The 143,114-nt window shown below is 41.6% G+C and overlaps 8 protein-coding genes and 1 long non-coding RNA gene across 12 annotated transcripts in view; 6 read left to right on the top strand and 3 right to left on the bottom strand.

The window, feature by feature from the left end:
- Nucleotides 1–37,248: 37,248 nt before the first annotated feature.
- On the top strand, nucleotides 37,249–75,566 carry dock10 (dedicator of cytokinesis 10; the record flags this gene model as incomplete). The annotated part of the gene is made up of 57 exons (XM_079166197.1): nucleotides 37,249–37,407; nucleotides 44,417–44,536; nucleotides 45,637–45,726; nucleotides 46,831–46,913; nucleotides 48,795–48,867; nucleotides 49,173–49,301; nucleotides 49,614–49,748; nucleotides 50,067–50,253; nucleotides 51,176–51,264; nucleotides 51,829–51,912; nucleotides 52,095–52,253; nucleotides 52,403–52,651; nucleotides 52,753–52,875; nucleotides 53,419–53,501; nucleotides 53,620–53,742; nucleotides 53,833–53,912; nucleotides 54,053–54,240; nucleotides 54,389–54,454; nucleotides 54,589–54,681; nucleotides 54,848–54,971; nucleotides 55,095–55,216; nucleotides 55,394–55,477; nucleotides 57,207–57,299; nucleotides 57,510–57,628; nucleotides 57,881–57,950; nucleotides 59,616–59,729; nucleotides 59,963–60,034; nucleotides 60,174–60,320; nucleotides 60,539–60,622; nucleotides 60,715–60,811; nucleotides 60,967–60,999; nucleotides 61,241–61,419; nucleotides 61,981–62,097; nucleotides 62,246–62,363; nucleotides 62,533–62,654; nucleotides 63,077–63,191; nucleotides 63,452–63,518; nucleotides 63,936–63,983; nucleotides 66,264–66,374; nucleotides 66,884–66,993; nucleotides 67,081–67,196; nucleotides 67,608–67,745; nucleotides 67,838–68,020; nucleotides 68,108–68,218; nucleotides 68,337–68,552; nucleotides 68,658–68,715; nucleotides 69,407–69,508; nucleotides 70,074–70,180; nucleotides 70,404–70,526; nucleotides 70,670–70,783; nucleotides 72,240–72,386; nucleotides 72,514–72,724; nucleotides 72,867–73,057; nucleotides 73,139–73,239; nucleotides 73,916–74,054; nucleotides 74,219–74,291; nucleotides 74,488–75,566. The coding sequence occupies 57 exons, from the start codon at nucleotides 37,249–37,251 to the stop codon at nucleotides 74,544–74,546; spliced, it is 6,648 nt and encodes a 2,215-aa protein (XP_079022323.1). The 3' UTR covers nucleotides 74,547–75,566.
- Nucleotides 75,567–78,572: 3,006 nt separating this feature from the next.
- LOC306701264 (putative coiled-coil domain-containing protein 195) lies at nucleotides 78,573–79,870 on the top strand (the record flags this gene model as incomplete). Its single annotated transcript, XM_079166522.1, has 3 exons — nucleotides 78,573–78,849; nucleotides 79,409–79,631; nucleotides 79,741–79,870. Exons 1-3 carry the CDS (start codon nucleotides 78,612–78,614, stop codon nucleotides 79,868–79,870), a joined length of 591 nt encoding a protein of 196 aa, XP_079022648.1. The 5' UTR covers nucleotides 78,573–78,611.
- Nucleotides 79,871–81,872: 2,002 nt separating this feature from the next.
- On the bottom strand, nucleotides 81,873–86,485 carry cep57 (centrosomal protein 57). Its single transcript, XM_079166693.1, has 11 exons — nucleotides 86,317–86,485; nucleotides 85,802–85,982; nucleotides 85,338–85,538; nucleotides 85,135–85,256; nucleotides 84,865–84,993; nucleotides 84,474–84,551; nucleotides 84,187–84,282; nucleotides 83,673–83,753; nucleotides 83,338–83,579; nucleotides 83,112–83,256; nucleotides 81,873–83,015 (listed from the first exon to the last, which is right to left on the bottom strand). Exons 1-11 carry the CDS (start codon nucleotides 86,362–86,364, stop codon nucleotides 82,830–82,832), a joined length of 1,509 nt encoding a protein of 502 aa, XP_079022819.1. The 5' UTR covers nucleotides 86,365–86,485; the 3' UTR covers nucleotides 81,873–82,829.
- Nucleotides 86,486–86,822: 337 nt separating this feature from the next.
- mre11a (MRE11 homolog A, double strand break repair nuclease) lies at nucleotides 86,823–92,275 on the top strand. The gene is made up of 20 exons (XM_079166107.1): nucleotides 86,823–86,851; nucleotides 87,528–87,587; nucleotides 87,717–87,849; nucleotides 87,977–88,137; nucleotides 88,229–88,316; nucleotides 88,433–88,574; nucleotides 88,703–88,817; nucleotides 88,923–89,108; nucleotides 89,211–89,382; nucleotides 89,482–89,562; nucleotides 89,646–89,775; nucleotides 89,869–89,969; nucleotides 90,080–90,250; nucleotides 90,337–90,396; nucleotides 90,480–90,651; nucleotides 90,903–90,986; nucleotides 91,148–91,194; nucleotides 91,286–91,347; nucleotides 91,490–91,583; nucleotides 91,799–92,275. The coding sequence occupies exons 2-20, from the start codon at nucleotides 87,568–87,570 to the stop codon at nucleotides 91,835–91,837; spliced, it is 2,058 nt and encodes a 685-aa protein (XP_079022233.1). The 5' UTR covers nucleotides 86,823–86,851; nucleotides 87,528–87,567; the 3' UTR covers nucleotides 91,838–92,275.
- Nucleotides 92,276–92,462: 187 nt separating this feature from the next.
- tmprss4a (transmembrane serine protease 4a) lies at nucleotides 92,463–105,107 on the bottom strand. Of its 3 annotated transcripts, none has more exons than XM_079165925.1 (13): nucleotides 105,087–105,107; nucleotides 97,344–97,398; nucleotides 97,080–97,223; nucleotides 96,684–96,836; nucleotides 96,445–96,571; nucleotides 96,206–96,325; nucleotides 95,719–95,762; nucleotides 95,225–95,387; nucleotides 94,950–95,116; nucleotides 94,541–94,636; nucleotides 94,316–94,458; nucleotides 94,022–94,174; nucleotides 92,463–93,932 (listed from the first exon to the last, which is right to left on the bottom strand). In XM_079165925.1, exons 1-13 carry the CDS (start codon nucleotides 105,096–105,098, stop codon nucleotides 93,921–93,923), a joined length of 1,389 nt encoding a protein of 462 aa, XP_079022051.1. In that variant the 5' UTR covers nucleotides 105,099–105,107; the 3' UTR covers nucleotides 92,463–93,920. The 3 variants fall into 3 exon arrangements, with proteins under 3 accessions (XP_079022051.1, XP_079022053.1, XP_079022052.1); XM_079165927.1 differs by lacking the exon at nucleotides 105,087–105,107 and adding an exon at nucleotides 104,758–104,863; XM_079165926.1 differs by lacking the exon at nucleotides 105,087–105,107 and adding an exon at nucleotides 101,858–102,222.
- A 6,235-nt stretch (nucleotides 105,108–111,342) lies between these two features.
- On the bottom strand, nucleotides 111,343–115,171 carry il10ra (interleukin 10 receptor, alpha). The gene is made up of 6 exons (XM_079166776.1): nucleotides 115,091–115,171; nucleotides 114,676–114,845; nucleotides 114,442–114,587; nucleotides 113,875–114,046; nucleotides 113,202–113,320; nucleotides 111,343–112,978 (listed from the first exon to the last, which is right to left on the bottom strand). The coding sequence occupies exons 1-6, from the start codon at nucleotides 115,096–115,098 to the stop codon at nucleotides 112,058–112,060; spliced, it is 1,536 nt and encodes a 511-aa protein (XP_079022902.1). The 5' UTR covers nucleotides 115,099–115,171; the 3' UTR covers nucleotides 111,343–112,057.
- A 4,414-nt stretch (nucleotides 115,172–119,585) lies between these two features.
- Nucleotides 119,586–128,326, top strand: tmprss13a (transmembrane serine protease 13a). 2 transcript variants are annotated; one of them, XM_079165802.1, is made up of 13 exons: nucleotides 119,586–119,763; nucleotides 122,160–122,331; nucleotides 122,458–122,568; nucleotides 122,971–123,135; nucleotides 123,537–123,663; nucleotides 123,749–123,844; nucleotides 124,309–124,352; nucleotides 124,950–125,112; nucleotides 125,367–125,542; nucleotides 126,119–126,217; nucleotides 126,957–127,099; nucleotides 127,214–127,366; nucleotides 127,487–128,326. In XM_079165802.1, the coding sequence occupies exons 1-13, from the start codon at nucleotides 119,746–119,748 to the stop codon at nucleotides 127,499–127,501; spliced, it is 1,482 nt and encodes a 493-aa protein (XP_079021928.1). In that variant the 5' UTR covers nucleotides 119,586–119,745; the 3' UTR covers nucleotides 127,502–128,326. The 2 variants fall into 2 exon arrangements, with proteins under 2 accessions (XP_079021928.1, XP_079021927.1); XM_079165801.1 differs by having other exon boundaries at nucleotides 125,364–125,542.
- A 6,387-nt stretch (nucleotides 128,327–134,713) lies between these two features.
- On the top strand, nucleotides 134,714–138,271 carry fxyd6 (FXYD domain containing ion transport regulator 6; the record flags this gene model as incomplete). Its single annotated transcript, XM_079166937.1, has 6 exons — nucleotides 134,714–134,762; nucleotides 136,191–136,226; nucleotides 136,369–136,443; nucleotides 136,738–136,774; nucleotides 136,880–136,929; nucleotides 138,234–138,271. The coding sequence occupies 6 exons, from the start codon at nucleotides 134,714–134,716 to the stop codon at nucleotides 138,269–138,271; spliced, it is 285 nt and encodes a 94-aa protein (XP_079023063.1).
- A 1,746-nt stretch (nucleotides 138,272–140,017) lies between these two features.
- The window catches only part of LOC306701580, a 3,140-nt gene continuing 43 nt past the window's right edge, over nucleotides 140,018–143,114 (top strand). Inside the window, exons 1-6 of the long non-coding RNA XR_013767239.1 lie at nucleotides 140,018–140,125; nucleotides 141,302–141,349; nucleotides 142,035–142,070; nucleotides 142,383–142,457; nucleotides 142,792–142,823; nucleotides 143,026–143,114. The exon at nucleotides 143,026–143,114 is cut by the window's right edge and continues 43 nt beyond it. This is a non-coding gene — a long non-coding RNA (uncharacterized lncRNA). The remainder of the gene's footprint in view (nucleotides 140,126–141,301; nucleotides 141,350–142,034; nucleotides 142,071–142,382; nucleotides 142,458–142,791; nucleotides 142,824–143,025) is intronic.

Here is a 143,114-nt window from a genome sequence, read left to right as displayed (position 1 = left end):
AAGAAATGTATAATGCTGTTAGATATTATTTTAAGTCGAGGTACTGATTTAAATGCCAAATGTCAAATCAGATGTAGATGACTAGAAGGGTTTTTTTATGCTAATAAGGCGGTTAATATTCTGATGATATGTCTACATGAAGCCCGAGTGTGTTTTAATATCCCAGAGAAGGTGTGTGTCTACCTCCACATAGAGACGGGGATGGTGCACCCAGGGGCGAGCCAACGCACCAGCTAGCTTGCGTTGGCTCGACTGGAGCGCCTTGCTGTTTTACCGCAGGAAGTAACACAAAAGAGCAGCAGGAATGTTTATGAACACCTCAAATCCCCGAAGACCTGCGGGCTGACCTGATTATCGCCCGTCTGTAATTCCACAGTCGGCAAGGTGCTGCTGCTCCTGGAGGGGTTTGGAAGGGTGCGAGTGCATGTTAGCGTGTGTGTGTGTGTGTGTGTGTACTCCATCACTGATAGGTATCATTAAACATCATTAGAGGGTTGGAAGAGTCTCAAGCTGCTTTGGTTTTTGTGTGTAAGACTGTTTCTGTCAGACGCACTCTAGGAAGATCACTAACAGCGCAGCCCTGAAGATACACACACACACACACACACACACACGTTTAAACACACACACACACACGCGCGCACACACACACTGAAAAGAGGGTATTTATCAGTCAAGCTTGTTTTGTTATTGCATGCATTCTTTTGACATGAGCTCTGACTGTGGCCTTTGTAAAAGAGGAAATCAAATAACAGGGCCAACAGGAGCAGAGCTACAACCCCCTCCAGCATATACAAACAGAAATAAACCTTGGCTGTCTATATCTAACAATAGGACAGCAACTTTTACTTCAAGGCTATTGCAAAGTTTAAACCGTCTAAAGTCATTTAGACGGTTTGTGCATATTTGTCAACTTGTGTATTCGGAGACGGCTGAAATCTTCTCGTTCATTTCCCCAGACAGCTATTTGTTAAGTTATGTTTAGTATTCACTGCCAGGATGTGTCATGAGCGATTCCGTTGATCAGCCGTTGATTCGTGGGCACGATCCAGGATCGCCACGGTTAACTGGTTCGGCGTGTTTAAACGCAGCGGGCGGCGGTGAGGACCGGGCCCCCCAATCAGCCCAGTGACCTTACACTCTGTAGCGAGTGAGTGCAGCCACGAAACATCTCTATCCATCATTGGACACAGCACATCCGTGAAGGAGCCGTTGGACACAATAAAGATCAGAGGAGGCCAAAGCATAGCTGGGTGCTGCCATCTTCTGGCCAGGCGCCACATGAGGACGGCAAATTCATCTTGTGGAAAGTATCATCCATGATTTGTGCATTAAACTCCCTATTTTACGGTTTAAACAATCATGCATCAATACCAGTGAGGTAGATGCTGCAAAGCTATCAGCCATGTAACATCCGCCATTGAAACTTATATTTGTTGCAACTTAAAAACACATTTTAAGACTTCTCTCCCTTCCTGCTTCAAACAGAAAAAGAAAACACACCTTCATAATGTGAGCAGACTCTAACACGTAGACTTTAGTCTTTGCGTAGCAAGTGATCCACGAAGAACAACTTAGAAAACTTCAAAGCTTCAATAAGCTGGCATTCCTTTACTGCGGAATACGCTGTACCTCCTCAGGTGATAGTACAGTACAACAGAATGGCTGGAAAAAAGCTCCTGGCTACCTTCTCTCCACCCCGGCTGAACGTGTCAAGCTAATACGTGGTGACGCGTGGTGAGTTATTGCACTGAGTACCAGGCCGCTGGTTCTGCTCACAGGCCTGGTTTGATCTTTTATTTACACTCCTTTTTGCTCAAGATTTCAGGACAATTTTCCCAGCTCTTTACAGTCAACAAACTACAAAGCAAGGCCCCCCGTCTCTGGGAGGCATGTTGAATAAAGAAAAAAAGACCGCTGGTTTGGCTGCTTGCTTTAGAAACAAAAAAAAACTACATCGGTTCAGCCACTTTGGACTCCACGTTGGCCTGGCAAATAGGTTGATCTGAGCATGACAGCTCGGGAGAGAAAAGCTGGACGGAGGGAGCTGTGAATGAAGTCAACGTACAGACAAACAGGCCCACGGACTGAGAGACAGACGCATACTGCAGACAGACAGACCATTACATAGTCAAGGTGGAGGACAAACCGTTTTGACTGCGAGTACAGTTGCATATTCACTCAAGTGGCTGTCTGCATCAAAGAAATAGAGCCAGTACCTAAAACTATTATCCTGCCATTAGTTTTCTGCAGGTCACGATTGTGGCATAATGCAATAGCATTCATCTATTTCATTCATTTTAGTTCTTAGAGAGCGACACACAATTTAATTATCCATCCTCCTCTTTGGCTGTGGGAGCGGGAGCAAGCGCCGCGCCCCCCTCCCTCCGCTCACTCACTTCTCGTAAAGGATCGAGGGTGCCGAAACAATGATGGATAGAGTCTGAAAAGTGCATTATTTCTGATGCATTTTTGATTATTTCTACCCTTTCCCTTTTTTTCAGGTAATGCAATAAGCCTGATACGCCCTGAGTTCTGTCAGAGACATGGATATTGCAACAGCTCAGGCATCGCTTTCTATCGGCAGGAAAGTCATTGTTTCTGAAACAAGGAGTTCTCTGTTTTTTTTTTTTATAGCTCTTTTACTCTTTTTCTCCCTTTTTCATTTTTTTTGTGTGTGTCCGTCTGTCTTTTTTCACAGCCTTTGTGATTTTGTCTGTCTATCTGTCTCCAGCTTGGAGACATTCTCATTTGGACCGGTGCCTTGGATGCCCCAATAGACTGCCACAATAGTTCCTCATCGAAACAATTTCAAGGACCTCTTCAAAGTGAATGAATCAATAGTGCTCATATGTGGGGTTAAAGCAGAGGTTACGCTGATATTGTTCAACTCCAGACACTCCCTTAGCCCCAACATGCTAGCCAGAGCCAGTGACCTCTTGTTTGGTTAATATAATTCATTCTGTAAATAGAGAATATCAATCTCTCTAAATATAACCCCACTTTGCCCTAAACAAATAAATATATATTTAAAAAAACACAAAGCACAGGGCGAACCTCAGGGCTAATACTCTTATGTCTAAACTTGGTTTATCCACAATCAAACAATGCAAATGTTTGTGATGTCTGAAATGTAGGTGCTGCCAGCCAGAATTGATCCCACAGTCCTCAGAGCTGTTCTCAAACAAACCAATTGTGAGTGCAGTTCTCTTTATACATATCACTTTAACAATATTTATTTTACTCTCCACACATAAAAAAAGGATAGGCACTTCTTTAAACTTATTGTTATTAGTTGCTACATTTCGGTAAATATAATATACATAAGACATGGCATTGGCATCGTGGCATTATTGACCTAACACATCTTATGTCTCCCAGAACCTTGTAATTGCATTAAAAAAGCTAACGTTGCAATTGATAGCTTTTAATAGCTGTTAGCTTAATAGCATTGGAGTATCAAAGTATTGATTGCGTCGATCTGTCCGCTGCTGTGTATCATCAGTGTTCCACAAATGAGAAAAACACACAAAAAGTGTTCTCCAATAGGAGATCTTGTGAAGGAAGACGTTTTGTCATCACGGTATAGGAAAAGCACAGGTGTAAATAATTAAATCAATGTTGGCTGATTTCCATTTAGCTGCTTCAGTTTCAGGGTTGTGCTCACTGTCACTCTGTCACAGCTGACTGTGACACTTGGATGCAACAGAGCCATCGTTAATGTTATAAGTAACACCTGTGCTAGTCCTGCTGTGACGAGTCAAACAAGTCTGCTGTGGCCTCTTAAAAAAGGCCTATAACACAGTGATCACAACCATAAACACTTCTTTATTGTACTATAATGGTTTTATGATTTCCTCTAACTCTGTGGCTGTAGTTTCATTCTGTGAACTTAACTTTAATCAAACTAATTTAGAGTATGTTCACTTAGTAGCAGTGTGCTTTACGTCATAAAAAGTCCAAAACAATCAAAGCTCTCTTTGCAGGTCTTTGTGGCTTGGAGGCAGTTGGGAGTTGCTCAGCGTCTGCTCTGATCCATACTCACATAGTAACTTAACGTTTTTTATGTCTGTCTGCTCTATATTTATGATCCCTCCGCTGTTGCTCTACCTGGTTAACAGGTTCTCTGTGAAGTTTTCCCTCATCTCAATCGAGAGTCTTAGAATAAGAGGTGCTATTCGTTGTACAGATAATAAAGCCCTTTGAGGCAACATTCTTCTTTTGGGCTACATTAATGAAACTGATATGAATATAAACTATTATATATATAAATAATTAAATAAAGTAATGTATTTGCATTCATGGCAGAACAAAGCCCTACCTGCTACACTTAATATTACATTCTTACCATTTTAAAGGTGATCTATGAAATCAATAACAACATAAACCTATTTTATGTTGGATCACAAGTGTCTCCAGATACTAATGACAAAAACCCAATTTTGATGTGTGACAGTGCTCTGTAGTGATGATTCTGCTATACGTCACGACAAGAAAGAGGGTCAGAGTTGCACCAAAAAGCTCGCCAACGAACCGTCATTTGGCAGCGCAGAGCTTCTCATATTCTGCGAGATGTGTATGTCCTGCACCTCGCTCACCTTTTTCCTCACACGCCGGTGTTCCACAGCGCTTTCCTTTGATTCAGCCAAGAGCTCTACACATACAGAGCTGCACCGCACCACTGGGTCACCAGCACAGGTGAAGCCGTCCAGGTGAGCTTGGCAGGAGAACGCACACGACTCAGTCTGTAGGACGTGAGACTCAGATGGGCTCTGAAGCCTCGTCTTGGCATCCCACTTCACACGGAAACACAATGTAACCCAGGTAAAGCGATAGTATACAGTACACAGCATTGGCCAGGCTCCATCTTGCATTTGATTGGCCGGAGTCCTTTTTTTATTGTAAGATACCGTGGGAACAGAATTATCAGTCATTGTTTAATTAGTGCATGTGAAGCATAATCATTCAGGGTGAGGCCCGAGTCTGCGGGATGTAAATTGATTTCCCCGATGAATTAATGAAAGTATATTATAGCTTTATAGTGTTGTGTGACTGTTAGTTGGCCGTCTCTTATGCAACCTATCAACTGCTGCCCCTTTATTCAAGTGTGACGGGATGCCATTGTCGTCGTAGCAGCCTTCAGGTTGATCGCAATAGGCAAAGCTGTTGCTTCGCAAAAAACAAACATTGCTGAAATACCAGCTGGTAATAAGGTTAGTCCGTCGTCTGTTGCTAAATGAGTTAAAGGGTCAGAGTGTGAGTGAATCACAGAACTTAACTTTCCTGCTGCAACTACACAAATAAATACTTCTAGATCTCTCTCTCTCTCTGTCAAACACACACACACACACACCGAGACTCTTAAGAGGCCCGAGGTCTCCTGACATAGCCTCTCTGGTGACATTTCGTCAGAGGGTGAGTGTGGCATCCCAGCCGTGTTGATGTGATTGGCTTTGTGCTTTGCTGTCGTAGTAACCGGGGGAAGATTGATCGTGGGGGTGTAGGTGTGTGTGTGTGTGTGTGTGTGTGTGTGTGTGTGCGCGCACATAGGAGGGTGTGGTGGGGGGTCTTTTAGAGAGGGGACAGGCTGGAAAGGTCAGGCTCTGAGGTGAAGCCTCTGATATTGACTCTACAAAGGTTCGCTCTGATGAGAGTCTAACACCTGTGATCGCACAACTACACGGTGTAAACACACACACACACACACACACACACACACACAATAGAGACATGCAGTCAAAATAATAATGATGCTCTGAGGATTACTTTGAATTGGTTACAGCAATATTTAAGTACAACATAAAGCTAAGAGCCTGGAATAACCGACACATTATCTTCTCTCTGGTGTGTATTCAGCTGCAACAATTCAAACTGCTCAGGTCATTTCATGCTTTCATGCTCAAAAAACACTCCAGAGACTGTTTCTAACACCGTACTGATCTGTGCATGTTGACATTTACCATCTAACTTTGGTTTGATATTCCTTTATGCATTCACGTATAGGAGCACGACTGTGTCATTATGCCACATTTTGAATTTTTCATCCTGTTAATCTCTCTGAAGAAAGAAAGTGGTGGAAGACGTACTCAGCTCTATTACAATACCAATCTGTAAAAATATTCCTGAAGTAGCCAGACTATTAGCTAGACGTACCAAGTATGGAAAGTAAAAGTACTCATTAGATAGTACGCACCCTTAGAGTACTAAATCATTATATTGCAATAAATTGCAAAAAAACTATGCAAGCGGCATTTCATGTCACAGTAGGACTAGCTAGCAAGCTTTTTAATTGTTGTCACCGAAGATGTGATACAAAGCACATTACTTCCTGGTTAGAAGGTCTAGTTGTTTTACTGACCTAAAACGCAAGAGCTTGAACTAGCAACAAATGAACTCATGATTTCCGTTGCGATGTTATGAACAGTGACGTGTTCACTTATTATTACTGGACTGTAAGAACGGCTTAGCTGAGAAAAAAAGTGAACACATCTACATTGTCAGTGACTACGAACCTTTTGAACTAAACTGAATTCAGCAAAGTGAATCGTCATTGAAACCTCTACCATCAACTCCGGCCTCAGAACTGAATAAAATGAGTAGCATAAATGAGACTATTTGAGTAAACTAAGTACCTAAAATAAATACTTAAGCACAGCTCTTACTCTTCCACCTTTCTTCGTGTTTTCTTTTTCTCCACCTTAACATTCTTTCCTTTTTAGCAACCCCCCCTTCGTCTTTGCCTTCCATCTCTCTCTTTCACTTTCCTCACTCCTCACCTTTCTTTCCAGACTATACTTTCACCACTGGCCGGTGTGTTTTCTCCAGGACATTTCCTATCATTGTGCTTCAGCTCGCAGCACCGTGCCTCTATGTTTCCTGCCCCGTCTCAGTCCCTGCCCACGCCCCATTCGTCTTACGGCCACCTGGCAGCGCTGAGCTGCCTCTCAGCATTTCCTCGTCTGATGCTGCTCCATGGGCCCAGGCCCTTCTCACTCGCTCAGCCCCGTGCCCGGGGAACCCGCCTGGCTAATTAAAGGAAAACAAACTCTGAGCCCTCCACCCGCTCTCTTCAAAACGCTGCTTATTAAGGAGTAAAAGTCAAACTTCAGGATTCATTAAGAAGAGGAAGTCTGAGCAGGCTGGACAGATCAGCGAGCCTGGAGAGATGGAGGGACGGAGGAAACGGGGGGAGGGGTTAGTTAGCGTATGTGTCTCTGTAATCCACCCAGTGTACTTTTGATAATCCCCTTACACGCCTGTCATGTAATAGCCTACTCTTATTTTAACTTTTTGATAGCGGACACACACTAACACGTTTTCTTTCCTTTACACTCTCTCTCAGGTCTGTTATGACTTCTGTCTCTTTGTCTTCAATGTGAGTCTTTTAATTAGACCCCCCCCCCAAAAAAAACAAAAACAAAAACGTTATACGTTAGTTTAATCACGGAAATGTGTCATAAAGGAATAAAAGTTTTATTACGGTAACCAAATCAAAACCCTAGTCACACAACTTAATCAGCTTTGCCATTGTCTCAAACAGATGACTGTGTGCACACAAATATTCGCACATGCAGCGTTGTTGGGTTCTGACTGTAACAGCAATAACATATTACTAATGCAACCAATATTACAATTGTATTTATTTTGAGGGTCACAATTTGGTGTTTGCTGTCCTTACTTTTCATGTGATAAAAAAGGACAAGAATTGTAAGAATGTAGTAAATTCACTTTTCATATCTGACCTTAGCTGCTCCATCCATATTTCAAAACCACGTCACTGTCACTCATTAGACAGCAAGAGTTACTCACAATTAAAATTGGCAGCTGGAAGTGTTACTAACTTACTTGTGTGGTAACAAAATATTTCAAATGAATGAAATTATGTTTATATATTTCAGGACCTGCCATTAGCAATCAACAAAAAAAGGTTCCTATAGGGTTGGAAGTGTTAACTCAAATGCTCCATTTGTTATGGTGGGTGAGGGGGGGGGGGGGGGGGGGGGTGTCATACCGTCTCCAATAGGAGGTAACAGTATTGCATATCTATGTGTGTGTGCACATGTAACTGCTTCAGAGTGTCTATGTGTATATGTGTGCTGGCATGCATGTTTACATATGTCACCAACATTTTGCAGTAACAAAGTATACTGCACATGTGTAGCTCTTTCAGCGTGCGCTGTACTGTATGTCACAGTGTATGTGTGCCCCATTCCTCCTTTCTCTCCTCTCCTCCAGCTTTCCTCAGTGTGATGTTTTCCTTTGGCTCTAATGAGTTCTAAGTGGCCAATACTTTCTTCTGCAGGAAACTAGTGTCAAACTAATTAACTTTTAATGAGAGGAAACCCACTGATTAGAGTGTTTTTCTTGGCAAACGAGCCTATTAATTCTGTTGGTTTGAGCAGCAGGGCCGAGGAGTCGGTAGAAGAAGAAGGCCTCTCTTCAGCAGTCTGCACCACTCCCTCTCTCTCTTTCCCACACACACACACACACACACACACACACACACACACACACACACACACACACACGCACACGCACACACACACAGGTCCTGCCTGAACCCCTGCTCAGTCTGTTTGGCCAGCTGCTGAAGCTTTGAGTCCACACTCTTTTACATTCTCTATCTTTCGCTCTCTCTCTCTCTCTCTCTTTTTTTTCCTCTCTCTCTCTCTCTCTCTCTCTCTTTTTTTTCCTCTCTCTCTCTCTCTCTCTCTCTCTCTTTGACACACACACACGCACACACACACACACACACACGTGATTGGCATATCTCCCTTCTCATCGCTGCCCAATACTGCTCTCTAGTGACTGAAAAGATTGTTGAAGATGCTCTGTGATCAAATTTTTGAATGAGTTTTTTCGAATAGCACTTTTAGGGTGTTTCACTCGAAAGCCGACTCCTCTGCCTGTCTGAAGACATTAGAGAGAAAATGAGAAGAAAACTATGAATTTTATACCAACTTATCAAACTCACAAAACAATTCAGGGAAATGTAGTTAATCAAATTAAAATGAATCAGCAAACATTCTGATGAACAAGTAATCATTTCATACTTTTTTGAGCAAAAATGCCACCGCTTCTCAATTGTGAGTAATTGCTTCTTTTCTTTTCTATAAAACTCTGAACATGAAGATGACTTCGTTCTGTCATTTTACAAAAAAGGCGGTGCATCGATTAGACCAGAATAAAATCAAAATGCAGCCCTTTTACTGTGTGAGGCATATTTTAGCCCCCTTTTCTTGGTTTGATCTCTATCAGACAAGCACCAAACACAAATGCAGATAATCATTATTGGTACAGGTGTGTACTACAATCTTAAGCAATCCATTCATTCTTTTTACAGGCATTTCATTAAACAGATATATTCCTGGGAAACCATGTGGAACTGTGATTCGATGAAAAGATAACAGCTACTGTAGACTGATAACAAAGCACTCGGGCAGTAATTTGAATTTAAAAAATGACACAGATGTCAGTTACTTCTTTTTGTGGTGCAGCATGTGTCTGAATTAGGCTTCCCATATAAATCTGTGTAATGTTAAACTGGCAGTCACCTGAGGGCCGCACAGGGGGGAGGGGGGGGGGGGGGGGGGGGGGGGGCAATATTTCAATGACAGACACATTTTCATGATGGTAGCTATTTTTTGAGCATCTGTGTGTGTATGTGTGTGTATGTGTGTGTGCTTTGCTGGGATCAGCAGTGGGCCTATTTGACTTGTATTTTCATATCAGAGTGGGTTTAACTGCCAATAGACCACATTAGAAAGTGCTAACATCTTATTACGACGACATTCAGATCCAGTGGGAGCGGATTGCGCTCTCTACCATTCCCCGGAATCCCGAGTGAGAGCGTTTGATGTGCCGTTCGGAGTGGGCCTCTCAGAACCTGGAAAATGTGTCCGTTTCATCTCTCAATTACTGTCAGGGTTTGAAGTACTGATGTTCTACCAATATCTGTCACAATATGGCTCAAGTTTGTTGAAGTATCTGAAAAAAAAAAAGGCACGCCAACGAGTCCAAAAGAGAAAGAAAGAGAGACAAGCAGGCCCGGCAGCTGGTGCCGTTTCAAAGCCTGCCCAAGCCCTTAAAGATGAAATCCATTTTGTTTCAAGTTCCGCAACCAGCTTGCCTGATGAGGGCTCTAGGGGTGAAGAGGAAGAGAGAGAGAGAAAGGGAGAGAAAGAGAGAGAAATCTGTTTGATTTGTCAGAAGTTCTTTAATTTAATCTACAGCTGTCAGGATGCTGACGATTCAGACCTCATCACTGCCTTTTATCTGCCTGATTTCACCCCAGGCACCAGACAGTCTTCTCTAACACACACACACACACACACACACACACACACACACACACACACACACACACACACACACACACAGAGAGTAAGTGAATGAGAGAGGGGATAAGAGGGGATGAACACTTTTCATTTATTAAAGAACACAAAGAAAAGCTAGAAAGTAAGAGTTCAAAACAAATAGAGAAGGGCACGTCATCCAGTATCTGGGAGTCTGCGTTGGAGTGACGCCTCACATACCTGGTTGACTTTGTAAAACTCCGGTGTGTAGACAGAAAAAGAAGAAACAAAAAGATAAGAAAGAAAATACAGCGGATGATTGCCCTGGGGTAGATACCGAGGTGAGCACTAAAGATACATATTTTACCAACTTGTCAGTAAGCACACACATTTAGGATCAACGTACGTGGCAACAAATAAATGGCATCCATCGGGTGTCAATTATGATACTTGGAGTGGACTGACAGGTCAAGGAACAATTCACTGTGCATATGTGAGCAGTTAAATGAAAGAAAGTTCATTTGGATTGATAACAGCACATTAAGTCTGTTGTTGAAGCAGCTCCGGGCTTTGTTTCATGAAGGCATCACAGACTACAGCTTCAGTCCTCTGTGGCTTTGCTCAAGTTCACATCTACTGACTTAACTGCCTGATGTGTTTAGAATTAATAATATATATATATCTTAAGCTTGGGAGTTTCCCCTTGACCTCGCTTGTCCTCCACAGATGGAGGCCCATATGTTTAAAACCCTGAAATGTCCATATGTCATTTTAAAATGTTTACATTGTCCTCCATTTTTGCCTCTGCACCTATACTTTTTATTATCGGTGCACTTCTCCCTCCACTTACGTCTCTCTCTGTGGTTGTATATCCACCATCAGCTTGTCCTCTACCGGCAAAAGCTCTCACTCCCCATGCTCTCTCAATCCGAGACAAGTCCGGTCACTAACTCTCCTACACATCATATCCACATCTCTTAAAGATTCTCTCACACACACGCAGCACACATGCAAGCTTCAGGTCTACACACACACACACCATTCTGCTCCTTCCCTTTGGGGGACCATATTGCAGATGAACACACACTCCTTTTGTGTTAGCTTGTCGAAGAGGAAATTAGAATTAGACACTTGGGCAAAGCCTGGCCTGCAGAAATGTGATCCTGCTGCTCTCCCGAATGGTTTCAAATGCTCTTTATTCTTTCCTCTGTCCTCGAGATAGTCCCGAATTGCGGAACCTGTGGACGCTGGAGAGTGCTATCTTGTTATTGAATCTGAGGACTTGACAAGAAAAATAGGCTGCCGAAAGCTGCACTGTGTCCAGAAGAGATCCGGCATTTCACCAACCCTCTTCACTCCCTTTTTTTTTTTCCTGTCTTGGCCGCTCTATATTTTCTCTTTTCCATATCCTACATTTCACGTTCACCTCTCAAGTTAACCGTTACTGTCAGCCATACAGGACTGGGATTGGGGCAGAACTCGCAGTGCATTCATAACTGTCTGGCTGGCGCATTATGAGATTAATTCATCATTTACCAGTAGACCAGCTCTTATTTCTTGACTACTTTACTTGTCTTTTACATTTCTGCTCTTTGGCCTTTATCCCCTCTCATACATCCACCCCTCCCTATCTGGCTGCCTCTGTCTGCAGCTCCGAGGTGAGCCTAGATGTCTGTCAGACCGCACAAGATTCTGTCATGCGTCCAAATAGTATTTCTACACTTTAGTAGTTGCACATTCTATTAGGGAGGACGGACTTGCCCGCAGCGCTGCAATGTTGCTCAAGTTCAACGCTTAAATCACTCATCGTGTTGTGCACCTGGAAACAATAATCACATAAATGTACTGATTATCTGTTAGACAGGCAAGCCCCAATCCTAGGCCGTCACACCCACACGCATTTCTGTTAACACGGGGGAGAAACAGTAAAAGGAGGGCTGCCAATCTGTCGTTGAAGCTTCACTGAGTGTGAGCAGTTAGCTGAGCCCCAGTAACTCACACGGCACTCGAGAAGTCCCATCCTCGCGGTGAAGCTTCACACAACCTTCCAACATTGAACAAACCCCACCCGACACACCAGTGGTTAGCTAGCCAGCTAAGAAGTCGTATCACGCAAGACAACTTTGGAGTTCCCTGAAGGCATGTTCGGCCTTTTTTTGGCAGAAGCGCTCCTCCTGCACTACTCATGAGCGTCCGTGCTATGTTAAGGTTTAGGTTAGGTCATGGTAATGCATCCCAGAGATGACCGGTTCATGTCTCAAAATGTCAGAGTAATGCAATTAGTAAAAGTAACTGAACTTGAAAATGTAATCCCCTGCAACACTCCTGTAATCCTGTCACTGGGTAACATGTTTTTGAGTAACGCATCACCACCCAACATTGGATTATTAGTACTTAGTACTTACAAGTATAGTTTCATATCATTCCTTGGAATTCTTGTGGTCCATTTATGAAAGATCAAGACTTGGAGACCATCTTTGCTTCACAAGGTTTTAAAATCATTTGTATATTATAACCTAACTTTGCTGGATCGATGAACTTGTTTCAGATATCTGGACCATAGAAATACTTTTCTGATCATTTTATTTTTGTCCCTGTGTTGAAGCTGCAGTAGGCTCTATAAAGTCAAACTCCCCAGGCCAAGATAGACAGCAACAGAAATGAAATAAAGTAGTTGTGTGTAAAAGGTTGATTGATATCGTCTGTGGAGCTGAGGTGTCAAGCACTATTGATCAAGCAAAGGTCACTTAAATGTGTGTAGTATTTGGAGGCATCTAGCGTTGAGGTTCCAGATTGCAACCAACTGAAACATCTTATTATTATTATATATTTCAGCCAATAGATCCCCCTAAATGTGACCCACTGTTCCATTAGTTAACTTTCAACCTTTAGTCAAACAGTAACTGATTTGTTTTGTCTACTGACAAAAAAATGTGATTTATTAAACTCAGATGACAGAAGTGGAGAGTCTATAGTGGCCAGCGAGCGTGTGTGCATGTATTTCATTTGGATGCAGAATATATTTGTATCTATTCCAGATGGCTTCAGCGGTATGATATGAGCTCCCAAAGTCTTTAATGTTACAAATCCGTGATGTATAACTGTATCATACATGGTTCATCAATAGTTTGTTTTGCTCAGATACACAGGCTCAGCTAAGGCAATGCCTGATGTGTTACTGCCACCAAGAGGTCAAACTCGATACAACAATTGTATTAGTTGCACCCACCTGAAAACTAACAGTCCTGCAATAAATCCGACCTCCATTCATCTCATAATGTTCAACGAATAAATTCTACCTTCCTGAAGGTTATATTGTATGCGTTGGTGAGGTGTTAAATCAACTTAAGGGTCATTTTGAAGTCTACACTTTGGTGATGCTGTTAAATTGTGTTTTGTTATGGTGTCTTAAATATGTTGTCAGCCCCATTTATATCAAAAAGGATAGACAAAATAATAGAAACACCTCTCAGTATACAGAAACACAATACAAATCAACAGCACCACAAGCAGCCTCCAAAATGAATCCTTAATTAAGTTCAATCAATACCTCACTAAAGCCTATATTATGACCTTCATGAAGAGTGTTGTATTATACTACATTATTGTAGCTATAGCTAATAAAAGGGCAACTGACTGTATATTTCCCATGGATTTGATCTAACATGCAGGCCTTCAAATACATCATTATCTGCGCTCAACACCATTACATCTTCCTCAAAGAAAGTGTTGCCCCAGGGGCCTGTGTAGAGGGACATCACTATCAACGGTTATTGTTGCAAAGTCAAGGGCTCAGTCTATGAAGAACATCCCTTTTAGTGATTTCACAACAAAAAGCCTTCATCGTGACGCTGTTGGGATTTGTGAAGGTGGGAGCTATGTAAGTAGGTAGAACAAGGGTATGCATTAGGCACATGTGCCCGAGGGCCCATCCAGAGGCGGACGAGGGCCAGCTGTTCTCTTAGAGGGGCCAGTTGCATATTTGAAACTGAGAGCTCATTTTTAGCAGTGGACTGGTTCAGAAGCCAAGTCAGACAAATCATCTTAAGAAATACGACATAAAGTTGTTGTGTTATTTCACCATTGTGGTGAACAAACCACAGAGAAATCAAGGGTGACTATCACATTAAAAGAAACGATGAACATATCATACATGACTTACATCCTTTATTCTTGTCTTTACATACAAAAAAATATGTCTCATTACAAAAGCTTCAACCCTGATAACGTTACAGGTACAGACTGGTTGCAAGTGCATGTACCCACACCTGTATGAAGGACAAAAAGTTACTCTAGTATAAATAAATAAATATAACAATGCATCAATAAATGTATAAATAAATACAGGAATAAATGCATAAATAAATGTATAAATAAATAAATAAAAGAATAAATAAATACAGAAATAAATACAGAAATATTGAAATGCTGAAATAAATGCTGAAATAAATACATAAAGGAATACATAAATGCTGAAATGAATATATATAAGTTGATACCTAAACAGGACATGAATAAAGAAATCTATTTCTACATTTCTGTTCACCTCCATTTATTTATTTCTGTATTTCTGTGTCCGTATGTTAATGAGGTAGGAGGTCCGAACCTCATTCTTAAGCAGGATTGGTCAAGTATGGGAACAAGACAGAAGCAAACGATTCCTAGCAAATCATACCTGTAGCAACGTCAAAAACCTATCTAGCATCACTAATGGCTTCAACCGGGCGGCCGCTGGCAGACCTGTTGCGGGATGTGGCTGACCCGCTTGAGAACTGTGAGTTTCTTCTGTTTAAACGTATAAGCAGCACAACAACAGCAGTTGTTTAGCTAAATACTGTTGGTCAAAGTGCCAATATATATTAAATTGAACTAGGCAGCCATGTGGCGTTCACTGCTTTGTTATTTTTTGTGCAGCACCGAGGACCACAAACGTGCCAAGTTCACCTCCGCGGCCACCACATAACGTAACACCCAGGCACCCAGTGGACGGTAGGGTTCTGCAGGGAACACGTTTCCATGCTAAATCCCTTGTGTAGACTAAATTACTATCGCCGGTGATGAGTGATTTATTTATTCATGCTGTTCGTCAAATCACATTCCTGTAAAGTGTGCGATGATATCGTTAGCCAACATGTTTCTTCTGCAACGTCATTATTCTCTTGTCCTGATTATGGCTTATCCTCTTCACTTGATTCTAGCCGAGGTTTCAAGACTGTTTGGTCCATACATTGGAAGGGGAAGGACCACAAGGAGGCGAACTGTTGCTCCGCCTGCACAACTTAATTCGTACACTCACTATTTCTGTTGTAGTGAAGATAAAAATGCGGCCTTAGTCCCCAGCCACTGTACGCCAAAGATAGACTTGCCGCTGCACGACTAGGGGAAAAACGTCATACATTCCAAGGTAAGTTAGGGACATGTGGCTGCTCCTGAGAGAGGCTTCCCAGGTGTGTTACATAATTTAAACATTACATCATTTATTGCAATAAATTGCTGCTCTCTACATATTTGATCCAGTATTAATTTGAAAAACTGTTTTTAGATTGGAAAATTCTTTCAAATCCCAGTGAGGCAGCAAAGAGATTCAAAGAAGACATTTTAAGCCAGCATGCAACTGGGTAATCATTTAATCTTACCATGGATCTTGGAGACAGCTGGAGAAGAGGCATCATTCACTTTTAAATATTAGTATTGGGTTTCATCTCACTCGAATATCACTGATACAAATGTTAAAACAAAAAAACAAGGGACCTTATAACATCACATGTTTGTCAAAATGATCGGAACCCTCTAACCCCGAACGGGACCCAATTTGGTTCGGCGACAGAGTGTACACTTGTAGTACAAAGTACTTCTGAGAACGCATAAAAGTGTTTTTATGACATATCATATACCCACAAGTACTACCACAATTTCACCTATTTTTCGGCAGGAGAAGGCGAGCTATGTTCTCCGTTACCGATCCCAGCCGCGACCTACGGCACTTTCACAAACAAACCGCATATCAAAAAGTAGTGTTTCAAGTAGCTTTTCTCCAGAAGTTAAAAACTCAAAGAGTTGGCTCTCCAGGGTATGGCTTTACAAAAGGTGTTCCGCTCGTGTTCAGGTCCAGGTGCAGAGTGAGCGATCAGAAAGTTCTGAGGCCTTAAGTAACCTCTGTTTCCATGGCATTTAGTGACGCGAGTGTGCGCGTGTGATTGGGCAAGACAGAGAGAGAGAAATATTAATTATTTTCTCATATTCGTCAAATATATATTTGTATTTGATTTATTAAACTAGAGTTTACATTCAGTACTCTATTACTATTGAGTACAGCTATGAGTTGTAAACATTACACAACCCGTCTCTGCTGGAGAGAGAGAGAGAGACAAATATATATATATATATATATGTATATATGTATGTATGTACAGACTTGATCAGATCAGACCTATCAGTAATGACACTGTGCAAGGCAGAAGTAGTAGAGCAGAAGGATCACACTCCTGTGACCAATCCTGCTTTAGACAGAGGTTAGGACCTTCCACCTCATTAGCATACAGGCATATAAATAAATGTATGCGAACAAAAATGTAGAAATAAATATGTGATATGTATTTCTTTGTGTCCTGTATGATTATCAACTTTTATTTATTTATCTATATATTAGTCTATTTATTTCCATATTTATTTATTTATTTATACTTTATTTATTTCAGCATTTAATTATTCTTTTATTTATTTATTTATTTCTGTATTCAAACATTTATTTAAGCATTTATTTATTTATTCCTGTATTTATTTATTTATACATTTATACTTTATGTCATATTCTGTCCTCCATCCACATGACTTACTCAGTCTTGTATATCTATAAGCTTGGCATTAAAAACAGCCTACAGCTATTGAAGCTGATGACACATCATATAGCACAGTTTAAACAAGACAAAAAAGAATGAAAACTTATTCTGTGCAGACTTTCTGTGCAGACTCATTCAGAAATCACAGTCAACGGTGAACAATTAAATCCTAAATTGGAGAGAAAGTTAGACTTCCAGGCACTTTCCCTGCTAAATGTGTTATACTATAGGTAACCTCCATCACGTCAACAAGCGCACAGCAGGAGTCTAAAACCACAGGCAGCCAAGCGGAGACATTTAACCAGCAATCGTTAGCTAACTCTCTCGTTTCACTCACAGCGGTTGCTTAAACTGTGTCGTTAACCTTTATTTGTGATAACAGAGTGTTACTGTCCTAACAGTTCACTGAAACGTTTTTTTTTGTCCCCAGAAAACTGTCCATTCGCAGTTTCTTCAAGTTACCGCACCTGAATAATACAACTTCACCTGACTTCTAGAAGACTTGTCTCGACTTTAACAGTGCAATACCGCCTTTGACCACACTGCCAGACCTCACATCCCAGGGGGGGCGCTGTTTCACTAATTAGGGGAAATTCCTTGAAAACGGTGCTGTGTATTTCAAAATGCCTCAACCACGTCCTACCGCCAGGTGTCGCTGTTGGCACGTGTGTGTCTCCTACATCGTCTCTAACCTACTGTGCTGCTCCCTTATATACAGTCTATGGCTCCTCCATCCTTCCTTGATCGTGACTGGACTGCTGATAAGTAGTTGACATTTCAGAGCTTCCCTTGAGATGCATGATGTATACAGTAGGCTCAAATACCGGTGGTCACATCAATGTTAGCAGTTTCAACTGTTAGGTTGTTGAACTCCTACCCATTCAACAGTCTAAAATAACATATCTTGATTAGGCTTAATGGAAATTAAAATCCAGTTGCAGTGTATGAAAATAATATTCATTTTCACATGTGAGGATCTCCTAAGGCGAGATAGAATAACTACAGTGCAATTGATGCTTTTAGCCTTCAAAATAAATGCACTCTGGGAGAGGTGCATGCATCTCGCTCGGGTTTGCCAAAGAGCCTTTATTTCGAAAGTGATATCCGGAAGTACCGTTTTTGATTCAGTCTAGTTTAACATGAATTTTTCGGCGCACAGGCATCCTCTGCACTGCGCGCGCTGCTGCGTGTGTTGACTGACGGTGTGTGTGAGGGGCGTGTGTGCGTGTGTAAACACAGATCGGTCGGGTCGGCTCACGTTAAGGAGCGAAGGGGGCCAGGTCGGTCTGGACTGCAGCGTAAACTCTTCGGGCTGAATTGCGCTCCGTGGCCGCTCAGATGAGGAGATGGCAGCCGAATCGACCCGGAGATTCACCAAGAACCTGCTGAAACCGGGGACCGCGGCGGAGATACGACAGACAGCGTGCAACGCAGTCAGACACTCCGCAGTGACGGTGAGCAGACCCGTATGAATTGTGCAAACATGGTGGTATAGTGGGGAAAAAAACAACGCATATCACCACCTGTGGGCCCGATGCTTTTTTTTATTGCTATTAGCGTCACGGCCACTAAAGCTTTACATCTGGAAGTGAATTTGATTTGGTCTCATCAGTGCCAGACGCAGACGCACCACTGCACCGTAAATCTGGCAAATCTGACATTGACATTCATGCTGCATCTTTCTTTGCAGTGGATGTGCACAGTGCAGCGCCGCTGTTCAGCCTCTGTCCATTGATCCTGCAGAGGGGGGAAACAATTGAATACGTTAGAATGCTCAGTAGGTGCACAAATCACCACGTTTCTTTTCGTCATTGCAAAGAGCCCGCTTGTTGGTTGGTAATGTGGCTATAAAGCAGTGGAGCCTATCGTATTCCCCCGTGGGTTGGAGTTTATTTCGGTGTGTCTGGCTTCAGTGAATGAAATGCAGTAAATAGCGGCTTGGTAGTAGGATAGTGGGATGCGGCATGACACAGGCAGCGGTTTGCATCTGCCCAGCGGTGCACAGAATAACACAGGGAGGAACAGAGAGGAGATCAATTCGACCACCGGATTGATTTATCACTATTTCTACTATCAGGCAATTTTCATGTCAGGAGAACTCTTTGTGGAATGTACGGTTCAGTGGGTGTGTCACGCTTTATAATGAGAGGCTCTGATTGACATTAAGATAATGGGAGGAGGGGTAGTCCAGGAAAAAACATCCACTAGCACACACACACACACACACACACACACACACACACACACACACACACACACACACACACACACACACACACACACACACCTAAGGAGAAGGTTTTGTGTTTTGATGATGTCCTTTTGATTCATCTGGCAGAGGACAAATCCTCTACCTTACGTGTTGCGTGTGCGTGTGTGTGTGTGTGTGTGTGTGTGTGTGTGTGTGTGGCCATGCTGTAGAGATTAGCATAGAGAAAGGTCACTCCACTTCAAACGCTTTGCTGCTACTCTGCATCCTCTTCACTCTGGTGTTAGTGTGTCAGTGGGACACATGCGTAACTGAGCACAGTGAGAATTGATTGGAATAAATTGAGAAAATCTAATATAACTGGGGTGGGTGTCAGAATACGTGATTAAAATGGAAAATAATTGAATGAATGAAACCTTGCTTTTTTTAAAATAAAATATAGAAATTTTCCTTGAGCAGCCAGATGTTACCACCGGCACAGGGTCTGATGAATAGAAGAGAATACAATAGAATAGCATGAGCTGCATTATTATGCATTTGTCAAGTCGCCAAATGGAGTACAACAGAACAGCGTTTATTGATTCCTTTATTGGATGAATTCGACTGGTGAGTCACCTTGTGTTGTTATCATTTAGCATGCGTTGTACTGCTGAAATAACACACTGAGTTGCCTTGCCTGCACTGCCTTGCCTAAAAGCACTGCAGTGGAAGCCCCACACTTAGTATGGGGGGTTTTCAAGCAAAGATGCAACAAACAAGTGAGTAGTTAAAAGTAAGGAAGTGAGAGATATACGAGCGATAGATGGAGAAAAATAGTCACTGAGTGTGAACATGTACAGTATCTGTTTATTGTTGGGTGTCTCTCAGTTATCAACATGGCGTTCAACATAAGCATTTACGCTAATCCAGACATTAACTAGTAAAAGTCTGTCAACATGTTTGTATTCATGAAAGCTGACGGTCCAGATGTATTGCTACAGATACCAGTTCATTTGTTAGTGGATAAGATAATACCTAATGCAGTGGATTAAATACCTGACAAGTCATTGTACTTTATTCCATCATATAAAATCATATGAAAGTACAGTGTTGCCATAAGTAATTTCCACTAATTGATATGCAGCGTTGCCCACAATCGCCTCAAAGGTATAAATATCACAGTGTGAACTGTTTCACAGAAGTTCCAAGGGTTAACAAGTTTATATTCTCCCACGCGTATATAGTGTCATATCACCCACCCCCACATTAAACAGAATTTACCAGAACACCCATTCAATTCCTTTAAAAAGTGTGCCGTTGTTTGTGAACCGAAATGGAAACTTGTACTTTGATCGACACCAGCATGTGCAAAGACTGACTGGTTAGTTTCAATTCCTTCCAATATCTTAAACAAAGTCTCTAAAGATGAAAAAAAAAGCTACAAATAATTACTCAAAAGTCATTCTATGTGCAGATATACCAGCTGGACAGAAGAGTAAACGTGTGTGTGTGTGTAAATGTGTAGCTGTGCACGGGTTTAGGTTAAGTGGGTGTGTAAATGTCCGGAGGCGTTTTGTGCATGGACGTATTTCTTTGTGTGTGAGTGTGTTAATGCATGGCCTTTGTCGGTGAAAGAAACCAGGTCAGCAGAATCAGGCCCTATGGCAAAACACTAAATGAAGCGTGAGCCTCTTTCTCTCTCTCTCTCTCATTGACCCCCTCACTTTTTTCATAGTTGTCAGTTTTTTCCTCATTCACTTATCATCCCCCACCACCGCCACCCATGACTCTACTCCCCATCTCTGCATGCCGTCACTGTTTCAGATTCTTCCATATTTGAGTTGCTTCTGACACTGTTTTCCTTTGTGCTTCTTACTGTTCCTCTGCTCTGCATGGGTCCTCATGGGTTAGATCAGTCTCTGAAGTGTGTGTGTGTGTGTGTGTGTGTGTGTGTGTGTATTCGTGAGTGTACATGATACCAGGTAAGTCCCCCCTGGCGCATGCTACATTTTCCTTTTCATGAAGTGCTCTGTGAAAGCAATCACTGCTTTCTGACTACTTCACTGTTTTCTCATGGTAGGTCAGCCCACCCATCCCCAAATATGCAGGGAGCATGGAAGGGCAGATAGATGCAAGAATGACGGATGTAACGGTGGTTGAGTTTGGGTTATTTTTTTTTTTCTGCAGTTTGTTGCTTCAGTGACAATGAGATATTTTCCATTACATCTTTTGCTGGACAACAAATAACGATGAAAGTAAATAGATTGACATATCCAACATATGTTAAATATTAAAGATAATTCGTATCAAACACGCCTAAAGAGCCGTATTTAAATCACATCGCCAACAAAATGAGCTCTGCCTTTTAGACCCATTACTGCTGATTATCGGCACCGGGGACTGAGTGTTTATTATGACTCTCAGCTAAAGTGAGCAGCAGAGCAGTGTAGACACAAGTGCCGTACTTGTTGTGACTCTGGCTGCCTGCTGGGATGAACCACATGTCATACCCTGCCTGGAGGTTGCCAGCCACTCTAACCACACAGCCAGAGATTGGGGCCAACACACCCACCCTGGCATGTAGCATCCCTCTGTAGCTCAGTTTATTTGCCCAGAAACACGGGGTTGCTTGTCGGCAGTCACCCTCACTCGCTATATGCATCCCCATATATTTTCCACATGATACCCTAATAGTTAAATCATCTTTATCTTGTCTTTCTTTTAGCATCAGATCATGCTACATCTTGTACTTGGCGTCCTCGGTGCCCTTATGGCACGAGATTCACGCCTGATCACGTATGGACTATTTTGGTGCCCAATCCCAGGCTCCAGGTATTTACAGACATTTTCCATTTGGTTACAAACCAATGTCTGTTTTCCAGTCATGGAGCTGGACCTGTAATCCTATAATGCGAAGGTATCTAGAATCATTATACAACTGTTTCTTTTCTGATTCAGCTTATTAACTACAAATCACTGTATGCTTTTTTTTTACTGCCATTGGCTATTTCAAGCAGGTTTCAAGTCAACTATCTTTATTATTGATGAATCATCTGTCGATTATTGCGTAGGTTATTGATTAATAGACTTCATGTGTATTGATTAATCTACATACAGTATGCCAGTGCAAATCCTCACATTTGAGACACGTGCATGAGTAAAATCTGTTACCTTTGCTTGATAAATTACTTTAGAAACTTAGTAAATTAGCAAAATATTGTTGGTTATTCTTGTGTCGATCGACTAAAATATCACGCAAACAATGATTTCAGCACCATACAGACATCACGTCACTGAGATCATAGAGGCTCTTATTTGTTTTCTGACCTCTGCACAAAAAACAAGAGGTATTAAGCCAGATTTAGATCATTCAGTTAGATCGTTAGACCTGTCAGCAATGTCTGTTCTGCTTTGAGAACTGCTTAAAAGGTATGGAATCACAAAAACGCATGTAGTGCGCTGGAAACTGGCTGACAGTGATCTAAAATATATGCGACTTATAGTAGTTATAGTTTAAACATGCAAAACCCATTGGTATGGTGGTCCTTTACCAATGCGGTTCACCTCCATGCTCATGTGCATGCTCAACTCGCCAGAGAGCAGTTTGTGTTCTTTGGTCTTGACACTCAAACACACACTCACACTGCAACGTATAGAAAGTAAGCTCAAGTGCATTTCCTTCCTGTATTTTTCACCACATTTTATAAATGACCCAAAAAGGTGTTAATATTTCGTTGACCCCCCTTCAGCTTGTCTTTCTGACTTTTCACTCACTTGCATGCTTTATTCGTGATGTAACTCGTCTCCATTTACACTTTGAGGAAGAAAGGAAGAAAGGTGGATATTTCAGTGGATTTGTTGAGGTCTCCCATCCTCTCTTCTCCTCGCGCCTCTCTCTCGGAGAATGGGACTGTTTTTGGCTTGTCTCATTGCGTTAGTTTAATCTTCTCTGCTTTCGGTTAATCCGTGTCTTCATCAGCCTTAATTTCTCTGTCTTCTGGGCTCACACCAGTCATGTTCTGTTTGTGTGTTTCTGTTCTTCGAGTAAAATACCACCACTGGGCACGTCTGTCTGTCTGCAGCTAAAATGTGTGTCAGACAGCGTGGAGCAGTCATTTGTTGTTTGGGGGAGGGAGGGGGAGGGAGGGGGAGGGTGGGGGGGGTTACGTCTACCCGGCGAGCACCAGCAATGTGTTGCCGGTTGTATGTGGGGCGGGGGGGGGGGCGGGGGGGCATGCTGTCAGTCTGACTTTACTCTCTCCTCATCAGGTCGACTGCCTTGGATGCATTGAGTCCATGACTCTTGCCAAGCCTATTGGTTCAGCGTAACGTATAGTAGGCTAGTGTGTGTGTGTGTGTGTGTGTGTGTGTGTGTGTGTGTGTGGTACTTGTGGTTGTTCTGATTAAAACGTTCAGGCTCCTTGTAGCTGCTGTAGATCTGTTTGTGGGTTTTTTTAAAATCTTGATTTGACCAGTGTGCTGCTGCTCTGTGTTAAGAAAAGAGTTGTCAGTCAGCGTCACAATGATCTGTCGCTGGCGGCACGTAAAGCCGACTAATATGCCCGTCTCACGCGAGTTAGTCAAACTGATAATGCTTTTAAATCCGTGGTCCCAGAGTCTAGAAACCAGCTAGATTACCAGTGATTAGCCGCCGACTCTCCCGCAGCCGGGCCTCGGTTACCACGGCAACAGAGAAAGGTCAATTAGGATGGAATTCTAACAGGAAGCACTTCTGGTATCTCTGCTTCTCCTCCTAGTACATCTTTCTTCATCTCATCTCGTGTTCCCACGCTCCCGAGCATTTCATAGATGAATTCATCTAGTTTATGTGGCTGCTTATATTACACACTTATTATTTTAATATGTAACCCGCCTCCTTTAATTGCTTTGTGAACGCCCACTCCATCTTTTATCCCCTCATGTGTTTTAAAAAAAATAATGATTTATCTGTAGCTTGCGCAATGATAAGTCTGAGGAGGAGCTCTGCATTGATGCTGACACTTCTGCCTCTTATTACATCCGGACAGGGCAAGGAAGGACAGGGACAGGAGTGGAGCTGGAGACGGAATCAAGCTTATAATTTATCATTTTTGAGAGTTGGATCGTAAAGAGAGGAAAACCAAGAAGAAAACGAGGCAGGAAGAGAGTCTGTAGATCTCATCTCCCAGAGTAGAAGCTCTAATGCAGATAACTTGTCCTCTTATCTGTCCTGTGCATGAGTTTGTGTGTGGAAGCAGACTATTGTCTATGTGTGTTTTTATGTACAGTATTTGATTTTATGTACGCCGTCTCATCAGCATTTGCATTGCCATCATTTTGATGTACATTCAATTTTTAGTACCTTTGTGCGATATTAAGAAGTTTGCGCGCCAGTTACTGTTCAGGTCCCTGTGGATATTCATGCGAGTGTCCCAGTTCTTGAAGGAAGTTGTTTTCACCCCAGGACAGAAAATACAAAGTCGTTTTTTTTTTCCACAGAGTCACAAATGAAGCTGCTTCACAGATCAACAGAGGCAACATTCCCCTGCCTGCCAATACAGTTGTTCTCTTACATAAGTTGCAGTTTTGGAAATCATACCCCAGTCTGATTGTATAACCATGTAAATACGATTGCACAAAAGAGACTCATGCACCAAGAACAATTAAGAAAGGAGCTTTGGAGCTTTAATATTTGCATACCTTTACGAATCGTCATCTCAAATTTGCATATCAACTTATTTTGCATCTCAGTCACCTCTTGGGTCCACTCGTATATGACCTCTGGTGTAGCCGATGCATGTGGTGAGTCACACACCTCGCGTTGTGTTTCCGCTTTCCATCTTGTGCTGATGTGTTATACTCTATATGCTGTATGTGTCAAACGGGGTTGTGAAAGAGTCCCCTCCTAGATTGTTAACACTCTGACAGTGTGGGACAGGATGTCATGCTCTCTCTCTCTCTCACAACGTTCATTTTGTGTCTCTGAACAACTTCGGCGTGCAGCTTTTCTGAGCCATGCTGTGGTGTTCTTCGGGGCGCCTTCGTCATGCGGTGCCACCTAAATGTGTGTTCATTTCACTTTAGAGACTTCATCAGCAGGGCGACACGTACTTCTTCTGTTCCGCCCGTCAAACCTCCCCTCACCCTGTCTCTCCCCCTCTATTCTTCCCTCCACTTTCTTACCTTCTGCCTCCCTGTCGCTCTGCGCCCTCTCTGCCTCTTTTTCTTCTTCTTTGCCTTTTTCCATAGCTCAATGAATTCCCTAATTGCCGGCACTTCCTTTCTCACTCCCTCGCTCTTTTTCTAAATCAACTGGATTACATTCATCGCTCTTCGGTTCTTGCTCTTTGTCATGTTGAGTGAATGCTTCTACTGTCACCGGTGCGTATGTATGTGTGTGTGTGTGTGTGTGTGTGTGTGTGTGTGTGTGTATATGCAGACAGGAGAATAGAGAAAGGGATTAGAGGAGATGAATAGCTCTTTGACATTTGTTATGACTGAGCTACAGACGACTCCGCCGTGTTTGCCCGATAACAGTGGGACCGTGCACTGCCAGGCCTTGGTGTGTGTCTGTCCCCATCTTCTCCATGACTCATTCAGAAAGGGCAGAGAAATAAAAGCAAAGAGGAGAGAGCAAAAAGAAATATCTGAGCCTGTCACTGTCACTACTGACACTGTCTCTTGCTGAATTCCCCTACTGTTTGAACTCTGCGAGAGGGCTGCGCACTGATCTCACTAGTGTGTGTCTGCTGGATGTGGACTGGATTCTCTCCCGCCCTCCCCGAAATACTTGTAACCTTGTAGTGTCACGCTGCCAGTTGTTGAAGTGTATTCGAAGATTAAAAAAAAGCCTGTTTAGTCTAGGTAGGAAAACTGGACAGAGAAAAAGTATGTGTCTGCCTTTTAGTCCAGTGTTTGTGAGAGGTCACATGAGAGGAGGAGAGAGAGAGAGAGGGAGAGAGAGAGGGAGAGAGAGAGAGAGGTCCCCGGGGCTCCATGCATTGTGCCAATGTACGTTTACAATAGGCTCTTTGGAGAGGCTTCACAGCCAGTGAACTGCTCCATTCAGACTCAGCTGGCCAGGCTTTGCCTCACTGGAGCTTAACTTTTATCCTCTCCCTCTCTCCCTAACGCTCTCCGTCCTGCCCCGTACCTTAATAGACACCACGTCAACCCGTCCATCCACACTCTTTTCACAGGCCCCCAGGGAAGGGGCGGGGGAGGGGAGGAGGGGCTGGGGGTCCACTTCACTTCACATACTGGACTAAGAATAGTTCAGCGACTTCTCGGCGAGTGAATTGCTGTGTTGTGTCTCTCCCTCACTCTGCATTCCAGAGTAGGAGGCCTGAATATGTTACTGCCATTACCGTCCGACCCCCATGCCCTGCTGCCCTTGCCCTGTTGTACCCGCACACGCACGCGCACACACACATACACACACACTGTGTGGCAGTCATGTGCGATGTGGACTTTCCCTCATTAACTGTCTTCGCTGGCTGGACAGAGAGTGACGGAGAGAGAACAGGATCTAATTAAGGAAGGATGTAAAGAAAATGTGTCCGCCATTTGTACCAGCCGTCCTCAAAGTGTTGAGATCTTAAACCCGGAACTGTGTTTTGTTAGATGGTCGAATCCTCTTAAGATCTTTTTGTCCCTTTTCTCCTCTGCTGTCTAACTGTTTCCTAGCCGGCTTTGATCAGCCCGGCTGACTCGCCAATAATCCCGTCTGACCGTGTCTGTCCTCTTGGCCACGGTGTCAGAAAGTATAACAGAAAGAGACGGAAACAAAGCAGCCATTATTAATATTTCACCACCTGCATCCGCTTCAGTTACACACATCCATTCACACATATACACATAGATAAAAGTACGCACATGCATGCTCACATGCATGCACACGCATTATTATGTCAGCGGAGCCTGGGCCCCTGTTGGAAATAGAACAGATAGTTTTAACTTACAGATAATGTGTCCTGGGTAGCAGCGCACCAGAAGAAATAGCTGGCATAACTGGTGATGGAAGAAGATAACTGGCTGGAAAAAGCCCACAGGCTCAAGATATGTCACCACGCTCAGTTGGTGAAATGCTGGATTAAAATATATATTGTTCAACGGTGACGTCCTTGGACCTCTTTTTACACAACCTATCTAACGTTAGGAATCTTACCCACAGATTGCAATAATGTACTCATTTTGCGGTTTTCAATGAATCTGTGTAAATTGACATTGGCTACAAAAAAAACGTGATATCTTACCAGAAGTTCAATGTTGCTATTTTGTTTTACATTATTTGTTGCTTTATATATGCGGGGGAACCTTATGATTAATGATTAGGCTATACCTTCATTAAGATTGTTTTTTTGAGTCCTATCTTTGATGCAATACAAATATGTGCTTCTTCACATAATTTAAGGTAAACGTTTCAGTTCCATTTTAAGAGTTTAATGCATTTTTTGATGACTATTGGGATAATATCGTGAACTGCAATTCTTTTGGCCGGGATAATTCATCCCATGCTGCAGGATTCTGCCCTTTGACCTGCTATCCTCACGGAATTTCAGGTGGCGAGGACAGATGTGATCACTGAGTAACTGATCGGCCCTTTTTAAGAATACGGTCATTGTACAGCTGTGGTACGGACACCTGATCAACCTCGATGATCCCACTCGCTGTCCGGATCATGCGCTGCAGTTTGGCATGATCTTAAACACACACATTTCCAAAGATACAGTTCAGGCCAAAGGACAAGCGCTCTGCAAGACAGATTCGTTAAACATCTGGAGGACACGGCTGTGTAAGTGATTCAATTTCAACCAAAAAAAACTGCCTCTGTTGTAGTGTGTTAGACTTAATCACTGTGCATTCATTGAATCTTAAGTAGACGTCAATTTCAACTCAAAGGTATTTGTAAGTCGAGACTTACCTGCTCCACTAAATCACCATTACACTAGTGAGTCGATACGAGAAACAAAATACATTCACTGATATACAAAAGTAATTACTTTTTTATTTATTCTTTTTCAAGGAACAACGATTTTATTTTAGTTCCAGTCCTAACTTCTCTCTCTCTCTCTCTCTGTCTGACTTATTAGGACTCTTGAGGGTGGATGATCAGTAAATGGTCTCACCTTTTTTTTTTTCTGCCAGGTGGCAGGAGCGGAGACCGATTTGATTCAAAGATGCCAGTTCCACTCATTGCTCTCCTCCCTGACTGACACAGAGAGTGTGTCTCTCTGACATGTGTCCCACAGGAATAGCCCCGAGTCAAAGCGCTCAATACGTGAAGGGAGTTGAGGTGAAGAAACAAACTCGGATCCATGATTGTCTGTCATGCTCGAGGATGCTGATGTTAGAGGGCGAGAGTCTTCCGGATTTGAATTTAAAGCCTTTCTGCGAGTCTGCGCTGGCTCACTGTATGCGTATCTTTCTTTGCGAGTACATCAATTCTGTGTGCCTTAAATGTCAGGCATGGAGCTGAAAGGGGTTCTGCAAAAGAAATAAGGGAGGGGAGAAAAAAACACGGGGCATAGAGGGACACAGAGGAGTGTTTTTTTTTTGTTTTAGTCTTTAAGAAGGGGGGTGAGAAATGATGGGGGATGGGAAAAGGTAAAGGGAGGATCATAGATATGAAAAAGCACGAGGAAAGAACTTCAGAACAGCTGTGTCCTCGGTCTAAACTGGGACCTCAGGGAGAGGGAGCTGGGCTGAGTGGGCGTCTGGTAGATAGTTAGCGCTGGTATGGAGGTCACAGAGGTTCCATGTAGGCTTTGTGAAGGTGTCATGTAGGCGTCATGACTGAATGATTTATTGCAAACTAGGCATTCTAGTGGGCTTTTTTTCTTCACTGTGAGGGTGTAGATTGGGGGGTTGGCATGAAGTATTTTTCACTCGGGGCTGGACTGATGTGACTGTTCGTAACCATACTAGCTTCTAAACATAGCATCCATTGTGCTGGTACGTGTTTCTGGCATGTTTTGCATCAAAGTAAATATTGGCTTGGGCCTGATTTTAAGATGAATATGGCAGGTTCAGAGCGAGGACACATTTTTCGAGCGAACAGAGTTACAGGAAACAGAAATTATCAGGGATAATTGCCCGAGGAGTAGTTACTGTTTCAGAGTTTCGGAGGCTCACACATGCAGTGGAAGTAGAGGAGAGTTTGGAGTATTTCAGAGGTTGACTTGGCCAGTGTGAAGGAGTATGTGAACTGTCTTATTGGTTGGAGACTCTCTTACCTGGACAGGAAACAGGAGAGGCCTAACAGCTGTGTAAATGGCCCAGATAAGATCACAGGGGAAACGACGGATACACTGCAGTGCTGAGAGACAAATCATGACTACTGTGCTGGAGTGGTATTTATTACGTTGCTGCAGTACTCTTTCAAGTAATATCAGGTTTTGATGAACGGATTAATACTGGCAAAAGGGACTTTTACTCTTTCTAATTCATGTTCTCTCTCTTGGATGGAAAAGCACAATCTAAAGAAAAGCTCAGTCTTGCAGGCTCTGCTTGCTTCTATTACCTTAAACCCCTCCTGTGGTATGCGCTGACTTTATCTGTGTTTCTCATTTAAACACATAACAGCGCTGAATCCAGTCTTGTAAGTATACCCCTGTTACCGCACAACCCCCCCCCCCCCCCCCAAATCGTAACTACCTCATAAAGGATGGGTATTATTGCAAATATTTATTGCAGAGCACATAAGAAGCCGGTGACCTCAGCCGTCTATGCTTCACTGAGGAGTCCCGAGCTTGGACGGGAAGGGAGGGGGGGGGGGAACAACAGGGAGATATGGAGAGATGCCACGTGGGAGAGTGAATTAATGAGGCACCAGCTCTGTGACAGTACAGTAGCTGTCTGTGTTTCTACTGGCTTTGCTGCTGAATGGATGCTACATAATACCAAGTCGTCAGTCATGTTCTTTATGAACGTGGGATTCAGTGAGTGAATGAATGTTGAAACAGCCAGGTAGACGGGTATAAGCTATAGTTTTATTGTCGTTACCGCCATTAAGTCCAAGCTAAAAGGAGTGGTTCACAGAGTAGATCAAGGACCAATAACATACTTGCAACATCACAATGTAGAAGTCTAGCTCGTTTCCCACGCTGTTTTGTATCGGATGTGGGTCACCTCACCTGAAACAAGGACCACCTCCACCAATAACTATACAAATGTATCTATTTTTATAAAATAAAACATAGCATTCTAGGGAAAAGGAGCAAATGGCATGCATTTAATGAGTGTGGCTACTAATCTACTACATTGACCGTGATGCCAGATGTATCAACATCTGGCTGGCTTACCACCTCGGCAAAAAACGGTTCCTGAGACAGATCCTGCTGATGTTAAATGTAAAACCATCTTTGACATGTACAGTGTCCCACTTATCTTTCATGTGAGTCTATAAAGTATGCAATAAACAAACAATTACTGACTTTCTTTTAAAGACGTAGAAGTCGAGTCTGCCCTCGATTAGTTACCATTTAAAGCTGCTCCTCTGTCAGGCACTGTTTGACCTAATATGCTGCCTGATTGTCAGTTATAATAACAATATGCACATGTATACATTTCAAACCAAGGTGTGTGTGTTTGTGTGTATCTGGATTTTGTGTTTATCTCAACTGAATTGTCGGAAAAAGTTAACACTGTAAAGGAAAGAGTTCTTTGGAGGGTAGGTAAGATGGATGGACAGGAGAAAAGGTGAGGTTGGTTGTTGTCGGTAGTAGGTGGGTGAATTAAGGAGTCTAAGGAGGATGAATGGAAATGTTTAACAATGCCCCCCCCCCCCCCCCCCCATCCAGGCAGTTGCTACTCGACAACTTCCACTCTCCCATATTCTCCACACCCGTCTCCCCTCTCTCAATCCCTCCCCCAACATCCCTCCTGCCCCGGGACTTTGGTTCTCAGTTAAAGACACTTTTAATAGCTTCCTTTTCTAAACAAACCAGCTGCCAGAGGACCAGATAGTATCTCTAGCACAGAGCGCCTCCTGGAGGTCCTTTATTAAAGACGTGGCCGTGAGGGCGACCGCTACACTGATGTGGGGAGACTGGCACCCTCTGATCCTCCACACAGCCTGCTGTGTCTGGTTCTCAGCACTAGATGGCATTGGCAGTGTGCTGTGGCTCTGAACTCTGTTCTTCCTGTTCCAAGCTCAATTCAGAGCCAGATATTACACAGTCTTCAGGTTGCAACATGATCTTGTTACAGTAAGGTTGTACCAATAAGTCATGGGTTTGATTCATAATTGCAATTGCATTCTCACATGAAACTATTTCTGCAGTGTTTCTGCAGTCGGGCGGTTCGTTGCATTAATATGCTTCAACAAGTAACAAGACAACTGAGCATCACGTGACAGGCCGTGGGGGCAGAAACAAAAACAGATCTAACGAGTGAGAGCGAAAGACAGAAGTGTAACACAGTGAAAAGCAACAAAAACAAGACGAAATGAAACAGAATCAAGAAAACCCCTGCAGTTCAAACAGAAGTGTTATGCTTGAATGGAAAAAGTCTTAACATCTGCTGAGAGGAACAAGGATGACAGTCAAAAGCACATTCTTTTCAAGCACTATTTTGCCAAAGCTGCAGCACAGCAGGTTAAATGTATACAACCACCTGAAACAACTTCACAAAATACGATATGATGAAGCACTCTGGACCACAAAACCATGTGACAACTAACAGGTACAAGTATAGTACATATGGATTTTTATTAAAATGTTTTCTCTAATCAATTCTTAGCAAGACAATTTCGTCATTTTATATTAAATCAAGCAGCGATCGATTTCAGGTGTATGCTCGGTTTAAATAGTCTGTCTTCCTGTTTGAGCAAGATACGGTGGGCTGTGGTGTTGCATCCGCAGGCTGAGGTTTTACTGAGAACAGCGCATCAGGATGAGTTTGAGACAAAATTAGCGCTGTTATCGCTAGCGACACCGGAGAGTTACACACCAAGAGACACCTTGAGCTGCAAACTCAAGTCTGTCAAGTTTCCACTCTCCAGATTTCTACTCCTGGCTGTGTTTTTCCTTCTTCTGCTCAGTTCTTTATTTTTACAGTCCAGTCAGTGAACTCTCTCCATCTCTGCAGCTCGTCAAATAAAAACACCATGTGTGGGGGGTAGTGCAGCCAGAAAGAGGTTGACCCTGTGTCCCTCTTGTTGCCCTGTGAGTGCCAGGGGCCAAACCGTACTTTGCCGAGAAGCCAGCACCCTTGAGTGACAGCATCCTTCCTGTTGTGGTCACCATGGGAACAGGAGAGTGTTTTCTCAAGTAAACTCAGTGGAGCTCTGCACCACATCAAATACCGCTGCCATGAGTCAGCCTCCAGCACCACAGGGAACCTAACTACAGCAGAGCTAAATGCTTACAAGGCAGTGTGCAGGCGCTTTAATGGACTGTGGTTTCCTTCTTGGCCTAGTTGGCTGAGTTGTTTGAAGTCAGTAAATTGTCTTATGTTTGTCTTTTGTCTAAATAGTAAAACATGCATTATGCACACACATCAAACTCCTGCAAATCTAGTGGACATAACCGCCGCTTTGTCACCGTCGCTGTTGTTCAGCGGAGTAACAGAAGGATTACAGAGGCCGAGGCTGTGCAGCTGTAAAACATTAACTCCACAAATGATGGCAGCGCACTGCAACGTACAGCCCAGTGATGTCATCCTTTTGCAGAGGTTCAGGCTTTACACACAGCTTAACCCCGTTCTCACAAGGAAGCACCGGTGGACACATACGAGGAGGACACATACTCAGGCATACTGTAGGTCCAAACAATGGCAAAGGTGCACACAATGGAATGCTAAAGCTTTGTTGTACTCGTCAATATGATTACCTGATACAAAAGTGTCCTATTATACAATTTGGGAAAACCAAGAAAATATTGAATTGGAACAATTGGTAAGTAACTGCTACGGTCTTTACATTTGTAAAAATAAAAAAAAGACAAAGTAATCAATTATCATGGCACATTTTTCAAATCTTTTTGTTTTACTTGGTGTATATCAGGTCAGCATAACATGCAACATTATAAAGCCTCTCTTTATGTTTTGCACTTAACATTTAACCTGCAAAATATATGATTAGCTTATAAAATATATTGCATTGTTGTAAATTACCGGAGTAGCTTTGCCACAACTGTATCTGTATGTCACTACTCTATCACTGCTGTATCTTCTTCTATTTCCTGAAGTTACAGTAAAAAATAACCCATATTTAATATACCACCTGAGCACTTTCTATATTTCCTCAAACAAAGAGCACCTTTTTACATTGTACTTTCCAGGGAACGTCTAAGAAAAATCACTCACATATCAGATGCTTGGAAATGATTTGGAAAATAAAAAACCCATGAAATGAAGCATGACCAAAGATACAGTTTGGAATTCATTATACGCCCAAGGGAGTTCAGGAATTGGACATCTGAGTTACAGATGATGAATTGAGAAGACATGAGGAGTGACAGAGTGATTTAAGAGCGGTGGCAGAATGAAGACCAGACCAGATTATTCCATCTCATTGTGTGCATTGTGTTACGGGTGTTTGTGGTCTTGTATGGAGATGTGTAACTATCCTTGTCGAGGTTTGTTCTCCCATTTCATCGTGTGATTTATTTATTCTTCTAACCGACTCTAACTAAAGGACAGGTGTCCTGGGAGCTGAGATGCTTTACACCGTACTACTGTCGGTTTCCTCATTCCCCTTCATGGAAGATGCAAGGTCCTCATCACTTATTCAACGCTCACCACCTCATTCGCTGAAAGTTGCCTCAGGTGTTTAAATTCACCTCTCCCTCTCCTTCTTTTAAAAAAAAAAAGAGGTGAAGTAAAACTAACAAAATGCAGAGAAGATTGTAACTATTGTGTCCTCAATTAACCCCCTGCACTGGCTCTGCATGGATTTTTGTATTTAATTGATGGCTCCAGTAAATTACATTACACAACTTCTCTTAACACAATGCACATAATGCATTTAAACCAACAGAGTACACCTTTTGTAATATCAAATACAATGTTTCTTTTACTCTTACATGCAAATTTATTTTTGCATTTGTGCATAAAAAACCACGCGGAAGAAAAAAACGTCTTTATACTTTTTGAATATATAGTAACAAGACGTGCTCCTGAGTTCTCTTCTTCTTGTTTTATTCATAGTAGTGTAGACACATCTTCAGTATATTACTGCCTCCCACTGTGTCATACCAGAGTGCCCGAGCCCAAAATACTGTAAAGATGACAGATAAAAATGCCTCATAATGCATGTGGAAGGACATAAATACCACATCGGCATCATTTAAGTTCTACAAAGTGAGGTGCTCTTTAAATGATCCCGTCTTTTCATCCTCTCTTGTAAATGTTTGCATGTCATAATGGAAACGTTCAATGATTATTTTGAACATTGACGCACATTTGGATGGGAACATACTCACAGCAGCCAGCGTGGTGATATAATCTGTGTTTGAACTCCGTGTGAAGGCAGGCGGAGTGAATGGGAGCGAACACCAAGCGGGCTGTGTAACGCAGGGACTTTGCTGGCGACTACAGGGCATGTCTGTGTGGGCATATTTGCATGATAGAACCATTGTGGAGGCCTGGCATACAAACAAAGCCCATCTCTGTGTTTCCTGTGTGTTTTAGCTGCTGCTATCAGGCATGTTGCACTGAAGAGCCTTTAGTGAGAAGTAATTGTTTTGGAGGCGTTGTTTAGTGGGAGGGGGGGGGGGGGGGGTGGTTAATGTTTCTCCAATTTGAACATTGCATTATGTGTGTCGTGCTGTGTGTTCATGTGCTGTTTATATTTAGCTATGTAAAGCATTATAATAATGACCATTTATGTGGGTGGGATTTTCTGCCACATTGACATGAACACTAATGCCCTTAATCACGACCTAACGTCACAATGGTTCCCTCCTCTCTGTAGGAGGCTGAGAGTGTGCAAAGTCATCGCCGATACATTATGTGTCACTTGATTACAGGTCAACCGACAGCCTTTGAAAACAATGCAAACAGTCAAGCTAAATATATCATAGGTAGATTATGTAAATACATTACCCCAAATGGCCCTTTGTGTGGTCCAAAACATCAACTTTTCAACAGCTAAGAAAAAAAAGCCCCGTTTTCATCACTGTAACACTGCGTTTTTCGGCCAATCCAATGGGTTTTTAGATTGTTCAGTTATCTTAATCCATTCAGTTGTGGGGATTATGTTTCGTCATATTGCACCAATACAAAAAGAAAGACTGTGGACATGCTTTGAGGTGCAGTTTCTCTAATAGTTACGTGAAAACTCACCGTGTTGATATCAATTGAAAAATATTCCAACTTCTCTCTTTTAATAGAGTCAGTTAATTATTGAATTATTTCCTCTTTTGGTGGTGATTTTGACAACCATTGTCCCATTTAGGAAATATTACAGCTTATTTGAGAAGTATGCTTTGGGCAGTTTGATTGACAGTCGTCTCGGCCTGTCATATTCAGTTTGTTGTGCTTGTTGTCTCTGTCTCGCTCCACCTCCTCCCCATTAACTAAACTAAATTAAATTCCAGTGACTGACAAAGATGTCAAAGAACAGTAAACGAAAATACAGTCTTCAAAGCGTTCCTTCAGAAACCTCTGGGTGACAAAACTGGTGCTACATCCATATTTTTCTAAAATCTGTGTTTTGAACAACCTCTGGCTCTGCAAGTACAACTGGCAATGAATACAAAGGGTAATTTCATAATGAGAAGAATTTCAAATTGCTGCAAAACATATGAAAACCCTTTTGTTCTCAAAATGCACATTTCTTTATTTCTTTCTTTAGCCACACACAGTGAAAATGGCACATGAAGAATAAAGCTAGACCAGATGTTACGGTGACATGGGAACAATTAGAGTGGTTAAAGTGACTGTCGCTGCACTTGTGGACACCAGAGCTTTTGTAATGGAATTTTATAAATTAAGTACTTGTTTTAGATGTAACCAAAAGCCCAGTCAGTGTCCTGTTGCCTGTCTATGCGCGGAACCAAAGTCGCAGGAATTTAACATGTTAGCTCTACAGAGCTAAATCTCCACATCCACGCTTCAGCCATAAAGCCGCCCACTCCCCACTTTCTATCCACTTTCTGTTCAATAGCCTCTCTCACCACGCCCCCAACACTCTGCCTGGAGCTGCACACACTCTCTGCCAACCCTCCACTCTGGAACATCAAGCTGGATTTACTGTAGCGAACACATTTAAATATTTTCCTTTTATGTTTTCCCTTTTTTTAAAGCAACAGTTTATTTGACCAAATCAGAGTGTGGGGACAGCACGTCTGCGCTTCGTGTGCCTGTCTTCAGTGCACAAACCACAAATGCACAAACACAGCCAATGGAACTGCGACTTGAAAGGACTGGTGTTATTGGGGAGGAAAAATGGTGGAGGAGAGTGCTGCAGAACGAAAATCTGAAAAATGATGTAGGTTTGTATGTGTGTGTGCGTGCATGCAGCAGCTGGTTCTGGTCAGCTGACAGCTATTGCAGACTGTGATTTGTTGGGTGAGCTGGGCTGGGCTGAACCGTGCACAGCTGCTGTCAGAGTGTGTGTGTGTGTGTGTGTGTGTTAGAGGAAGAGAGAGAGGGGGAAAGAGAGGGAGCCGTGTAAGGCTGCCAGTGTGTAAGCTCAGCAACATTAGGAGCTGGAGACTGGACTAGAGCAGTGCAGGAAAGAAACAGAAAGCTTGCAAATCAGAACCGGGGAAGTAAGACTGGGGGAGGGTCGAGTAGGATGGAGTCTCGGTTATCCTACTGGGCTTGAACAGAACACAGCACCACTGGCTGGACCAGGGGCTGGCTGGACTGAACTGGACTGTGTCATCAGGGCAGACACTTGAGTTCAGGTTTGACTGGGATAGACAAGGAACCTCGGTGCAGGTGAAGTGTATACTGCTGGACAGGATCAGGCTGGACGAGGAGTCGACAGCAGTGGATTATGGGTTGTTCGGCGAGTGTGGTCCTGCTCCTACGCTCAGTGGGCGGGGCCGACTGCGGTCACATGTGTTCACGACAGGACCAGATGTCATTGGATGCTGCCACTCCCACCCTAGAGGGTTACACCACTACCACCTCACCTCTGACCATCATTGTAATGGTAACCAGCACTAATGCACTTGCAGCTCCCAGTAACTCTGCCTTTCTACCTAATGCGTGTGTGGACAGGTAGAGTGGGCTACAGCATGTGGGTGCAGATCATGCTTGGATGTGCATTAGCATATATTTCTGTCCATTTTAATTGCAATGATGGACGGATGGAAGTCCTGAACAAAAAAAAGTAAAAGTAATTTTTACCATGTGCATAAAGTTTCTTTTCTTAATGTTGGCATTGTGTTATCTCCACGTCTCCTACTTCCCCTGTCAACTTTCTCTTCTTAACTGGCTCTCTCTTTTTCTTTTTCTCTTTGCTGAGGTTGATGTATGATCAGTGATTGTTGGCCTGGTTGTTTCCAGTCACAGCTGAGAGGCAGGAGGACGGAAATGGAGGGAGGAGAATAGAGGGGGATGGTGGGGTCAGACATGAGGAGTCTAGTTTCTGTGGGAAAAAATCTGCAAACTCTGCATATGGTCAACAGAAAGGATGATAAAAATAGCTATTCAAAAAGCACTATGAATAAAAAGTTATTTGCCTGAGGATGAAGGACTGGATGAAGGAGTTACTTAAACTTATGTTGTTTCTACCAACTTTTCTTCTTACTACAGTCAGTACATCTGTTTGGTATCTGTATCCACTAGTGTTGGCCAGATTTTTTTATTCCCAGAAAGACCCTGGTTTTTGTAAACCCAGTGGAAAAAATGTTACAGTTTTGGCAAGATGGGATCTTTAAACTCACCCCTTCTGGTTCCCCTTTGTTTCTTTCCCTCCTTAAACCTTCTGGTGCCTGTTTTTCTGGTCTCTGTTGCAAACTAGAGTCATGCTTTGCACTCCAACGTCATGTTAGCCTGCTGATTCTTGTACTGTAGGCCAGTCTTTACTAGAAACTACACTAACTCTGCCCTTTGCTGATCTTTGGTAGCATGAGATATTTTCCTTGTCAGAGTAAAGCGTGGTTTATACACAAGGTCCGCGCTCCAAAAAATACAAGTGGTTGTGACGCTTGGTCGTTTACCTTTTGAATTTTTTAAAAAGGTGCGAGAGCTCGAGACTGTCATAAGTAGTTCACTGAAGAAAGCGCTCAACCTTTGTTTCATTATAATGCTTTTAAAACCTTGACTTCTTTCTTTATAGGGCTTTTATGAAGGCAATAAAGTAGTCCGTGGGTATGAGATTTGAGTTTACAGTTAATCACAATTGATTAACATCTGTGCCATCTGCGGTGGCTCACGCTAAGGTGCCATGCCTGAGTATAAACAAAGCTTAAGAGATTCATCAGTACTAAAACAATTCCACAGGTTCTACACTTTAACAGGCTTAATTGGCTGAATTAGTTGGTCACCTTTTGTCAAGTTTCATAAGGGTTTGTGAAACATGATTGCATTGGACTAATAGATGATCATGTAGGGGATTCAGATTGCTGGATATATCAGGAGAATCAAGTGAAAATGTCCAGCTGTGTGTCACCCGCATAAAGATGAATAACATGTCAAATGGTATCATATGATGTAGCAGCAGCATGCAGTCAGAGAATAGTAAAGGCCCAAGTATTGAACCCTGGGGAACTCTAAAGTCAAAGTCAGCTTTGCTGATATGTCTACCCATTGTTAAAGATGTTCAGTTCATTGATTGATCTGTAGTGTCAAATGCACAGCTGTGATCCTAAAGAACTAAAACTGCCAGCTGCTAGTAGTAAGTCCTCCATAACTCATGTGTGCCATCTCCTAACTATTGTCAGGAAACTTCTTGAAACGTTGAGTTTTGGTCATGAAAATGATGACACAATCATCTACAATAACTTTGGGTAATAGAAGTCTTTGGAAGTTGGTCTTCAGTTCTTCAACACTGTTTGATCAAGGAAAGGTTTCTTTAAAAGCGGGTCAGTATTAACCCTTTCCCGAGCAACAATAGTAACAATAACACATGTTCCACGTTGTCCCCTATATCTGTCAGACGAGCAGTACACCTCCTAAACCTCCACCCCTACAAGCTTGACACTCTATCTAACACCCAGTCACTCACACTGTGGTCAGGGAAAGAATGCAAATCCTCCAGTCTCTCTTTGGACACATCGTCAATCGTCTTTGGTGTCGACCCCTTGAGTGGCATTCGATAATGTGTTACTGGTTGGTTAATTGATCGTTGACAGGATGTGTGATTCTGGGAATTATTTGTCCATTCACTGCAGAAGGACGGCTGCTAAATGTTTTGCGGAATAACCTCACAAGCTGAATTGACGAACTGATGTTGGCCTTACGAAAGAAGAAGGGTCATTTTAATCAGATGAGCGACTTCTCTTTGAAGTATGAATGCCCATTAGTCCCACTGTGTCTCTCCTCAGACCTTGCATTGCTCTAATGATGTAAAGCAGATGACTTCTGGCTGGTGTCTTCTACTCGTTTCTGTCCCAGTTGTCCCCCCCTCTCCCCTCCCCTTTCTGTCTCTCTCTCTCTCTTACTCCCTATCAATCTTTCATACTCTTTCTCTTCCTCCAAGCTCCCCCTCTCTACGCTTTTGTCTCACTTTCCTCACATCTTTCCTTTAACAGGATGATTAGCCCTTAATCTGTGCTTGAGAATGACACAGACCAGCTTGTGCGCATTATGTGCCAAGAGTTGAACGCTGTGAATTCTCCCCATTTTTGTCGTAATCGTTTCCCAACTTTGATTTATTCTGCTCTTCTTTTTTCCGTCTGACCAATTCAGAGCTCCTCTCCCTCCTCTCCCCCTGTCTCGTTCTCTTGTTCACAGTTACGCTGTGAGCCACCAGTCCAGTGCTCTATTTGTGTCCTCCACACAACTGTAGGGTACCAACATCAACACCCATTCTATCTCACCCCTGCTAAGAGGGAGGGAGAACAACAGAGGAGTAAAGAGTGATGTTAAAAGGGATGTTAAATAGGGTGAGAACAAGGGATCAGGGAAGAGACAGAGAGAGAATCAAAGGAAGAAAAAATAAAGGAGTGCGTTGCTGAGGATGTTTGATGAAAAGAGGGAGCGAGAGAGGAGGGGATGAGAGGAAGGGATGGAGGCAGCTGCAGAACAGAGGACGGATGGAGGGAGGAAAAGGGTGAAAGAAGCGGAGGGAGGTTGAGCTTCAGACGTTAAATGGCTTTGAAGGAGTGCAGTGCTAAGAGCATAATTATGATTCACTGTCTCAGATGCAAAACATCAAAGAGTTCAAACTTATTAAATTAGAAAAACCTACAGTAGATTAAGATGAATGCTTTACTTAGAAATGTCTTGTCCTGGTAGACTTGCAGGTTGTCGTTCCACTCTCTCATGAACATCAGAGTTGCAGTCATGGGACATACTGTAGTTTTATCTCTGATACTTCACAGGGTCTCACAAATAGCAAGCTGCTCGCTCAAAGCGAAACAGATGACTAACCGTTGCATTTCACACATCATTTCCTTTACATTTGACCTCAAAATTGTCTATCACTTCGCATCACTTGAACATAACCATTTACGTTACATAAACACGTCTAATATATCGCACACGTTTTAAAGGCTCAGTGCATGCAAATAACAAAAAAAAACAAGAACCTATATTCTGATTTAGCTCTTGTGGTGTGGCCATGCAGATAGGTCTGAGTTGGTTTGTTGAGGTTTTGAGATGTGCAATTGAGATCGCTGCCTCTCCCCCAACACATTTGAGATGAATGGGATTTCTTTTTGTGGTGCATTCACACAGCATTGCAAAACACAATATATACGTCATTCCAGAAACTGTGTTGAGTGCCGAATGGCGGCGCCTTATGTAACGCGTTAACAGCCAGTACATATTTGTTGTATCATCAGGAGTTGTTTCCTCTTGTACAGATCTCTGTTCTGCTATGAGGTTTAATCTGGGGAAGTGAAAGTCTTTGTATGTACAGCTATAGGTATAAATGTTATAGTTTATGTTGCGTTTTTTGCATTTATTTAGATGTGAACATGCATCACTGAATACTTTTTTATATGTTTCTTTTGTACACCCACCGGCTTGCCGACAGTTTCATGTGCAGGATTAGGACAGGTTAGCTTTAGAACAGGAAGTTGATGGTTTGCATGCTGGTTCATAATGTTTGTGTGCATGTGGGGGTCGACGTTGCGCTGTTGATACATCTGGACAGAGGCAGATAAGATGCTGAGAGTTTTACTTTGAGTGTGTGTGAGTACATGACAGTGTTTCGCTGAGGGGTTGTCTGTTTGTACGGTTAGTAATATGAAGTGTTAAAAAAAGTATTGTCTGTAAGCTGTTACTCTTAAATTGCTTCGTACAGATAATAGTGTATTGCCTTGTCTAGCTGAGTTGTCAGAAAACGAAAGACATTGAGAGTATGATGAATAGAAACGTCTGGTTGGTTAGATTCTCATTTGCAGGGGAGTTTGTGGTTGCAGGCGTGTGCTGAAGTGTGTGTTGGACACCAAACATCAACTTCCTCTACATCCACGTGCACTGACACAAACTCACAATCCCTCTCAGCGTTAGTTCTGCTTTTCATAGAGCACATGTCTGCGATGTGCATTTTGTTTAGTTCACTTTTAATTTAGCTTTGACCTTTTTTTTAAATTCTCCAGATAGTGGACGTTCTGGAGCTTTTTGGTGTAACATTGTACACACTTATACTTTATTCTCCTCGCAATGAGCTTCAGGAGTAAAATCACCTTCAGGAGGAAAATAAAGTCTAAACGAGTGCGATCGGATTTCAGCCGGCTGAGTATTGTATGTATTTGTCTCTTTCTGTCTCTGCCAAGTCACATTCGCGCTGCATTACAACTCGTACGAGTATTTATTGACTATCACATGGCTACAGTTTACTATCAGTGACTTACACATGCTCATATGCTGTCAGTCATAGTGCTGATTGTGATTTATACAGCTTTAATCATTGAAGACCACAGTCAGTGGCCATTATTCTGTAATGTAATGTGTTTCGAGATATTTGTGTGCTTTACTTCCTCCCCTTTTGAAGATTTGTTTGTTACACTACAGTGAGGCAGATTGATGAGGATACTCAAACTAAATGATGTGTGTATAAATGATGAAAACCTAGCAGAGCTAATGGTGCATTACTAGATCTGTCGGACGTCAGCTCGTGCCAAAGCCAAAGACTTTCCCCTGAAACATTAACACTGACGTCACACGGGTCAGAGAGTCACAAAACCTAACGCTTTATCTGCTCTGCTGCCTGCTTTCCTCTGTCATTTATCAGTTTGAATCTCATGTAATTTACTTGCCAACGATTGCTGCGCAGGAAAGCATTTTCTTTAGTTTACCCGTTAGCTATTAGGGCTAACAACTAATGATTATTGGCATTGTGTTTTTTTAATTCATTGGTTAATTATTTGTCAATAAGATGTCAGAAAGTACCCCCCAAAAAAATGCCCATCACGATTTCTCAGTGCACAAGTTGAAACCCTCAGACACCTTGCTTTGTCCGACCAACAGTGCAACACTTAAAGATATTTAATTTACAGTGATTTTTGGCCTAACTCATTTAATTGATTAATTAATTGTAATGACTGTTGACGATCATTTTTGGCTAATCAGTTAATCGTGTACTTATGATCGACAAAGCCAGTGTGTGATACTGCTTTACAAGTTTGACACGGAACTAAAAACTAGAAGATAACTCACTCAATGAACTGTGAAGTAAAAATCGAGCTGAAAGTGTAATTCAGCATGCTACTTTTTAACACTGCATGGGGGGAATATTAACATCATAAAGTATGGGTGGCAAGGGCCAGACTTAGACGGATGACTTTCCTAAAACATAGATCACTTTGGATTGAGTTACGTTCTTGCCTCTTTCCTGGTAGTGCACCAAGAGGCCTGTTCTGAGTGTTAAAGTAGCGGCGGTGGGTAAAAGCCCCGGTCTGCACTGAGTGCGTGTGAACCAAACCAGAGCTCATTACTTCCTCTGCCTTCCTCACCACAGCCTGCTCCAGCTCTCACTTTGCTGCTGTTGCTGCTCTGTTGCTATTCTCTGAATGACATAAATAATGTACCATTGCCTTCTTTCTGTAAAACACATGTTTAAAATGTTGTTTTTTTATATATTTTTTTTGTATTGACCTGTCACATAATCCTTTAAAAGAGAAACTTAGTGTGTAATAGATTGTTTTGTCTGAAGTTGTAGTTTGGTGGTTTATATACTGAGCGTGTACAATGGGTTTGTGAGAACAGGCACTCACATATAGAAGCGACTGTTGAACTCTTATATGTGGTGTTTTCATGTTTGAGGTCATTCGATGTCAATATGTTCGTCTGGTTGCTTATTTAAGTTTTTATTTACTGAAAAATCCACACAACATGTATCATGATTCATGTATCTGATACTTCTCTTTTTAATCTCAGTTAATTTAAAACAAGCTCTACTGAATATGTATTTGTAGGTGTGGTGCATCACAGCCTCACTTCAGCTGTAGAGCTACTTCCTCTACAATTATTTTGGTCCTATTGATGTCATGGCAAAACACAGGAAATGACTGTCGCTGCCATGGATACTGCTTTTAATATAATGTGTATGCTGCAAGAATGTGGTACATGAACACAAATGTACTTATACTCTTGTCTTTTTTCTGCTTTTACAATACCTGGTCATACAAATTACAGCGTGGAGGCCTAAACATTTTCCTTGGGGAATGTAAACATGTTTTATTTCACAAATTTAACTAAAAATGACAAACTGCTCGCTGTATAAGTGTTAAATAAAGAGATTTTCCTAAATAGAATATAGTCTAAAGTGAGAAAATATTACTCATCAAGAGATTCATTTGACCAAGCATTCAATGCTGGATGTTTCGTATTGCATTGTGTCATATGTTATTGGATCTTATTGTTTTGTATTATATTCAATCAATCAAAACTTTATTAGATGACAAGATGTTAAATAGAATAAACAACATCCAAAAGCACATTAAATAATCATGGTTTAAAAGTAATATAAATCAATGTCTCCATTGAGGTTTGATACCCAACAACAAGTGAATACTGATCAAATGTCTCTGTGTTTCCATTTGCAGCAGGAGAAGCCGAAGCTGATTGATCCTCTTGACTATGAGACTGTCATCTCTGAACTGGGGGACGAGTTGAAGGAAGACCCTCTCAGAGACCTGCTCCTATTCCCCGACCATGATTTCACGGTAAGTGTGTGTGTGTGTGTGTGTGTGTGTGTGTGTGTGTACAGTCCAGTCCTGGTTGACCGGCCTAGATTTTGGCATCTATGAAATGCAACACATTGCATCATTGGCAGAAAGCAGTGTACTCGCAATAGGTATTACTTTTTTCTGTTCTATTGTGAGAACTTGTTACGGCACTTTATAATTCAGACCCTTGGCGGACAGTGAATATCTTACACTACATAGTAAACGGGAACATGGTACAAGTCATCACTTCTTAATTTGATTCAATGTTGTTTGAAATGCAACATGTGGCATCAGCATCACACACTTATTCACACTAATCATGCATGTTGAACATTGCGGTCTTTTAATTACAGTAAACAATTTATTCTCCCCTGCTGCCTTTAGCTCTTCGTTCATTAGTACTTTTCATTGCGGCGCTAATGCGTTTCTGCAAACGCAGATCCACTGCACATTAAGATGACCTAATTGGCTGCTTGTGGTAAAGGGAAACATCGGCTTGTGGAGTTGCAGAGTTGTAGCTTTAATGCTCGACTCGGCTGGTTCCCAGCTCGGTCTGGCTACAACACAATCTCCTCTGATTTTCTTTGTCTCTGTGTCAGTTCATGTGGAGGCAGCCTACAGTCAATTTCCATAATTGTAACTGAACGTGGCTTGGCTGAGCTTTGCTAATGAACAAAAGGCATTTTCTTGATCTGCTTCTTTGCCAGTTGGTTCGTGAGCTCAGTGCTCCGGCTGATTGGGTTGGAGAAATCAAAGTCTGTCTCTGTGCACACACACGGAGATATTTACTGCTGACTTGTTTTCATTCCTATTCTGCAAAATCACTTGGAAGAAGTATGAACGTGCACCTCAAAGAGTGAACGTGTTCTTCTGTTTCATGGATCATAACATATGCTTTTTTTATTACCTGCGAACCTGACCAGAGTGATTGAGAGTAGGTGGATGGATATTTTCTCATCAAACCACCCAGATCGTCAAACATCTCGTCCTGTGATCAATTGATATGATATGTAGAGGTGTTTTTTTATTTCAGCCGAGGTGACTCATGATACATCTTTTGTCATGTTAACCGTTCCTTTCCTTTTTTATCCCTCCAGGTATCCACTGTGCCTCAGGAGAGACGGACTCTCAAGTCGACTGTTCCTGAGGGGGCAGAACTACAAGCTGAATGTCTGCTGGTCAGACAGGTAATGTGTGTGTGTGTGTGTGTGTGTGTGTGTGTGTGTGTGTGTGTGTGTGTGTGTGTGTGTGTGTGTGCGCGTGCGCGTGTTTGCCCACTTGTATCCTCGTGTGGACAGGACATGACTGAAGCCGCTGTGGTTTGGGAGAAAAAAGGTTGCAGTTGGTGGTGGTTAAGTTTTTCAGTTAAGGCTGTTCTGATACCGGTGGAGCAATTTCACCAGGCCTCTAAACTAACACAGATGTGTGTGCATGTTTTGATGTGTATTTGCCCGTGTGTGTGTGTGGGTGTGCGGGGGGGGTGCTCGGGCTATCAGAAATAATTTCTCCACTGAGCCCTTGAGATTATGAATGGTCGATCTAAAATGAGCCCCGAGTAGACGGAAATTCCCCAGACAGTACTGTCACAGCTCACTGGAGAATAGTGTGTGTGTCTGACTTTCTTTGTGTTTGTACGTGTGTGTGTGTGTGTGTGTGTGTGTGTGTGTGTGTGTGTGTGTGTGTGTGTGTGTGTGTGCTGTCCTGCCTGAGGTTGATATTGTAGCTGATAATATGTTTGGTCTGCTTTTAATTTGTGACATTGTAAACAACAGATCGAGATCTTTCTAAACAAAAGGATGAAAGAAAACGTTCTCGACACAGCGTTCAAAAAGCAGACACATGAGGGGATGTGAAACTGCCTTTGTGACGTGTGAGAGAGAGAGAGAGAGAGAGAGAGAGAGAGAGAGAGAGAGAGAGAGAGAGAGAGAGAGAGAGACACAGACAGAGAGAGAGAGAGAGAGATGACTTACAGTGAGAGCAACCTATGAGAGTACTGTTTTGACGCGTGAGACAGACAAGAAATCTATAAAGACGGAACGATATCTTTATTTGTAGATTCCTTGGGGACAGAGTCTTAATTCAGTTCCTCTTAATAATTTAGATACTGTAATGATGAATCCCAGCATGCACATCAGTAACTAGGCCCTCAGGGGAGCTGGTGTCTTCACTGTAGTGTAGCTTTCTTCATTGTCTGCAGACGTTCCAGCTGCCCCTGGGCTCCCAGAGAGCCCATCATTTCTAGAAAGTTAATATTTAATCATATTCAACTTAATCTCCTTCCTCTCCTTCAGGCCTGTAAGTATTTCAACTCGGACCTAAATGTGGTCCAGTTCAAGTATGACGACTATGCTGGAGACTACCGCCTGCTGCCCAGGTAATACACTCGGCGTTTACACAGTAACCCTCTTAACTGTGTCTGCTTTATGGGATTTAAAGCAATATGTAACCATTTTCTTCGGGAGAGTGAGATGAGAAGATTGATATCATTCGCATTTATGTACGCTCCGTATAAAGGTGCATCCAGGAGATGGTTAGCTTAGCTTAGCATAAAGACTGGAAGCAGGGGGAAACAGCTAGCCTGGGTTATATGTGCGAGACAACTTCCTGACCTGGCACAGTGACTTTCTGGAGTCCAGTGGAGATACCAGGAAGTAGCTACACCTGGTCAAAGAAATAGTACGGCACAAAATAATCCATAAACTCCAACTTTTACAATGTGATTTTTGTGGAGATTAAACAAACAATATAACAAGTTAGTGAGGCTAGCTGTTTCACCTTCTTTCCAACAACGTCTCCTTTGTAGCTTCATGTTTAGCCTTAAAATGTGTAAGTGGCATCAATCTTCTCATATAACTCTGGGCAGGAAGGCAAAGAAGTTTGGGCCAAAATGTCTGAACCATTTCTTTAACTTTAACTTTCTTATTTTGTCACAACACATATTTGATCTGAAATGTGTCTACACAAAAGACAATCTGTTTCGGCTTGTGTTTGGGGTTGTTTTTCCCATAGTAAAGTATTGAAAAGGTAACTTTCTCGTGTTAATAAACTGCCGTGAAGCATATTTTCTCATGTTCAGTCGCTTTTGTATATACTTTATTTTTCAATCCATGATGTTTACAAAAAAGTGGATTCAGAATTGTTTGACTTACTGACTTGATTTATGAACAACCAGACCCAGAAGTAGCCCCAAACATCAAGGATAACCCCAATTTGTTACACTGAGGTCGGAGGACATTAACAAGAACAAGGTGGTGGCAGGTGTTGAGTGAGAAAGAAGTCAGAGTGGAAGACTGAGGATTTTCCACCCTAACACATGTTAACTCTTAGTGCTCCCTCGATCCGTTTTCTAAATGTCAGTCCTCCAGTCAGACACCCAAACAGTCCGTCATCCATTCATTTAAATCAGGCTGTTACTCAGTCAACTGGAGTTTTGTCGGCCCCAGCGAGACTGACCCAGAGCGGCCCGGCAGTTACTGCCACAGGAATGTCCCTCTTGTGTCCCCTGGGTTGGCACTGTACTCTTTCAGTCAGTTCACATGACCTCTGAACTGACATCCAGGCTGAACTATAAAGTAAGATTCAGCCTAAACACAAGTTTGAGCACAATCATACCAACTTTAGTTGTCTCTTTGCAGCTGTGGAATTAGCATACAAGCACAAACATTGTTTGTTTATAAGGCTGACAAGCTATCCAACCATACACTTTAGACTTAAGGGTTATACGTTCATGTTGAAGTGAAATACACCAGGAAACAATGGAGATCTACAGCTACTGTATGTGGTGTTGTCACCACTGTGATTGATTGGAGCGTTTCTCATCTGTGGAGGCCAATATTAGCATTCCTCTGTCAGTGGGCAGGCCAGAATCACCAGAAATCTTCCAAACATAGTCGCCTTAAGAGATCTCTTTCAGACAGATTTTACGAGAGTGACTTTTAGAAGAGGGTGGTTCCAGCGTTACCCTCCACAGGCTGCTGCCTAGCTGTCTCCAGCTCACAGCACACACACAAAAGGCATTTTATCCCATGGCTCGCACACAAAGACAGGTCAGCCTGTGAAATCAGTGGAGCGGGATCAAGTGAGGACTACCTATTGTCGACCGCTGACAGACAACGACGCAGCAGAGTCAGCTACCCACACTCATTTGCACCACTCAAATAGAGTGGACAAATTTGATTCCTGAATCGTTTTCTCTTTCCATCAATATATTTCATTATCGGAGTTTCACGTTTTTCTTTCCCCCATTCCTTTATAGGAAACTGTACAAAGCAGAGAAGCTGCCGTCCCATTCTTTTGAGATTGACCATGAGGACATTGACAAGGATGAGGTCAGTAATGACCATCTTCTGACAAATGCTTTTAGAATGAATGCATTACCATCTGGAGACATCCTGTTTAAATTAGTTTACCCCAGCGTTGAAGCTGTTAAAATATACTTAGCAAGAGTGGTTAGCTCATTACAGTTCAGTGGTACATTGTTTACGAACATAATTTGACTGACAAATGGCCAATCCGAAGATAGAATGAGTCTTGAAAAGTCTCCCTCTCTGTATTGATCATCTGCTCCTCTGTGTCAGAGGGATGAACGGAAAGTGACTGTATCTATAACTGTGACTGTGTTTGCGTTTTACAGGATACGACCTCCCTGTCCTCTTCCAAAGGAGGAGGGGGTGGTGGTGGTGGTGGGATCGGTGTGTTTCGGTCAGGCTGGCTCTACAAAGGGAACTTCAACAGCACCGTCAACAATAGCATCACTGTTCGGGTGAGGAAATGTCTGATGCTCTCCCTTTCCATGCCTTTTTATTGCCTTTTGACCTCAGATCACCCCCCCCCCCCCCCCTCTCCCCCCTTTTCAGCTGAAATGCTCTAATGGGTGGTGAACTTAGTTTGAACTTTAAATGTGACTCTTGTTGATGACATATATATGTAAGGGTATATCACTATCTGCTTCTTTCTCAAAGATTTGAAGAAGAACAACCCCTTTGTGTTTTGGGGAAAACTTTTAAATAATTAATGTAGTTGCCGATGACTTTGTCCTTAATGCAGTATTTTAATCTTTTTTTCATCTGTGCAGTCATTCAAGAGGAGATATTTTCAGCTCACCCAGTTGACAGATAACTCCTACATCATGAACTTCTACAAAGACGAGAAGATCTCAAAGGAACCAAAAGGGTGCATCTTCCTTGACTCGTGCACTGGTGTAGTACAGGTGGGTTTGAGAGCATTCATATTAGTACGACAACAAATCCATATCTCTATCAAAGGCTACAGTTGGACTGTTGGATGGCAGATATCCCAAACCATCATTTTATTTTTATGATGATGTCCTTGTGACATGTTGTTAGAGGTTTCATTATCCATTAGAGATCCAGAAACTAAGCTAATCAAGGCTAAGTTTATAAGTCAGCATAGATCTTCAGAAACTGCATGTGGAATAAAGAGTCCAATTTTCCAAAAACAGAACCAAGCTTTGGTTTTGTTGTGTAACCACATTATCCTATCCATCCTTCCATTCACCCCCCTACAGAATAACCGTCTAAGGAAACATGCCTTTGAGCTGAAGATGAACGAGGTTACGTACTTCGTGCTGGCCGCGGAGAGCGAGCAGGACATGGAGGAGTGGATTAGCACGTTGACTCGCATCTTACAGATCAGTCCCCACGATGGTCCGGCTCCTGACCGCAAGAGTCTGGACCTCACCGACCATCGGCAGGGTGAGACCGGTTCTCTTTTTGTATTTAGGAATACACAAAGTCTATCTATGATGTAGAGAGAGAGAGAGAGAGAGAGAGAGAGAGAACTGAAAAATAGTTGGAAAGACTAAAGTAGATGGAAGCACAAATGGTAATTTTGTGGCGAAAGGGGTATTTAAGGAGAGGAAATTTTCGCATAATTCCATCACATGTATAAATCATGGTGCCCTAAAGAGAGAGTAAGATTGTATACTCTCTGTCAGCAACAATGTAACCTTCTGCTCTCTCTCTGACTTACTCAAACTAAATAATAATCTCCATCTTGCCATGAACGTAATTGGGAATTTCAGCTAGGTTAGGGCTCAATCCACAACATCACCATCAGGAAATGAAGCCTGACACCAACCAGTGACTCCACCTTTGTAAAATACATCATACCTTGTTATTAAAAAATGATCTGTGAGAGCTTGGGCATGGGACCACGGCCTGTAACATAACACACCCCGACAGAGCTTTGAGACTTGGCCCAGTGAAAAGGGGTGGGATGATGTAATAGCCTCAGCCGTCATGGCTCTGTGGTCTGTTAGCATGCCTCTAAATCAGGCTGCGAGCGTGTGGTGACCTACCATTAATGAGCCATTTTGTTCGGCATGGCCATTGGGAAGAATTGCTCCGGGCACACGAAGGTTATATTTCTGCAGAAGCCTGCCTGCCTTATTGCCCGTAAATACCACAAATGGAGTCATATTTTATTCTGAGCTGGATATATGTCCGCTGAATCTGGTTAGTGTGTATTTAGTGTGCTGCCTATTTATAAAATATGATATGGCATCTGACCTTTTGGGAAAATGCGCTGCTTAGATAAACTTTCCCATCGAGGCAGTCATCACTCATGAACAGAAGTCACTCTCAGGAGTCCTAAATGTGTTTGTTCTCCCTCCAGATGTGTTTGACCTGTCGTTGAATGACTGCTGTTTGCAGGAGAATGAAGATACTACGACAGAGAACGGCATCAATCCAGAGCTAGCAAAGGTTGGCTATGAGCTGTCAACTCTTCTCTTTCAAACGATAATGTACCTCCGCTGCTTCTACTTGCAGTTACCGCTATTACTGATTACTGTACATGCATGCAAAGCACAACAGTCGGTCTATTTAAAGGTACCCTTTGGAGGTTTTGACCATTAGCGATGTTTTGTCATGAGGATTCACATCTATGCACACAAGCAATACACATTCCTGATATTTTCCATTGATCAGCAGTTGGTGATCGTAGAAACTTAGCAATGTGTCAGGGAAGAATAATAAATATGGATGAAAACAATGCTGATACAGATATTCAAAAAGTTGGCTTTGTGAATATTTTTTATGGGGAAGGAATTTGTCATGTTTTCATGCACACAGTGCATTTTGATGAGAAACACAGAACGTAAAACATAACTCTTTGTCTTTCTTTGTTAACAAGAAAACCACTTTAAGTCCAAGAAAACCCTTGCTGTTTTTACTGATGTTATAATTCATAATAAGCAAGTTATTATTTGCATCAAGTTGCTCTTCAACTGCCTCTCTCTGTCTTTATCGCCATCTCTTCCGTAAAAGTATATCTCTGAGACGGATGAAGGAATTCGCTCTGCCAGGAGAGAAGAGAGGTTGAATCTGTTCTCGCTGGACCCTGACACTCCAGTATGTACCGAGTGTCTTCATTGTTTTTGTATTTTTCTATTTGATGCAGTGTTTTCACTCAACACAACTTTTTTTGACATCATGCGTTGTTGTATTTTCTGACTTGAATCTGTTTCTAACCAGATCTCATGAGATTGTTGGTTTTAATTCTTCTCAATGAAACTGTATTTAACCAACCACAGGTTCTGAGGAGCCCGCGGACCGAACATTCATCAGTAGATAACGCAGCAGTGCGTCCGTTTGAGGAGAAGCTGGGCAGAAGGTTTATGATAACCTGCAAATCACTCAACCTCATGTTACAGGGCTGCATCAACGAGAGTGAAACTGGACCAGTCACTAATGTGAGGATTACAAACATGTTCTTTTTACACTTTCAATGCTTCAATACTGACTTTTGCATTCATATGTCCCAATAAAATATATGGTAAAGCATGTCAAAGGGGCTATTTTGCTGGGTGAAGATGTGAATGAGCTGAATCTGCTCCACTAGATTGAACCCTTCTTCGTGTCGCTGGCTCTGCTGGATGTACGAGAAGGGAGAAAGGTGTCCGCAGACTTCCACATAGACCTCAACCACGAGGCTGTGCGTCAGATGCTTGGAAGCTGCTGTAACGGGACAGGTGCTCCTGCGACGGGGGTCGGAGGTCAGGAAAATGGCCTGTGCTCTCCTGCCGAGAAGAAGCCGGGAGACTGTTGCCTCAGCTTGGAGCTGGAGCACTGGCTATCCTTTCCCAAACAGGTACAAGGATGTTACTGCTACAGTATGTTTTAAGATGTCAAAGAAAAATGCATCTAACTTGCGGATGAGTCTAATATGCCTTTCCAATGCTCTCCATGTAGGCCATCTTCTCAGTCACCAACCCCCACACAGACATAGTGATGGTGGCAAGAGTGGAAAAGGTGCTGATGGGAAACATTGCTTGTGGGGCAGAACCTTATATCAAGAATACAGACTCATGCAAGGTCAGACAGTCATTTGTTCATGGTCATTCTCACTTTACATCAATATTTGACATCATTGACACCAATTACATGGACGCCAACAATACGGAGCTGAACCTTTTTATATCGTCTTATCTCTTGAAGCAAGCTGGCAAAAATGGCTCATGAAACACGCTGTGAGGGCATAAATGGCTTAATGCACTCCAAGAGTTTAATCCATGACATTTAGAAAATGATTTTCCTGTAAGGCCAGAGTTTATCTTCATCGCTGAATGCCAGTCCGGTCGGACAGTTTAGAAATTAGGTTTTTCCGACATCCTATCCAAGACATTTCCTGGCTTCCCCGCTGGCTGTGCTCCATGTGGTCCTTGTTTAAATGGCTAAGTGACTCACCAGACATTCAACCTGCTGCCTGTATTAGACAACCTCTGATTTAGTCTGTCACTCTGTCTCGGTCAACTAGAATTTAGGGCCGGTCCCATCCCATTGTATTTAAAAATATCCGCTGTGGTGTCTTGCTAACATTTCCCTCTGCCCTTCTTTCTCCGCTTATGTCTCGTACAGACTGTTCAGAAGATATTAAAATCCAACAAACAGTTCTGTAGTAAACTGGGGAAGTACCGTATGCCATTTGCCTGGTCCGTCAGGTCAGTGCTCCTGGTTGGAGGCTCAGCTATCTAAACATTTTAAAATGTATTTACCATGTTCTCTCCACAGGATCTAGTCGTTAACCAAAATCGGCATGTCTCTGTCTATCTATTATAGGTCAGTGTTTAAGGACAACCACGGGGCACTGGACAGAGAGTCTCGATTCTCGCCTCTCTTCAAACAGGAGAGCAACAAGATTTCCACAGATGACTTGATTAAGCTGGTATCTGAGTACAGGAGGTAAGGCAGTGTGCCTCTATGTCACTTCGGCTCCTCCAAGGCAAGATAATCAGTTCTTATGACATTTAACTCGAACCTTTGTTTGTGCAGGGCTGAGAAGACCAGCAAACTGCAGACTATTCCTGGGGCGCTGGAAATCGCAGTGGACCACGTTCCATTGGAGCATCCTAGTATGTCCGCTTTTTAGGCAATGCCTCCCCTCTGTCTGTGTTCATTTATGTTCCCATTCTGCTGCCTTTCTGTCCCCTCCTCCCCTTCTGCTTCTCTACTCTGCCAGGTGTTTGAAACTCTGTCTTTTCTGTGCTTTCAGACTGTGTGACATCCTCCTGTGTACCGGTGAAGCCCTTTGAGGAGCTGAGCAAACACCAGCCTACTGTGGAGGTGGAGGAGTTTGTCCAGGACACCACCAAGTTCACGCAGCCGCACCGCGTCTACAGGAACCACATCTACGTCTATCCTAAACACCTCAAATATGACAGCCAGAAGAGCTTCGCCAAGGTATAGCATGGTAGCTTTTAAGCATCATTTGAGAGTAAATCACTAACAGCGTGCCTCTTGTTTTTTGACATACTTCAGATGCTTTTATTTTTCACAGTTTTTTGTTTGTTGGCAATAATTAACGCTACAATGGTCCTTTTGTTCCCAGGCTCGTAACCTTTCAGTCTATGTGGAGTTCCGCAGCTCAGACGAAGAAGTTGCCAAACCTTTAAAGGTAGAAAGCTATCCAAAAACATGCTGATGTGACATTTATTGGCTTTTATACGACTCCATTTTCCCCGTTTTAAATGCTGCCTATCATGAGAAACTGGCGGAGCATGACTTTTTCTGTTACTGCCATTTTTCCAGTGCATCTACGGCAAGCCGGGAGGTCCAGTCCTCACCACAGCAGCCTGTTCCACAGTCCTGCATCACTCCCAGAACCCAGACTTCTACGATGAGGTAAATGGAACAATCATCACAAGAATACCAGTAGAACCTGGAATTGGACTGACGGCTTGGCATCAGCGGTCTTTAAAACATAAACAAGTGTTTCTAGAAAACTCACCAATCTGCAGCATCCCTTGAGGCCCGTCATATAACTCGGTACATGCCTTTGTGTCCCCAGGTGAAGATTGAGCTTCCTACTCAACTTCATGAAAAGCACCACCTTCTTTTCTCCTTTTACCACGTCACCTGTGACATCAACGCTAAGACGAATGCTAAGAGGAAAGAAATCCTGGAGACACCAGGTGAGTTGGCGGCAGATCTGAAGCTATAATACAGTGAAACTTATTATGCAGCAGGTTTTTTTTGTGGTTGGTCTTGTCCACCATTCAGTGCTTTGTGTTTTGCCTGTGTGTGCCTTTTTTTAGTGGGGTATTCTTGGCTGCCTCTCCTCAAAGAAGGTCGTCTGTCATCCCAGGATTTCAGCGTCCCTATCTCCTGTAATCTGCCACCTGGATACCTGGCCATCAAGGAACCAAGCAACACCAAGGTGAGAGACAGGAAGGAAAGGGAAAAGGAGGAGGACAGATACCGGGTGTATGAATATTAGAGATTGTGATGAATAATGAAAACATTCATTTCTGTGAGAAGAAGGGTAGTGGATAAATGGAGTGTTGAAAGAGAATGAACATTGGTTGGTGGCATCCTCACTTTCTTCCTTTCACAGAATGGAGCAGATCTGAAATGGGTTGATGGAGGAAAAGCTATCTTCAAAGTGTCCACCAATGTCGTCTCCACAGTATACACTCAGGTAAAACATCATCTGGGTCTCTGCAGTCTCTCCTCGCTCTCTTTATGTTGTTCATGGTTTACTGATACTGCGATGGACTGCCGGTGTGTCCAAGGTGTGATCTGTGAATGCTCGGATAGGTGACAATTCTGCATGAACCTAAACAGGAGAAGTGGTATAGTTGTTAAAATGAGCTAGAATGTGGACATGCACTGTCAGACCTCAAAGGAACATGTAACCCCGAAATGAGATAATTGGCTGTTTTCCTTTCCTTAGCTCTTCCATCTCAGCTTTCTCCAAAATAATTAAAATTAATGGGATCTGCTTGTGTGGAATGGCTAAATGGACATAAAATGAACATTAGATTTCACAAAACAAATCAGAGGATTAGTGGATAGTATAAGTCAGGGGTATCCAGAGGTCCAGTTACTAAGATTTCCTCCAAGCAAAATCGGAACCTCGTGATTTCTCTTCCTTTAGCCGACATCTATCAAATAAAATCTGCAATATGCTTTTCCATATAATTTCACATGATTCATTCATTCACATCATTTATTATCAACTTTTAAAGTAGGATACATACAGGCACATTGAACTTGTATGGAAAACAAATAGCTCTCTTTACCATAAATTGAATTACTCTGAAAATTAGGCCCACATTACAAGTAAAAAAACACACAATCTTCTGAATAAAGTGAATATATTAGTGTCTCTTTTAGAAAAAGGAAAGAGTGCAAACAGAGCTTTGATTAGCCACTTTTATCTTTATTTGTTTCATTTTACATTTCTTCCTCCCTCCTTTCCTTCAAAGAGAGATGAGCCTGTGACTTCTCTGCCAATAGTTTAAATCTTGAATGGAGTTAGTCATTCTCATGCACATGTTGCTCATTGGTGAGCCTGGAAACTGGCCTTGGTGTTAATACTGGTCATAGCGGAGAAAGCTGACTGAGGTGTGTAGTGCTACTTTGATTGGACCAAGAACATTCTCATACAGGGTCTGTAGCCAGAAAGTGGCCGACTCATCTCTCCATGCCGCCATCTCTCTCTTACGTCACTCTAATGCTGCTGTTCTCTCTAGCGAACGGTCTACGCACGGTAAACAATCGATTCGATTGGCTCAGTTGAGTGAAGCTGTATCCGTACTAACTGGATTAGCTGCGCCCGCGGTCTATTGCAGCGACTGAAAAAACAACGCTCCTTCCAGATTAGGCCTTTTATTTATTCTCATGAAGTTATCGTGTCTTTGTTTCACTTGCAAATTCAATACATTTTATTTTATGAAGGATTTTAGGATTACTGTTAATGACAAGTTCAAAATAGAATAAATACATTTGAAACAGGACATTTTTAAAAGTAAGATAGAATGTTGTCATAATAACATTTCAAAAAGCTAAACGGAAAACAAGTCTCTTATCAATGGATATTTATTAGATACAAATCTCTTTTTGGTGCGACTGTGAAGTCTTGCTGCTGAAATAAAACTTTCACTACACATAACAAAAAACTACTATATATTGTAGTAGCCTCAATAGTAAATAGTCAAACCAAATATATACACAGTGAACTTCGTGGTTATTTAATGTGCTATTTTAAACTATTAAAAGTACTTAAATTGTTTGTAACAAGGCTGAGAGAATGAAATTAAAAATCAAATTTTAGGATTAAGTGTTTCTTAAAAACGGAACCAGTCCACTAAGTATTAGTGCAGATGCTTACTGCTGATGTTCATGGTTTCCTCTCTCTGTTCCAGGACCCCCACCTGAACCGATTCTTCCAGCAGTGCCAGAAGAGAGAGCTGGACCTCTCGCTACCTCCTACCTCCAACTTCCTCAACTGCTTAAAGGTCAGAGCCCTAGTTCCCCTCAATTTTTATTTTTTGTGACTGAAACAAAAACCAAAGCCTTGACTACTGAACACTGCTACATGTCTAATCAGTGCAACACTGCTGTACTGTATGCCAAACATCATTTTTCTTTGCCCTTTTTATGGTTTATGTTTCTTATTTATTTCCACACTTCCCCTCCTACGCTCTTTTCTTTCCACCGTCCTACAGGGTCTTCTCAGTATGGAAAGGATCCCAGTGATCATCCGATTTCTGCCAGTGCTCTTCAACCAGCTGTTCAAGGTTCTGACTCAGAATGACAACGACGAGGTCACTACTGCCACCACCAGGTAGGCTGTGGTACTACAACACCCATAACAGCTGGACTCGCATCAGGATGGGGGCTCAGTGGTTGTGTTAAAGCACACAGTGAGGGATGTGTTTAAAATTCCTGTTTAAAAACACCGTACCCCATTTTTTTTGTTTTATAAACAAGATCTGCTATTGAAAAGAAACAATAAGGAGAAAATGTGTCAGTGTTGGTGACTGATTGATGATGAAGGCTGTAATAAATACAACGCTTTGTTGTCCTGTGTCTGCAGAGTGCTGGTGCACATTGTTGCAAAGTGCCATGAAGAAAACCTGGATCACTACCTGCACTCCTATATCAAGGTATAATAACATTCACAATTCCATGGTGTGTGTGGTGTGCTAGTAGCAGTGGAGTGTGTTTGTATGTGTGCTGTCAGGATGGTCGTATGATAATTATGAAGGCTGTTGTGGACTGGAATCTCCGCACTGACTATTTAATTTCAGAGGCTTTATGTGTTTGTATGGTTGTGTGTGTGTGTGTGTGTGTGTGTGTGTGTGTGTGTGTGTGTGTGTGTGTGTGTGTGTGTTGGGCCAGCAGGAGGGTGGCTAGGGCCACATGCCCAGAAAACTGTGTAAACACAAACAGAGAAGTAGGGAGAGATGAAGAAGTCGAAGAAAGGCTGATTGAGTGGGAGGCAAGCTAGGGACATTCAGCCCGCTCAATCAGAAACACAAGGCGTGTTTGTTTAAGGGGGGAAATCAGTAAGATAATTAGAGAAGAGAGCAGGAGAAACCACGAGACCCGCTTCATGCTGGCCACAGTGAAGGAAAACTGCTGCGCTTGAAGAGGCAGTGGCAAAGACGAATGGTGGGGGGGAAGAGGAGAGGACTAGCACGGCTAATGGAACCGGGGTTGCCATAGTAACAGATTGGCATGATGTTCAGTAGTAGTGGTGCCCAATTTAAACTGCTGAGTCTGTGTTTGTGTGTGTGTGTGTGTGTGTGTGTGTGTGTGTGTGTGTGTGTGTGTGAATACATGTGTGTTCAATGAGAGGGAGAGGAAAGAGAGGGGGTTCAATTCACTGTAGCATGGATTGAATAGTGTGCAGGAATATTATGGGAATCAAACCGTAGATATGTTTTTCATACAATCGGCCAAATGGAAAATATTTGATTTGCCTTATTTCAGGTTGCTGTGTGCTGTGAGTGTCTTTGTCCTCGTGCATCTACAGTATTTGTGAATGTGTGTATTAGTCCATATTAGAGCTGAAACAATGAATCTATTCATTCATAAGCCGATGAGTAGAAAATTAATCGGCAAGTATTTTGATAATCGGTTATTTGTTGAGGTCATTTTTTCTAGAAGAAATGCCCAAACGTTCCAGCTTCCTAATTGTGAGAATTTGCTGCATTTATCTGTTTTATATAATCATATACTGAATATATGTGGGTAATGGTTTGGCTGGAGGAAATTGTGTCACACTTTTCACCGTTTATATTTTATTTGTACTTTTTATAGACCAATAATAGATTGACTAATCAAGAAAATAATCAGCATCCTGGTGGCCTTGGGGTTAGGACTAGAGCTGCAATTATCTAATACGTACTAAATACTCAATATATCAATTGATCCTCTGGTCTATGTAACATCCAGAAACGTCAAAACAAAAATATCAATCACATTATTTTACAGCATGCCATTAAATATCTTGACAGAAAATCCAAAACCTAATTTTACTATAATGTAAGACATAGAGAAGAAGCAAGTTCTCTAATTTGAGAACCAAGAATTTTTGGGGGATTTGCTTGAAAAGTGACTTTAACGACTATCAAAATAGTTGCCAATTATATTTCTTCAATAATCGACTAATCATTGCAGCTCTAGTTAGGACCATGAACTGCAACACCATGGAATCTGGGTCTGGATCTTTGTTGCATGCAATTCCCGACCTTTCTCTCCCCTCATTCACTGTTATCGCTCCACTTTTGCTTTAACTGACTCATTTCCCTTCTCCTTGTGTGTAGTATGTGTTCAGGTCAGAGGCCCACGGCTTCAGGACAGTTCACGAGGAGCTGGCTAAGGGAATGACCTTTGACCTGAAGAGCAATGAGCAGACAGCAGTTAAGAATGTCCTGAAGGTTTGTCCTTCTCCTCATACCTACTCATCAGTTTATTTATTTTTTTTAAATGGAAAGCTTTATTTTAAATTATGGAAACTGTTGTTTATGCCTCTAAGGTCCGTAGAGGAAAGTAAATCACTGCAAAACTCTCAAACAAAATCATGTCTGCCTCCCCCGTTTTCATGCTGGAGCTGGTTGGACGGAAAATATTGGAGCAAGACTGACCTTGCTTTGCCTTCTTCTGGTTTCAGTTCTCCTGGTTCTTCTTTGAGCTGATTGTCAAATCCATGGCCCAAAATTTGTTCGACTGTGACAAGGTGAAGGTAAGGTGGCATACTCTACTTTTGGCCCTTGGAGTCCCTCATTGTTACTTAATGGTTCAGTGCAGTTCCTTTGCATTTGCATAATCTGTCCTTGGACACAGTGCATGGTTATGGAATGCAGACTCTGTTGCTCCTACAGCTTCCGAGGCCCCAGCGTTTCCCCTCATCCTACCTGAGCCGCGTGGAGACCCTGGTGGAGACGGTGTCCGAACACATCTTCTGGAAAAACAAAGAAATGGGAGAAGAGACACGCAGTGCCAACTTAGCTGTGGCAGCTTTTGTCAAGGTGGGAGCAAAATGTGTTTAAATATTAATGTTAAAAGGAAATAAAAAGACCCAGTGTGAGTACATGTGAACAAACTGTGCATACTTTATAATGCTCAATACAAACCGTATAAACAGACTGCAAATGACGATTGTTTCCATTTACAATTGTTACCCATTGATTCAACCATCTGTGTTAAATGGTCTTATTAGCTGATGTCTGTGTCCGTCTCTTCGTAGCGTTGCTTTACCCTCGTGGACCGAGGCTTCACATTCAAGCTGATCAGCAACTACATTAACATGATCACTGCTACTGACAGCAAGGTAAAAAAAACAACTTAATTGGAATTAAATTCTGGGAAACAGCAACTAGACACGCATACACAATACATTCATATGTTTTTCTTGTCTGACAGGTCTTGTGCGAGCGGAAATTTGAATTTCTGAGAGAGGTGTGTAACCACGAGCACTACATTCCTCTCAGCCTGCCGTTACCCTCCGCTCGCATCACGGGTAAGAGCTCGAGTCGTACCCTGTGGTTCAGTGACACCAGTGTTAATGTGGTAACTATCATACATCCAGTAGCTCTCACTCTCATTTGTCTATTAACAATCTGTCTTTCTCTCTTTCTCTTACTGTCATTTCCTCTAACTATTTGTCCATGTCAGACCATACATCTCCAGAGCCACAAAGTACTCATGGTAAATATGTTCACTCATTCCTTCGCAATGTTGCGTGTGCTACAGTGGTATGATGTGAATGAGATTCATGGAACATTGGCTTGTCACATTATTTGCTCACAGTAACCAGATTTCTTTTTTTTATTTAGAAACGGATTAATTAACTCCCTGGTGGAAAGCAAATATTGGCAAAGGCGTTTATTTAAATCCCGTGCAGCTCAGTTAATTTAAAATGTGAATCTTTTATGCTGTCTCTCCTCAGTGTCAGTGCCCGAGTACAACCTGACCGGAGAGTTCTGCAGGAAGCACTTCCTGACTGGCCTGTTGCTTCGGGAGCTGGGGCTGGCTCTCCAGGACGAGCAGGACCTGAGACACCTAGCCTTGGCCACTCTGAAGACTCTCATGGCCAAACACTCTCTGGATGCACGCTACGCCACCAAGGTAGCCATGAGCACATGTTTACACGGGAGGAAACTAATAGGCATGAACACTGAGTCATGAGCTCACAGTAGAAATTCTTCCTATGTGACTCACGCGCAACACATACACACTGACACGTGATTGTTCGTAGCAGCTGCTTAATGAATGCTTTGGAATGTGTCCAAATCAGATGGAGTCAGTAATCTGCCCTCTGTCAAACAGAACCAAATACCGCCAACTACAACACAACTGCAGGGCTGTAATAAAGACAGTCGAAACCAAATGTGTGCCAAATTATAGGGAAATCGTGTTTCGTTAAAGGCCACAGCATTTTCTTTCTTGGCAGGAGATATTAAATGTTATGTAAATGTGAACACTGAAATGTTCTGTGGACTCCCAAAAGACTGGAGATTTGTATTGCCAGTGTAAGAGGCTTTGCAAACATATTAAAGGTATCAATACCGGCTTTACAAATCAAACCGCATGTTGATTTGATGGGGTATAACAAGATGATGCCGCTGGATGAATAATATGCACAAATCTTTTAAATGCGATACCCCCTTTCATTGGCTGCCCTTCCAGGAGAAGCAGGCAAGAATTGCATCCCTCTACCTGCCTCTGTATGGCCTGATCCTGGACAACATGCCTCGATTCTTCCTCAGGGACCTCTTCCCCATCTACTTCACTTCTAGTGACCAGGTAAGAGTCAAGATGAAAGATGTGTTGTAAAGTTGAGCCTGAAATCTTGGCAGCTTGTTAATAACATTGCTCTCATAACTAATATAGCATATAACAATAGCCTGAATTATAAAATAATAAGACTCTCCCCTGCCTGCACCCCCGCCAGGGCTCTCGAGACGACCTCAGTGTAGGAGGCGGAGTGGCGGGTGGTGTGATTCCTGTTACTCGCCATGGCAACTCTGTAGATGCTTCCTTTTCCAAAGAAGTACTGAACTCCATCACAGGTAAGAGTGTGTGACGTGCTTGTATGTAGCTGTCTATCCATTTCCAGTGTCTATATATATATATATATATATATATATAAAAAGCTGTGAATGAGGACATTGATGCTGACACCCCCCCCCCCCCCCCCCCCCCCCCCCCCCCCCCCCCCTCCCCCACCACCACCACCAGCCTTCTCATCCTTGGCAGTTGCCACGGGTATCCAGGCGGACTCTCGAGGTTCTCTGATCAGCGTGGACTCCAACCCTAGCAACAGTGACAGGAACAGTGAGAAGATGGACGGATGTGAGAAGGTGAGAAGAGAAAATAGTAATAAACAGCCACTACTGTTTTATGACACGTCCCCGTATGGTTCTTTACTTCTGACTCTCAGAGAGGAGCAGCAAGAAAGACAAAATATTGCAGCCATCACTCCTTCCAACATCCCCCACTTCCAGGGCCCTAGATCTCTTAACAAAGAAGAATTCTATACATCATATTCAATTTATAAATGTGTTAATTTTTCTTTAAATTTAGTTTCCCAACGTGAAGGTATAAATTATGTTTCTAAACCCTCTCCACATTTCCTGGAATACAATTTTGGCAGGGAACTGCAGAACCCTTTATTCATGTATTAAAGATGAAGAATATTGAGGACGTGACCTCAGTGTCCACAATGGTAGCTCAATACTAACAGTATATCTGACTGTATTTCTGTCTGGATGTTTCTCCTCAGTTTGCACGGCCACAGTCCCTCATAGGCTACGGTTCTCGCTGTGACAAGCTGGACCAGGCAGAGACCCGCAGTCTCCTCATGTGCTTTTTGCACATCATGAAAACTATATCTGAGGGTAAGATAAGACATCTTATAAACATGTACATAAGATTTACCCAGAGCCTTGTCGAATTGTGTTTGTAAATGCTAAAAATGGGTTATTATACTTACTATCATACTTCACGTGATCATCAGAGGCCCACGGTCTGTTTTAATCACTCCAATACCTTTTTAGTATGAAAATACTGACCCTACAAACATTTTCCATGGCATTTGGCTGGCCCTCTGGACATCTGCCTTGCTATGTGACATGATGTATTTGCTTCCTGTTTCCAGATGTGCTGGTGTCCTACTGGCACCGGGCCATTCACCAGGAGATATCAGACTTCTTTAACATCCTGGAGTAAGTGCTCTTCTCTTTTCATTGCAGAGTATTACCACAGCCCCTCTTAGGCTGACTAGTGATCCTGAGCACAGAGAGAGATAAAAACCTTGAGACAGACAGGGATGGGGACAGGAGACTGATATGAGAAGAAAGGGGAATAATCTAGCCAGAAGGGAACAGATGAAAGTAATGACACAGCAAGAGAGAGAGAGACGAAAAACAGACTGTAATTCCAATGAGAGCTCCCTCTCCACTGAACAGTGCAGTTAATTAACTGCCTGTTTCCTGTTTGTGTCAGCATCTAGACTGGGCTGTTGCAACTCAGTTTGATCAAATGCACTTCATTTGTCTTGTGTTCTTAACTTACAAAACGCATACAAACGAGCAAACCTTCCGCCTTCAGCCAAGATATTTCTGCATTTTCTCTTTCCTCAGGCTGTGTCTTCAGCACTTCAGGTTCCTCGGAAAGCGCCACATAGCCAGGTGAGTGTGTGCTTCTGACTGCTTTCTCCGACAAAGGGGTGGACCAGGTCTCATTCACACGCATTTATTATAATATTGCATATATGGAAACGGCTTGTTAACTCAACATACATGTCGCAGCTAATGGTTGTAACAAACCCCAACCCACGTAAATCCTTTAATCATGTGCACACACGAATACGCAAAGGTGCAAATGCAGCGACGCACACACGGACACATGTGCAAACACACACAAATAAATGAATCAGACACAGTCGGGCAGAAATTCTCATATGTGTTCTGTATGCGTGTGCACGCTCAGGGATGTGCTTCAAGAGGGGAAGAAAAGGAAGAGAGGGGGAGGGGGAACTCCTGGATCTTGCTGTTGAGAGAAAAGCACTGCTGGATATTGTACTGTAGTAGTTGGCAAGCACAGGATGGGGGTTGATATCGTGTGTGTGTGTGTGTGTGTGTGTGTGTGTGTGTGTGTGTGTGTGTGTGTGTGCTCTCTTACTGGAGCTGAGCCATTGGCACAGCTAGACTCTTCCATCTTCTGGTTCCTCCCAGCTAATTAAATTAGCTCTCTTTTTCCTTTCAGCAATAAGATGCTGAGATGTAAGCCAACAAAAGGCTGGGAGAACACACTGCTTTACTGTGTGTGGAGGCATTAACAGAATAAAGATAGCTGGAAGCCTAGCTAGTGCTCTCAGACGCAGTTGAGCCTGTCTGGGTCTGCGAGCTACTTAACATTCGTCTCTAATACAAGGCCGTTGGGGATTCACAGTCTTACACCTGTGTCTGTCTCTGTTATCTCTTTAGTGCCTGGCTGAGTCAGTGTGGGCAGCCATTGAAGTTCAGGAGAGTTGCGTTACACTAGCAGTGTGTCGCCAGCCAGCAAGCTAGGAGGACAATCAGTCAGCCAGCCTATCAGACAACAGTCAACCATCGAAGTCCCTGCTGAAAACCTGTTTAAAATTCCTCCTTCATATTAAATATTATTGATAAAGCAACAATAAAAGAAGCCAACCTGCTAATGTGCTTCATTAGGAGTGTGTGGATGTGGTTTGACCAAATTGCAATTAAAATAACCCAAACTGTTGCAAATTCCACTAAAAACACATGTGTTCTCATTACAAACTGATTGAGAAAATAGGTTGTCAGAGCCTTTCAAGTTAGCCAACAACGCAGTTTAATCCCAGACATTCTTCTAACGTATGCTGTTTTGGCTGCGTTGGTTCAGGGAGCCTTACTTCCTTAACTTAGAACATGTTTTAGACTTTAGCTAAGATACAAACACACTCATGCACATGCACAATATGCACTACATGACACAAACCAATAACTATGAATTGTAATTTTTCCCCCCATGTTGGACCTTGCTTTTGTAGTTTCCACCACAGTGCACGCCATGTCCTCCCTCTCTGTGCATGCTGCAGCTGTTAATGGATTGTCAGTGTGACTGCACATTTATTGATGTTCTGTTGCATTAAGTAACCCTTTATGTGTTATTCTGTGGTATTCATTCTGGTGCTGTATGTTTTGTTTGCTCTTTGCATTCTTTCACACAGTTTTCTCATTGATGTTGCATGTCGAGCTTGTAGCCCTCCGTCTCTTTGATTGGCTTACACATCGTCATTGTGCCCTGTTTCTTTTGGCCGGCCAAGGCACCATGTGCTCAGTGTAGATCACGCTTCATTTAGGCATCATGAGAATATGCTATGTTGAACATCTGTTTGTTACTAAGATGATTTGTGCCTCAGCTTAACTGTGTATCGGTTTCATCACATCTATACATCCTAATCTCCTTGCTATCCACCGTGCTGACCTCAAGCCTATACTCTCCACTAACACTCTCCCAAGAGTTGATACACCATTTACACAATATTCTACTAATGGCAAACTAAAACCATTGACTCTGCTATGCCACTAACCTTTCCATCTGGCTGACCTCCCCTCTCTAAATGAGCTGTTTGATCTTTCTCTTTGACTTTAGCCGCTCCCAAGGGCAAATTGGTGATCCTGTATGCTTTTAGCATTTCATTTAGCCTTACAGGAAAACAATGTGACTTAGTTGCTATAAACATGCAACAAGATCACAAAATTGCAAACACAGTGCTGTTTTGCAATGTGTACATTAGCACTATAAGATCTTTTTTTTGTATTGATTGCAGGCATGCTCAGCTATTAGCATGCCACACAGTTAATTTAATATAATATAACTGACTAATGATGGACACCAAACAATGATGGTCTCAACCAGACTAACTAATGTTAGCTTTGATGTGATTGGCTCGTGAACAGGAAGCTAGCAGCGGCAGTAAAGCTGGCCCAGTCCACCCACGCCAATGGCACCCTGAAGGTCTCTAACCACCCCTCCCAGTCCTCTCATCCCTCAAGCCTCTTCCCACAATGGTAATCACCCTCCACCAGGAAAACGCCGTGGCCACGTTACAGAGTTAAACTATTGAAAGGGTCTTTGGTTACTGAAATTGTTCTTAATGCTAATGATGTATGGTGATTGGCTCAAAATGTAAATATTTTTCTTTAATAGCTAGAAACTCCAGACTATTTGAATACAGGTACAACCTACAACAACACTTAGATTTAGATAAATACATTCTTGCCCTGTGGATATTCATCATTGATGTGACCACCTTGTGTTTCCATGTTATAGACTGTAACTGTGTTCTCAGCATGTCCCTCCTCATACCTTCAGTGTTTGGTGTGATTTGTCTCTGTCTCTGTCCTCCCATGTGTTAATAGACTCCCAATAACAGCATGTCCTTGGGACATGGATGCCATTCATATTTACCTTCCTACTAAAATAGACATGGTTTGCCTACAGTTTAGATGTACATATACTGCAGTATGATTTTAAACAAGTATTGGATCAAAATGCTGATCCCTGCTGCTGCCTCCAGGATGGCGTCCGGAGGGGAAGGTCACCGACATGCTCGCTCCCAAACCATGCCCATCATCAGGAGCAAGAATGCTCTCACCAACCCAAAGCTGCTGCAGATGATGGAGACAGGTAACACACACACACACACATTTGACTGAGATGACTATAAAGTTACTGACATGGATTTGAGTTATTGATATACGATCCTGTTTCCAGATGGAAACATTCAAGATGGGGACACCCTGAGTCCTACAGATATCGAGGCAAACTTGTCCACAGAGGTGGCCCTCACTGTGCTGGATGTACTGGAGCTCTTTGTTCACCATCACAAGGTCTTTGGTCCTTTTCATAGTTCACGACCTGAAACTACATTTCACACCACACGCTCACTGTGTGTGTGTCGTCTATTTTCTATTGTTAAGAGGAATCTATTTCAATCCATCTTATGTTCTGTACATATTGTATTGGCCTCTGGTTTTTGATTTAAAAACATAACGATCTACCTTTTTTTTTTTGTCCACATGGAATTTTCATAGATGTGTAGGCTCCAGGACAAATTACATTTTTAATCATGCACATACAGAGTTTCGTGCACATTCTTAAGCCAAGCTAATGCTATACTACCGCCACCTAGTGCCCAAATATAGATGTTTTTCTTTATCGTCTTTGTGTGAAACCTTTCAGTTAAAACTTGAAAGTAAAATGTATTTCCTGCTTTTTTCTTCTCACATCCATCTATACAGAAGCAGCTGTTGCTGGATGAAGGACAAAATGTACTGATGAAGAAGGTGCTGGACACCTACTTGCTCTTCTTTCAGATCAACCAATCAACCGCCACTCTACGGCATGTCTTCGCTGGACTCAGGCTCTTTGTACAAAAGGTCCAGCAAGCTTCATGTAAACATACAACATGAAGATTCAAATGGTTTTTCCTCATGTGTGATTTCATCTTCATCTCTCTCCGTACATGTAGTTCCCCAGTGCATTCTTCCAGGGTAAGGCAGACCTGTGTGGCTGTCTGTGCTATGAAATCCTCAAGTGCTGTAACCATCGTTCCAGCTCCACCCAGACGGAGGCAGCTGCCCTGCTGTATTTTTTCATGAGAAAAAACTTTGAATTTACCAAGGGCAAGTCTATAGTCCGCTCCCATCTGCAGGTCAGTGAGACCAGATATATGTTCAGCATTGTTGTGATTTGTTAATCGTGACATTGTCCTCACCCAACACTCCTCACTCCAAATCAGGTTATCAAGGCAGTGAGCCAGTTGATAGCAGATGCTGGCATTGGTGGCTCGAGATTTCAGCAGTCCCTGGCTATCATTAATAACTTTGCCAACGGAGATGCACCACTCAAGGTACAGCAGGTTCTCGGGGTGTATCGCCGCTTTATTACCATTGATTATGATTTACAGTGTTATTTTTTTCTATTTTCTTGTTTGAAAGAAATGAATGTTCATAACACGTTTTCTGCAGAACACGTCATTCCCTGCTGAGGTGAAGGACCTGACCAAACGGATCAGAACGGTTCTGATGGCCACCGCCCAAATGAAGGAGCATGAGAAGGATCCAGAGATGCTGGTGGATCTTCAGTACAGTCTGGCTAACTCCTACGCCAGCACCCCCGAGCTTCGGTGCACCTGGCTGGAGAGCATGGCTAAGATTCACGTCCGCAACGGCGATCTCTCAGAGGTTAGAAATGTTGTACTTTTCAGGGTGGTCTTACTTCAGAAACTTCAGAAATTGCTTTTTTTTGATTGAAGTGAATTCTATGGTAATGTCTGATTTTCCCATCAGGCTGCCATGTGCTACATCCACATCTCAGCCCTGATTGCTGAATCGCTGAAGAGAAGAGGTTGGTGCACACATACTGCTGCTTTAACTTTACGTTTTGCATGAGTTTACGGATGCGCATATATTTGAAATTGCTGCCAGTGTGTTGCATCTTTGCGGACATGGAAAGTCCGATCACAGCCATCTTCTGTCAATCAGGAAACCTCTCTTTATCTCTGCTAACATGATCATCACAACAACTCTCTGCAAATGACTTAAACTTTCAGGCATCAGTCCTTGATCTCATCATGGGGGTTGATATGTATGCCTGAAAGTGAGCACGCCACTGACTTGAGTGTGTTTTTGTGTGGTGGTGATTAATTAGGAACTCATGGGGAATGAAGATGGATTCCCATGTTGCCAACTAGTTGTAGAGATCTGTCTTTTATTCCAAACACCATTCCCTTCCATGACTTCTCGTATAATTAGAGATTGATGTCTACACTTTTAGCTGTGCTGCATGTTCCTCTATCTGCAAATATTTTTGTCATTATATGTGCTTCCTCACATAGGCTACAGCATGTGTCAATCTTTTTCTGCACGTGTCTGAAGTCTTTTTTGCATGCACTTTACACAGTGAGTCTGTGTGCTAATAGCTAGCATAGCATGCCAGCAGCTCAGCTGATTCGGGAGCCTTGTCCTTGAGCATAATAGGCAAAAGCAAGTGGACTTTGTAAACCTCCTCCTCCTCCTCCTCCCCTCCTACCAAACAGGCTACTGGAGAGCTGACAAGGCCAGGATGTCCAGTGTGTCCCCTGAAGAAAGCCCTCTCTTTAACTGTAGCTCCTTACTAACTACCTCCCGAGATCAAGACAGTGAGTGTGTGCGCCTGGGGCCTGCTGGGTGTTGGGGACGGGAGTTCAGAAGATCAGGACGGAGAGACAAGGGGTTCGTGGGAGGGAGTGGGTGTTTAAACCACTTGTCACTGGGTGGCAGGTTTTGATATTGACAGGTGGACATGGTTTGCATTAAAGAGCCATAAGGTTCCAATTTAAATCCTTACCACTCTGGTGTTAAATAAGGTTTCTACACTGTATTATAGAATACAGTTAAATATTTTGATGACTGCTGTTCTTGCCTTTATGATGATTGTGTCCGGTTATCACTGTCACTACTGTTGCTGTTGTCCTTCACTGTTCTCGTGGGATAAGTTGTTTAGTGTCACTAAGGTTTGATATGAAGCACGCTCTCATTTGAAGTTTTTAATTTAGTCTGCAAAAATGTTACGACTTTTGACGAATGCTTGATCGTAAAACATTTTGTATTTTGACACATTTCAGTTTCTGTATGTTAACAAGCTGAGCATAAATGTGGCACAAGTCGATATCCTTTTACTTGCTAACCTGCCTTTGTGTCACTTTCACTTCTTTGAAATCCCAGCGTCGTTTTCTATGGGCTGGGCAGCGTTTATGTGCATCAGCCCCAACGTCAAGGAGGAGGGTGCCATGAAAGAAGACACTGGCACACAAGACACGCCCTATACTGAGGTCAGTGTTAGCCTTTAATCCTAAACAGCATCGTATATACACTTTTTCTAGCTTCACAAATGACCGAAGTCACCTTTTTGCTATTCAAGAATCATTTAATGACCAGAACCATTATTACAAGTTTTAGAAGATCCCTGTTGAGTTTAATAGCATATTGGATTTGAAAATACTGTGACCGGGTTGCAGTCTTTATCTCTAACATGCTTCATGCTGTACTGTGTAGGACACTCTGGTAGAGCAGCTGGAGTTTTGTGTGGACTACCTGTGGAAATCAGAGAGATACGAGCTCATCGCTGACATCAACAAACCTGTGATTGCTGTTTTTGAGAAGAGAAGGGACTTTAAGGTAACTGTTATCCCTTCCACCGTGTGTGTGTGTGTGTGTGTGTGTGTGTGTGTGTGTGTGTGTGTGTGTGTGTGTGTGTGTGTGTGTGTGTGTGCATATTGAGCTACGTTTCACCTTACATATGTGTTTGTGCGTGACCACAGAGGCTGTCGGAGCTGTACTACGACATCCATCGCTCCTACCTGAAGGTGACTGAGGTGGTGAACTCAGAAAAGCGGCTCTTCGGACGCTACTACCGTGTAGCTTTCTATGGACAGGTGAGCGACACTTCCTTACTGCCAGACAGCACACACGTACATGGGAACGTCTGTACACGCACATTACTTTAGCCACAGCAGAACAACAGCAACTGAAACTCTACCGCCGACAGATTTGACAGACTGAATTTAGTACCAAATGCCATGTCTCTGTATGCGTTCTACTTAAACGTACAGATATGCATTTCAGTATGAAGACCAAAATGTAAACATGTAGGTGCTATTATAGTGAAATACTAGGAAACTACAACTTGGCAAACACATGTCCAACTCCACAACCCACAATGTTTTTGTTTTTTTTGGTACTCAAAGGAAACACCTCTTTTCACAAACAATGTTACTTTGCATGAAATAGGACACCGTTTCTGCATAGAGATTTTGCTGGTTAGTTGTCACAATGTCATTGTTTACTGCTTTGAGTGTCTCAAACCAACGTGGAAGAAGTCTCAGTGGTAGAGATCAATACCTCTGCAACAAAAAAAGTTGCACGGTTAGATGCCACCAAAGATTGAAACATATTTATCTTTATTTCTCTATATTGTTATTTTGATAAACTAATTCTTTAGAATTGGTTAACGCATATTTGATACAGATAACAGGTGATTTTTTTTTTAATGAAGAAGAGCTGAGCAGTTCAGGCTTGTACTTTAAGAACCTGGATCCTTGTCACAGATGCCTATTTGTTAATGAGAGGACAGTATTTCCATGCAGCGATTTCAGAGCTCTGAAGTCAAGTTTCATAAGCTGATAAGAATAAGAAATCCTCTCATTGTTGGAAAAACAGAGGACAGAGTTACAGTCTCTCATCAGTGAGGCAGGAAGATTGAAAGATAACAAGACCAGATTTATTTTTACTGAGTCAGTGTCCTTAATTCTTCCGTCTGCTCTTTTCTTCCTTTTTTAAAACTATATTCTATTTCAAGATTGTGGTAAGTTTTGTATGTCTTTGATTTTCCATTTTCCTCAGTGCTAACCACTTTGACCTCTCTTCTCCTTCTGCCACTATTAACATCTGCTGCTATTACCCTGTGGTGGGTTTGTTTCAAGCTTGCTGTGGTCCATTTTACTTCCCATAATCTCCAATGAAGATGTTGTTTCCTCCCCAAACATTTAAGAAGAGCTGGTGTCCAAAAGCCACCGTGAACGAGAAAATAACTATTTAATAAATCGCAATCACCTTTTGACATTTGCCTCCAATGCTGCTTTGAGTATGACCTCTGAACTCTCCCATCCAGAGCTTAACACTGACACTTTGAGTTGTTCTAACATGTGTTACACCTGTGTGTACAACCAGTGACTCAAGAAACCACTACGGGGCAACATAAAATCACACCGACATGTATACAGCTTTGACAGCAAAAGCAACATCCACATAGTAAACGTTCGTTGCATACATACAAACCAGCATACATGTAAAAGGCGTTGTTAACTAGAGTGTGTTCATGTGTTCTCGTAGGGCTTTTTTGAGGAGGAAGAGAGCAAAGAGTTCATCTACAAAGAGCCGAAGCTGACAGGGCTGTCGGAAATCTCCCAGAGATTACTCAAACTCTACTCTGACAAGTTTGGAGCCGATAATGTCAAGATGATCCAGGACTCCAATAAGGTAGGTGGCCGGTTTATGTTACTTTTAAGACATTACAACTGAATCATTTGCCAAGCTGTGTTTATTACCAGTTATTGGTCAATTTGTGGACATTCACTATTGCTTGCTTAACATTCTTTAAAAACAGGTAAATCCTAAAGACCTGGACCCCAAGTTTGCGTACATTCAGGTAACGTACGTGGTGCCCTACTTTGACGAGAAAGAACAACAGGACAAAAGGACAGATTTTGAGAGACATCACAACATCAACCGCTTCGTATTTGAGACGCCGTTCACTCTGTCTGGAAAGAAACACGGAGACGTGGAGGAGCAGTGCAAGAGACGCACCATACTGACCAGTAAGTATTTGTTTGCCTCTTTTTCCCCTGTCAACAGAAAAACACTAGAACATAGATGTCTGTACAATTTCTGCCCTTAAAACAGAGGGAACTAAAACGTAGAGTTGGTCTCACCAGTGGGTTATCTGTTCTCTCTCAACAGCGAGTTCCAGCTTCCCCTACCTAAAGAAGCGTATCCAGGTGGTGGAGCAGCAGAGCACAGAAATGAACCCGATTGAGGTCGCCATCGACGAGATGTCGCGTAAAGTCTCTGAGCTCAACCAGCACTGCAATATGGAGGAGGTGGACATGATCCGGCTGCAGCTGAAACTGCAGGGCAGTGTCAGTGTCAAGGTGGGGGATTCCTCCAAAAATACTGACTTGTGGTTGAAATCGTTTGCTTGGTTTTGTCTCACCTGATCGTCCCCTCTCCAGGTGAATGCAGGGCCTATGGCCTATGCCAGGGCGTTTTTAGAGGAGAAGAATGCCAAGAAATACCCAGACAACCAGGTCAAACTGCTCAAGGAGATCTTCAGGTAGGACATCTATAAACCATGCATGCACACAATTCAATGCAAAGAATTGTGGATTTTGTTCCTAGCATTACACTGTAGGAATGTAAATTTTATCAAAAATTCAACACCTTATAATAAGAACAAAAACGGTGTATTACCACACATTTGCATACAAGTGTTCTCCAGTGTTTAATAGTCCACACACATAATGCTTAATTTAATGTTTGTATGGTCTCGACAGCTTTTTTTTAGAGCTAAATCCATTTTAGTCGCGAATAAACACAAATCAGCACAAAATAATTGTTACAGTGTAACACACTCACCCAGATGATTAAAGGCCAAGATGAAGGGTACATCTGACAGCACTAATAGTGACTGTCTTACAGTAAGTCAAACTTCAGTCAAATACATGTGAATACAAGGGAAAGAAATATTGCAAACAATACAGGAAAACCTTCATGAGGGTCAGTTCCTTTTTGATTTATTTGATTATATTGATACATGACATGATCATAATTGATATGCACATTCGGATTTATAAATGCAATGATCTTCTTCAAAGTGTAAACTCTTACAGTGTAAATAGCCCACATTAGAGCCTTTTGTCAATGTTACTTCTTGAAAAAAAAAAAAAAATTAAAGGTCAGCTTCAACGGCATGATTAATAATCAGTAAAACTTTGTTTTTCCCCCTGCAGGCAGTTTGCAGAAGCCTGCGGTCAGGCTTTGGATGTGAATGAGCGTCTGATCAAGGAGGACCAGCTGGAGTACCAGGAGGAGATGAGAGCTCACTACCGAGACATGCTGACCGAGCTGTCTGGCATCATGAATGAACAGGTCTCTCTACGCAATGACCAATGAGTGTCCACACTTATGTTATTACCACATTGCTGCTTTTTTCTTTTCGCATGGCATAATGAGCATCATCATTCTCATGTGTATCAGCTTCTGTTTTTACTTCACGGTTTCATCTACTTCTTTTCCGACTTTTTTCATTACAGCTACAAAAAAGTGTTCTTGCCGCCAGTACGTCCTCTCTCTCTAACAGCTCTCTGTCCACTCTTTCTAAGACCGGTATGTCATGTCATCAAATTCCCTCATAAAAAACGTCTCGTTGTCACCTTGCTACTTGCTTGAACCACTTTATCTTCCTCCCATGTGTCCGCCAATCTATCCCAGAGCCAAACTGCTAGTCTCGCTACTTTAACCGCCTTTTGAATGTTCCTGTTCCAATGCCAGCTTTTTTCTTTTTTTTCTTGCTCTTGTCCAGATTCCTCACACAAGACAACCAGGAACGGAACGGCACAGCGCCTACTGAATGGCCACTAGACTCAAGAAATCCTTTTTGCCAGGGAGGACATTTACTTTTCCCCAAAATGGCTTTGGAGTGCCAGTTCGAGCCTCGAAAGTGGCCCATTTGCTTGCTTCTGACTGTAGTTGTTTCCTGCTGCAAGAAGCAGCAGGTTAGTGGAAATGTGACTGATGGGGGGGTGTAGAGAAAACAAGGGAAGAAGTGTGTAGACTGTGGTCGTGATAGTCTGTGGTCCTGTCGTTGAACGTTGACTATCTACAGTAGAAGCCAGGCTGCTGGACTGTTAGCTACCGTTTGTTTTGGTTTTAGAGACTCGATCCATGTGTCATATGGATCACCCCCCCCCCCCCCCCCCCCCCCCGCCCTGCCAACTGATTCATCAGCTTACACACCGACAGAACACGCACACAAACAAGTACACACTGTGCACATGTTCACAAACACATGCACACAAACCACCCAACATGCGCCTTCTCTCCACAACCCAGTCCCTTTAGAGAACAGTGACCTTACTGAGCTCGAGGTGCGTTCAGCTATATATCTAACACGTAGCGCCCTGGTGCGTTTTGATGACAGTTTTTACATTTTTTTCTGTGGAATATCATTGTACTTCAAACTATCTCAAGAGATCTTGTAAGACGACTAATGTGAAAAAAATAAATTGGATTACAGGTTTTTTTGACTAACGAAGAATCTGAAGAGTTGAACGCACCTCCAGTTCTTGTTTGAATGTAGAGCAGCTTCACATTGCTACTTTGTATCCTTGCTAACGTTCTGGAAATATCAGCTTGCCAATTTTCAAATGGAAACAAAAAAAAAAAAAAGTATGTTTTGTAACATTTTTATGATTGAAATTGCATTGTTACTGTTATTATTTCCTGTACTGTTTTGAATTGTAAATAAGAAATATTAATATTTAAAACGTTTGAAATGTTTCTTTTTATAAAATATACAATATATAAATATTTGTTTAGCTGAATTTAAAAAAAGAACAAAAACTAAAGTTTTATGTATAACATTTAAATAAAATTTTGTTAATGTCCAAAATTCATGATTATACTACATCATTTTCCATTTCATCCACATGTCAGTGTACAAGTCTTTCATAGGACATTGCACTTTACATTCAGATCACCCTTCCTCTCACTATAGCTCATGTTGCTCACTATGCCAGAGACCGGACCGCTGCTAATTATAGATAAGTGCGAAGCCCTTCACCTGCACAACAGATGAAAATGTGTGAAATAGCAAACAAAGAAGAAGAAAATCACTGTTTGCCTGGGTCCATGGTGCACAAGACGATAGACAGCAGCTGTTTGAATGTTTAAATCCATCAGCTCTTAATACCAATTGTATTGTTTCCAATTTGAACGCATAGAGGTAGTGGAGGGTGAACCACCATTGTGAAACTGTACAGTAAATGTCCAGCTTTCATATCTTCAATCGTGAGTTGGTCTCTTTTTTCAAGGAGTAAATTACACTAGATTAACTTTAGATATATGCAGCGGTATAGGACTTAGCTGAGAAGGACCAATGCAAGAGATGAAAAGACTCTGCTGCATCAAAGCGTCCAGATAAAAGAGGTCAGGGTTGTTTTAACCAGAAGAAAGGTATTCGGCTTTAGGTCAACCTGTCAGGTCATCTCTGTTCATCCTTAATGTCACAGGGCCAGCGCTTTGAGGCATATTTCACTGTTAAATACATGCATGCATTGTGTTATGTTTACTTTGTTTATCAATCGTTGTGTAGAAACGACTCGGGAAGGCAGGGTTACTGTTGCGGTACAGTAATCCTGCCTTAAATGAATGGATAGACTCCAAAAGCAACAATCTTTTGTTTTGGATCATTGATTTCTTTTCCAAAGTCAGAGGGGTCAGAACAAAGTCAGTAGCCAAATGAATCCAAATCCGACAGTGTTTTTGTGTTTTATTTTTTTTTATCTGATGGAGCCTGGAGGCTCTCATCATCACTGCGTCTGTCTGTTGTTTTGGTGTCTCTGTTTCAGACCGTCTCCGTTATGTTTACCCAGAGGCTCTGGTTTCCTTTGTGCTTTGCATCTTCATTGTTGACTCCATATTTCACAATAACCATATTGACATCCTGTTTTACTAGTATGTGGGCAGCTAAGATGCCATCTGAAAATAGGAATTAGTTAAGAGACTGGTTGTTTTCTTTAGAATTAGATCAGTCACATAAATAAAGTAATATAGACAGAAACTTATAAAATATCAAATGTATTGTGAGAAGTCACCAAGTACAAAACGTGTGGTGGGGGTTTCAATGAAAGTGAAATGACTGACAGTTTTCCATGGGATCGGGTTTCACTTTTCTCCAATAGTTGGGTATAATTATTGACGGTGCCGAGAGCGAGCAGCAGAGTGGTTGTTTACTTATTGATGCGAAGCCGGGGGTTGTTGCGCTGTGTATAAAAAGAGATTAAGTGGCCCTGAACATACAGCTTGCATTCCTCTGTCTCTCAGTTGTCCGTTTCTATCTCTGCCTGACAAGACAGCTCACACATTTCTACGACTGTCTCTACACTCTCACTCTGTGGTCGCCAACACATTCTCACACATCTAATGCAACGTGGGCAGTGGCGGCGAGTTGCACATCACCTGAGGTGCAGCAGATAGAGTTTCACTGACCTCCTACCTCTTCTTAACAAACTCATTTCCTTCCAGACGATCAGTATTTCTTCTCTCCTCTGTCTCATCTCTCTCGCCTCCCTCCCTCTCTGTAGCCTATTTCGTGAACCAGAAAGAGGGGCCTGATTGGGTTTCTCTTCTCCACAGAGCGGCTTATGTACGCCTGTCTCCCTCCCAGTGGCCTTGAGTCTGGCGGGTCAGGTTGCTCTGAGCCAGCAACATTCAGTCCAGGTCATAGACCTGCTCCCTGGTAGCCATTGGCTCATCGGACGATATTTTATATTTTCATGTGGGCAGTGTTAAACCTCTTTTCATGTCGGAATCAGACCAGTTAAGCTACAGGTGTGCTCAGATGCTGTCTGCTCTATTCATTATGGGTTACAACCTGTGTCCACATGAGCTCCACTGCAGCACCTGACCATACAATCTCAGCTGTGGAGGCCCCATTGAGTGTAATTATGTGTACCTTTCTCCTTTGTGTACAGCACGCCTGTATTTGATGTCTGTTGTGATTCCTTCTCTTATTATTTATCAAACGCCTGCTTTCTTTTCATGTGGGGTGTTGTTGTTTTTTCAAAGATCTCCCGTCATTATTGGGTTGACCGCCAAACCTCCGCTTTTATCAATTAACTTGCATATTCACGAGACAGAGGAAGGACTATTTAGTAGGCTTGAATTAGAGGCCAACCTATCCACCTGTGTCTCCAATCCCTGTCTTCTGAGTGAAATGTCAAAAATCTCACTCTGCAAAGACATAAATCCAATCTATACTTGTACAACTGATCCATTTGACCATCTTTTAAATGCTGTTTTATATGAATGATCTTCTACATTACATGTAGAACAGGAAAAAACACTGAGGTGTTTTTTTTTCTCAGTTTCCTTCCTAGATTTATATTTGCTGACAGATGTAATTGATATTTTAGAGTAAGGATATTGTAATCAGAGACATGGGTATTACAAGACAAAGAGTGAGGTGCCCAGAAAAAAAAAACTGATCTTCTCTTGAGCTCAAATATGAATGTGTTACAGGACCAAGAAGTTGTCATAAACTCGAACTATTTCAGACATCCTGCAGGTTTAGTCGGTCTCCCGCCATTCAAGATCTAATGTAATGCATATTTCATTTCCGACCCCTGCTTAGTTTTCCTGAAACAAGACGCCGAGGCTGATTAATAAAACATCCTGTGTGCGCTGCTGACTGATCACCAGAGCCCTTTCAGCTGTATAAGTGGTGAAAGGCGACATAATCTCCCCCAGAACAAGATCTGGACTGAGATTGAGGAAAAAACACAACAGAGAAAGGCACACAGAGGGAAGACCGCACACGTTTTTGGGAGCACAATGTTAAAGCCCCAGCGGCACGGCGAGCTTCTTTTGCGCGACTCCTCGCCGGTTTTTGGGAAGCCGTGGTATTGGCAGCGCAGCAGCAGCGCCATGGAGAGCACCCGCGGCCTGGCGCAGGTTATCATGGAGATGCGCGATGAAATCAATAAACTGGAGACGGAGAACCGAGAGCTGCGGGGAGACTACGGTCAGCGGTCATTTGGGGCAATGCAAGTGGGAGCCGGCACTGTATCTCCAGTAGCAGAGCAGCGGGCGGGAATGGAGGAAAACCCGTATGTGAACCTGAGGCGAAACGTGTCTGCGCCAGTCCTGGAGGGGCAATACCAAGGTAAGAGGTCCGGTTACTGCACAGCTGTGCGTTCAAACTATTAACGTGTTATTCAAATGTCACAAGTAATACAACACATTGCTAAAGCACACAAGAAAGTGATCTGTTTTTGTGTGAAGTGATTTAAATCTAATATGTTAATTCGACTCATTTGACGCAGCAAATATTTTAAAGGTGCACTTCAACGATTTAGCATCTTTTATTAAGTTGGAGGTCTCATAAGGGACGAATTAAATGAGCGAATACTTCAAATCCAAAAGCAAGTTAAGAGCCGAGATACCCTGATATTAATATTATTATTTAAACTACAAAAACACTGGATCTATACAACAGCAATCCAATAGCCTCTTAATGAAACATTGTAACAGAAATGCACTTTCTATTCACAGCAACAATATGTGAGAAAGTAAAACAAAACCATGTGTTTATTTTAAGGCATGGAAAGTCATGACATTTTAAAATTGTCGTAGAAAATGTCCTCAGTGTTTTCTTTTCATATCCATCTCTACACTGTGGGAATGAATCCATTGTAATGCATCACGTTCATGTTATTTCACAGAGAACGCCGTCATGACTGTCCGAAGATACTCTATAAGCTCCACTTTGTCCGGTGTGACCATGACAGAGGGAAGGACTGATCGGGCACAGCCCAGTGACTCTGGATGGGGACGACTACATGAACAGATCGAGCATGGTAATGGTATCTTTGGTAACTCAGCCAGAGAAGAAATGGGAAAAGTAACCAACAGGCACTCCCTGCAGGAATATGTACACAAAAACAGGTACAGACTGGCCTGTCATTAAAGATATGTTGTCTCTATATAGCATACACCTATTTCTAAGTTGCAGCTTTGTAGGCTTATAACTCTTGTGATTTCTTTCATCTTTCAGGACCAAGGTAAAAACTGTCACGTTTCTTCTACCTGTGGATGACATTTACACCAACAGGCCAGTTCTGGCCAAACACCAGGAGGTGCCTAAAATCACTGAGCTGGCTTCCATAACTGAGACAGATTCCTGATAGAAGCAGAACTTTTGAAGACTTGAAAACTCTGGAAATGAGCCTCAAAACAGGTTAGCCTCTTCATTTAGGTCAGTGTGGATTGGGCTCTTAATGAGTGAGCCAGCAGACCGATTTTATCACACCCGACCACACAAATAGAAGACTCTGGTTACGGGTGTCGTTTTCATCAGGCCATTGCAATCCAGGCCCGGTTAACAGTGATGTGACACAGGGCCCTCTGCAGAGAGGATCAGATGTCTGGACTCCTCTCCCGACCTGGGGTGTCGTTTTGGAGTGAGACCCACACCTGCAGGTGACGGCCCTTTTACGGACAGCTGTGGTCACTGACTCGGGCCTCGTGAGCAACATCAGGCTCATTAGTTATTCATCTTTGTTTCTTTTCACGATGTAAACTGTGTAGGGTAGTCAAGGGGCCACGTGTGCCTTGAAACACGTGACCTGCTTCTTAACGGTGTTTCGAAAGAGTATTTTTTTTCAGTGCACGTCACACACTGTAGTTTCTGCTTTCATGTATGAAAGGCTCCTTGTAAATAAACCAGTGTTTGGTATACTATTATGAAAATGAATGTAAGGCACCTTCAACAGTCATTATAAGCTATTACTGCACAAACATTTGTTGTCTCAGTATTTTGGCATTAGCTGAAAATCAGGAGCTCACGTACTCAGAGAGGCTTCAGCCAAAATGTCCATGCTTCAAATTAGGGCTGTCACGATATCACATTTTCACCACACGATTATCGTGGCCAAAATAATTTGTGATAATGATATCATCATGATATCTATAGAAAATGTAAAAATAAAAAATATTGCCGTCAGTAAAATTCATCTTAAACTTTGTTTATTGTGCATTTGTCTCTTTTTTGGCAAACGAATAACTTTATTGGGGGGGGGGGGGGGGGGGTAGAGAGAAAGTCTGTTACCATAACTGTACAAAAGCCTGATTTAAAAGGCACTGGATTAATTACATATTATTATCATGTATGTATTAACATGACATAAATATTTCATTTTTAAATGTCATTATCGTTAATATCGGTATATCACACCACCCCTATTTCAAATAAACCTCAAAATACTACTTTAAATACTACTTAGTATAGCGTACCTCTAGTTTGATGTACTGCAGATTGTGTTGGTTTAAATGCACCAGCAAACAAGGGTAACCGTGTTGATTCTTCACTATGTTGCATGCAAACAAATAAGTATTATATTAACTGGATATTTTTACCTTCTGTGCTCATGGGATTATTAGTCCATCACTGACAGAGACATTTATTATTTAGTATGTCAGACATGCTACAAGCAAAGCAAATACTGTCTACTTTAATGTAATATTTGATGTGCTACACCCAAAGTGTCACACATTCACTCAAGGGAAAATAGATCTGTAACACATAGTGAGAATGAATGATGCCGTCTGCACAAAAGCTCTTTTGTTAATGGCTCGTGTTCAAGAGCAATGGCACTTGTTAAATATGCTGCACCATGGTTGAATCATTTATAGTCAATCAGCCATTTGGCAAGTAATTACCAGCTCACAGGACCACACACAACCTGGTTCGGGTGTGTTTGTTTTGATTGTTGGTTTCCATGGCACTGGTAATCACCTCTGTGTCCACCTGGCTGTCGCTGTCCATATATATATTTTTTTGACTTTTGTTCGGCCCAATTCATCTGGATCTCTTAACCGGTCTAGCGCTCCATCCTGTGTGCAGGCTATAGAGCTCTCAGAGTCCCGGGGCTTGATGGCTGGGATGATTATTTGGTTTACGGTCCTGATGATTTTATTCTGGTCTGTCCACTGACGTCATGTCGGTGGTCCATGGTGCCATCATCAATGGTAGATAAGAAAAGTCTGTCTAACATAGAGCCCAACAGCTCACACATGGTACAGAGTACAAGGGCACCGTGGATCACTGAATATCTTCTCAAATAAAGCCAAAATACACAAAACAGCACTGTAGTCATATGCAAACATAAATACTTTATTCCTCTGGGAAATAGGTTTTCACTCAAAAATAGGTTTGTCAAAAAAAATAATGAAATCCTACATATATTTGTAGAAAAAAGAAAAAAATACTGATTATAACACACAACACATGTGCACATATACACACATATTGAGAGTCTGCAATATGAAACATCAAAGGGGGTTCAGTTTGTTTGAACCAAATACAGCACAGTGTATCTCAGGTCCTTCAGCACAAAATTAGGCTCATCAAATTATAGAAACATGTATTAAACAATTTCATCACTGCAGTTTCTTTAAACCACGGCTGCTGCATCCAATTCATGAATATGTAAGCTAAGTGTGAGAATCTGTAACTATCAAGCAACCCAGGAATGTTTTAGAACCAGGAGATTTTAGCTTCTTTATTTAAGGAAAAAAGAAAAGAAAAACTTTCATTTTTATATTATTTTATGAGACTCATAAAAGTCCAGGTTGTCCATTATTGTAAACATTGTTTCCATGCTCAGAAAACTACATGAAAAACTAAAGTGAAAATTTGTATTTCTTAAAAAATAAAAAATAATTTTCAAGTTTTCCTTCATTGTATCTTTATTTATATCACTACGTTCTCACTCTGAACCCTCATGCCTCCTTCTGGTAAAGGACTTAAACATAAAGTAAAGTCTAGGGCAGAGGTTTGAACCATTCTTAATAAAGAACAACCATTCTTAATAAAGAACAATCATTGAGAGCCTTCTCTTTCTTTAAAATATTCCAAAAAGTCATTTGACAAGAAGACAAACTGACGAGATGCACTTTGGGCAGACTGGTAGAGAAAACTTAGGTCTTGTTTAAATGTGTTACATTTTCCTAATACAGTAAAAAAAAAAAAAAAGAATTCCACCAAGGGATCAAAGGTCATATGTTCATGAAGTGGCTGTGTTGATCATGATATAGTGGCCATGGGTAGGTAGATCATGTGGTGTGTTCATGTCCTGGTGGGTTTCAGGTCCGTAACGAGGTCTGCAGAGCCCTCATGTCCCTCAGCAGCCTCAGGTTCCCCCTGCTTCTCTCTCCTGGTTTAACTTTGACTGGTGCAGCAGAGCGCCCTCTAGTGGACATCGTGGAAGTCCCCCTCACCTCACTCCCACTGCTCCGCCTGGGATTAGCTTCCTTTCTTAACTTCTTTATCTAGCGGAGAGATGAAAAAAAAAAGAGGGAAAACAAAATCTTACTTTTGCAATTTAGTTTTGTGTGAACTGAATCGTTTTGTGTGTGAAAACCTACGTGTGTTTTGTGTTTGTAGAGCTTATTGATCTGTTCTCCTTTCCTCTCCATTTTCAGCAGCAGCCTCTCCTGCTCCCTCTGAAGTTCTTTTCTCTCCTGGTCTGAGACACTGGCCTCCACCTGCCTCATCAACTCGTCCTGCTCCCTGCAACACAAACGGAGACTAAAACCCAACACTATTCTCAGTAAGTCACTCCTTACAGAGCTCATACGCAACTACACTCACAAGCTCATGAGTCTCAGCTCCTCCTGTAGAGCTTGCAGCAGCTCGGACAGCTCCTCCCCGCTAGCGGAGGAGGAGGAGGAGGAGGAAGAAGAGGAGCCGCCTGAATGCCTGCGACAACCCGTCTCATAGCTGTTTGCGTTGTTAGAGAGGACGCGGCAGTTGCAGAGGTGTGGCTGGTGTCGCTTCAGGAGAGACAAAACTGACTGGACGTTTGCTCGGACTGAGTGGCTGCAGCCCACTGACTGAGAAAGAGAGTCGAATAGAGAGACAGCGTTCGGGAAGTGCAGCATTGAATACATTCATTTATTTCAGATGTATACGTGTGCCCATCCTACCGTTCCAGCAACAAAAGGTACATCTTTGAGGCTCAGTCTATAGTGTGGCTGCGTGTAGGACGACTGCTGAGGTGAAGATTTCTGGGAAGAGACAATCAACATAAACAATAGTAAGATCCACAGGAGAATGTAGATTGAGGAGCATGAAGTAGACCTGCAGCTGAGGATTGTTTTTATTATGGGTTAATCTATCTAAAGTATTTGCTGTTCAAAATATATAAAATGATTAGTTTTTCTAAACAACCGAACTTTCAAAATATATTACTTTCATACCGACACTATCTGGAAAATGTAAGCGATTCTTAATAAAAAGTGTGAAATAATGTATCAAGATATTTGAATAAATTCCTTCCTACATTATTCAATGTGACTTTAAGAGATGTACCAACACTGTCGAGAAGCACTCGACTTAAACCGTCTTGTCCCATTTGTTCAAAGATCTACTTATAAAGAAGGAGAGAAGCATTCTCAAACAGGAATAAAAACTTTGAACCAACCCTGTGGAGTTCTTTACCTTTGAATAAGACTTCTTCTCTTTGGACTGTCTGCTGGATAAGCAAGGAGACACTGACTGCAGAAGTATCCTATTGGTCTCCAAACCTGTCTGTAGCTGCGGAACACAAACACACACACAAAACATTATTTTCAAGTGAGTGTGTGGAAATTTCAAGATTTACATTCGGCATAAAGAATGCAGTACGTGAAACAATAGCCTACGCTTCCTTTCAAGTATAGCAAGCGTTACAACTGTCAATAGTGGTGATTAAAGCTGAAGAGAAATACAAATTAAATCGTTGTTACCTGATTGGCCTTTTCCTGGACAAGCTTTCTCTGATGCTCCTCCTCCTGTAGTTTCATCTCCAGCTCCTGAATCTTTATCTGACGTAATAAAACACATACAATCAACTTCATTGTGGTAGTAATAATAATAATAATAATAATAATAATAAGACAATTGATTTTTTCCCTCTTGTAACTGCCCACTTAAAACATAAATATTATTTTTAACATCATTCTGGCTAAGTAAGACAACACTCACACATGTCATTTTTTAACTGATCTGAAGAACCAGAGCTAGATCAGTGTCTTTTGACTTACAGCATTTGGTTTGTGATCCTTTAGAACTAATCAATTTCTACCAAATTACAGGTAGTTTTACCAAAAATGGACGTGGCTGTGTCCTTGTCTGTACCTCAGCGTTGTTCTGTGTGCGTGTCAGCCTGAGATACTCCTGCTCCAGTCGCTCCAGCTTCTCCAACTGGGCATGCTCAGACACTGCATCAGACTGTTGATCAGCTGACCTGGCCGTCTCCATTGAAACCTGAAAGCATAGTGAACAAATAGTAAAGTTCTACAAATCTACTCACTCTCACATTAGAGGCCAACAAGAATTGCATTAAAGCGCGAGTGTTTATTGTGTTTCTTTTATTCTTTATTATTAATTCAGTAGCACTGGGTTAACCTGCTGTTTGAGCAGGCTGGTCCTGTCTGCCTTGGCACTGCGCAACATCCTCCTCATGTGATCCAGCTGTCGCTCCAGCTTTACACAGCGAGACTCTGCAGCAGCCAGGTGAGTGATCAACACTGGAGAACAATGAGACACCATGAGATATAAGGAATAGGGGGGGAAATAAACAAGCTATAATATGATGTTCATGCACCCACCTTGATTACAGTTGGACTGTCCACTTATTTCTCTTTCTGGGTCTCTGTGATCCGGTGAGAGTCTCAGCGTGACTCTATCACTCTGCAGATGTGTGTGTGATGCATTTTTCCCCACAGTGTGCAGACTGCGCTCTGCATGTCCTTTCTCCAACTCCAACCTCCTGATCTTCTCCTGGAGGTTCCTCAGGGCAGATAAGATCTCTACACGTTGGGTGGATTGAACATATTTAGGGCATGATTAAAGTCATGGTGTTTGGATGGAAAAACTGGAGGGTAGGCTGGGAAGACATGGAGGATACTGTGAAAGAATGAATAGATGTCGGTGCAACTGAGACGTTCAAGTAGTGCGGCATCATGTTACACATGCTGTTACCATGGAGCGCTGAAACACCACAATACCTGGAATGGAGACTTTGAAAAGGGAAAACAAAACACAAACATGAATGCATAAAGTAAAGAGTTACCTGCGCTGCTGGTCTCTGGGAATGCCTTTCTGGGTGATGATGGGCGACAAGACTGATGCGAGCGTGTTTGGGGTGTGTGATGCAGAAGTGTGTTGATGAAGGGACGATGAGGAGGATAGTCCGTATAAGATGAAAGGCTGTCAGATACTACTCCACTGGGTGCTGGTGGTGGACAGAGCTCCTGCAGAGAAACGGGGCTAAATGTTGATCAGCATCCTCAATATCTGGCAAATATTGATATCTACAGTACATGTTTAATATATGAGATATAATACGAGATAAAACCTTAGATTGCGTGCACTAGTTGACCTTAATGTTACAACATGAGTCAAATATAACGTGAACACATTCAGGTGAAACTTCTCCAGGTCTGCAACATCAGCTGAACTGAGTTGTAGCAACTGCTGCTAGGTAGCTTTCCGTATAGTCTAGCTATAGCTTTATAGAGCAGTTTTAACTCTCTTTATAGTTAAATTATGCTAGATGTAATGTTAGTAATGTAAAGTCAAAGCTACCTTCCCCCGCGTAGCATCAGCACCGGGTGTTTCTGACAGCGTCTCCATTGAAATGCAGCCAATCCAGTCTGCGTCGCTTGTGCTGAGAAGTAAATTATGCAAAAATATGTTAATGTTAGTTAAAAGTGAAATAACAGTCAAACCGTTTTTAATTCCTGATTGACAGACTTGCTAGCTGCGACTGTAGCTGCCACTGCTAATATAACTAGGTCATGAAAAGAAAACATCACTTGACAAGCCACACAATCCAGGGTTTCTGAGGGGTGTGATTGATTTCAACACCAGACTAGCCCGCCTGACGCTGTTAAACTACCGTGCAGGTCGAGGCAGCCGGACCGGCGTGATCGTAGCGATAAAACAAGCGCACACCATTTTGCTTACCGGAAGTGTAGTTTTTCTTCCGTGATTAGAACCCTACTGTTTCATAATAACACTACAATAACCGTGAGCCATCTGTGAGAGGCGGGGAGAGAGGGTTTGCAAGAGTTGCCGGGATTTTACTGGCGTGTTTACAAGTTCTTGAACTCAAGAGGAGGTGGGTTAAGATTCTCCCACGTTGTAGTTTATAGCATAAAATATAAATAACGTTAATTATCTAGGTGGGTTAAGATTCTCCCACGTTGTAGTTTATAGCATAAAATATAAATAACGTTAATTATCTAGCGTCTAATAGACATGTAGGTTAACGTCAGACACACGCGATTTGTAAGCTCTAAAGTTTAGTTCCTGTTAGCTATCTCATTGATACAGCTCACCTAACGTTAGCTGTTGAGTGTTTCTAGCTAAAGTGAAAGCTAATGGTAGTTTAACTCATCCTGACAGTAACTTAGCTGTTGCTGTTAGCTACGACTTTACTAATGGATAATTAGCTAGCTAGCTATCACACAGTACAACACAATGCTTTACGTCGTAACGTGTATTGTTCGGTGACCCGAAACATGTGTTGTAAACATGGCTCTCTTTCAGAAACTGACAAAAATATTACATTTATTCTGCAATATTTCCCACGAATAGCTCATGGTCTGTTGATTAATTAATACTGTCTTTGTCATTGTGACCTAACTGATGTGTGGTATTTATATTCGCTCCTTACATATAAACAAATATACAAATGTGTTGCTTAGTCTCATAATTTAATGATTGTTTTTCCTCACGATAGCGTGTCTGAAATCTTTTTTAAGCAAGATGTTTTGGTGTAAATGCATTTTCAGACCACCTGGCAGGAGTGAGATTCCATTTCCCTACATCATCATGTCCTCAGAGAACACCTTGTGAGTCTTTTTAAATACCTGCAAAGCTTTTCTCAAATACATGGTTTATATCTGAGATGATTTACAGTTAAATCTGGGTACAAAACAATGTCATGTACCAGTTGTATTGTGTGCTGTTTTTTTTTCTAGGGATGATGAGGATACCTTCAAGATCCTGATCGCTACAGATATTCACCTCGGTTACCTCGAGAAGGATGCTATTCGTGGCAATGACTCTTACACCACACTGGATGAAATCCTGAAATGTGCCAAGACAAATCAGGTACATACAAGTTGATGAATGTGCACGTGGATGACTCAACATGTTTATCTCTGTCTGCTTGAATGGACGTAAGAAAGCGTACCTGCTCTAAATGCCCACTGCTTTCTATTTGCTTGTTTGCTTGCAGGTAGATTTCATCCTGCTGGGTGGTGATTTGTTCCACGAGAACAAGCCGTCACGCCGATGCCTCCACAGCTGCATCACCATGCTAAGACAATACTGCATGGGAGACACACCCATACAGTTCAACATTCTCAGTGACCAGACTGTCAACTTCAACACCACTCGGTCAGTTCTGCTTGCGTTCGTGTGGTCATCTTACCAAAACATTGTCGTCTTGTTCCATTAATGTGGTTTTATGTTTGTTGACGTGTTGCAGGTTCCCCTGGGTTAACTATCAGGATGAAAACCTGAACATCTCTATTCCTGCATTCAGCATTCATGGTAACCATGATGACCCAACTGGGGTGAGTTGTGAGTCCAGCATAAAATAAAATAATTGGACACAAGATCTTATTATCCAAGTATGTTCATGTGTGTGTCTGTTTGTTATATTGTCACGGTTTCTTTTTATCCCCTCAAGGCTGAAGGTTTGTGTGCGTTGGATCTGCTAAGTGCCTCTGGTCTTGTCAATCACTTTGGTCACTCCCAGTCAGTGGAGAGGATAGAAATTAGTCCCATCCTCATGCAGAAAGGCAGCACCAAGCTAGCCTTATTTGGTCTTGGTAAGAGTTTATTTGTATCACGGTGTACTGTAAATACTCATTCCTAGAATAGTCTTTGTCTGTGTTCCGCCAAGATTAGTAAAACGATTCATGTTTTGGTCTAAAATATGAATGCATTTGTGTTTTAGGCTCTATCCCAGATGAGCGCTTGTACAGGATGTTTGTCAACAACCAGGTAACAATGCTTCGTCCCAAAGAAGACCAAGATGAATGGTTTAACCTCTTCACCATCCACCAGAACAGGTGTGTGCATGTTAGTGGTTTAGGGATTCAAACCACTATATTTTCTCAATACACTTAGTGAATTGTTTTGAATTGTTGTCTTGTCTGCCTATGTGTCTTCTCTAGGAGTAAACATGGACCCACTAACTACATCCCTGAGCAGTTCCTGGATGAATTTCTCGACTTGGTGGTTTGGGGTCACGAGCACGAGTGTTTGATTGCGCCAACCAGAAATGAACAGCAGCTCTTCTACGTGACACAGCCTGGCAGCTCTGTAGCCACGTCCCTGTCCCCTGGAGAGGCGACCAAGAAGTACCTACAAATACACACACACTCACAATGGATAGTACTCTATATTCTGAAGGTGTCTTAAAGAGATAAAGTGGCCCAAACACTCTGTTTGTGTGGATTTAGGCACATAGGGCTGCTGAGGGTGAAGGGTCGTAAGATGAACCTGCAAAAGATCCCCCTAAAGACGGTGCGTCAGTTCTTCATCCAAGATGTGGTGCTGGCTGACTACCAAGACCTGTTCACACCTGATACACCCCAGGTCACAAAGAAGGTGGAGAACTTGTGCTATGCAAAGGTAACACTTAAAAGTCACCAGTAAACTTCCATTGCTCATCTTACCATTCGTGTCGTCATCTGTCCTCTTATCTGTCTTAATCTTCCCGTCATTCTGTAGGTCACAGAGATGTTGGAAGAAGCTGAAAGAGAAAGACTTGGATGTCCGCTCACCCCAGAAAAACCTCTCATTCGCCTGAGAGTAAGATGGACACACTTGCAGCGTGTGCGCACACATTCCCACTCGCTCTTCAGTCAAATTCATCGTCTTCATTGCCTTCCCAGGTGGACTACAGTGGAGGCTTTGAGACGTTTAACACTGCTCGCTTCAGTCAGATGTTTGTGGACCGCATAGCCAACCCAAAAGATCTCATTCACTTTCTCAGACACCGCGAGCAGAAGGAGGACACCAAAGGTCTGACTTACTAAATACACAGCTGTGGATCTACAGTATACACCATTGGTTGATTTACAGTATTTGACATGTTTCAATCTTTGTGCTTTTTAGATGAGGTCAATTTGGACTACGGCAAACTGTTAAAAACCACCGCAGTAGAGGGGCTGAGAGTGGAGGACCTGGTCAAACAGTACTTTGAGGCGACCGAACAGGTACTGCACACACACAGATTTACATTCACACACTTACAGGGTTTCATAACACAGTTTCTGTTGAATTTTCTTTCTTTTTTTTCTTAAAAAGTGTGTGCATTTCTCCACAGACCGTGCAGCTGTCCCTTCTGACGGAGCAGGGCATGGGGAAGGCCATTCAGGAGTTTGTAGACAAAGATGAGAAAGACGCCATTGAGGAGCTGATCACTTACCAGTTAGAGAGGACACAGCGCCACCTCCAGGCCAGAGGAGTAACCACGGAGCAGGATATAGACACTGAGGTAAGGGCTGGGGCTAGCATGGGAAGTAGGACAGAGGATGGTAATGTTGCACGTCATTAAGAGAACGCATGCTTTTACACTTTCAGATCCAGCGATTCAGAGACTCCAAAAAGAACTCAACCGAGGAAGAGAATGAAATCAAAGAAGTAAGTAATGGTTGCACACAAGCCTTAAATGTCGTGTGGTCTGTTGTGTTACACTGTGTGCGCTTCATCTCTCCATTTCTCAGGCTATCGACAGAGCCAAAGCTCAACGTTTGAAGCGTGGCAATGATCCTGCAGACTCTGATATATCCAATGAGCTGGCTTTGGACTTTGACGAAGGCTCGGCCTCGTTTTCTCCCCCCACACGAGGCAGAGGACGAGGAGGCAGGGGGCGGGGTGGCCGGGGAAGGGGGAGAGGTGAGTTATCGTAGAATCTGTCACGAAGATGGAGTAAAAGTAGAGGTGCAGCCAGAGTAAGACGGTGGTAAATAGTTGTTCCACAGGCTTATTCAAGCATGTAGGCTTGGTACAAGGCAATGACTCACAGCAAATGCACCACTGAGTGGCAGGTCACTATATATATATATATATATATATATATATATATATTAAGATGATGTGCATTGCATCATAAATCCTTGTTCTGAGTTGTTCATCTGTTCACCCAGGTGCAACTGCCTCTGAACCAAAGCCAGCTGGTCGAGGTCGTTCCCAGAAATCCTCAGCAACAACCCAGAGCAGCATTATGCAAGGTAGGAGAGTGTGACATTATGTGTGTGAGTGTGATGATCTATAGACGCACAGTTAACGTTCTGTAGACAACACTTATGTGCCAGACTGCAGCGTCACTTTAAATGTCTTCCTTGACTTCAACCTGTCTCGCTTCCCGCTTCTTTATACCTCCATTCTTCAGCGTTTCAAGCTCCACCCCAGAGATCATCCCGGACTGCAGATGATGAAGTAAGTCAAATGACGACACACACACACACATACAATATATAATAAACTGTACCTTCGTCTAAACTTGCTTCGCATCTCTGTCCATCTCCAGATGATCATTGATGACTCGGATGACGATATGCCCGTAATGAAAGCTACCCGACCCCCTCCAAGGTATGTCCGTGTTCTTGCTACAATCTGGTGGTCCAGTACATTATGAAGAGAAAAACCTGCAGAGACACGCAGCTGTCCATGCTGGATTCTTCTTCATTTTGATCATTTGTTTTACCCTGGCTCCTTCCCTTGCTTACTACAGGACAGCATCGTTGTCATCGTCCTTCACCAAGAACAGCTCTCAGAGCCAGTCATCTAGAGGAGTTGCATTTGATGACAGTGATGATGATGATGAGGTAAAAAGAGATCGGAGAAAAAGATTTATACCAATCTGAAGTCCTCATATCTTTTAGTATTACAATCTCAACACAAATGTGTACCCCTACACTTAATCTCCCATAATCCAATTTATATTTGCTTGCCAAAAATGTATTTAAACTATACTTGATTATCTTAACATGACAAACGTTGTAATCTCTTTTCCATCTCCTTTTCTTTTTTTCTTGACCAGGACCCATTCAAAGGCCGCAGCAGTCGTTCAAAGAGATAACATAAGTGCTTCTATCATGTAACTCTTGTTAATGTTAAAAATCTGTAAATGCTAATTAGCATGTGAGCTGCTGCTGCAACCTGTTCTGAAGGACTTTAAAATGCATATTCAACTTTCTCAGCACTCAGTCCTCCTATTGTTGACAGTAGATAATGAAGTTGATGAGCTACTGCTTGGTGTAAAACTGTCCAGTCAATCTGTTTTGGTGAAGGATAAAGGCTATAGGGGGCCATGGTGGAGATGGCTTTCAGACAAGACACCTCCTGCACCTTTCAACTGGTGCAGCACATGTGCTACTGTACGTCAACACTGATTCAAGTTGGGTTTTGTCATTGGCTTTTATAGCTCTGATATTCAGGAAATTATAAATGTTTTTTCATTCATAAACTGTCTCCTTATTTTTTAACATTGGGTGACGGTGGAAGAATCCGTCTTTCTTACGCAATACCTTGTCGTTTTAAGTAATGTTCCTGAGATATGAGGTGACAGTTGTCGTTTGGATCATCTTTTGAGCGCAATTTATAAATTCTGTTCCCTGTTGTCGCCTTTGTGTTAGAGGATGTGTGCTCGAGAGGAGAGAGAAGCAGTTTCCAGCACATACATTTGCAGTCGTGTGACAAAACAATTGGCAAGTTACACAAGACTGTCTTTATTATATTTACAAGCTATTTACAGGTATATAAAAATCAACACAATGTACCATATATACAGTCAAATGTTATCGGCCACCGTGGCATGCCCCAAATCTGGAAAGAAATTGTATATATACACACACACACAAAGTAATTAAACAACGTATAAACTAGTTTTTAAATTCAGAGGGGCCAATTTAAACTGATTGTGTAGATCTCCATAGAGATATATAAACCAGAAATGCAGGTAATGTATTATTTTACTTTGCTACAAATGGAATGATTAAAATCAAGAAATAAAAGGGTTTTGCCTAAGTGCGCACATTTTTACAAATTAACATGATGTAATCTCTGTTGCTCACTTTTAAACTTTAGGAAATTACATGCATCTACATTTAAATTCCTTTTAGCTGTGAAAGGAAAACCTCTGTAAACACCACCGAATATTCTGGCCGTGGTGTGAGTTTTCTGATGGCACTTGTACTTTGAAACTCATTGTGGAGGCACTATGAGAACATAACAGTCTGTATGGAGTTTTAGTCTTCAGTGCATTATTCAACTTGAATCATCTGTACATACAGTAAGGTCGAGTAATTCTCACGTTCCACTTAAAGTGCTCATTTAAATAAATTTATTGTGGGAAGTGAGCACAACATTTGTGTTGTATAAAAAAGGTAAATGCTCCCTGTAATCAGGTAACATCAGATCAACTGAATCAGCATCATAAATGCCTTTAACTCCTGGACTTTGAATTACTTTTATTGGCGATATTAACCTGAGGCTTCACACTGACATTAGCACAGCACAGCTTTACCCCGTCTATCACCTTTCCTATCAGCAGTTTACGGTATGAACACATTGCACATAGTAATAAAGTACATCACGGTTAAGATCTACCTGTCTGGTAAGCTCCAAAATCTTCCCAGTCTAAACAGGTTGTGCACTTATTACCAAGTCCTTACTTTAATACCTATGACTATTTTCTGAAATATTGCACTAATCAGTGAATTGGCTCTGTCAAATTAAAACATCGTAAAAGCTTAAACCATCCCAGACCAGCCAGTGACGCATCACATAAATAATCTCCCCTGAGATAAAAACCTGAAATGGCACAAACACCTGAAATAAGTTTTGTATTAAATGTATGTGCGCGCGTGTGTGTGTGTGTGTGTGTGTGTGTGTGTGCGCGCGCGCGCGCGCGTGTGTGTGTGTGTGTGTGTGTGTGTGTGTGTGTGTGTGTGTGTGTGTGTGTGTGTGTTCTTGCATATGGCTGTGTTTAACAGGTATTCTGTGTTGCTGCTGAGATCGATCTTAAACTTCCCCTTTCTCTACTTTTGTCTCCCCATCGTCAGTCAGCCACAATGAATTAAAAGCTTTCTTTTAGTTTCACGGGCTGTCCAAGGTAGACTAGACTGGAGTCTCGAGGTGGCTGCTCTTCACGATGGAGGACCTCAGGGGTTTTTCTGGAGGGATGAAGTTGAAATGATCAGGGCGGGTTTTGAATACATTGCAGTCCTCATATTTTTTGTATGTATCACATTGTATTCTGTACCTCAATGACTGTATGAATCCAGTTCAACATCTCTTCAACGTTGACGTAAACACCTGGCCTTTTCTTCCGAGCACAGCCAACGCCCCAGCTCACCACTCCAACCAGATGCCATTGAGAGGAGGTGAAGTACACCAAAGGACCCCCACTGTCCCCCTGGGAGTCATAACAGCACAATAACATATTTATAACATCTGAATATCCAAACCATTTGCCAGAAGAGAACATCAACCAGTCTCCAAACTACAACTAATTCTTTCATTTGCAGTCTTAATCTTGACTTAAGTGGACTGTTACCTGGCACGAATCCACTCCCCCCTCCAGTAAACCAGCACAGATCATCCTCTGGGTTATGGCGCTACCATACACTGTGGGGCTGGAACACTTAGCGTGGTCTATCAGAGGGATCACGGCCTTCTGAAGTGAAGGAGAGACTTTACCTGAAAGGGACAAGGACGCAACGCTCAGTGATAGAGGTAACTTCTAATGTTGTTCACAAAGGGTAGTGTGTAGGTTTCTCACCATTTTCCTCTAGGTATCCCCAGCCAGTCACAGTCATGGAGGCCGGGGCAAGAAGGCCAAAGGCTTTAGGAGGTAGACAAACCGGCTTGCGGCCCACTGAAGGACAGGTACAGGGCATTCATTATGAACATTTTAGCCTTCTTATTATTTAGCTTTTGTCACAGCTTTGGCAAATTGATGGTACAGTTAAAGTTAGACTGTTGATCACACTGCCCGAGTTTGATTCAGAGTAAAGAGTGTGCCGTTTGACGTACACACCACAAGAGGGCAATAGAGTAAAGCTTACGCTCCCCTTTCTCAGAACTGTTCAGGTTTAAATTTCAACTACAGACTCCACGAGGTCAGTTAAACCACATACCAATACATACACCAATCCATGTTTTTATGGAGTAACAAATAAAACTCTAACCTCCCACTGTGATTGGGCTGCTGAGTCTCATCAGTGCAATGTCGTAGTCGTTTCGTGCTGGGTCATAGTCTCCATTCATTATGATCCTGTCCACATAGGAACCTCCAAGTGTGCCCATGTTTGTCCGGCCTGACACCACTCTCCAGCGACTCAGCTCCCTTTTACTACTGCACGTCCCAACGGAAGAGAGTGGGGAGGAGGTGTGAGCACGAGTTCATGATGTTTACCACAAAAGGATATTCATTGGAAATGGTATTTATGGAAACTACACTGACCTGGAAAAGCAGTGGGCGGCAGTGACGACCCAAAGCGGGGACACCAGTGAGCCTCCACATGTGTGATGGCCCCCCTGTTGCAGGCTAACCTGCCAGGGCCAGTCCTCAATGATAGCATCTGTACCCCCGACAATGCGATCCTGAAGGCCCGTCTCTCCACAGTCTGATGAACAAAGTTATCCATCATTGCATTTACTGTAGTCCATTTCAATCTAACTTTTATTGCATGTTTTTTTTTTTATCCATCTAGATCCTTCTATTCTAACAGTAACGGTCAGGTAAGACAAGTTGTTTGCCTGTCCTCAACTTTACAAAAGTGTTGTAAAGAATGAAGGAAACATCTCATGTTGCTAAGGAGTTTTGCTGCTAGACGTGTGTGGGCTGGTTAGTGGAAAACTGGTCCACCCACTAACCATGAGTCTTACTCTGCCTTGTTAAAACACTATAAACAATGTTAGTGACGGTGGTTGTTTTTTTCAAAAAATGAAACTCACCTGAACATGTCAAAGATACCACAGATCCAGATCTGCATACACTGCTGTTGGGGGAAACAAAATACACAGTCAGATGTTGTCTCCGTTTCTCTTCTGCTTTGTTTGAGTAAACTACCCATCTTTTTGTTCACTTTCATAAGAAATGAGAAAGAGAGAACAAAAACTGTGGGATTTTTTGGTCTTTTAGGAACAGAAGCTGTGAGAACAGACATCAGCAAGAAGAGAAATGAAGGGGGAGAGCAAGAGCAAACAGCTGAAACCACAGGAAGAGAGAAGTGATGATGCTTTTATTTTCAAGACAACAGACACTTTTTTAGTTCAGATGGGAATCAGCTCTCTGTCAACAGCTGTGTCTTCGTCTCTCTTGACATAACAGTAATGTTAACAGCAACAGCACACAGAGTTTCCTGAACAGCACTGATATTTTAGATGACTTCAGGTCTGATGTTAACAGTGATTTTTCCTGTTTGCCTTATGCCTTACTCACCTGTCTATGGTAGCCTGATGTATGGGTTTGTTCGTGGTACCAGGCCTGATAGCTGTGAACGGACCTTTTTTCAGGGAAGACATCAAGGTGTTCACTGGGACATTGGTGCTACGAGGTTTACTGTTTAGACAGAAGGGGGAGGGGTGTAAGACTTGATTTCAGGTCAAATAACACATTAAATTAAATTTGCAACACAAACTTTGCAATAGAAGCAATCTGATATTCATGTAAAAACTCACTTTGTGTAGCCCAGTTGTTTGCATGCTTTCTCTGTGTACTGCTTGCTCCAGTTGTCGCTACACACACTCTGCCAGCCTTGGCCGCGACTGTACACCTGCAGGACCTGCTGCCCTGTTATGAGACGCACTGCAGGGAGAAATGGCACAAAAAGGAAGATTATTTTTTTTTTTTTTTCTTCTTCAAGCGTTGTTTTTGTGTCCGTGATGACAAAGCGACAGAGTCAGGTGTTTCGTTTTACCTGGAAAGGTAGTGTTGACCGTATAGCTTGCCAGACATGTAATTTCATCCTCTCCTCCAGAGCAGTCATCTTTCCCGTCACAGGCTTTGTCTAATGGGATGAACTTCACGGAACTCTTGCAGAAGAAATATTTGCTGTCAATCAGCTGCTTTACTGGAGGGAGAGGCACATTGGGGCGGGAAGGGCAGAACAAAGGTTCGGCATTTTGCATGGATGATTTACAATCCAGTGAAAGACACTGAATTCTGTCATGAATTTTTGCTAAACATGTTTCTCTAGTATCCAAACAGTGAAGGCTGATGGAAATATGAAGGACGGGCCTGTTTGGCCTGCCATTTTGTGGTGTTTGAGTTTGTCATTAAAAGGAAGTAACTACTTTCAAGAATTGTGACTCACTGAAGTATGCTGCAGTGACCAGTATGCCCAGTAACACCACAACGGTCAGGATAGTAAGCAACACTTTCTTCCTCTTAGCCGCCTTGTCTTTCTGAGTCTTTGGAGCCGTCATCGGCTTTCTGTGGCGGCCTGGCCGTGGAACCACTGAGAAGAAAAAAAAGATAGTGAGAAACATAAGGGAGGAAATTATAGGAAAAGGGGGATGATATTCATAAAGCAACATATGTATAATTACATGAAACCAAATCCCAAACGACAGCTTACCTGCCTGGCTGGGATTCAGTGGTCTAGTGCTTTCCTCAGGCACCTGGGTGATCGTCTGTGGAAGGAATATCAAGGATACATAAGACATGGTTAGCACAGGTGTCGAAACAAAAAATTACGCATTGCGTGGTTTGAGAGAAAATATACAGTGTGTGTATTTCTAGGTGGAGGTGAATGTGTAATTCTGTGTGCGAGTTTCCATGTAATTATCCAAGCTCTCATGATCGGTTTGGCCGGGCCTTTTGTGTTTATTTCCAGGTGAAAACATATGTCAGAATAAGTTGCATCTATCTGTCCAAAGTACTACAAAACACAAACACTTGAGTCATGCGTGAAACAGGTGTATAATACAATGCGTATCAAGGGGAGGAGCCACAAAAGGATTAACATGGAACATAGTGTGCCACAGACTGTTGCTCCACATGCAGTTCCCATAATCTGTTCTTGGACAGACTCCTCCACCCCACCAAGAATAGACTGACTGTACAATATTGTGAGGGTGAGTGTGGCAGCGTCTATTGGGACCTCGTGTGTCCTCCATTCATATGCAGCTGATATTGTGGAGACAGAACACATTGTAATGTTGCAAGGTGGTGTAGCCACAGGAGCCAGGTTAAAGCCTCGTGCTACTCAAGTATCCTCCAGGAAGATATCAGCTGCATCACAGTTGCATTATTGCATGTACATTGTGTGTAGGCAAAATTACAAATGTTAAACCACAAAGGAAATATCTGAAATTCTTCTGTTCACCAGTAAGTGACTAACTGTGTCTGTCTGCTGCAAACAAACGTTTATGACAAGTAAATGCGTAAATGCAATCACCCAATAAAAAAACAACTAATAAACGAACTACACGGTCGCATGACCTCATCGTCACTAAATCAAAGCAAACTAGAGTTTGGCGTTTTGTAGTCTAATTTACTCACTTGTAAGCAACAGCGTTTTTCAAGACACGTGAGCAGCTTCACAATTCACGACCGGGGTATTTACCTGCGTATTTCATGTCGGACAACACAACTTTAAAATCTCTTAAACTCGTGTTAACAACAGACCTCATTCCACGCAACAAAAAACCATGGACCTCGAGACGCGACCGGAAATACAAAAATGCAAACGTTCACCCGCAATTTATAAAGCTTGGTAAAGCCGAGGGGGGCTATTTATCACTACGAGCAACTCCTTTCACATTGTTTCACATTGTCATTTAGGACATTTTATTATGAAAAACAGCAATTATAGAGTAATGTAATATGAACTAATTTGGTTGCTTAGTTTCTTTTTTGCCATTTTCAATGAGGTACGGATATTGTGTTTTTACATTTTCAAGTTACTTGATATTACATTATATTTCATGACTCCACCAGTGGATAAAGCTGAATACTCTGAGGAGGGCGCACTGGATTATGGGATATTGAGTACTACAATTGTCCAGCAGCTGCGTTGTCCAATTTCACGCTAACGAGGGCTGTTAGTGTTTTCTCTTGTGTGTGCATTTGGACACAACTAGTGAGTGAATCCCTACTAGCTCGGACAGATCTTTTACAATTGTAAAGGGAAAAAAGTGTTGACTCAATATTGGCTGTGACACATTTTCAAATAAACTACTGTAAAGGGTCACTGACTATTAATCTGAACCCATTTTCTGGTCCTCTGAGGTCCTCTGTGTAGTGGCTCTTTCACTTTGTGTGTGTTACTCTCAGTGCATCTCCTGTAGTCGGTATAGTGCATGTTGCATCACTATGGCTGCTGACTGGCCTATTTGGAGGATTTCAGCAGATGGTATATAGTACTGATGGTTTGAGGAGCACTTGTCGTCTACTGCTGTTCTTCCCTTGTCTTGTCTGCCCAGCTTTTCATTCACTGTTTGAAGTACACACACATTTACAGTATACAGTATATGTTAGACAATACTTTGTTTGGGATTTAGTGCAGAATCTTTGATGACTAGACTAAATGAGGAATTGCTAGAACCATAGCTAAACTAAACAGCTAACAGGGAGCACTGTTATACTGTTCGATAGATTTCACTTCTGTTTTAGTATTAGGTAAATTCCCTCATTTGCAAATGTATTTACCACCAGGCTCATTCTACTGTAGATAGGCCTACCTCATTTAAAGGAAGTGCTTAATAAACTTTGATGCAAGAGAGGTTTTGAAATCTCATCTCTGTTTCATGTCCACAGTCTGCTCTCATCAGTCAGATGTAAGGAACAAGCAAAGTACATAGACTCTCTACAGAGAGAGGTCAGGGTTTTTTTTTCAGCGGGGAGCTTATTTTATCAGGCTATGAATCAGTTGTGCGGGCTGAGACTGGTTTGTTGAGAAACTCCCTGAGACACTCTTATATAAGACATTTCAACTGGTCATGTCCAACTGAAAACATAAAAGCTGCATACGTCAAAGACCCAGACACTGTGTTCTTTACTGTACATGTTGTGACGTCCAATCTCCCTCAAATGTCTTGTGTGCATTAACCCCTGCAGCACTTTGGTATGCAACATAAGAGTTGTACTCAATTATAGTAAAAATGCTATTTGGTGTCATATATTTAGTTTATAGTCATATATATTTCACTTTATGGAACAGGATGTAATGCGATCCTGAGATACCTTCGCTTCACATTTTCCCCAAATGTTTGAAAATTCACCCTTATTTTTGAGAGTTTTTTGTAAGTAAAGTTCAGAGTTTTGGCCTCACACTGATGCCACACTACAGTATGGAGCTTAAAAAATCTAAATTAAAAAAACCTGCACTATAGTGAGCCCTCTATGTAAACTAAACTGTCACGGTTTAGGCTTTGCCCCCTTTGTGTCTCTGTGTCGCTGTCTCTGTAGCTCCGCCCCTGGTCTCCTCCCGGCTCCCGCCTGTGTCTCTGTGTCTGTTTCCTGATTTTCCTCATTCACTACACCTGTGCCCAATCACCTGCCCCTGGGTTTTCCCTCTGTCAACCCCTCTTATATAAACTCCCCTGCTTGCCTGTGGTTTTGTCGGATCGTTTAGTTCGGACTTTGCCTGTTGGAACTTTGCCTGTTGGAACTTTGCTGTTTATTTTCAGTCTGTATTTTTCGCGCTCCCTGTTGGAGTTGTTTTTGGTTCCTGTTTTTGTCCACTTTTGTGCGAGTAAATTAACCTTGCCTTCCACCTCGTCTCCAGTGTCTGCGCTTGAGTCTTTGCTCTACCCCTGCACCACATCCCATGACATAAACGCTTGATTTTAACATAGGCCGGTTAATAGACACCCTCAAAAGAATCATAAACACCAGAAATGTCAATATAAAAACCAGGTCATCATTCCCTGATGTTATACAGTATGAACTGAATAAGTGAGAGAGCATTAAAGGTGAGATGAATGACACAGCACAAAACAGTGGAAGGTCCGCCTGCCTGGGAAACCGGAAAGATAGCTAAAGAGAGTCATGTTGCCAAGAGTGGACAAACACACACCTGAAAATACAAGTTCTGTTTTGTCATACCATGACATATAAGTGCCTTCTGGAAAACTTAAATGCCGTAATTTGTACTATGACTAACACAAATGGTTTCATGGGCCAGAGCAGTACTTCAAATCAATCAGATAGCCAAACATTACTATATCTCACAACTTACTTTGGCAGTAACAGCTGATGTGTATAACTGGGTCAGACTGAACAGATACAAACTTTGACATGGTAAACCTGTTATTCAAACAAGGTGTTCCCCTTTCTACTTCTCTGCCTTGTTGGGTTATGTTTCTCTGAAATGAAACGTTCACAAAGAGCTTTTGAGAAGCTACGCGTGCCATGTTTGACGAGCTTTAATCAAAGTCAGAGATCAGTGCAGTCCGCACGTTTAGCTGACTTGATGACTTTTTGACTCACAACTTTATTGTCCTCATATAGATGTTCCTTTCCACAGCACTGTACATGTTATTTAGAGGCACAGACAAGCACATATGTACCTTTTATAAGGGCAGAACACCTTATTTAGTGTTGAGCAGGCTTTACTCACTAACACACTAGAAGGCCCATACATATATGCTCATTCACATAATGAGGTGGGTGGTGCACACATACATTCTGAAATAAAAAGTTGCTGTCCAGTTTGATCTACAGGTAAAATAAACTCACAACTGCTCAATATAATATAGAATAGATATAATGAGAATCAGCTGTGTCAATATGAACCAACATGTTCCTACCTGCACCAGAAGCTGCAGCTCATCACACACCTGTGATACGATACCACATCAAGCACCTGGGCAACATACGCTTAACATATGAACAAAAGCAAACTGTATGTGCTCCCATTTAGTTGCAGATAGTATCTCAAACGTGCAAAACATTGCTGCTCGTATGAACCAGTACACTGCAGAAACTGATTTAGCACAAGCAAGCAAACACAGAGTACGTTTAGTATGACAATGTCTCTTTGTACCATAGTATGACAAACTCGTTAGCAGGTGGTGTATGTAGTGGTGTGATATTGAAATGGACCTTCCAGTGCAAAACAGTGATTCTACTTCCAGTTGAACTCACCCGCATGATGTAGTCGTCCTTTTTGTCTTTTCTGACACAGAGCACAGAGTAAAAAACACTGCCCTCCCTCAATGGAGGTGGGACTCCCCAGTAACTCACTCTCCCCTGGTTGTCCTTCGTCCTCTTCCTCTCACCCTATCCACCCTCTCGCTCCACTGGCTTCAACTACAAAACCTGGGTTTTCTCTCTCTCTCTCTCTCTTTCTCTCCCCCACACCCTTTTCTTTCTACAGCAGTGTAACTAAATCCGGCTTGAAGGGTGCCTGACTTGCCCCTCTTTGAGACCACAAGGAAGTATTAGAGAAGGCTTGTTTGTAGCCCTGTGTTCCGACACTCCGCAGATTCAGAGAGCGCTGTTTTTGAATGACCAAGCCCTGCTGACAAAACAAAAACAAAACTGAAGTAATCCAGGTAACCTGAAACTTGAACCCTCCTCTCTCTGTCACTGTCTCTCCTCCCACTCCAAACATTTAAGCCCTCTGGACATAAAGCACACCATCTCTTTTTTTGCCCCGCTTTTGTGTCCTTTACTCCTTAGCTCCCCTCCAGTGGCTCTTTGCCTCTCAAATTGTACCTAAACATACACCAACACAGCCACGAGTCTGCACAGATACAAATACATGCAAAAAAACAAGACGTGGCACAGTGTCTCACTGATATGCATACTCACAAACTCAGACACAATATGACGCTAACATGGGTTTGATGTGTGTGCAGTAACATGCCCCGAGGCTGAGGTGTGTTTCTCTTCTCGTCTGTTTTGTTTTGACAGTCTAATGAGAAGTCGGTTGGTATCAGTCAAGAGTTCCTGACACCAAATTGTGACTCATACCGTGCCACGTTACACAGCATTAGCAGAACAGGAATATGACAAACACACTACATGACAAGAGCCACGCAGCTGTGAGGCTGTAGGTACAGCAGGTAAACATGGTCGCCATGACAGTGCTAACGTGCTGACTATTTCGCAGGAATGATTGAGTGTTTAGAGTGTTCTGAATTACTGCAATTCATCATGAGTCTTGACCAGACAGACCAACAGAACATATATTGAAATATGCCTTTCATCTATGCAGAATTCAAAGAATTAAACATGTCAGAAAAGTTCTTTCTCTAGGTCACTGTAATGAACCCATAGAATAAATACAGCAGCACATTTCTGTCCTATTTGTCACTGAAGTGTTACATTACCTTTGAAGGATGCAGTCAAAGGTCAATAGGTCAGTGCTTGTAAAAATGACGCCACTGTGGATGTTATGGGACACTGAGCATAGACAACTGAGGGGAAAAAGTGCTTGATTGGGAGTGTGAGAGACTGAGGTTGGCTGAACAGAAGGAGCCACTGTTTGAAACAGAAGCTGATTGTGTCGCTGTACCTGAACTATTAATGCAATGAACCTTACAGCTGACCCTCAACCTGTCCTCACTCATAAAACTTGGTCTATGGACTCGGTTGTTGTCTCAGAGTATATGTATGCGGAAATAGATAGAGAGATGGATGTATAAATGAGGATAGGTAAATACAGATAGAGCTATCTGAGGGGATCAGTTTGAAGCTAACGACCTCTGAACGTTCTCCACACAAGGTCTCTGTCAGTCAATAACCTCGGTTAACCTTGTTGATAATCAGGTTGCCATAAAGTTGCCGGGACATTTAGAGGCTCCACCCTGGTGTTACAGTTGACCTAGCTCCTTTTGTGTGTTTGCCTGACTGGACCTATAAATCAAAACAGTGTCATGTAGATACCAGTTTATAAATCTCCCATTTTCCATTCCCTCAAATACGGCACATTTCCCACAGAGTTTACACTGCAAATCAAATGAATATTGTGCAGTAACAATGTTTATCCTGTCTGACAGTCCGACGTGATTGAACAATGGCTGACAAGATGTTTGCACAAGTTATAAAGGAGAAGATGAGAGCAATTCAGGAATCTAATAAATCTATTGTGTGCTCTTGTTTGACTCTATGGCTTTTATTGTTCTACTGAGTCAAGCTGCTTCATTTTGTTCATAATCACATTAGCTCTCACAGCACGACAGCCAAACATATCATATCAGCCTCATGAAGTTTATTCTTTCATTAGTCTCCATTACTTTGTCAGTTAAAACCTCCTGTTGCTGTTAAAATGTTTCTTTTTAAACTGGGCTCAAGGGCAACTAAATAGACTGCTGACCTCCTGAACAGTTTATATATATATTAAAAGATCTATTTGGACTATTGCTGTGAGTTTTGCATTCACAATGTGATTATGATGTGCCGACTTAGAGAACTGAAGTTAAAACCAATCCATTGCATTACTTATTCTCTAACAGCGTCTTTGGAAAATGTTGGTACCATTTCATTTCTCATTGACTTGCAAACCATGGACCAACAGATTCAAATTATATGCAAACTTCTCAGAAACCTAAGCAGGGAGCTTTTGAAACAGTACTTTGATGCATTTCATTTAATTTTAAGATACATTTTGAACGAAGCAAAAACATCGTGAACATAGAAAACATCTGTAGTCCAATTGAAATACAAATACAGTCTCTTAGAAGCTAAACATATTCTTAAATTGTACTAAGTCGTGCTGCTGAATAACATCAATTTAAAATCTGGATCTTTCCTCTAAAGCGTTACGCCTGATAAGGATGATCCTCGTTCTTTTTTGAGTTGGCTGAATTTATAATGCAACACCACATGTATAAAAATTATCTACTACTCTGACAGCGTGGCATTCATCCTTCAATTCTCCCACAGAATGATTTTGTTGCTGGAGAAATGCAATACAAACACATTAGTTATAATGTAGCTATGACAGTTAAGGTTTAAGAAAAAAGCAGAAGTAATTAAAAAAAAAACACCATAACAACACACACAGACATCATTCCTCACACCACTGTACTCTTCCTCACCTGTGAAGTAGCTGTCACTCCTTGTCAGAAAAGCATCTGAAGAACAGTGAGCTGGAGAAAAGTATTCTAGATGTCTGAAAATTCTGCATTTTACTCAGAGGAGTTTCTCGAACGACCTTTATTGCTTGAACAGGGAACACCCTTCTGAGTTCCTTCATCCCACCTCTCTACCCTCCACTTCCAGGCAAACAGCTTGTCTCTCTCTCTCTCTCTCTCTCTCTCTCTCTCTCTCTCTCTCTCTCTCTCTCTCTCTCTCTCTCTCTCTCTCTCTCTCTCTCTCTCTCTCTCTCTCTCTCTTACAAACACATATGCATACAACCTCAACTTACCATCAAATCCATTACACCCCCATCTCCTGATCAGACGAAGCACCCAAAATCTCTTTTGTCCACACAGGTTTGTGTAACTTAATACTAAGCCTATGAAATGTTAGGGGAAGTACAGCTTGAAAGAAATAACTGGTTAATAATTAACACGTTCCCATTTCATGTTCCCTGGACTCTAAACAAAGTATGTTTTCCCAGTCTCATCTGGGAGAACCAGGTTTTTTTTAAAAACTGGATGTGGTTTTAGAGTAATTAAAGATATGGAAAATGGGAAATATAAATGACATTTTCTGGATATAGGACAAAAGAAAGTGAAGGGAAAACAAACATGAATTGAGTGGATAAAAAAAGAGACACGAAAGCTCCACCAAGAATACATAATTTCTCTCCCAAACTGTATACATTCACTAAATATTACAACAATATCTTATCTTAGGCATTCAAAATGCAACATGAGGCTAAAATAAATCAACACAAATCCCGTGTTCAAAGTATTGCGTCACTGTCCTTTGAGATCACACATTTATTTTTTAAGAGTGTCATTGTGTCAGCTGCCACCCACTTCACCTGGCCCACAATATCAAACAATGGCCTTAGAGTTTGAGGAAGTACTTGTGTTGTTTGCTGAGAAATATGAAATACATCTACTCATTACTCATGCCATATAGTGACTGATGATATTATTGCCTTGACCACCGTAAAGAGGATCAGTTACATTTCTCTTTGTGATGTGATGGTAAAATGAAATTGTATCCTGGAATTTTGCTGCCATATTACCAAGAAATCACAAAAACATTTCCTGAAAATATCTTTTGTCACATCACACCTCATGAAAATACTGACACACATGTATTGGCTACATTTGGGAAAAAGGATGCGTAGACATATATTTTAAAGTGACTTTTTTTCACTCTACTTAGACTTTAGTTTGTGTGTCTCTCTCTCTCTCTTTTCTCTCTCTCTGTGTGTGTGTGTGTGTGTGTGTGTGTGTAGGTGCAACCCTCAACCATGCCTTATCCCTTAGAGAGCACAGCCGGCACAAGCATTTATTAAATGAAATGCTCTGACAAAAAAAATATAACATCAGCTATCTGTGGCTGTTCCAGGACTGCATTAAACTCGTCCAATTATTTTATTGCCCACCTGCCTGCCTGCCTGCCTGCGCTCACTCTGCCATTGCACTCATTGTGGGTCACTGGAGTCTTCCACAAGCTACTAAGTTGACAGCTGTGAGTACTAACAATAGCCATGTTCTTTGTTGAGGTTAATTATAATATGTTTTAGGTTTCATAACAATAATTTGGGGGCGTGGCTTTAGAGGGTGGCCTTAAAGGACATGCTGAGAGTGCTGTTAGATTTCTCGCTAGGTTTTGTGACCTTTTAGCTAACGTTGCTCGCTGCTTTCATTAGAAATGACTTGGCGACACATATATCTACCCGTGCTTTGATGTGGCTTTTACGGAAACATAATTGCGGTGAAAACATGACAAAAAATAATTCCAGATGCTTGTGATCTCATTACACTATAGGATATGGAGCTTTATTCACAGCCTAACGGACTGAGGGACATGTAATGTTAAGCTGTTATGGTATAAGTGTTATTGTGTTTACAGGAAGAAGTTGTGCAAGATAAGAGTCATGGTTATCGCATTTACTGAGTTCAGGAGGTCAGTGAAAGTATCATGACCTGTGAAGCTGTTAAACCTGTCAATCCTTCTACCTATGGGGATGGGTGGCTCAAGTGAGGGTACCTGGGGTTGGCAGAGAGAGTGGGGTGGGATGTTTGTTCTAGTCCTGCCTGTTGAATGTCACCCTATGACCGGGAGCGGATTGTCAAGCCTGTTAAATCCAAGCGCGAGCAGGGGCTACTTGAGTCCAAGGACAGGGTTTTGAGGGAAATCATTATAAAATCTGAATATGAAATCCATAAGTCATCCTCCCCAAATGAAAGAACATGCTCCATATCCTAATTTTAACATGGGAATGTTATTAGTTTAAAGGTATTTTGTCATGATCAAAACAATTCTTGGACTATATTATTTTCAACAATGATGATAAAAGAGGTGTAGTAACTCAGTCATCCAGCAGGAGTCCTCAAGCACCACCTAATTCAGGCGCTATTACCTGGCTGTCTGTTAATGATTTGTTAGAGAGGGAAAAAAGGAAGGCTAGCATTGGAGCAATGAGAACCTAGGGGACAAAAGAAAGGCTTATCATGTTATAGCTTTGGTTTCAAAATAGATATCTCAGAGTTTCTGTTTAAGTTTCCTGTTGGATCTCAGTGAGGCTTGTGAAAAGTTGTTAAAATGGAGAGTGTCAAAGTTTTCCAATGTGAATTTTTTAAAGCAAGCGTTGCTAAGCATGAATGTCCATGTGAGAAGGACAGGCCGTCAGATCCCCTTTGTTCTAACATATGCTAATAAACAAAAGGGTAGAAGAGAGGCAGGCTAAAGAAAGAAGATGGACTGGTTTAAAAGAATGATTGGTATGGGGACATGGACAGGTTGACGTAGGCAAAAGAAGGAGGAAGAGAGAGTACTCTTCCTCGGATCTTCACAGTCAAGACAAATCATTTAGGAAGACTGATGTAAAGTAAGTGAGTGCGAGAGTTCAACAAGAAACGGACAGGGAGGAGAGGAGAAGACATACAAGAAATAACATCGGTCATCCTAGCTGGTCGACTATGGGGAATGGTGGTAAGAGTCTTTTAGCTGCAATGCTTCATTTCAATTATGTTTACACTAACTGTGAAGCCCATAAACAACTTTAAAAAAAACTACTCTGCCTAGTGATCCAGCTTTATTTTTCTATTTTACTTTTACAACATTGTTGTCCTTGAATTCCAACAAAATGTACTGGTCTGCTTTGGAGTCATTGTCTTTTAATGTTTGGTTGGGTTGCACACATCACACGTCACATGTCTTTGAGCTCTGCCTGTTTCCTGTAACTATACACTACCAGCTCTTCTCAATGTGTAAGCTGCAACTTAGAACTTATATTGAAAGTGTCTTTTTAACATGCGTGGCCAGTCCCTATTGTCATTAGTGCATGTACGTACATCTTGCTTGAAAGGTGCAGCGGTAAACCAGCAAATACAATTTTGAACTTATGCAGTTAGGATAGACAACGAAAGGGCAATGTAATGGAAGTCTCCGCTGTTTACATCTAGTGCCAGCTGAGTGCCAATGAAGGCGGAGCTAGCATCTTTCCCAGCGATTGATTTCTCAATCTCATTTCTTTAGAGGGAATATTTACTCACAAAGAACCGATACGTATTGATCCAATTAAGCCAAGACAGCCAGACAAATGACTGTTTCAGTTGGTAATCATTTATGTCAGGAATACAACCCCATCAAACTCAAAAATAACCTTTTTGTCACTCACTTGGCTTGTTTATTGTTCTTCAAATGTCTGTAAAATGGCCTGTGTTAAATCTATGATTGTAATCTAATTACCTCTCTGTATTTGTATTGGTAGGGAGCACGGTGAACTCGACGGGACTCGGAATTGCTATTGGCTTTGGGCTTTTGGCGATCCTCTTCACCATTGCCTTTGTACAATTCTGCTACAAGCACAAATGCAAAAAATGCTGCAAGAAAAAGGGTGAGCAAAGCTTCAGTGAGTCAGTTCACCACAAACCCACAATTAAGACGAAAATATGATGAATCTGTCAGGCTATGTCTCTCAACTCCTCTTTTTTCTATATAGAGCCATCTCTGAAAGACAAGGTGCTCAAGTAAGTTGATTTTTTCCTCACAGGCCGTTCGAATTCAAGTTTTATTTACTCATATGTGATTGTTTCATTGTTGATCTCTCTATCTACAGCAAAGTTGGCTTGAAGAAGTCTCCTCCTCCCTTCTCCATCAGCAATATCTTAAAATGACGGCTGACTTTGTGGCAGTTGATTGTGGCAACAACCACCATGACAGAACCCCTCGTCTGTCACAGTCCTACGCATCACTTATCTTGTTTTTAGTATGTTAACCATTCCTGTTTGTACTTTGCTGCTATGATTCATGCTGATTTTACCTGAATACTGAGGAGGGATATAACAATGTTATGTTTACATGACTTTGTGTGATGTCATGCTTTTGAAACATGTTAGTGGCCAAAGATCTTTAGTCTTTGTCCTGAAAACACGTTGAAACTGAAAGAGGGGCATTACATGCTACTGTGTATGCAAAGTAGTACTCTTATGTAATTTGAATGACGTTGCAAAAGAATGAATTAAAAATAATGTGGAATATACAGTTAAATATATATATCCTTGCCATTTAATTTCATTAGTTTAGCTTTTTGTCATGACAACTGTCTCAGTTTGAAATGGTGTGGATTGTCACAGGCACACACACGTATGCACTCTCACGTACACACACACACACACCCACATACCACAGAGAAACAAAGGCATACATTCTGCTACAGATGAAAAGAAATATTGAGCGGAAGGGAAATATCAACAGCTCAACCACAGCAACCAAGTTGAATGTTTTTCTTGTAAGCTGCATGTGACTTCCCTCAAAACATCTCCTACCTTTTTGATACTTTCAATGGTTAGAGGAATTATGCCTCATAGTGTTTCCTTTAGTGAAACAAAAACATGTTTCTCTGTATTTGATGTTTTTCTGATATGAGCTGCCTACAATAACGGTAAGTAAGGTCGACTTCTCCACTCAGTCAAAGACAACAACTTAGTGGTGCACAAAATAAAAATAGGGGTTAGAACTTTGTGAATATGATTTTAATTATTTTAGATGACTTCTTTCTACGCACAGAAACGCAAATGACAGATGAGACACTTTTTATGCCACAGCAAATTCAAAAGTTGAGTCCGTCTCATCGTGCCTTGGTCATGAAAGGGCAAATTCGGGCCAGTCACTCAAAGGTGAGAAATGCAGCTCGTATGCCCGGGTACCATGAACACTTCCTGTACATGTTGCTCAGTTGGGAATCCCCTCAAATCATCATCGACTTCTTTTATTATTGGAGTCACTTATTATGTTTTATTCACCCACGTCAAATAGACTGTTTCCATTTTCATTTCTGCATTGTGATCAATCCATTTTTGGTCAACTATCTGCAGCGGTGCTGATTTGCACTCCCCCCCACAAATGTCACGTGACTGTACACACAAACTGCAGTAACTGTCAGAGCTACTGGCAGTCAAAGATCATTGGATATGCATGAATTGTAGCGCTTCATTGGGAATTTATGGTCTCAAAATAGCACGGAGAAATTTGTCTAGAGACAAAGATATATTAAGATATTGTTAATATCACTGAATAATTTTACAGCTCCCTGTCCGGTTCCAATACAAACTGTTTTGTTAATCACTTACAAATTTGTTGGGGAATTTGAACCTCTAAAGTAAAACGTCAATCATTGTGGGTCCCGATTAATGAGTTCATTTTTGTGATTGCATCTTGTAGATTGTCCCTGCCTCAAAATCTAGTTTTCGGAGCTTTGTTTTTGAATCAAATTACCACAAAGTAGCACAAAAAGTATTATTCTAGCAATGGAGTACTGGCACTAAACAGTGATAGGATCAGTAGGGGCTCAACAGAAAATGTTTCCACAAGGCCTCCTAACAGCAGCCAAACATGGAGTGGTAAAAAACAGAAGATGAACTATGATATACATTTGGTGATCGTTAGTTAACACGTACTACAAAACCAGTAACGTGATACTTTGCAGTTCGAATGCGGATTTCTTTTGTCAAATGTTCGCTGTCTCACTTCCCCTGTAGTCATGCATGTTTAGTAGGTCACAGGGTTTCCTCACCACTGCCAGGGATCTGCTTTATCAAGAGTGGTATTTCCTAACAGCTTCAGTGAAGATATTATTTCACTTAGATAAATGTTGGGTATCTGAAACGTCAGCCCTGTTGACAGTATTTGCTCTATTCAATGTGAAGCAGGACTTTTTTGAACTGAGTGGAAGCCTGTAGAGGAAGTGTTTTTTTCTTAGTTCAGCTTCGAAACCACCGCTCTGGTTTCTCTACACAGAATTTGCATATGGGGATCCCATGTACAGCAAAGTGTTATGCAATGTTTGTTTTTTTTCCATTAAGTATCTCCCTATTGTTTCTGGGTTTCTTCGAGTCATGGTTTCTGAAATCAACATCATGCCATTTGGTTGGGTTTTTTTGTGAACGTATGACATTTGCAGAACATTCCAGAGACAGTTTCTTTTAATGACAGACAAGTCACAATCACATTAATACACAATGAATACCAAAATAAATAATTTAAGAGGGGAAGTATCTGAAAGACAGACCGGCTATTTAGGCTACAAGGCCTATGAATGTCACTGGCTTCATATCTGTGACAAAATGTCCTGCACATCATTGAAAATAGCGAGAGACGTGTTTGCTCTTTTGCTTGACACCACTTGACATTGAACTACTTTAAAATGACGAACAAGAATTTTACTTTGTCTCATGTTTAGATAGTGGTGAGAAAAATAAATACTTTTCAGAAACTTTTTGGGTTGGTTACGGACAATGTTGGCGTAGGTGAGAGCAGGGAGAAGTCGCAAAATGTCCAAGAGCACGTAACTGTCAAACTGTTTCTCTGCATTGCTCCCCACGCTAGTTTCACTTCCGGCATACAGCAGTTAAGTCAGTTGTAAATATACCAAGTGTGATAGGGTCGAATGAGGTCTTATGTTCTTCATCTCTATAAGCTCCTGAGACTCCAACCAACAGCTAACATCCAGCAGCTGTGTGGTCTAACGTCTGTTTCCTTCCAATATTCAATAATAGCCGGGGCTTGTTCTGTTTCTCCTTACAGTTTTCCCCTGAAAGAGCAATTCGTCTCCCATCAAATACTGACTAATGCTTCTATTTCATGACTCAAATTATTTATTTGAATGATTTTGTCATGGAGGCAAAGGAAATGAACCGATATAGTACTATGGTAGGGAGGTCATGTCAGCATGATGTTATAAATAGCATTGTTGCATTCCGCAGCGCATCAGTCAGTCTTCAGCTGTACGTCACAGAGAGAGAGGGGCAGGTTGTTCATGTTGAAGTCCTGTCCTCTGTCCACTAGGGGCAGTGGTGATAGAGCTGTTAGCAGAGGGAAAGTCTCCCCCAGTTGTATAAAAGTTGTTTCTAAGTCATCCACCACGACAGTGTCCATTTGTGTTTTTTTAGAATAACTTGAAAATGTGAGCTCCCCTTTGTAAGAGTCCACAAAATCACAATTGCCGCTCAATAGTCCATTTTCAAAACACATAGCTCTGTATTGTTTGATAATCTCAGTTCCGTAATGGCCTTGTTCATGGCACCAAGTGCACTGTCCTGCTCCTGAACAAATACAGGATTGAAGCCCAGCCCTGTAACCTGTGACCACTTCAGCCAAAACTGAGTCAGGAAGCATCTGTTTAAACAGCTCCTCATCATCACAGACATGAATCTGCACAGAGGGGCTATGGCGGCGATAATTACCCCCAGCAACCTCTAGAGATCCACTGTCCTGTCCATCCAGATTCGTGGAAGAAGAATCAAGCTGGCAGCACAGTCCCAACCCACTGTCCTCCCTCTTCCTAACCATGTCTGTATCAGTCCTCTCATCCTTCAGAGGGTAATTTGTCTGACAGCTAGTGGAGCTCTCTTGTTCTCCTAAGCTCCCACAGCCACTGTCCTCTTGTCTCATTGGAGGACTTCCTCCGCTGGTTGTAGCAGAATTGGACTCCATGCCCAAGCCGCTGTCCATGCTGGTCCTCCTGTCCTCCTCTCTCTCATCCTCTGTTACCGTATTATGTGTCACTGGATCTTTGACACAGTTTTTCACTTCTGCTTTGTAGCTGGACAGGAACCATCCTTTGTCTGTAACAACCTCCATAGTCCCTTCTCCAACAGAGAGTGGAAGCCAGCCACTTACAGTCGATTTCTGGGGTGAGAAGAGAAAAGACAGAGATTGTTGTTTTATTCATTGTTTCACAAAATCATGTTTCAGGTAGTTATGACCAACTCAACCATCTCAGCAAGGCTAATATCAAGATTGTGATGCAAGTAAAACAACCCATTTTTGGTTCTGTTTTCCACATAGTTGACTGTACAAGTTTGTTTTTCTGTAATTTGTCCCAGTATTCAGCTTTTGAATGTTTACTTACCAATGCAGCAGGTGTTTTCTCTGGATGTCTCAGGTAACACAAGAGAATGGTTGCCATGATAGCAAAGCTGGCCAGCACACCCAGAATAGATAAGGATGACACAGCAATCATGTACCATTCTGGAGGGAACAAAAACGGGAACGACAAGTTGAATAGGAGCAAGGGTGTTATCTGTTAAACCTGTAGATTTAAACTTGTATCATCTTGCACATTTTTTTTTCTTTCTAACAGATTTTAAATGTTGGCCAATGAATTAGTGACATTTTGGGAAATCTACTTATTTTACTCTTGCAAAGAGCAAACAAGAAGCTACCAAACCCCACAAAGATTGAAAATGGGGGGAAAAGAACGTATAATACTTTGTTTTTTGTAGTTTTGTGCTCTGCCAGATGGAGCAATTGACATATGAAATGTGTCTCATATACTGTATGTTATTGTTAGATTTATTTTAGTTGACATTGTTCTATTATTTTCACGGTGAGATGTCTTTGAAAGGCTTTTTGTTTGTTTTTATCTCATAAGCTAAATTATTTTTCAATCCTCTAATGAATTATGTTTTTTTTTGGTATTACTTAAATAAATCCACTAAACTAACACTACATTGTAACAATCTGATTGCTGTTTGAAGCTGCTGTCTCCTAGCTGTGCATCATCATTACAATGTTTTACTTACCTTGCTCTGGTAGCAGCAGACACTGTTTAGGGGACACCCTGCTGGTGGATGGAGCTCCATTGCCCTCTACTTTGATGCTGACACAGTACTCTCGCCCCCAGCGTAGAGAACTGAAAGACTTAGTCCTCTGATCATCCCCCACGTCGTCATCTTTCAGGTATGCTGTCGTGTTCTGTAGGGTAAAAATCAAATTACCACGCAGATCAAGGCATTGTATAGACCACATTTTACAATATAGCCTGGGATGAGTAAGGTTCAGATGTTTATTACATCACATTAAATATTGAAACATTATTTTATTGGATCATTCACCTTACCAAAGCCCAATTAGGTTTATTAAAGTACAGAAAATTGCAGAGTTGGACTTGTTATCTATTTCTCAACTGAACATAATTGAAAATGTAGCCACGTATAGCATTGATTTATTAACAAACAATTTACATAATAAAAAAAAACATGATAAAGTTAGATGCTTCTGTCGGTGTAGGTCTGTGTTTGAACAGTCCAGCCGATCAATTTAAGTGTTTCTATTAGTCCAAACTAATAGAAACATTTCACATATTATACCTTTTTATGCTGTCCTCTCTCCTCCAGGTATATGGTGTAGGTGAGCCCAAAAGGAAATATTGTTTTCAGAATGTTTTTTTGGTGAACATAAACTGTCAGAGTGCTGGAAGTTGCCCACAAGGTGAAGGACGGAGGCTGCAATTCGCCTATAGGACCAGAGAAAAAGGTAAGAAAACCAACCTATAGCAAAAATACAATGTATGGTACACTGAGGTCCTACCAAACTATTCGTACTTGTATTTGGGACAAATTTCTTGGATTTCCACACAGACACGTCATCTCCTGCAACCAACTGAACTCTGACTTTGTATACAGAGTGATAGTCATATACAAGGCTGCTCAGGTCACAGTAGGTCTTTTTGATCCCGGTGCAGCTGGCAACCACGGCCCATTCATCAATGTACCTGTGGACAGAAAACACCATTCACAAACTGGGAGGAGCTGAATATCACAACAAGATAAATAAAATACAACATTTCAATAAAAGTTGATTGTCCCTGGCAAATCAGATGAATCAATGAGCGCAAATAACAATGTAAGCGGTGTACATGTGAAGGAAAAAGTACAGAATGCTGTCGAAATTTGAATTGCAAAATAATAGAACATTTGTAAACAAAGTTGACACTGTAAAAGTAAAAGTCAAACATACTTTGCCATTTGTACATTGTACTGGGAGTTTGATGGGGCGTTCGCAGGATGTCTCCAAAGTACGATTACCTCCCCATCCAAAATATTCACAACCAGTTGGTCAGGCTGAGGGACGTCCAGTCCTGCAATAGTAAATGGGGGAATTATCATGAATATTCAGTGCTAAGTATTACACAATCATTTACATTTCTTTAAATAAAAAACAGCTTTATATCATATATGGTCAAAAGAGGAGACATTTGTACTTTTTGATTCCAGACTGTAAAATCATAAACCTTGCTAAGTAAATGCTGATATGTTTTCTTTAGATAGAAGGATGTGGTTGAAAGAAGAAAAGGAAGTCTGGTTGACGAAAAAACGCTGCGATCTTGCAAATCATTTATGGGATCCCTGATGATAATGACACTGTGGGCTTTCGTATGGGGAACAGAGTTTCACCCACTCTGAGTGGAACAGGACATTTTGCGATAAACTTCACATGTAATTCTCTTTTTTCCACCTGATGCCTTCATGATGGAAACCATATTCATTGTAAACATAGGCTTAGACAGTCACAATTCCAGTCATGTGAAATTCATGTGAAATTCACAAAAGTGAAGGAAAACCATAGCAAAAGTAATTTGAATACAAAACAGGATAAATAAAACAGATAAGACTTCAGATATTGTGTAATAAAAAGTGTTAATTACCTGACACACAGTTTATGTAGACAATCAGGAAGACAAGAAGTGGTGTCTTATTGCTCATATCCATGTCTGATATCTGGAGAGGTATTGTCATTCAGTTATAATCCACGCAGTAGCCACCAAAGAAGCCCCTTATTCCAATCATCGGTGAAGCAAATCAGTCTGGAGAAACATCTTTCCTCTATAGCGAAGTCTGTGTTCAAGTTTCAGTTCAAAATAACATGTAAATGTTAATAAATTATATTTAGTGGGCAAGCAGGTCTTCTCTCACTGATGTGGTGTCTGTTCATCTGTGGAAGAAATAAGAGGCAGATTGTTTTTGCCTAATTATTTACATAGATCTCCCAAAATATCTTCCGCTCTTGCTTAACCCCCTCCCTCTCGCATGATGCGCTTCCTGTTGTGACAGCATCAGTGACGCTGCTGCTAGTTTCATCTTTCCCTTCTCTCCCACCAGACGTTTACCTTCCTCTTTTTCTTTTCCTCTTTCCCCACTCTCAGTAGGTTAATGATGTTCAGTGAACTGCTCGGCTGTACGTGGCTCAGAGACAAGAAAAGCGAAGCGTTTAGGGATTCCCCTTTCACTCTTTGTGATTGCAGGCAGAAGTTTCATTAGAGGGGCATTCTGTTGCTTTTAAACATCATTTTTAACTTTTTGGTTTCCATAATGAAAAACATACAATCCGCAGACACATATTGTCTTTATTTGCGTCTGTTTAGTTTGTGTGTGCGTGCCTTTTCGACTACAGCACATGTATTTAGATCTTTTCCTGTGATAGTCTGTTGTCTGTAAAACCTCAGTCGTGGTTGGCTGCATTGCAGGTGGTTTTTGCAAAGAGCAATGGTAGAGCTGGCTGAGAGAAGGATAGGAAAATACACATTTATTCTGGGGTAATTTGGATGAATATGTTTGACATGCAAAAAAAACATGTAAAGGCAAAACAGGTGAACTATTTGATTTGTGTCATAAAGAGAGGCAGGTATGACCTTTTTAAAAACTTGGGTGGGATATCTGTATCTCAATCTATGGTATTCACAAACCACAGAGACCATGGAACTTTATCTTTAAACCTCACTTACTTTGAAACAGATCAGTTCAACATTTTGTCAGACTTTTTAGAAAGGAAATGAATGATATAAAGGTTATTGTGGTATATTTTCGCAAATTACTCATAAATGTCATACTGGTCACCACAATCATTTATCCAAGGACCATTATCTGAGAAATGTACTTTCATGTACTGACTGTTCGTATGTGCAAAGCTTCAAACAAGGCTTAACATGTTCACGTACTTTTCCCCTCCTGAGTCCGCTGGTTACTGCTCTATAATAAATCTGAAACTACAAGAAGGATTTCTAATGCAATTGCACTAAAACTAAAGGGATGTTTACAGTTGGATCAACTATCTCACTTGTCTCTTCTGTTTACATTACAACAGGTCCAGTCTTTAGCCAGGTCTCTCACGTGACTGTGTTTGGCAACTAAATACAACGTTTACATCCTCCCGAGACATTTGTCTCATCATGAAAAGACCAAACTCTTGATGTTTGAATGCTGACCTAATTTTCATAATCAGTCCCATTGAAACTGCATTTAAAGTTGTTGGCATACTATACATATAATACAGCCGTTCAGGAGGAGAAGTCAATCATTAGTTGATAATTTGATATACTTATATATATTTGTTTAAACGCTTATACTCTAATACTTGGATTTTTATAAATACACGTTAGTTCTGAGAAATCGCGTTTCTCTTAATCATAGCCAAGTATGTCCCCACAGTTCCCCTCTCTGTTTCTCACCTCCCTTTCACATGAGACTCTTTAAGTTTTAGTTCCTGGTAAATGCAAACACATTTTGCTAGTGTCACCTTTTGGTTTCTGACCTGCTGAGTAACTCTGAACTGTGAGACGCCTCTTAAATGTCAGAGATCATCTGCTGGTGTTCACAAGGGGGACTTTTTTCACTCGGTACGTGAGGAGTGGATTCACGCACATATGAAGATTGTGTATGATATCAACTTCTAGTTGTGTTACAAGGTACACACATCTTCACATTGAATCTTGTGGTGCTTCTCATAATAATGATCATAGTTAGATAGGCCCACACAAAGACTCACAGTTTGCCGGAACTTTAAAGGTCTTGAAATCCAGTTCTGTATATCAGTATTCTGATATTATGAATTACTTAACATGCTTAAATGCTTAACAGTCATGGTTATATATTGTGGGGAGATATTACTTTAATGTGTGTTATAGTACAGAGTTGTGACAAAGTGGAGAGAGAGATTAGAGGCAAGAACCGGTCAACCAGCCATTATGCAAATAGGCAGTGTAGTGGCAGCTTATTTTACCTTCCTTCTTCGCCACTTCTTGCAGGATGTAAAGGGTTCTGACTCGCATAGACGACCGTGTTCAACTTACGTGCTCTTGCAGACTAAACTTTTCTTGTTAGCTGTCCAATGATGAGGCTCGTAGCTCGTAGTTAAAAGTGGTTTTGTTCCATGTTAACAAAAAATAAACAAAATCCTTATGCAATAAATGGAGTACCAAAACACTGACCTTCTGCTGGCTATAACTAAAAAAAGTGTATAATCTGCAGTCAGAAAAATTGTTGCTCCACATCCTGCTCCATCAAAGCCTAACTTGCACTGAAAGCCTACTTAAAGGAGTCAACCAAACACATATCCAATAGCAGGACAGACTAGAGGAGCCTTTGTCTTAATAGGGCAAAAAACAAACAAAGCACACTTTGCAACATGACCAATTACCTTAACTATATTGTATGATAAACATTTTAAAGAGCATAACACACATTACTTTCACAATAAACATAAAATACAAAAAACTGTTATAATACTAATATATAATGGCTCTTATAGGCAGGGAACAGAAATCCTCGGGGGGCTAGAGATGTAGAGTCTCAAGTGACTATGCGACTAGTGAATATGCAAAACTAGAGAGACGGTAGTGATCATTCAGGAAGTGAATCTAAAAATGAACACAGAGGTGAAATTAAGAAATCAGAGGAAGGCATGCCCCAAAAGTTTCCAGAAGCAACATCGGAGATCTGGTTGCGGAAGGGAACTGCAGTGTGAACGCCCAAGATGATGTGTATAAGTGTGCAATTCACAGATTGAAGCTAATATTTAAATGTAGTAGTAGCTGATAGTAGTTAAATGTACTAATAGTAGTTATATGTTAAATGTTTATGCTTAGTTTCTCTGTTCTACTTTGTTGTCTTTAATGTCCTTGTTTTTACATGTATGTTGAGAGCAATGTGTGAACCGGAGTCAAATAAAGCTGATTCTGATCCTGATAAAAACCCTCAAAAAAGGGCCACACATGAGTGGCACATTTAAAAATGTGAACACACATTAATCATTATCTGTATTTCCAGGATTCAATGACACAGCTTTTCTTTTCTCCAGCGTTTCCTTGTACGGCCTATGAGAATATTGTGAAATTTACAGGTAACGCATACTGCATTAAACTGAAATAATGTAGAATTTAGATTTTTATGGGAAAACAAGTCAAGTTCTCTCTCTGTGGAGAATAAGACATTTTGGTTCAGGGACCTGACAGCTCAGCTGGTGTCATTTGAGCCACAATGGAGCTTGACACTGCGAAGCAAGCTTTGACAGTCTCTGCCTTGCACAAAACCTGTCTGGCAGGTGGGAAACTGTTGTACTGGGCACGCCCATCTCTGTGAGCAGAAGAATGAATGTCTGAGAGAATGATAATTGCTGGAAGTGGGAGGTCTTAGGCGGGGAAAGCAGCCCTACCTGTTGTTGCTTGGATGAAGGTCAGTAGAGTAGAAAGAAGAGGAGAAGAAAATACAAGGGAGAGTAACCGTGTGGAACCACCATGCTGTAACCACTGCTTGGTGACTGAGTAAACGTCTGAGTGTGAAAAAGCTACACCCACCTGCGCTCACCTCCACTCTCCACTCTTTGCTGACCTGAGTCCGATGGCAAAGAATGACCCGGTAGGTTCTTCTTTTGTCTTTCTCTTATAACACAAAACTCCCTCTTCATGCTACAGTCTCTTGTCCTCTCCTCTGACTTCAACTTTCCTCAAATCAATAGTCAAACTTCCTCCTTGATCGATACTCACCTGTCATGCAGACTCTGAATGGTGGCTCTTGGTCTATTTACCTGCCTGCTCTTTTTGAGTTTCAGTGTGTTTATTTGTCTGTAAACTTGTGTTGTTCATTGCAGTGGTTAGAGGCTGACCTCAGAGGTTTTATTTGTTTAAATTTACCTGCCAGGCAGCAGGGAGGAAGATATTTTTAATATAGGTTTTCTCTAAACCAACTAGGTTCTTTCTTAAGTTTCTGTAGGGCAACACCTTTATACTTGCTTGAAACTCTTTAGACTACAAGACTTTTTATTTTATTTTCAGATTTCTGACAATGCATCTTTAATCCAATTAATCCTATTGCATCTGATAAAGCAATTGGAGTTTAAATTGGTTAATTTGTTTAAGAAGTAAAACATTTGTGTCCACCTATTCTGGAAAACTTAGTCTTTTAGCTTATCTAAAAAAACAAAAATGTGTATCTAAATTTGCAGATAATGGGGTTTTCATTGAATATCTAACTATATTTCAGATTTGTTTTGGTTGCATTCAAGCTCAGTTCACTCAATGCTCTTAAAAAATACACTGATCTGACTTGTATCTGCCTTGATTTCTTTTAGGCCCTACAGACAAACATGAAGGGACACTTTAGTTTCCAGTTTCATGTCGGGTATCTTTGTAACTCTATATTTTCATAGTTATTGTCTGAGTAAAATACTGACCTTTCAAATGTGAAACCTCTTATCTTTTAATGTCTTTTCCAGTGTTTCTCCATGATAATGGCCAATAGGCAAACTATGCAAGATGATCCAAGTACAGTACTCTGCTGGGAAATATGATAAACCTGCTCCTCCACCTATTTCAGCTCACCCATTATTTTCAATTAAGTGAGGGGTGTGCTGCCGGTAGGTGTATTTTTGAAACTTGATCAGCATGCAGTAGAAATGTCTTATGAAGCACCTTTTGTAGCGAGTCCATCCATAGCCAGTGTCACCTCAATAGGTTAATCCCTTCCTTTTTACAAACATTTTTTTACAAAGATGATGATAAATGAAGAAGGGTCACAACAGCTCATTGGTTTTGGGAACCTAAATCTTGGCTTTCCCTGCACTAGCAGTGAGGTTAAGGCTCAACACTGCCAAAATCAAGACTAATGTGACTGTTTTAAAACATAAAATAACACACACTGATCATGCCAAACCTCTGTTATGATGTGGAGCAACAAAAGTGAATTACAAAAACGTTTTTCCCCCTAAAGTACTATGACTCACCATGAACTTCCTTTCCGTAAATGCATGCTGTCCAGGCCAGATTGTGGACAAACAAGTCATATAACATTTTCCATTCGCTAACATTCCAAAGTGGCATTCCACATACAGAGCATAGCACTATAATAAGTGCATATTAGAGTGCAAGTGTAGAGTTAAATGTATTTTCTCAATTTAAATTTAAATTAAAGAATGAGTTTGACATTTGCTTTTTTGCCAAGAGTAAGTATACCACCTTCACGTCTGTACGTTAAATATATAGCTAGAGCAGCAGCCGGTTAGATTATCTCACAAAGACTCGTATCGTAACCAAATCCGGCATCTCTAAAGCTAACTGATTAACACGTCATATTTCTTAGAACACATTTGTGATATTTCCACGTACAAGTATAACCTAAGAAAGCTAGTTCCTCTTTAGCTAATCACTGACTCATCTGTTTATCATGAGTCATTTACAGTGAGCTCATATAGAGCTTTAGCCAAATGGGTAAACGTACTGTTACCACAAAACCAAAATGTTATCTCATTAATGGACAGAGGTTAACTTATGCCAAAAACTCAAGTACTGATTAAACTCTTTGTCTGGAGTTATTGATATTGCTACTAGGAGCTGTGAATCAAAAAGGGCAGAGGAGATAGCATGAGCAGAAAAATGAGGAAATGAACTGTTGAAACCTGATCACTGTTGCCGGAATACATCACATGTGTGTTTTTGGGTAAGGTTGTTAGCTAGGTGTGGATGTAAACACATGCTTGATAATAGTGTTAGGATTGCATGGAGGACAATAGCCTATGCTCAGACCTGGGAAACAAAAACATGCAAATGATTTGCCTCTTTAGTCTTTATTGTCCGTCTAACTACTGAAATCATTATACATAAATATAGCATTGTGTCTTTTTCCCCAAGATTAATAGATAACACAATGGACAAAGACGACACATCACATTGTGTGTTTTTTCAATAAGGGATTTATTTCAAACTTGACCCCTCCCTACTTATTTACATCTGCTCCGCCTTTTCTGTTTTTCCTCACAGAACGATCCCCCTCCTTCCTATTCTGTTGCCGTGCACACCCAGCCCCCCCTCAGGTCCTATGAGGAGGTGGTGTATGGCGTGGGTCCAGGCCTGATACCCTCCGCCTATCCACAATACGTCCCCCAGTATCGACCACCTGTGGTTGTTACCCGAATCCAACCGTCAAGCATACGTGAGTGGTATTCGCAGCTCATAATACAATGGATGCAGGTGTAGGAGCGAAACAAATGGAGACGGAGTCGTCCCAAGGATTATTAATGTGTGTTTCTGTATTTGTTTGTGTATTGTCTGTGTCCAGCCCCCAGCAGAAAGAGGAGGAGATGCTGCGATGGTAATGCCCAGTGTTACGGAGGGTCAGGGGGAACTTTACTGGTGCTCGGGCTGCTGGCACTGGCCATCTGGCTTGGAGGTATACTGTGTTTATCCTTACAGATCACTGGACATTGTCATTAACATTCATTTGCTAATGTTTGCAGTACCCTCCTTTAACATCCCTTAACGTATAACCCTTTTATAGTTAGCCTTTTATTAAATAAGCCTGTTTTTCCCCGATTTCCATAAATCTTTGTTGGCATTCATAAAATATTGGTTGTCTATTGAATTGTAAAATTGCTATGCAAATTTGATTATCTTGGTAAAGTAGTTATAAAGATTGAATGGATATTCATTAAGTGAGAGAGACGGAGGTAATGTCTTCATTTAAGTTGCATTTTACTGCTCCTATTTTATGTCAACATAGTTTTCGTCAGTTATAACAATAAAGGCACACTCTACCTCTACTCATCCACACTCATTACTACCCCAACGACAGTTCGTTATGGCACCCGGTTGGCAACAGCAGCAATCCTCAACTCAGAGTCGAATGATTACAAAGATGAAAATCTGTCTTTGCCAAGCTCTGACACCTGCCCCAACAGTACTGTCCTATGTGATGGAATACGTGACTGCCAACGGGGCAGTGACGAAACAAAATGTGGTGAGTAGGCACCTGTACACACACACACACACACACACACACACACACACACACACACACAAACACACGTAGACCTTACCAGAATCAGACTTACAGATGAAGAGGCATGGGTAGATGCTTGACAGCAAAAGGAATATCCTCAAAATGAAAAATAGGCTGGAGGATCTTCAAGTTGGGATCTCATACATAGGTTTGGTGATGGGGATAGTATTCTATGGTAGGCTTGTGTATTTAGTATGCGAAGCTAATTTCTTTCACATTTGATTTTTGCCTTTACTATAATTGTTTATAGTTGCAACAGCAGCAGCACACAGGCCAGAGACCCCACATTACTGCTGCATTGTGCATAACCCAGTGAAGAGTTGTGCTAAGTTGTCCTCTTTCTTTTTTTCCCCCCCCAGTGAGGTTTGGCGAGGACGGGGGTCTGCAGGTCATGACATCACAAGATGGCCGCTTCCTACCAGTGTGCTTCAAAAACTGGAACAAGCGCTACGCCGACCTGACCTGCTCTCAACTGGGATTTAGAGAGTAAAGAATGATCACTCATAACTCAATTATAGGGTTATTTTGTCATCTGTTTAGCTTTCTGAACTACTTTCCCCTTTATCTCCAGGTCCTATATCAGCAAAGCAGTTACATCCCAGGACTCCACTGGTTTAACATTCACTAGCAGCTCACCTTCCTATATCCAGGGTCTGGTTAATGACAGGTAAACAATCTAGTCCTTTCTTGGGCTGTCCTTGACCAAAACAATTCTGAGTAGAATTACACCCGTACTTTTTTGACAGATCTGTAAAACTGAGTTTCTCCACAAAAAATGACAGAAAAGCACAACTTTATATCATGTGTTTGCCAGAAACGATAAGTCTTCAGTGTGAAAATGCACAAAGAAGGACTAATCGGCAAAAGAAATCCTAGTCGACTAAGACCAAAACGACTGAGTAGTCGATTAATCGACCAATCGACCAAAAGGGGGCAGCCCTAGTCCTTGTCCCGCTTATGATCACTCCAATATCTTTGTTATTTGTGGAAGCAAGTCAAAAAATATTACCAGTACAGGCTAATTATCTGCTTTTTTATTTATTTATAATACTACAGAAAAAAACAGAAAGGTGCACATTCGATTACTGCATGTACTTGTGATAACTGACATTTTGTTTTCGGATTACGCAGGTCATCCTGTCCAGACCAGGAGACTGTCTCCCTGCAGTGTGTGGGTAAGGAGCGTCCATCTGTTCCTAAAGTCATATGTCACACACACCGTCGCTCTCTCTTCCTCTGTCCCTGTCTTACACACACAGTATAACTATGACTGCAAATCCAACTATTTAAAAAATCAATATCACTTGACATTACTGTAGTATGTTTTTGATCATTTAAAAAAATTACGAAATCACTACTTGCCTTCTTTGAATCTTTAATCTAAACTTGTTGGGGTGACAAGGTTAAATATCAAGTATGACAAAACCAAGACTGAGATACCATATCCAAAATATGGCAAATATGGAGTGTAGCATGCAAGCTAGTACGTGGCATAGTCCTGGCACCGCAACATATATACAACATACCCTTTCAATCATTACTTAACCATCAGTGCTTTGTGTTGTGCTTTAGATCTTATAAAACTTGTCACGTCTAAACAAAAAAATAGTAGCCCCCTTTGTTTCTTAAAGTTGTAAGAACGATCATTCAATCACCACCATTTCACTGAAACTCACTAGACATTCATATTGAATTATCTCTCCACCTTATTTTAGGACGTTTTAGCTGTTTCTTTGGTATTGTACAGTGTCTAACATTGTCTTCCTTTCCAGAGTGCGGTCAGCAGCAGTCTACATCCCGGATTATTGGGGGCAGCGCAGCAAAGGTGGGTCAGTGGCCTTGGCAGGTGTCGCTGCAATTCAGAGGATCCCACACCTGCGGAGGAGTCCTGATCTCTCCTGACTTTGTGCTGACCGCTGCCCACTGCTTCCCAAGGTGACTGACTGCCTGAGGAAATCTGTCTTGGCATATTTCCTACAATTTACTCTATGGATTTACGTGTGTTTATTTGTGTCTCAGTATCCATGCTGTACATTGTAAGCACAAAAATGCATATTGTTGAACTGATAGATTTTATAATTTACAATGCAAAGATTTCGAGTCTTCTCCGCTGGAAATATAAGCACCATTTCCATGGTGATATGAGCCTATTGGTTTCCATTGAACAGTATTTTTCTGTGTCACAGCAGCAACTCTGTTGCTCTCTTGGCGAACAACTGGAAAGTGTACGGTGGAGCTGTGTCTCTGGATCAACTCCCTGCTCCCTTTTTGGTTGAGAGGATCATACTCAATGAGAACTACGACAGCGCCACTAATGACCAGGACGTCGCTCTGCTCAAACTTAAATCTCCAGTTAGTTTCGATGGTTAGTCACATCTTCATTTTATTAAAACAAAGTTGATGTTCATCCTTCCTTCATAGCTGGGGCTGCGGTCAGAATTCGGTTTCAAGGTCAGCACCTGGTTAGCTGTCATGGTCTAAATCTGATGCAGCAAGAGAAGAGACAGGAAATGCAACAAGAGCTGTTTAATCAGGAGGGAATATGTGTTCATATAAGAAGTATGTAGCGTGACCTGGTCGGGGATAGAAAGACAGTCCTTCTGCCAGCTGATCTGTGGTCAAGAGCCTGTATCACTAAGCATTCACTCTACAGTTAAAGCGTCCTTTAACAAGTCACTATTTTATTTACATCCTTTCAACATTCTGTCATATGGAAAAAACAATACACTGCCTTTGAAATGTTTTTCTTTTGCTCTTCGGTCTTAGCTTTTAAAGTATGTGCTGAGTCCACAGTCATATTGTTAATCTGATTTGCCCAGCCCTGTGTGTTTGTGTGTGTGTGTGTTCGTGTTTGTACATCTGTTTACAGTACTTTCCTTTTAAGAACACACGGTTGCTGCTGTGTTTGCTAAAGTTAAACAAGTCTTTTTGTGTTTTCCAGCTAAAGTCCATCCAGCTTGTCTGCCAGCTTTTAATCAGCAAGTTGAAAATGGAAGGAAGTGCTGGACCTCAGGTTTTGGCACCACTGAGTACGGATCAGGTAAACTGGAATATGGAGCTGAGTTTACTAGAAATGTAACAAATAATATAATAAGGTTTATAGCTTGGTTTATTGGATCAGCTTCCACTGTAGCAGTCATGTGGTCTGCTTTAGGTGCGTCTGCATTTATTTCTTAAAAGTGTTTGTCCTTGTTAGTTTCCTACTATTTGAATTGTTCCATTCTACAGAAGCCCTGTAGATAACTGTATGTTTTAAAAGGTTGGTCTTAGGTCTAAGGATAACTAATTGTTGTTTACCCACCTTACTGACTGGCTACATATTTGGCCAGAGTACAACAATAAAGCTGAAAAAGGTTCAGGTAACTCTTAAAAATATAACTTTCCTTATGAAAACAGGCAAACAGAGATGGTCAGCTGCATATAGAGTAAGAATGAGTAACACTTGACCAGATCAGAGCACACAGGCAGTAGCCAAATAACAGGCAGATCTACTGTCATCCGAGGAAGTACAGGCAGAGAAAAAGTCTGGACCCCTAAGGGAACATGGATGTAAAAACACAGGAAATAAGAATGCACCTGATTAATTAGAAAAGCTGGTGACAAAAGAAGAGAAGATATGACAGTGGAGTGGACTATGGCAGTTTCTATATTTATTAGCAAACCAATCCTTATTTGTAAGCTCAATTTAAAGTTTCCCATTTATTTAGTCAATATTTTTGACATATTGTAGAGCCTTGAATTTAAACTTAATGAGCTTTTTTTTTCTTTTGTCAATATAGCTACTGTCTCCAGGGAACTGTTGGAAGTGACTGTGGACATCATTAGTACACAAGTGTGTAACAGCCCCAGTGTGTATAGAGGGGCCGTGACCAAGCACATGCTCTGTGCCGGGGACCTCAACGGAGGCAAAGACTCCTGTCAGGTGAGCAGTCAATTACAAGGGACAGGTTTACAGTAATCAGATGAATATGCATTGCGCCTTTAACATCCAGCTAACTTCAGAGTAAAAACCTATGTTAACTATGAACTATTACAGGGCGACAGTGGTGGACCGCTGGTGTGTGAGGGTGCGAACCGTTGGTACCTGATGGGGATCACCAGCTGGGGATCTGGCTGTGGTGGAAGAAACAGCCCTGGCGTTTACACCAAAGTCCAAAGTGTTCTGCCGTGGATCTATAGCAATATGGCGGTAAGAACACATGAACTAAATGAATAATGTAAGAGGGTGTGTTTGACATCCATATGACTTCGATGCATTTAGATTAAGGCTACAGTTTTTCATCTTTCTTCACACTTCCTGTGCCTACAGAAAGAGATGCCATGATGTCCCTTTGTCTCCTGCTGGCGGTCTACTCCCTCAACCCCCCTTACCTAATCAACCCTGCACAATAAAGTTGAGACATGGATGGATTCACACATAAAACATAAATTGATGAGGAGATACTTAGAGACAGAAAAGCACACAGGTGAACTGCTTGGCGCATAGCAACACGATAAATTGCACAACGTGAACACAAGACCTCCAGCTTGTGTTCTGCATTATCTATATTTTTAATCCTCTGTCATGCGGCTGTGATGTGTATTACCTGAACCTGATTATTGATACACACCAATCAATGCACTGACTTCAGTCTTGCATTCTTGATTTTATTCGTCTGCCTCTTGGTGTCACAGTCATACAGTATTCTTGTGTTTGCCTTCTTTAAAGACGGCTGGCCCTTCTCTTATGTGTTCTGTGCCAATGAAACACAGTCCACTGTGATCTCCTTAAAATGATACTCTTTAAAAATGATTTATGATTGTAGAGGTCGGTTTTGTTTCCTCAGGGTCGCATCTCAGGCATTTCTATCCTGACTATTGTTTCCCATATTGAAATAAAAAAAGGACACTTTATCATCACTTTGTGAGGAAAGCAAGCAAGTGGGACCCTTGTTCCTCTTATTGAGCTGGCACTCTGCCCGTGCACCTAAACCTCCCCTTAAACTCACACTGTGAAGTTTTTCAGAAACAGTTTTTCTGAGATTGTATGTCAATGTGTGTGTTCTCTGTATGTCACATTTATGTGCATTGACCATGATGTTTAACATTCTACTGTTCGAATGTGTGGGATCCCTGAGCATTAATCACTGAGCATAAAAATAAAGATGAAGGAAGATTCTTAGTGTGGAGTTAATCCATCACGAGCTGTCAATCACACATGAGGCTGGCTTAATGCTCGGGGTATATGATGCCAGAGAGAGAGAGAGAGAGAGAGAGAGAGAGAGAGAGAGAGAGAGAGAGAGAGAGAGAGAGAGAGAGAGAGACACGCAATGAAAAAGCAGTCACTCCCTCCAGGAGTCACATTGTTATCCATCACATCTATTTTTCCAGCACATGTCGATGTGAGCAGTGTGCACATATTGACAGATGATAATATTGGGAAAAAGCCTTCTGATAGCTGTCTGATTTTTTAGGGTGGATATCAGTTTGTTGACCAACTGCTGGAGAAACAAGCGGTAAGTTGATATCTTAGATGGTGTTCTCATTTTGTTGTGTCAGGAAGCGCCATAATAACCACGACAGACGGCTTGAAAGGGAACGCAAATTTGAATAATATTGATTTAGTATTAGCTAGTTTTGAGCACACAGTCCGTTGTAAATAAATCGTGACATTAATTGACGCCAACATGCATGCTGTTTGCAATATTTAGGCTCCACGCCCTTGGAGGTGGTCGTGGTCTCATCAGTTTGCAGAGATGCCATTGCTTGTTGTTCATCAGTGCTATACAAATATAATGAGGCTGTGTCTGCCGGCACTGATCACTATAGCCTGGTTGCGCTGCAAAATAAAAAAAAGATTCACTTTCTCTGACTGCACGCCTTGTAACAGTAAATTGAAAACCAAATATCGGTGGTCGTGCGTGATGTCTATAAACGGCTATCTGGAGAAGAAAAGGACAAGGCGCAACAAGGCTCGTTTTTCTGCTCCATCAGGTGATCCACAGGTTGAGCGACGCACAAGTGGACGAATGCGCAGACGTCACGCATCGATTGTTGAATTATAGGCTATTGTGCCAATTGTTTACATGATAATGGAGAGGTTATCGCTGCGTTATTGTGGTCGGTCTTTGTTGTCGGAGCGCAACACAGGTAACACAAGCCACCGAATGTACAACCACTACCCCCTAAAGCTGATGTATTTAATTATGAAGGGATGTGTATTGTGTGGAAACCGACTGGAGTCAAAACGTCTAGTTCGGACCTAAAAGCTGCGTGCCGCACCCCTCCCTCCTGTTTATGTGCGAACTCCAGCCACCATTTCTCATTCGGCGCCAGAATATTTTTTAGATGCATGCTGTTACCATGGAGATAAGTGGACACTATGGAACGGCGCACCGTGTTGTCATGGGGATGTAACATCGTTACGGTGACAGATATAGGGAGTCAAGTTGTTGCTTTTTCCACAAAGGTTATGGAGACCGGTGGCGCGACAATATAGCTGCCCTACATTCTCCATTAATGTTGAACAAATGCCTTTTGAATTGAAATGGGGACTTTTGCATTTAATATGTTTTAATACTTACTGTAGAAGCCCCAGGGTCGCCACACAGATGTCCTGCACACACACACACACACACACACATACACACACACAAACACACATAGTGAAATGGGGAGATTTTTGCACAATGATGCCAATCAACCTCACATTTTAGATCCTGCATTTAAAGAGATACACACGCATAAATACACATCCAACAAAACAGATATTGTCTCAGCAACACATACATTTAGAAAGGGCAGTATTTCACGTGAAGTTGCACCTGCCAGAATTACAGCGATCAGACAGTGAAACATAAACAGCAAGCCAGGGAGAAGGACCATCATTTTATATAACACTTCATCTCTGTCATTGTGCACAGAATAGGATCCTGAGCAATTGAGCGATTTGGCGGGGTGTGGTCTCATGTGAAAAACACACATACAATGGAAACTGCAGGCACATCAGTCATTTGAATATAGTTTTTATTTTGTGACCTTGCCCACTTCTTTTCTATAAAGTCATCAGTCAAATTGTAATTTTAGATGTTTGTGTCTCGTCGGTCTTAAGCTTGTCTGAGCCAAATAGTATGATGTCAAAGGTTTGATCGATATGTTGTTCTTGTCTCAGAGACTGGTGAGCACTGTGCTGCCATATAGTCCACTTTATCGTCTCACTGCTCCCGTTGCTTTTGGTTGTGTTATCTCGTTGATTGGCCTCTTCTTTATTCCACTCCCATGTCACATTTGCCTCACCACATTTCCTGACCTTCCTTTTGAATGCTCTATGTATTTATGTTTTATATTATACAGGAAATGCCACTATCATACAACAGAGTGCCCTTCGACTGCCCCCTACTCCTCAGACAGTGTCTCCTCTGCATGCCCTTTGGCTCTCCTGATAGACAATGTCTGTCCCTCGCTGCTCGTCTTCTATCCCCGCTGTCTTTCAGCCTGCCCTTTCCTTGTCTCCACATTACAGAAAACAGCCTTGCTCACTGCTATTTCCTTGTCCTCCCCGAACAGATACAGTCACCCTGCCTGCCCATTTCTTGTCCACCCAGACAAAGGGGAGCCTGGCTGTAGAACTTGATATTTTCTGAACAATAGAGCAGTTAAGGAAAGATGGAGTGGGGAGTGCTCAGGTGCCATGTATAATAGCGGGGGAGAGAAAGGCTGGCATTGAATAGCAGCTCGAAACATTACATCTGGCAGTGCCACACACCCTAAAGGATTCTCACGGGAGAAACGTGTGACACTGACCCACTGAAAAGAGATACATATTACATCCTATCAACCGTTTTATTGTTGACTGTGATCTCATTATTTTATTTGAGGTTCAGAAAAGTACATGTTTTAACAAATATGAAATAAAATAGAGCCAAACTGATCCGGTTATTGGTGTATAGGAAGAAATTGTTGTCCAAAATTGCTAAAGGTGTCTAAATGCATTTAGCAAGTGTCAACATTACAACCAGAGAACACTGACAACTTTTGTTTTTCATCTGTAAAATGCCCCTACTTGGTTACATTTCTCTAACCAACTTGTTGAACATATCTCAAGGTATTTTGTTTTGAAGGATGAAATTTTCTGATAACTTCTAAAGTCAATAATCAGTGCAAAACTTCTCTCAAATTGAGTTTTGTATCGCATAAAGATCTGCTTCTCTTGTCTTTAAAAAGTGGTCAGGTTTTGTGGTGTGAATGGACGTCCAGCGTTTTGAGTCTAACTGATTGCTTTGCTTTTAACCCCAGACCATCTTTGGTTCTTCCAGAACCAGAGGAGGTCGTCTCAACCCTGAACACTCACTGTCTTATCTATGTCATTAACAAGTGTCTTCATGAGAGGAGACACATATATTCTGCCTTTCCATTAGTATCAGACTGACAGAACTATCTTTAACATTATTTAGGAACATTTTGTTAATGGCGAAGTAGCTGCCTGATGCACAATTCCAATGTTCTTTAAATTAATTTAGTATCCTCTACAGATGAGAACATGTCATAATAACATTAGAAACATCGTTTGAGAAGTGAGAAGAATCATAAAAACATCGTTATTGTGGGAACAGATTTCTTTCTGTTGTAGCAGCAACAGTTATGTTTACAACGCAACAATCTAATTAGAAACAAATGAAAAAAGTCAATAAAATAAATAACATTTCTCTGTGAAGTTTATAAAGAATGAAGAACACAGACATCCATCAGTATCAGTCATACCTCCTGTCTTCTGTCCAAGCAAAATAATCTTGTGCTTGTGTAAACATAGCAGTGGTGGCAGCCTGAATTAGGTTTCACTTTTGTTTAACATGTTTACAAAAGTATTGACAAAGTATTGTCTTTTTCTTTGAAAATATGTTATTGCACGTACAGTAACACGCGCAGTTGCCGTCAACTTGAGTATCCTTCACTTCACCTGGTTCACTTCACCACAACGGCATCTCTGCTCGCCTTGAAGAAAACGTAACGATTCTTAGTTTCAGGCGATAATAGATTGATTAAAACTTAGTTCTGAATATTATATTCAATATAATAACCCCTCCCCCCCAAAAAATGTTACACACTGTCCCTTTAACGATTCAGTCCAACGTCACATAGGGTTTATTTTCATTTTAAGATTAGATGCTAGTCTAATGCAGGGGTCGCCAATAGGCGGACCGCGGTCCGGATCCGGACCCAGACGCTGTCCTATCCGGACCCGGACGTGTAACTGATGGATAATTGAGAATTCTACATTTTGGCGGAGCGCTTCTATTTTAACCTGCACAGCTTTTCCAGCCTTTACGGCACTCGTTCAGCAGTCCAGGAAATACACCGACCAATCACATACGTTGTAAATCATCTCACGTGACGCTACTCAGCCAATCAAATGTCTGTATTCTGAAACGCATCGTGAGCCGAGTGAGATTTGCACACAGACACGGGAGACGAAGAGAGAGCAGTGGGAGAAGTAAGTGGGATAATTTTACATGACGTGATCTAAAAAGATACGTGGACCACGAAAACAGAGCTTTTAACAAAGAATGGACAAACTCTTGTGTGTTCATTCTTCTTGCTGGCGCTACTAAACGACTCATGTGTTCAGATACCGCGGCCATTATTAAATGCGATGTGGAATGCCACCAAGAGACCAAACGCACATCTTTAGACCAAACACTCCAGTCTGAACTGAGGGCACGATGTTGAGACGTGTATAGATGTTTATTATAAAGTTCACTGAGACAGTTATGATGTGAAATGGATTCAACAAAAGAGAAGAAAAAAGTTCACTCCAGCCACACTTTCCTTTTCATTAACTTTTTCAAAAATCAAGCAATTTCTTTGAAGATGCAAATTTTTCAAAAATTCATTTGTGTATTTTATTTTTAGATGGATCCCTTATTTTACTTGAAATGAGAGAAGAACATTTATTTTTGTATTTCTATGTATTATTTATAATCCATCCAGTTACATTTGAAAACGTAATTATATATTATATTTAAAAATATAATTGATGTGTACTTTCTTTATTTGATTTGACAGTTGTTGACTACACAGAGACGTTGTTACTACTAGGCTTCTTGAATATATATATTGCACTAAATAGCGCAAGTTAGATATTGTAATGTTCCGGACCTTTGCACGAGGAGATTTTCTCAATCTGGACCTTTCGGAATTTTAATTGAATACCCCTGGTCTAATGGATGCCATAGGCCTTCGGTTCCTCTGTTGTCATCTCGTGTCACATTATTTCATAAAAGTCCTTGTTAGCAGTCTGTTGCTTGATGACTCACAAATCAAATATACAAAGTGCCAACATACAAACCACAACTGGGCAGGAATGCTACCTCGGTAGCTTTGCTAATGACTATAATGGACTCATTTAAGTGCACTATATGTCTTCTACAACTGATAATCACTGAGACAGTCAGATGACATGTAGGCAGACAGGTAGGCAGCCAGGTGGCACTGTCAAACAAGAGAGGTAAAGCCTGAGCTAAAGAAAACCTTTGGACTCTTGAGAGCTTTATACAAATGCGTCCATGGCCTGAGAATACACGTTTTACCGTAGATTTGTCACTTTCTATTATTTCACTGTGGAGCTTGGACATGCCTCATCATATATATTGCTGTCAAATCTTGTTCCCCATCTGTATTGGCCTATATTGAACAATCACTCTCAATACTCCCTGCTAGGGCCGGCATTTACTTACATTTAGAGAAGCCAGCTTTCAACGACAGGAGGGGGACCTAAAGGTTGATGTAGAATAACTACATCACCAGACACTTTGTTTGCACTGCAGATTTTGGTGAGGAATTACACTGCTCATAGATATTGATTTATGACTTCTTGTTGCCACCAAGTCTGCATTTGTAGAATTGTTAAATGTTTAGGAAGTTTAATAAATGTTGAATACACATTTACTTACTCTAGCTATGTTAAATATGTTCAGATGTAGTGCTTTGACTTGCCAAAACAAAACCACAACACTTTGATCACAGTTTAGTTCCTAGTAGCAGATATTATAGGGGGGGGGGGGGGGGGGGGGGGGGGGGTATAGGGCGTTTTGAGTCGGCCGTGAACATTTTGTAGTTAAGTTAGACATAAATGGTTCATCTTCACATTTCATAGGAGACACAATTGGCTTGTGTGCATTACATAGCCTCCATGAAAATAGGCCAAGGTTGTGTGATGTCCACAGGGAGGCAAGAGTAATCTCTGCCAGTGAAAGAGAACATGTATGCAGGCTTTGAACATGGATCGTTGTGCAAGATAAAAAACTGTATCTGTAGGCCTTTTATCTCAGTTAAACTCCAGGGGTTTGGATATAGCCAGTATTGTCTGATGTGACTCCCCTTTTACACATATGATATTGAATGTGTGCTAGTGTGTGTGTGTATAAACGTTACGTGTACATGTGTTGATCGTTTCAGGGGAATATATGCTGGTGTAGCTTCCTGAAACAGACCTCTTTCACTGCATTTTTTTTCATTCCCTCTCACCCTCCCTCTTTATTACTCTATGTCAACAGTCGCCATGGAAACTATTTTGCTCTTCCTCTCTTCACTCCTGGTGTGTGTGGCTGGTAAGTACCCCCCCCCCCCCCCCCCCCCCCCCACCCCCCCCCCCCAAACTCACACAAGCACCCACATACTCGCATACAAACACACGGGCTTGAACACACCAATTGTCCATCGGGAGGCAGTGTCGCGGCAGGGAGTGACGTCACATGGAAAGGCACTCTCTGGGTGTGGGCTCGTAGCTAAACATCAATTACTGCTTTGGAGCTTTGTGTGTGGGTTTCACAGGTTTGCTGTGTCACTGACTGTGTGTGTGAGGTCTGCTTATAGTGTATGATTAAATGTAAAACACATAAACACATGCTCACACATAAATGTAAAACACATAAACACATGCTCACACAGCTACACACTATAAATAGATGATGAAGCGTGTGTTGGACAAAGCAAAGATATAGAAATAGTGTTGACATATTTCTCACTCGCAGTCTCCCACTGTACCTAATTTCCTGTATTTCTCCTTTTTCCTTCCTCCCTCTGACTCAAACCACCTCCTCCTCTCTTCGCTGCCTCTCAGCTTTATCAGAGATCAGTGAGCAGCGTGAGTACACTTGATGTCATCTCTAATGGGGTCACACGCAGTCCGAAAAGCCACATCGGTGGCTCCATTGGTTTCCAGATCAAATCAGACCCTTATGGATTGCTCTACAGCGCACAGTCAGATGTGGATCAAACCCAAGAAATACCAGATCCAACTGTGTTGATTCGATTATTTTATAGATTGAAATCATTGTTGAAGAGATGAGAGGGGTTATTTGGAGGGCTGATAAGGAATATGTAATATATTGATGTATGTATATTATGTATATTAATACATAACACAATATATGAACTAGTAATGCATTGAGTGTTTGCTATAGCATTATTTTTTCAAACTTCATAGCCAGACAAGTATTTGACAAATGAACTATGGTTATGGTTGAGGTCTTTTACAAAGTCGGTGAAGGGTGAAAGCTGCAGCAGACAACTCTTTACCTTTAATCAAATGTCCTTCACTCATGTTGCTGATCAGGAGGGAGAGGGTAAGGGTTAAATGAACAGTTTAGACCTCAACCACATTCTTTGGAAATTAACAGCTGAAATCTAAACGCTCACCTTCTTCTACCATACTACAAGATTTCTCTCCGAGCTACTCACAGTCAAGTGTGTTCTAATATGATTGCAGAGGTTAGCTAGTCACACCAAATCCCATTTGATTGGCACCAAGTTCAAGATGAGCCAATCGAAAATAATTTTACAGAAGGAAGAAAGGTATTATGGAGTAAAACTACTCAAAAAATAAATACACATTCTGTATGGAGCATGAGATAAGTGAAAAGGATTAGGATTTAGAAAATGTATTTTTCATCTTGTCTTTTGTTGTGTTTTTAACCAGATTGATCAAATCTGAACACATTGGTTCTAAATATGTGGTTTCCATTACATTTTTACAGATGACAAGGAGACAGTTGAAAACCCTTTTGTTTATGGTAAGTTTAGAAAAATCTGTGTTTTCTGTAAGCACTGGCCAGTGTCTACACATAAATATACCTTTTGCAATGAATGGCACATTGATTCAATGTCTTTCTCCTTCTCCTGTACCTCTCATTCTGTCATCATCATCTTCTGTAGACTATGAGAGCCTGAGGATTGGGGGATTGGCGTTTGCCGTGGTGTTGTTCACACTGGGCATTCTTCTCATCCTTAGTAAGTTGACCTCTGTGTGGGTATAATTGTATTATGTGTACAAGCACTCAATGTATTTGAGCGTTACAATCAAATTAAAAATTATGATCAGTAATTGAATGAATCATTATTTCCACATGGTATTACTTCTTGTTTTCACAGTTTATTTTTATCGACTATAACGTAATATATTATATATACGTATATCTTTGTCATCGGGTAAGAGTGAACCACTGTTAACAGTGATGACACAGACAATGCATCTAACTAATTAGACCTCTGGTCAACACAGCTGATGATTTCTCAAATTTCTAGGTCGACGATGCCGCTGCAGTATCAACCAGAAGCCCCGGTAAGTCAGTGTCCCTCTCTGATTAAAAAAACAGACAAGCAAACAAAGCCTTTTTTCATACAACATGATTTGGTTCGTATGACAACCTGTGGATCCTTTCTTCAGGGCCCCCAGAGACGAGGAGGTGCAGGAGGAGAACCTGATTGTCTCCAAGGGTAAGATGCACATTTTAACTCTGTCACCTCCTCTCACCTCTGGCTCACCTCGAGACACACATCCATAATTGAGTTGCCCTGAAGGAGTGCCCATTGAACAGGGGAGGATGGGGGGCATTTGCTCTGTGTGCACATGTTGAACTGTACTGTGTGTGTGTGTGTGTGTGTGTGTGAGAGAGTGAGAGTGAGAGAGAGAGAACATACTTTAGGTAACTGCTGACCATTCTCCAAGACAGATCACAAGTTTGACTTCATACCTTCCAAGGTTTAAATTCACTTTCATAAAGTGTAGAAATCAACCTGCAAACAGTTGTTAAAAACTTTGTCACCTTTACATTTTGTCAAAATAAGGTTATCATAACATTCAAGGGACATTTCACCCCAAAATCAAAAAATACATATTTGTCTTACCTCTTACCTGTAGTGCTATTGATCAATTTAGATTGTTTTGGTGTGACTGGCCTGGTTTTGGGGATATCTATATATAGCTGTAGCGATGTCTCCCTTCTCTGGAGTATAATCAGACCAAATGGCACTCGGCTTATGGTGCTCAAAGCAGATCTTGTCGTGAGCGGTTTCATGGAACTATTTTCTTTCAACCATAGTTTCGACATGAAACTGTTTACAACAAGATCTGTGGAACATTTTGACTGACAGGGTCATGTTGTATATTCGAAAGAAGGCAGACATCTCTATGGCTGACATTTCCAAAACTAGGCATCTCACACCAAAACAATCTAGATTGATAAATACAGCTAAGAGGAAATAAATGCATTTTTTGAGGTGAACTGTCCCTTTAATTGTAGTTTCAAGCATGTAGTGTTTTAATATCCCTCCCCGTTGCATTTGAGAATGTTACAACTGAAAGAAACTTTCAAATGTGACGTCAACGCTGTCGACCCGAAAGCTGATTGGTTCCGAGATTGCAATAGAATAGAATAGTAGAGTAGACAGAGTGAGGGGATTGAAACCTATAATCCAACAGTATTTGCACAAGTATTCAACTTTTATTTCAAAGGTTGACATTTTAGAGAAGACAGAAAGAAAGATAAGTATTCAGATCTTTTGCTCAAATTAAATTGGATACAACACAAAGAAACAAAGCTCATAGTGTTTTTTAGAAAAATGTCACAATCTTAAATATTGTGAGTATTACCAACTCTTAGTGAGTAGCAGGACTGTCACCAGTCCTTTGAGTGATGGATGTAAGTGAATGACTGAGAGAGAGAAGGCCCGGAATTTGTAGGCAGGTTTAATGTTTTGCACCCGTGCTTTAACTAAATTGCTCACCTTTGACCTTTCAGCTGCAGTGGCTGCCAAAGAGACTCCAGCGGAGAACTGAGGCAACTCCACCGGACTGAGCTGCCTTCTGAAATGACCCTGAGTGATTATTATAAGTGGTTATATGGAAGGGTAACAGGGAAGTTATATGTTAAGAGGAGTAGTGTGTACTGTATATAAAATGTTTAGCCTCTGAGACAAATCTTTCGCCCATTGTGCTCCATTGTGACCGTGCCAGTCCCTCAGTGCTCTTGTTCGTACCTGTCCGTTTCTGTGACAGTCTCTCACTCCGGTTCTTTGTCTTAGCCAGTAGCACCTTCGACACCAGATTGTCTTTGAAGACTGAGAAGAAGTATTGTAATGTTCTGTGGTCTGCTGTTCTTTGTTTTGTATTTATCTATTGCCTTTAGGTTTTAGAATACGTCAATATGTCGTTTATTTTGTCAATTGTCCTGGATAATGTTTGTCATATTTAGATTATAACATATATGCATATATATACTGTATACATATATAATTATATACATACAACTATAGATAGGTTACAGATAAGATATACAGTTAAATATCTTTCATTTAGGTATTGAATGGTTGGTTTGCGTGCACAAGTGAATATATAGTATGTATATCCTGTATATAAATATAAATATATATAAATATATAAATATATATATATATATATATTTGTGTATATATCACAAGTGCACGTGTAGCTCTACATGTTAATGTGATGAGCCTTATATAAGACAATCTCAACTGCCACAGCTCTCTGACTAAGCACAGTAATGGTTTGCAGGTATCGGCATGAGCTCCTCCACTGCAGTGTTTTACCATCCAAAATGGAGAGAGCTCTTGCTTCAGCTGTCTCACTGCCTTTTTCTCCACACATCTACTTCACCGCTACGTCACTGGCTCCGCCAGGATTAACTCCTCTCCAGCAGACTATGATTAGTTCCCCTGCATACATTCTCTAGCTCTACTAAGCCCGGGTCTCTTTCTTTCCTCTTCCTTGTTTGTCTATCAAATTGCTTACTCAGTCTCTCTGATGCCATTATGCTTTGAGTGGCCGTACAAGTATTACATTTCTGAGAAAGAGAGAGAACGCTGAGTTTGAGAGAAGTGAAATGTGACATTATCTATGTGCAAGACTACATTAATAGTAGCTTAACGTAAGCCAAATCACAGCGAGAGAACAAATGACCAATCCTTGTTGTGAATCTCCTGTCAGGTTAGGCTTTAATCAATCTTAAGTCTGAGTGTTTCAAAGACGACTGCTGTACACTTAAATGCTATGTTCATTTTACGCATGAGGCCTTGTTGTGGTGCCACCTGTTGTGCTTTTGGCAGAAACAAATAAAAGTGTCTGACCATTCATGTGAATGTGTTTTTTTTTGTTCAATTAGATGAAGACCAGACTTTAGTGTAAATCTTAATCACTTTTCTTTCAGAATTCTCTTTAATTAAGGTTTAATTTATGCCTGAACATCTTAGCCCAGAAAAGCAGATTTCACAAGAAGCCCTCTAACAGCACTTGAAATCAATCTGATAAATTCCTATCAATGTCAGTCAAGGTTATGAGCTGCTACTTGGGGCTTTGAAACTATAACAGAAAATGTGTTCCTCACCAACAGAGCCAGTAATGTACTGCTCATTCTACTACGATTCCAAAGGTTGGCTGATATACTATTTATTGGCATCAAAGTACAAACTTTATGAGACGATGTAGATCTGAAAATAAGCGGCTATGACTGAAATATGGATGTGGGCGTGGAGAGGTGGTTTGTGTATGTGTGTGTGTGTGTGTTTGTATGTTAGAGGGTGGATCTGTTAGGGAGGGAGCACCTACCTCTGGCACAGACGGGGACACACGCACACACACCTGGGCAGAAGAACAATAGAGCCTTCAGCAACTCAGGTGAGTAAAAACTTAATTTCCAAAACAAAATGTTAAATTAGATGTGCAGGTCATAAAAATAAATCAGTTGTGTCCATTTCAGATGCCTATAAGTTTGTAATTGTGATTACAATGTTAATCCATGTATTTTTGAGATGTTAGATGATGTTAGATGGTCTAGAACGTGTATTTCTATGTCAAAGAGAACTTATTGTCATTCTCACAATGCAAAGTTTAACTTTACTAGTTTCTCCATTGTTTAATGAGGCAAAATATAAAAACACACAAGTTCCAATTAATATGTCTTGTGAAAGTGGGTTAGGACAGACAGTACTCTGTTGCCATTGTTCTTGTTAATTGCACCCCATTGAAGAAATCTAATAACAGTGATGCATTGCTGCACGTTAGGGGTGGTGTGGTTATCTGCCAAAATCATTGCGTATCAATTCTGCATTATTAGCTGCAGTGCCACCACAGCTACTCTTCTTTGGCCCATCTATAACCTCTATCAAAGTGTGCAAGGTTCAAGGTTAATGGTTAATGGTTACTGGAGCTGTAATATATTAATGAGTAACTGTCCCGGATGCTCTTATGCTCAGTGGTGCATTGAAAAGGCCTAGAAACATAATAAATGAAGTCCACAATTCACAGTGGCATGCTTCAACACAAAGGAGACAGCAAGGGACATTTTTCGTCTGTTAATCTGTGTAAGTTAATGATTATAGGTCAGGAGATGTAGATCAAACGAGGAGCTGGTGTGTGTGCGTGAAGGATTCAGAGAGAAAGGGTGGGGGTGGAACGAGGATCAATATCGCAATTAGCCCGTTAAAGTTCTTAGTGAAGAGCAACGCAATCACTTTGCTCCTAAGTCTGTAGTAGAGGAACCCAGTGAGGCAATTTATCAGGACATATAGAGTTTCCGAGCTTTCAACTACATCTCATCTAAAGTGAATAAGCCCATTTAAACGAGCCTCTACAAGTCTCAAATCTAATTTAAATGGAGGGACTATTGAAACCAAATCCACACAAATATCCCTCCCTGCAAACGTCAGTTTTGAGGGACTAGATTTGACGGTGAACACTTTTATTGTCATTATTTAAAAACAAGATTAAAAAAAGCAGACACGGCTAGATCACCAGCTGCCACCTGCTGTTATCACCGGCCTTTTGTTAACTGTTTGCATTATGTCCCTCCAGTTTTGTCAACAGAACACACAAACAGACCAGGCATCATGTCTTCTCAAGGTAAGCTACTCAGCGCCTGAACTGCTGATTATCTACGAACAGGAGCGACAGAGCCACTTTAATATGACAACATTTGAGGGACATAATATTTGAACGATCACAGCCATTCTTGTTTTTCTGATTTCGAATTGAGCGACAACAAAAACGTACCTTGGTAGAGCAAGGTTGACTTATTAACTGCTAACTGTATTATGAGTAACATAAGCATGCTGGAGTCCGGCAGCCTCAGTTAAGGCTCACCTTCTCATTTCAGCATTTTGCTACAGCAAGTAGCTCATGCTAGTGGCACTGCACATGTGGCAATATCGGGACAAAGTTACAGTGATGGGTGTTAATGACAGATTACATTGCCTTTATTCGTTGGAACATTTGTAGTTCTAAAGCTGATTTACAGCTTATCTCAAACTAACCCGAAATAGCATTCTGTCTGTGTGAAAAACACCTGCAGGGAATAGACTAATACTGATTATGACCTATTTTCTTAACTTAGTTATATAACGAGCCATGAAGCTGCTAGTGTGTCAGTATTACTACAAGTGATTTGGATAAATTAACTGTAGGCTTATTAATTAAGTGTAAAAAAAGGATTTTAGAATATTTCCCTGCAGCACGCTACGTTTTGGTAGAATTACTACATGTTTACTGTGTTTCTTTCAACCCATGTCCATTCTCTGTCTATCCCCAGGTGCAGTCATCGACCCTGATGCAGACTTTGTATACGGTAAGTAACTAAAACTTTGAAAGTGTATCTGCGAGGACGAAATAGTTTATTTAACTTCTGCCAGTGCCCTAAAAAGAGAATGTGGAAAGCATGCACGGGGGTTTCTGCCAGCACATAGTTGTTAAATGGGTCAATAACGGGAGCGATAGAGGGGAAAATATAAGTAACAGGAGCTAGAATGTAGAGGGCGAAAAGGAAAAAATACACAGGCAGAGCTTAAAATGATTTGAAGGAAAACAAAAGAAAGAGGCTACAGCAGGTTAAATGAAAGACAGTGATGATGTGGTGACATTGTTCTCTGTGAATATGTAGACTACCACACACTACGTATTGGAGGTTTGGTCTTCGCCGGGGTCATCGTGTTCCTTTCCATCCTTCTGTTGGCAGGTAAGTCAATCAGCAACATCAACAAATATGAATTTGAGGAGTCTGATACAAGGACACGGAAGACAAAACAGTGTGAAAGAGAAGATGATCTTAGTTGTGTGTGTGTGTTTGTGTGTTTGTGAGTGTGTTGAGATCATACAGCATGTTGCTGGACAGACAAAAGTGCATCTGAACACATTTTCATTGACTGATGGGGGATACAATGTATATATTGCTGCAATCCTACAGCTCTGTTTCTATCGGGGTTGTTATCAGAGCAGCTTTGTTTAAAGAAAAGCACAATAGTTCTGAACTTTGGGAATAACTAATCTCTTAATCCTATTTTTCACTAAAGGCAACAAGATCACCAACTGTGGTAAATCCAAGGTAAGGGAAATTAAATCCAGCTCTAAAGTGACATCTGTTGGCTCTAGAAATAATTTTTAAAATCTAATAAAAGTTTTAACTTTTGCATTATTTTAGGTTAAATGTAACAAGCTATTGTTAACAGTTGATATTTGCATAATATGAAATGAGAAGAAAAACATATTTATAAATGAAATAAAAACTAACTTTTTATTTTCTCCAGCCAAAACCTGCTGAAGATATTTAAACTGAACACGAACTGGCCAGGAACCGAGGAGAGTGCTGCAATGTGCTACAATGCTGTTATGTGTG

This window comes from Pholis gunnellus, assembly GCF_910591455.1.
Source record: "Pholis gunnellus genome assembly, chromosome: 9".
Taxonomy (NCBI): Eukaryota; Metazoa; Chordata; class Actinopteri; order Perciformes; family Pholidae; genus Pholis; species Pholis gunnellus.
This window is presented reverse-complemented; position numbering and strand designations above follow the sequence as displayed.

Coding starts and splice junctions, on each gene's coding strand:
- cep57 (XM_079166693.1), bottom strand. CDS start 86,364: ATGGAGACGCTGTCAGAAACACCCGGTGCTGATGCTACGCGGGGGAAG. Junction 85,257..85,337: donor ACAGTCCAACTGTAATCAAG/GTGGGTGCATGA, acceptor ATTGTTCTCCAG/TGTTGATCACTCACCTGGCT. Junction 84,552..84,864: donor GCACACAGAACAACGCTGAG/GTACAGACAAGG, acceptor TTATTACGTCAG/ATAAAGATTCAGGAGCTGGA.
- mre11a (XM_079166107.1), top strand. CDS start 87,568: ATGTCCTCAGAGAACACCTT. Junction 88,138..88,228: donor GTCAACTTCAACACCACTCG/GTCAGTTCTGCT, acceptor GACGTGTTGCAG/GTTCCCCTGGGTTAACTATC. Junction 90,251..90,336: donor AGCAGGATATAGACACTGAG/GTAAGGGCTGGG, acceptor TTACACTTTCAG/ATCCAGCGATTCAGAGACTC.
- tmprss4a (XM_079165925.1), bottom strand. Junction 97,224..97,343: donor ACTGAATCCCAGCCAGGCAG/GTAAGCTGTCGT, acceptor TTTTCTTCTCAG/TGGTTCCACGGCCAGGCCGC. Junction 95,388..95,718: donor GGTATCTTTGACATGTTCAG/GTGAGTTTCATT, acceptor TTTGTTCATCAG/ACTGTGGAGAGACGGGCCTT.
- il10ra (XM_079166776.1), bottom strand. Junction 114,588..114,675: donor GAAATTTGTCCCAAATACAA/GTACGAATAGTT, acceptor CTGGTCCTATAG/GCGAATTGCAGCCTCCGTCC. Junction 114,047..114,441: donor AGAGAGGACAGCATAAAAAG/GTATAATATGTG, acceptor TTTACCCTACAG/AACACGACAGCATACCTGAA.
- tmprss13a (XM_079165801.1), top strand. Junction 123,136..123,536: donor CAGTGACGAAACAAAATGTG/GTGAGTAGGCAC, acceptor TTCCCCCCCCAG/TGAGGTTTGGCGAGGACGGG. Junction 125,113..125,363: donor GCTGCCCACTGCTTCCCAAG/GTGACTGACTGC, acceptor TCTGTGTCACAG/CAGCAACTCTGTTGCTCTCT.